Source organism: Melopsittacus undulatus, chromosome 2 (assembly GCF_012275295.1).
Source record: "Melopsittacus undulatus isolate bMelUnd1 chromosome 2, bMelUnd1.mat.Z, whole genome shotgun sequence".
Lineage (NCBI taxonomy): Eukaryota > Metazoa > Chordata > Aves > Psittaciformes > Psittaculidae > Melopsittacus > Melopsittacus undulatus.
The window spans coordinates 86,387,861-86,532,039 of record NC_047528.1 but is presented as its reverse complement, the minus strand read 5'-3'; the positions used below and the strand labels follow the sequence as shown (position 1 = coordinate 86,532,039).

Sequence of the window (144,179 nt, the reverse complement as noted above, 5' to 3'; positions counted from 1 at the left end):
AAAGGTCCCAATAGAATTCATGTTAATGCAGATCTAGCACCAGAAGTGGGGCACCAGTGTTTGAATTCTGACAAGAAAGTTTCTAAAAAGGGGCTAGGAGAAGGGAATGGATTACACAGCAGATGTATCCAGCCCACTGCAAGCAGTTCTACCTCTTCATCCACCTCTGCCTTCAACTTGCATAAGAATTAATTCTTGAGTGGTATTTCAGTAGTGTGAATTCCCATTTACCAGGACATGGTATTTTTTAATACTCCTTATTTACATAGGTATTGTAAAGTTTCTGTCTAGCCAGTCACAAATTTTCAGGCATTGAGACTCTGTTCCAACAAGCAGGAAGAGTTGGGTTTCTTCTTTCTTCACAGATAACTTTCCAGTAAGTCATCATCAGAAGTTTGATAAGCATGCAGTTATCCTTGTCACACTCCAAGCAAAATGACAACATAGCTAGAATTAGAAAGTCAGAGTTGTTTATTGTATTTTTTCTCTGATGTGTATGTGTATGAGTAGTACTGAAATAAACCTGGCAGAAGCAGTGTAGTTTAGCTAGTTCAGCTTTAGCTTTAGAGGACTTTCCTTCCTTTTCAAATGCTTACTGTGTTCCACTGCCTCAGGCCACAACCTCATAGTGTCATCCTTACTCAAAGGTTTTTGTTGCTATCATTTAGGGTCCCTGCAGGAAGAAGGGCCCAGCTACACAAATCCCATTAGCAGTTTAGGGATGCTGTAACAAAGGTAATACAGTGCATGTAAAATGCATTACAGTCTTGTACAACTCTTGTCAGATGATCTGAGGGATTCATCTCCCAGTTCAGCATGCAGTACCCACTGAAGTCAGTGTAACTATCATCTCCAGCAACTCATCCTGGCATTGGATCGTGATATTCATAACACAATTTTGGTTTAAAGTGCCAAGAGAGAGGAACTGTATTGTATGACTGTTCACAACTCACGTTGTGAACACTCTGCCCTCTTGTTTTGGCTGATTTTTTGTCTCTTTCAAAATACTTTTGTTTTGTAAAAGTCATCTGAATATCAGAAGAGAATTTTCCTTTCGTCCATCTTTCCTCTTTTTATTGCAGTATTAGCTGTAATTAAATGTCAAAATACAGGGACATCATTACCTGACATCCTTCTCTTTCCAAACAATTCCTGGAACTGAAAATTAATAAAAAGAGATATACCTTTCTAGTTCTTTGTCTCGTGGCTTATTTTCAGCTTTTGACAGTGCTTTCTATGAGCTCAGTTCCACTGCTTTCTCCCAGGTTTATGGTTCCCTTGCTTGTGTGGAGCCTTTGATGCTGCAAGAGGATAAAGCACTGAAAAAAGAAAAGTCCTGTGACAAAAGGACAGGCATCGCCCCAGGGATTCATGTACTGAAATATCTTTAAAATTCTGAAAAACTGACTAGTTGGGAGTTGATGGGATCCATTTATAAACAGTTTATGCTAAGAAACCCTGGTTAGTCTTATGAGAAAGTTCTGGCTGAGCAGAAGTGCTAATGACTTTTTTGAAATGAAAAACATTTCTGAAGACAAAAATATCTGGTACTGAAATCTCTCACAGTCCTTGTTTACAATTTCTGTGTGATCCCTTTTCCAGGTTTATAATGATTGCTTGCCGTGCCAGCAGAACTTACAACTTTGTGGATTTGTCTTTAATGCTGTAATTAAACCCAGGATGATTTTCATGGGCCCAGAATAATCTGTAATTTTTGTGAGAGCTCTGTCTTTCAAGTGGCCTTGCATAAGATACAATCTTCATTGACCTAAGCATGCAGACACTGTATTTTTTTTATATACTCACTGATGTTTTCATCAAAGACCCATGCACCTTTGGGGTTCTTTCAACCTGATATGTTTAGGTAAAAGTACAATTTTCCCAGCCTTTCTCACGATGTTATAGCATGTTTAAGCTGTCTTTCTAAAACACTCCTTCTTCTGCCATTGTGCCTCCAAACAGCTTGTCTCTTTTAGTCCTTCCATAAGAGTTAAGAACATGCCCTTTTACAATCCTTTCATACTGGTTTTCCTCCAGCATGACATTTTCCATTGCACTCTCCACCCACTCAGGACACAAGCTGGGGACCCTGCAGTGACTCCTTAGCATTCCCAGAGCTGAGCAGTCTAAAGACCAAAACCTTCTTGTTCTTCTTAAATAGGGGATCATTATGTAGTGTAAGACCCAAAATCTGATCTCCTACGTTTTCTCCGTATTTGTAGAAGGAGTGGATATTCCTTTTTGTACAACTAAAAGACGAGACTGGAATCACCCACACACTCAGCAGGGCAGAAATGTACTGTGGCAATAGTCAGGGGTAGTAGAGGCAGAGAGTTAGCTCCTTAAATGTGAATTTATTCTTATTGGAACACATAGCTATTTTTGAAGTCTGAAATTTCATTAACATGATTCCTCTGTGGAGAACTTGTCCTTTTAACTTGTCCTTAAAGCTTTTGTTCTGGGAATATTTCATGTCAGGAGTTTTGAGTCTTGAACCTGTTTGTGCTTGATAGTATTAATGACCCAGGGCAGAGAATGTTTATACAGTACTGAGCGCCATGACAGCTCTTAGAAAATAATGAAATAAATCACTGGCTTTGTTTCTGTTTAAATACAGTGCTTGCCCTCTGTGGATACAGATCTTCTGGATCCTGCTCAACAACCTCATTTGGGTAAACCTGAATACTGTGCCAATTTTATTCCAGCTCCTTTAATGTATGGCAACAGTACAGACAACACATTGGCTGACAAAGAACTCGGAGTTCCCCATCTAAATGCCTAAGAAAAAGCCAAAGTCCCTGAAACCCACACTAAAATTGTCTACCAGGAGTCTTAATTTTTATACACATACACAGTTAAAGTAGCAAAGAAAAGGGGTAAATACATCCAAATCAACAATTACAGCATGCAGGAACCATTAGGGTCAAAACTGACTGCCCATTCCAGACTTCCAGAAGTGTGCTGAAAATAATCAGGACTCCGAGTTACTCCGGCTGCTACAGAGGGGGTGCCCAACCATATGAGAGACAACGTGGAACTAGCAATGTCAAGAAAACCCACACTAGTTAACAGTTTTAAAGCACAGAGCAGAGAGATATTGGGAAGACTGGAGCTATTGCTGTCTATAAACTTGGCCTTTACTACCCACACACACATGCAGAAGCTGTGTGCTGTAGACAGAAGCTGTGTGTTTTACTTCAGAACACCTTGAAAGCTTCTCAGGAATCCAAGCACTTAAGATACGTTTCAGAGAAATCATACTGTGGTTGACTGTGCCTAGCTCACATACGTTTTCAATAGAAACATTGAAAATCATTTCAAGAGTGGGGTGCATCCACATTAAACTTTGAGTATAGGCTGAAGAACATACAGAGCTATGCTAGATTGGTTGCTGGTACAGCTTGGCAAAATACTTAAGATGCTACCTAATCCCAAGTGATCCCATAAAACCTGCTGGCATCTGCGTAATCTCCTACCACCAAATCAATCTTAAATTTGTAGGTGAGGTTCCATATTCTGAGTCTGATTTAATCTCATTTCCATCAGGAACTGGCAAAGCTGAGAAATACTTTATGGCTAAATTCAGCGTATTTTATGTGTATGTGGTACCTGTAGTTTCTTATTTTGAATATAAAATATAAGTAAAGATAATCCCTATAAATAGTAAAATTGTCATGCATTTAGTATGATATCATAATACTTACATTAATCAAAGTATTTGTAATATTTGTCCATAACTTCATTACTGCAGAGTGAGCTGCACTAAGCAACCTTGAGCTGGTACAGAAGACAAGAAAGGACAAAATTCAACTCCAGCAACCAGTGAATGAAGAGTTCAGGTATTACAAACTGAAGGTTCTGCAAAACCAGACTAAAATGCAGAGTTAAAAGCCTCTGCCAATTCTGGAACAGGAATTTAGTCTGCTGCTACCGCTAGGAAGCAATGGAATCTGGGGGAAAACGGGAAGGGATCAAGAAGTGGCGTGAGAGACAAAAGCTACCAGACCATCATGATGAAAGGTGAATTTGCTATCCAAGACATCAAATGAAGGCTGCATGCCCTGTGAATTTTGATAGTCCATCGTAAGTTATTAGGTCCAGCAGTGGATCTTTTAGTCAGTTACACAGGAGGCCAAGCTAGACAATCTGGATTGTTTAGTATATGCAGATGGAGTTTCAGCATTGTCTGATGCTTGCTTTCTAACAGTAGTTGTAGCAGTATTGAATGGTAAATTGACAACTGAATAGCAGCATGCTGGCAGCACAGCAGTTGTAGTGAGAGATATATGTGTATCTTGGTGGTGCAAACATGCCCCTTGTCAGCAGTGGATTCTAGAGTTTGTGTTAATAGTAGAAGTAACACAAGTGTGTCTGCTTGCCATGGTGGTGGCCAGCAGTCAGGCAGCCTGTGTGAATGGTAGTTGTGGGGACACTGAAATGAGGAGCTGAAGGTATCATCTGAAAAGAAATCTATGTGGAAAGCATAAAGGGAGATACTGTTCTGCATGCCTGGGCTAGTGTGAATTCATCAGGCTCCATGTTTGAATGGGAGCCAGGTATAGCATGCAAGTAACTCCTGTTTGCTGTGCCTGACCTAAATCCAAGTGTTGCTTTGTCAGGTTTTGTCCGACACGTGTTCTGTTTCCCTACTATGGAGTAACGCTACTGGAGGCTGGGTGTTAACATTGGAAACCTGATGATTCAATCACACAAGTATGAAGGTTACGTTGCAGCAACAGGGAGGAAGTGGGGACATGTAACCTTGCCTTGTATTTTATGGAGGTCAGAGATTTCAGTTCACATTAAAAGAATTCTTATTTGGGAAGTTTCAAAGGATTAAATATAGACCATGTTCACATGCTAGATGGCAGTGAGGCTCCGCAAGTAACCCCCTTCCCTGCTAACAATGCTTGTGGGGATATAATGTTTTGTTTGTTTGTTTGTTTGTTTGTTCATTAAATAGTAGTTTTTCAGGATTGACATCTCTCAGAGCCCAGCCATACAACTCCACTGTCTTCCCATTCCTTGGCAACATTACCTTCAGCAAGAATGCACAGCTGGCACAAGTACTTGAGCTGCCCTGATTCCTTCCTTATCTTCAGTCTCACTGGTTTTGAGGAAGATAGGAGTATTACACAAGTGGCTTTAGGGTGATTAGATAAGCATCTGTTATTTGAGCCTCTGCCTTAAACTACCACATTGCCATAAATGAATAAGTTCCCAGTAGCAAGAAGACAGGAATTGCACTTGATAGGAAGACTGCCAGCTGCCAGCTCTTCTGTGATACCTGCCTATGGGGATGAGAGATGTTTCCCCGGTAGGATATCTGTGTGAATATTGAACCCTACTCACCACTGATACTGATGACAAGGCTGAACAGAACAAATGTACTCTACCCACAGATGATGCAAAGGTCCTTTTCTCAGTGGAACAGCAGGTGAGCTTAGTGTTTAGGGCAGAGAGGGTGATGGATAAGGAGACAACATCTTTCTGTTTCAAAGATCCATGTTTAAAGCCTACACAAACAAACAAATACATACAAAATAAAGAGTAATTAAATGGAAAAGAGAATCCACAGGCCAAAAAAGGGATTCCAGGAGTCAGCATGGGGAGGGAAAAAACCAACTTTTGGTCTAATCAGGTGAAAAATGTGTAAAGTTGCTAAGAAGCAGTGGTTTTGGTGCAGCAAGAAGCTCAGTCTCAAGTTATGAAGCAGTGGAAGTGAACAGAGTTAGCTTGATGCACATTCCTCCTCATGATCTTTGCACCAAGCATGGGGTACCACATATGTACAGTTAGCCAAGCTCACACACCCAGAGTGCATGTGTAACCACAGTGCAGTGGTTACAAATGCTGTCACTCAAAGGAGAACAAGGAAATCTGTGAAAAATTACCTTTTTGGAGGAAGGAGGAGGGGTGAAGGAGGAGGCGAGAAGGAGGTGGCTGTATCTTGACAACCCCAGCTAAAACTGACCTACTGTTTGGACTGTCAGTGTGTCTATTCCCTCACTTACAGAAGGTTTCAAGGCAACATGACAGATGTGAATTTGTGAGAATGTGGAATAGGCTAAACCAAGAAACAGTCTTTGGCTTTAATTAGGCCACTACTCTTGTCCTGCTGGGGGGTCATCAGGGCCCTGAGTGCACCAATAGCTCTGAGGCACCCTGAGAAGCCAACCTGAGACCCCCACCCTGTCACTGCTGGCCCAGGAGCATCGTGTGTGGGGCTACCTGGGGCTCCCAGCTAGGCTTGCCATGTGGAACACCCTGCTCCTGCTGCTCCCTGACATAGCTGAAAGGAAAAAACAAAACCATCTCAAAAGCAGAGACTGTATGAATGAACATCGGACTTGCAAAGCAGAATTAAAATCAGTGCTATTGCAGGATGACAGACATGAAATAATAAGCCAAAACCAAATTGTGAAGGAAGAAAAATACATGCTTACAGTACCTGAGTCAAAATCTCAGTGTATGAGGTTACAGGCAGAGAGATTGTATAAGACCTTTAGATATTTAATCACTTGTGTGTTTCCCTGTAGAAAGGAAATAGACAGATTAGTTTTCCTATGGAGAATTCATTAGTATTCTATCATTGAAGAGTCAGTATTTTTAGCTTAGTGAGCTTAAGATGTATTGTGGTTTAGGCCTCAGAAGTTACCACTCTGAGTAACAAAAGAAAAAAATAGAGTGTGTTAAGAACTGCACAGTGATTTTCTGAGATCTTTTATGAACCATCGTCCTTGCTTGCTGGTTAGCATTAAGTGCCTCAACTCCATTTCAGGAAGGTGGTGATTAAACTGGGTCAAATGGAAGTGATTAGATTGGATTATCTGTGTCATGGAAAAAAACACTGGAAGATCTAAGAGGGAGGAAATTGCCACACAGATCCCAGCAAGTTCTGCTGGAAGGTGTATGAATTTACTTTTCCCCCTGCTGAAGAGCTTTGACACACCCAGGATCCCTCTAAATGCCTCAGTTTAATGTAATTGTTTTCATCTTGAAATTCCTTAGGACTGGTAAGGAAAGCAGCTGCCCTAGCATCACTTCCACTTGTGTGGCTCACTCCAGGTCTACCTGTGCTGGGTTTTGGAAGTGTCCTTGAAGCTGCCTTTACTTAGGGGTCTTTAATGAATAAAGCTCTCTTTTCATTTCTGCCGCTGAAAATTACTATGGAAATGTTCAGATTGACAAGGCAGAATAACACCATGCCTGTTGGGAGAGCAACCTCTGGAAGGCCAGCAAGAGGACCCAAAATGGAGAAAACAAATCTTGTGCTTGAGACTGGGTTGAGAATTGTGAAGGCACAGGCTGCTGTGGGTGTGCACCAGCACATCTGCAACACCTCCAGTGCTTTGGATTTCCCCAACACAAATTCCCATTGGCCATGAGATGGGTCTGTGTGTAGCCTGTGTATCAAGGCCAGATGCAGCAGCGTGAACCTCAGATTTGATGTGTGCTACAAACAGGCTCCTGAGAGCCCAGGTCAAGTACAGTACCAGCCTATCAGCCCTATAGAAGCATCTAACCTACACAGGCAACCTGTGCATTATTTGTGCAGCACTCCTGAGGTCTGGGGTAGAGGTCAGAGTACACACATACCCTGGCAAGCCTCTCACTCAGCACAGCCCCAATTTAAAGCCACCCTCCATTATGTGATCTTGCCACAGAGAAACAAATATTTGGTGACTGCCGTAATTGCTAAGACATAAGCAGTATTTTATTGCAGGGTTTCCTGTTGGCCTGCAGCCGAGCGGTTGCTTCCTCCTAGTGACATCTCCGAGTGCTCTCTGCATGCCAGGCTTCACCACTCTATTTTACTGAGATTTTCAGCAGACACCATGTCACCAACCCCTCAGTCATAACCCTTCACCCCTCGTGCAACCAGAGAACTGATGGCCCTGGGGGAATGGGGCTGAGACGTGTGCATGTGCACGAGCATGTGCATGTGCATCCACTTGTGCACACAGCTGTGTTTATTTGATGTTGCATATAGAAGAAAAAGAGGATTATTTCTGTTCTAATCATGATGTGTTTCCAAGCAAAATATTTTCTACTCTGATTTATTGCTCTCTTTAGGCCTGCCCTCAAGCATTGTTCTTATAGTTGGAGCCAGTCACATTTTTTCCATTTGGAAATGGAAATCCTAAATGGAATGGCATATTTAATGAAAAAAAACACAATAGTTTCACTTCTCTAGTTTCCCATTTTATGTTTGCTTTCTTTCTCCCATCTTTCTTTTTACCCTTTCTCCTAATTTATCTCTGGGAAAAAGAAAGAAAAACAGTATCTGGATAAAAAGCAGAAGCATTTTTCCCCCTAATTTTTGGCTAAGGAATTAGAAAAGTTCAAAAGGTTTTACTAAGGAAAAGTCCACATGAAAAGTATATGTCATTTTCTGATTAGCACTGTTGTACTGCTGATCAAAAGTATCCAGCCAACAAACCAAATTAAAAATGCTTGTGCGCTATACAGGGCCAGCACTTCTTTACTTTTATAGTGCTTCACAAAGCTTATGCAAATGGCCTTAGAGCTTGGTTTTCTTTTTATCTCACGAATATCAAAAAAGAGAGGTCCCCCCCTACCCCCAGCCTTCTTTTGCTAGATGACTTCTCAGAGAACCAACAAAATCAAATTAGTTTTGTAGGCTGCTCTTAGGAGATACAGGAGAAAGCAGATCTTTAACAAATTAAGCTTTCCTCCCATGTGTTGTTTCTCACTTTTGAGACAATCTCAGAAGGGTTTTTACACAATCTGAATAAAAATTCTTTTAAAATCCTGTTTAAAATCTTCACTTTTAATTACCCTCAGTAGCTCAGGATTCATTTCTGTTTTGAGGCATGAAATCCCTTCAGCTCTATTACATGGCAAAAAAAGCAAGAACAAAGCACAGATTATGAAAAAAACCCAAGAAACAAACCAAAGAAAATAATAAGATTTTTTTTTAAAAAGCTCATCCATCATTATGCCATAAAAAACCTAAACAATACCAAATCATATACCTTTTTCTCCCTTGTGCATCTCATCTATCAAGCAATAAAAAATCCTGTGCTATTGTATTTGGTTTCTAAGCTGGATGCACAAACTATAGTGGCTGTAACCTCCAGGGATGTTGTCACCAAACAAATGTTGCCATTAAAGTGTTAGTAGGAGGTCCATTAGGAAATACAAAGAGAAGAACAAATTTTTTTTGGTGGGGTTTAGTAGGAAAAGCAACTAAATCTGAAGTACAGCTGGGTGCTCTTAAATTAGAAATCTTTAGGAGGTCTCCCACACACCCCTGTAAGATTGCAAGTTTGAGCTGTGCATTGCTACAGATATACTTCACCTCCTCCAGCTTCTTTATCTGGTTCTTGCTAAGCTTCTCTGTGGCTGTAAGCCTCTCTTGGTTAACTCCCCAATGGCTTTCTGGGCAGCATCTCACTGCTCTTCCATCTCTCCTTCCAATTCTCTTAGTTCCTCAGTATGATTTCAATCCCATGTCTCAGCTGCTCAAGAGGAATGAAAATTAGCTCAGTAGATTTCTCCCCTTCTCCATTAGCTGCCCCTATTATTTATCTCATTAAGAAAAAAAGCTGGTTCAGATGTGTAACTAAAACAACACATTCTTTTTCTTTGACATTTCCTTGCATTGCTCTTCTCTCTGGGTAATTTTACTGTTGTTTTACAATACTGGTGGAAGGTATTTTTCCAACATACAGTGTTGCTTGGCCCCAAATCTGGTGGGTTTGAAGTAAAAATAATTTTCAGAAACCATGATCATAGTCCAGTTTGAGAGGACTAGCACAGTATTTGAGCACTCCTTTGCAAGGGCTAGTCCACAAAGGCTGTGTTGTGCAGAGGCAGCTTAATGCATGTGTAACGCCTGTATCTTAAGCACATGAAACTTACATACACATAAGCAGCTGGATTATCTCACCAGATAGGTGGGCATTTTTTCCAGATCCAGTGGCTAGTTGGATATATCATTTGAGATAATGAAGAAAGAGAAATAGTTCCTCTCTTGTTTGACAATGGACAAAGCAAGTATCTTGCATAATAGGAATCTCAGGAATACCTACCACAATGACTGTGCAGACTTTGAGGTTGCTGCACAAAGAGAATTATTATTACAATGTTTAGTGGGAGGAAAAGAACACCCATCAATTACTATTCTCCAATACCTTCCCCACTAAGGCTAAAATTAATCCTGATTTGAAACTAAAATATAGCAGAACTCTTGTGCTCGTTGTTGTGGTACAGGAAAGCTCTTCAGAAACCAGGTGCTTTGGGCTAAAAGCCTCTAGAGGTCACCAGAGGCTAATTAAAAAGCATTGCTAAAGCCATCTGTGAAATGTAAATTGCTTTGTTTTGATCGGGACTTTCCCCTTCTGCAGCTCTGGGTCTCTCCTCTCGCAAGGAATCCAGACTGTCATTAGGTGGCGATTAACATAAAATGCTTGCAAACCCACACTGGCCTTGAAAAGGCCGGGCCATATAGGAATCCTTTCCTTTTGGAGTAAGAAAGCAGGCTCCTGATTGGTAACTTTTCCTCTGCACACGGTTCCAGTCTTACCTTCATGCTTCTGTGATAAAACCTGTGCTGGCACAGCTGGAACCCCTTGTGTTCCACAGGCAAGAGCTTTGCCACTCCTTTGTAAGCCCAGAGAATGCCATGAGCATTACTGAAGTGAGAAGGAGACCAGTTCTTTCTCTTGTGCTGAATTCAAATGGGAGCACAGGCCAAGCGTGTACATTAGGTAACTGACAAGGATTTTTCTACGTACATTTTTGCCTTGCAAATTATGATCTGCAAACACAGGAAACCCTGTTAATCATAAGGCTTCTTTTCGGGTCACCCAGTGCTATGTCTACAGGGAAGGTTTACAGAAGAGCTGCAATTTAATTATGATTAAGGGGTTGTCTTGAGGCCAGAGACCTCATCTGCTTCATGCAAGGGCAGAAGGGAAAGCTCAAGTAATTTTCCTGGAGCTCTTTCCAGTGTTTGGGAATGAGACAGGCTGGGGGGGGGGGGGGGAGGGAGGGGAGGAAGATGAATACATTTGAGGGAAAATATTTATTTCCAGACAGCAAACAGAAGCTGGTCATTTCAGGAGAAATTCCTCTGAAGAGAGCAAAGGTATTTATTTTAAGAGCAGTCACTGGAATGCAGGTCTGTGGTATCTCAGCCAAGTGATTTTCATCTCCTCTGGAAAGCCAAAAGAGTTGAATACAGATGAATGGCCTGTGGCTTGCCGGGATGCTGAGGATGGAATGGAGTGGGGAGGGGGGGCTACGGTGGGGGGATCCTCATAAACGGCTCTTTTGCTTTTATATACAGGATACTGCAGGCCCAAGATGTTTCCTCAGAGTCCAGGGAGTTTTTCTGGATGCACAGCAGGAGCCAAGGCTCTGACCCTTCCAATAGTCTATGTGGTAGCTCCTTCCCATGGCACTTCCTTTGCCATAGTGGCAGCTGATGGCTTGCACAACTTGGGCCCTTCCCTGGGAGCAGCAGCCCAGGGTAATGGGATCACCCTGAGTGTGTTTGCTGGGGCTTAGCAGCTATGTTATTTTTGTAGACTGGACCTGTGACACTGCAGCCTGGCTGGAGTCCACACGTGGGCTCCTAATCCCATGCAAAGACCTAGAAAGGTCTGCAAGACCATAAACAGAGGTATGTGCCCACCTGAAAGGAGGTCAGGGATTACTGTCATTGTAGCACACCATTCCCAGAGAGGAAACCCTCATATGAATCTTACTTTTAAATCTTTATTTCCTTTCCTTTCAAAAGATGCCTTGTAGACCTAGGGCTATCCCTTCCTAGTTCTCTTCTCAAGGCCAGATCCTAGAGAAAGCTTGCTCCTTCTTCTTTCCCCTCTCCAAACAGCAACCTCATCAAAATTTCTAGGTGGCTGCCATCTGTCACAAGCAAAACACCACCCTTTTTGCTATTTACAGTGCAATTAACCTTTACCAAATTAGCTTCAGACTGTCATGAGAGGATTAATTAAGGCAACACACCCTTGACTGATTCCCACCATGCAAGCAGTGTGCTTCATTTGCAGCAGCTTACCCACGACACTGACAAAATTCTTCCAGAATCACATAATAGCAAGAGGGGGAAAGGTGGTTTTATCCTGTTTGCATTATCCCAGCAATTTTGCTAGCCCTAGGGAGACGTGCAAGGAATAGCTCCAACAGACACAGTGCTGTGGAGGTACCTATGGTGATGTAAGACCTGGCCTTCCCCAGCAGTGTGTGTGGGTGCTTCCCCACTGCTGAGCGTTACTGCTCTGGTAGCCAGGATGTGGGACCCCACCGCAGCCAAGTGGTGTAGTTTAAGCTGCCAAAGAATGAAGTTACTGCCAAAATATTGGGCTGTGATGTGCAGCAGCTGTGCTTTGGAAACATACCCTGTTTTGCCTAGCACCATCAGACTTCCATCCAGACTTCTGTGCGCATGTCTAAGAGGCATAATTCATGCGTAATTCAAGACATAGTTCAAGGCTTCTCAAGAGCCTCAGATCTCTGGCCCTTGTATAGTGGAGCTGATCTGTGCAGGGTGTGCCTGGGTTATCTGGACATCCCTGTGCTTGCTGCCAAGCCCTGGAGAACCCCAGGCAGATGAGCCAGTGCTCCCAGGCTCAGGACAGCCTGAATCCTGGTGGAAAAAGAGATCTTGGCCAGGGAAATCCAGCATGCTGGACCTGCCTCTGTTGCTCTTCCCACACGGCTGTACCTCCTGGCAGAGAGGCAGTGCAGCCAGTAAAGGCGGTAATGTCTTAAGCCAAAGCAGCTGCAGTCACCAGAGATGGTATCCTGAAGGCCAAAATCTCAGGACACAAAGCTGCAGCAGAGAATAGCCACTGCACAGCAGTGCTGTTGGCAAGCAACAAGGTTACAATGCAATACCTATATTGGTGGGCAATGCTTTTGTTGTGTTATCAGTAGTCCCATGTGTCATGCAGTGTTGTCCAGCACAGGCTTATCCTGCTGTACCTATGCCACTGCCACCTTCTCCTCATGCAGTGAAATCCCCCATGGATGGGTTCTGGGGAGACTGTTAGCCCAGGGAAGGGCGGCTTAGTGAAAAAGAAAACAGCCCTGTTTCACACCATGGCACTGCCTCTGCTTCCTCAAATTTTAGCGGAAAAGTGATCATTGGTAGTGCCCAACACTTGCATTTCTTCAGCACCAAGAGGTGTGACCCATAGCAGCACTGTTCTGAGAGACCCGGGACCTAAGGAAATCATGGGTGGGTACAGAGGCAAGACCTAGATGCATACTACTGCCATCCTCCTCCTGCTTTACTCTGATGGAAAAGCACTTAAGAGCCAGCCTGGATGATACCAGCACTGTAACCCTGGGCATGCAGCATGCTCTGATCCAGAGGTACATACAAATGCAGTCTGAGGTGATACAAGTAGGTAATCACATTCAGCATTACTGGGAGGAAAGGCTGAAACAGCATCTGTTGTGATGGTGAACTCTGAACTCTTCACACTGTTGCAGTATGGACATTTCTAACAACATTCATAACATCCTAAAACCTGTCAGGGAGGAGCAAAGAATTATTCGAGTTCCAGCCTTACCCTCCATGTTGCACCCATACCTCAGCAGCAAGGAGGCTGGCCAAGCCCATGATACACCTGAAAGGCTGCAGCTTCACAGACGGTGACAGCAGTATGCAAGACTGCACCAGGCATTAAATAAGAATAAAATTAATACAAAGTATAGCTGATACAGGATAATAAATGACTGTACTAAATCATCAGACAATCACTTATCTTCTTATGTCCTTGCTGAGAACATGAAAGAGGAGTGACCAACGTAATCTGCTGATTAATGGGCATTATTTGGAAATTCAGATATTCTTGATACATCTGATTCTTGTCAGATGTAGTAGCAAAACACTTCTGCCCCAGTTGAAGCCAGGAGGAACCATAAATCAAAGATACTCACAGTGTATCACTGTAAAGTGAAGTAAGTGGCAGTCTATCGTAAGCTGAGCTTTAGCATGTCAAGCAGAGCTCAGGCTGAGGAGCTGACACAGTGGCTGTTGGTGTGACAGTGGCCTCTAGCAGGCAGGCAGACTGAGCAAATGGCTGTACTAACCTCTTTACCTGTGGCAGCTGATTCTCCCAGCCCTTAGCATGAGGACTTCTTTGCCAGTGCTGAGGGCATGACTCCCATTTGTCCCAGGAAGAACAACATGGGATAGATTATCTATCAAGAAATGATGGATGCTCAGGTTCTTCTCAGTTCAAGGCAAGGAGAACCACTGCATATACGGCCTACACCGATGAGCTTGTCCTATTCCCACGAGTCAATCTGGAGTCAATCCAGTGAAGTGGGTCACCAGCAGTGACCTACATCTCCCGGAAGAAGAGCCTCTGATGCTGAAACCCCAGCGGGCTCTTAAAGAACTTAAACCACTTTCGTTTCCCCTTCCCGGGCGCAGCCAGGCTGATCGGGCACACTAAGACGATTACCTCCGCTCGGCGAGACTCAATTACGCCCTAATTAATACAGGTAAAAATCCGACACAAGCAGTTCAGAGCAGCGCCCTCCCGCTTCAGGCTCGGGTTGCGCGGCAGCGCCGCTGAGTGACGTCACATCAACGCGACAGCCGCCAGCCCTCCCCGCGCCGGAAGGGCCTTGTCGCGGTGGTGACGTTGCTCTTCCTTTTTCCCGAGTGAGGCCGGAGCGCAGGTAGGGTTCCTGTGGCCGCGTCCCCCATCCGTCGCCATCCGCCCCTCGCCCGCCGCCGGTGGCCGCCCCGGGACTGCCCTCGGCCTGCCCCTGGTCTCCCCTCGGCCTCCCCAAGGGGTTGGGGGCGGGCCATGGCGCTGCTTAGCGGGTGCGCTTGCCGCGGCCCGGCCGGGCGCTGACGGCTGCGGGGACTGCGGGGGGCTGAGGGGGAGGGAACGCTCGGGACGCTGCTGACGGTGGGTACCGGCGCACTGCCCGCAGGGCGCCATGGGACGTGTGATTCGGGGCCAGAGGAAGGGCGCGGGCTCCGTCTTCCGCGCACACGTGAAACACAGGAAGGGCCCGGCCAAGCTCCGCGCTGTCGACTTCGCCGAGAGGCACGGCTACATCAAGGGCATCGTCAAGGTAGGGGCGGGGGCCTTTACACGCCTGCTCTGGGCCCCGTGCGAGGGAGGATGGGAGGCTGGAAGGGCTCTTAGCGGGCTTGTGCGTGGGACCCTGAGGTGCGCATCGTTCTGCCTTACTTTTATAAGGTAGCTGAAGTCCTGTCAGCTGTACTGAAAGCCGTTTGGCTGCTCCTCATTGGGGCTTCTCTTGGGTTGTTGAAAAAGTGGCGTTTCTTGAAACGCTAAACTACTTTGTGTTCATGACAGCATTTAAATAAACTGGCAGCACCCAGATAGCTCCATGATCTGGTAAGAATTTTGCTAACTCAGGAATATCAGTATGTTTTTATATCGTCTAAGAACTCCCTGCACCTCCTTAAACATGAGAAGAGTTTTCCATATAGTTTCAACTTTAAAAAAAGAAATCAACGTTCATTAATACTAAGTAGTATCAATCACCTTAGTCGTGAGCAGTGGGGGCAAGACAGGACTGTTATTTGGGGTACAGGGCAGTGTTTCAGGTGTGCTGTAGGTATTTTTGTACATCATTGACTTAGACTGCAAGCAGTGACACTGGGTACCTTAGCTGGGTGCTCTGAACGTCAGGCTGTCTCTTCAGCCTGTCAGAGCAGGGTCATCTTCAGGCTGGAGAAAAATCTTACTTCATACTCACTGTGATTGAAAGTAGGTAGGTACATTTGTAGGCATGTAATGCAAGGGAGGGAAAGGGAAGTTGGGTTTCAACAAACAGGGTTGAAAACATTAAAAAAAACACTAATATTGGGCATCAGCCATATCTGAGCTTTCCTAGAAAACACACATATTGTGAAAAGCTTGAATCACCTGGCTGTGTGTTTGTGTGTTGGAATGTTGGTGTAATTAAGGATTAGAATTCACATATTTTTCCGAGAGAAAAAGAAACAGTAAACCTGTGGTACCTCGCTTTGGCTTTGGGTAACTTGTGTACTTAATACCAGAAGGAGAGAAACCCTGCCATTCTAAGAAAACACTTGGAGAAATTGCTGCTGGTGTCCAACTTTGTCTCTCCCCAGATGTGGATGGCAACTAGTGGTTGGGAAGTTCAGGTTAGATATAAGGAAGAAGTTCTTTCCTGTGAGGGTGGTGGGACACTGGAAAAGGTTGCCAAAAAAGTGGTAAAGGGTCTATCCCTGGCAATGTTCAAGGCCAAGTTGGACAGAGCCTTGGGTGACATAGTCTAGTGTGAGGCATCCCTGCCTGTGGCAGGGGGGTTGACACTAGATGATCTTAAGGTCCTTTCCAATCCAAATCATTCTAAGAGTCGAACTAGAGAAAGTGGATTTATTCTAAGGGGAGATCTGCTGTCTGCACAGTGTCAGGAATAAGCCAGTTCAGAATCAGTTTCAGGCAGCACACTGAACCAGAGTGTGGTACAGATACTTGTATTCTTACAAATGTCAATCTTCAACTCATTCCCATCAAGAGAAATCAAGATGCCCCCCAAGGAAGGAGGTCCTGGTGAGAATTACCTCAGTAGTAATCATCTCCAATTTTCTTAGTTCTTTGGTTTCTGCAGAACGCATGACAAACCCTGTCCTCTTCTGTAAGGCACCTCTGTATTCCAACAGGACATCATCCATGACCCTGGCCGAGGTGCTCCACTAGCCAAGATTGCCTTCCGTGATCCGTACCGGTTTAAGAAGAGGACGGAGCTGTTCATTGCTGCAGAGGGTATTCACACCGGGCAGTTCGTGTACTGCGGCAAGAAAGGTCAGTTAGGGTTGAAGGTGTGTGCTTGGTGTTGCCTGAGCAGTTTCAGAGTGCTGAAAGAGACAACATGTCTGAACCATGATGGCCAAGTGTGGTTGTGAGCTGTGACACTGCAGCAGCTTCCGCTAGCTTTAAGCAGACCTAGGTATCCTTCTTGGAGATTACCATCTCCTCATGCAGCCTGTTTTGACTCTAATAAGCCTAATTGCAGACTTTGGCAAGTTTTTGGGTTGTTTTACACAGATGCCCTGTTACCTGCCTTTCTGCTGCACCCAGGGTGGGACTTGGGTTTCAGAACAGACAACAAAAAGTGCTTCTGCCTGTCACTACTGAAGTGTGTGTGCGGTACCCTTCTGTGTACGTTGCCCATGTTAAATAGAATTGTAATTCAAGTAGAGGAGCCTGAATGAGGCTGTGGATTCTCTTATTGTTCTTTGCAGCTCAGCTGAACATCGGCAATGTCCTACCTGTTGGTACTATGCCAGAAGGGACCATCGTGTGCTGCCTTGAGGAGAAACCGGGTGACCGTGGGAAGCTGGCCCGTGCTTCTGGAAACTACGCCACCGTCATCTCTCATAACCCAGAAACAAAGAAAACAAGGGTGAAGCTGCCTTCTGGCTCCAAAAAAGTGATTTCTTCTGCAAACAGAGCCGTTGTTGGTAATGAGTGACAATGATGAACTTGTCTTGTACCTGAGTTGGCATACTGCTAAGCAAGCTTTCAAACAGGGGCCCAGGTTCTAATCCTGTCTTAAAAGTAGCATTACTCACAGGCTGGACCAGGATTATGCACCAGTACAGTCTGTGCACAGGTGCCTGACTTGTGTCTTTTGCCTGCATTGCTTTTGGTTAATGATAAATTAAGTCTGGAGATGGTTTGAGCAAGTGAGAGGACATAAAAGTAGATGCCCATTGTCCTCAAGCTGTAATGGAGCTGCTCAGCCTGTAAAATCTACAGTCTTTGGGGAAGAACTATAGAAAGTGTTGCTAATGGTTTCCTGCTTTTGGTACACTGGGCCTTTGGGGTAGTACTAGGGAGTGTTGTCAGTAGAACAGTGTTCTGGAAGGTCTGGCAAGGAAGTAAAATACCATTGTCAGGCAGAGGTTTTACCGGGTTTGTTGTATGCTTGGCTGACAGCTGAGATCTAGGCTGTGCTCAGCCAGCAAATGACACATGCCTGCCTCTCAACACCGAAGACACCAAATTCATGGCCTGTTACTCTAGTAAAATTGACTAAATAAATTATGAAATAACTAGATATTAGACCTTAAAGTTCTTGAAAGGCCCCTGAAATTTTTCAGTTCACATTTTCTTTAATGGAAAACCTGTTGTTTCCATTACCCAAGAAATTGCAGCAATAAAACTGATAAGGTCTCAACCCTGTATGGATGGATGGAGAAGCAGTGATTAAGGTGCGTGTCCCCTTGCAGAGCACTAGGTGTATGGCTGGTGGCTTGAGTCCCATCTCCCTGGTAGTGTTGGCTGGAAAATACAAGTTTGAGTACACACCTGGGATTGTTTGGTATTTACTACTTTGGGTTTATGACAGCGTTTCAATAAAGAAACTGGCAGCACATAGTAGTATGATCTGAGATACAGAAGCTCATTCTTAGAACTTGAATATTGTTAAGAGTTAGTCTTGTTCTTAAACGCTCTTTTGCACTCCTGTCTGTTGTATTTCTGTGTTACTATTCCTGCATTTTTTTTTCCCCAGGGATTGTTGCTGGTGGAGGTCGTATTGACAAGCCTATCCTGAAGGCTGGCCGTGCTTATCACAAATACAAGGCAAAGAGGAACTGCTGGCCACGTGTCCGTGGTGTGGCCATGAATGTGAGTCCATTCTTCATTTTCACTTTTTTATGGTTTAGAAGGGATGTGTTTGCTGTGTGAAGCAGCCTGCCAGGTATCTGAAAGAAGGCTTTTTTTGTTCCCTTAAGTCAATTTATTGCTTTTAAGCATCATTACTAGTTTCTATTATTTATATTGACTACTCGCTTTCCTTTTCCACAGCCTGTAGAACATCCCTTTGGTGGTGGTAACCATCAGCACATTGGCAAGCCTTCAACCATCAGGAGAGATGCTCCTGCTGGGCGCAAAGTTGGTCTCATTGCTGCCCGCCGTACCGGAAGGCTGCGTGGAACAAAGACTGTGCAAGAAAAAGAGAACTAAAGACCCACTGTGGAGTTTACAGAATAAATTCTTAAAACATAGCCTGTGTCAAGTTCAAGTTACCTGTTACTGAAGTATGGCTCAAGTAGGGGTAATACTCAGTAGGGGATGTGGTGAGTGGAGATAAGGTTGGGTTTGGGTTTTTTTCCCCACCTTGAAGAGTAGGAATTCTTTCAGCCAGCACTTCATTCTGTGAGCTGATGCTATAGGCTGGAATAACACTGTAAATGCTCTTGTGTCCATGTGTGATGTAAACACTGGCCTAGTTCTGTAGTTACTTAGATTTGTTGGTAATCAGGTTTATTGGCTGAAATAGTTGAAGGGTGCTCAGTTTTCCAGGTTCCTAGACTTAACAGTTTTCCATTTTTTACTTCCTGTGTTTGGAGGAAGAGCTTGTGAGAGCTGTAGAACTTAGAGATAAGTTTCAGCTACTGTTAACTGCCAAGTTTGGGACTCTTCTTGGAACCATCCAGCTTCAACAGAATCAAAGGTGCCTCCCTGTAAACACAAACTCAGCCTGCCACCTTTACTCATCGGTATTTGGAATGGGGAAACAGCTTCAAAATCCTCTCCTTTGCAGGTCATTCTGCAGAGTGGGATCCAGCTTTTCCTGGCTGGATACTCCTAGGTATTGTGATAACAGGTAATGGCAGTGCTGCTTCACACTGGGGAGCTGTATTCTTGATGGCTCAGCTGAGACTGGTGCTGCAGAAGCCTAAGTGTGCATGGGGTGACAGCACACTTCGTTGAGGGGGGTGCCCAGGGGTTAAACATCCCTGCCTGCTGCAGCTTCAGCAGAGTGCTCAGCCCTAGCCTGCTGTCGTGACTTCATGCAGCATCACCCTTGTTGCAGGCCAGCAGCAGAGGCACGTGGTCAGGTCACAGACCCTTTAAAGGTGTAACTTTTGTTGTGATTAACTCCTGCAGAACTGGAAGTGCTACAGGGACATGGATTCATCTACTGGCTAGATATTCCCAAACAGTAAAGCAATGATCCTTTGGAGTATGTGACAATATATATGGAACACAAAAGCATATTTGCTCTTTTGAGCCGACTATTCCCTTGAGGTGTAGGGTAGCTCATGTCCACATACAAAATCAATAATGCCTTTGATCCCAAAATGCTGGTGCCAAGCTTCCACATGAGTATGAACTTGTACTGATAGGAATCCAGTGCAATGCAAAGCTAAAAGAAAAGCTACCTTTATCCACCCACTATAATGTAGCTGTTCATGCATGCCTAGGGAGGAAAGGGATTAAAAAATCAGGCACATACCTTGAGGAAAAAAGGCACCAGATCACAGTTGGGGAAAATAATGACAAATGTTCCTATTTATATATGCCCCCAGTGCCACCAAGGTAAGTGAAAGTGATCTCATGTTTCTGCCATGACATCAGAAGCTCTTGCTTCTACACCTGTGTTTTCCTGACATGGTTCTAAATAGCACTCCCAAACTACCAGAAGAACAGTTAAAGTACTTAATGCTCAAATTGCTACCTTGGCAAGAGCCAGGTTAAGACAGATTTCACAATACATTTCCTCCCATGAGAGCTGTACTTTCAAGCTGTCAGTACAAAGAACTTCCAGAATAATTTGTGTTAAATGCACCTAAAGGACCTGCTGAAACCATGGTTTCTAGTGGCTGTTGGGTTTGACTCCACACACTTCCTCAAAATGGGGACATCCTTGCCTCCTTTGTTGCTGATCCCAGGCTCTGGCTCTGTTCACAGCCAACAGCTGTGAGCAGCAGTGTGCAATCTAGAGGTACCGAGTAATTGTATGGGTAAAAACGTACCATATTGCAGTGCTGAGTGCAGCTACAAACACAATGTAAATGTATGCAAGATCTGAAGTGTTTAAATTCATACAGTAGTATTTTAAAGGTTTGAGTCCATTCACCAAACAGAGGTACAATTGCCTGTGTTGTAAGTAACAACTACTACAGTCTTGTTACGAAGTTTACTACAAATTGGAGACTTAACCTTTCACATTTGCATCCCACAGGCCTGGATGCACACCAAGTTTTAACCTCCCCTTTGGAAAGACTACCTGAAAAGTGAAAGCCAGGATTGTGGAAAAGCCCAGAGCATGTTCTAAATGTCACCCCATAATTGCTGAGCAGGGGATTCATGCCAGTCAGCTGAGGGTGCCCATGTGGCCACACACAAAAGATTTAAGGACATGAATAGGTAATAACATGGTGCCTGGGGTAACACACATTTCATTTTAGAGCAGGACAGGACTACCCAAACTGAGTTGCAGGAACAGATCAAGCCAGAGGTGGAATTTTAAATGAGACTGTGGTTGGAAAAATTTCAGGGAGCCCACAAGTGCGTGTGTACATGCAGAGCAGGATTTACAATTGCAAGCATCAGGCTGTAGGAACCCCCATGCTGGTGGGACTGCACCACAAGCATGCTGATGGTGGCACAAAGGCCACTGACATCCATGGGAGTCCTCAGCCTCAATGGTGTTGAGACAGATGAAACAGCCAGGCTGCCAAACGAGCTGACAGGGCAAATCACAGAAGAGCAACACCAGAACTTAATTCAGAGGAGAAATTACTCTAGACAGACACTTCTAGTCCAGTAACGTAACTTACATTAAAAAAGCCACAGTGATCTTAGCAAGTGACCACAGCACAAGACAGACATTCTCCAAGGCAAAATGCTTGCCAGTCCTAGCACTAAGGGTGCTAGAAAATTAATGAAAACAAATGTGAGAGGAGAGGGAATGAAATAAAATGACTGATTGAAAAAAACAGCCCTAAAGAAACCAATCTAAAATGAAAAATTGCGATGACCTGAAATTTGTTTCCCAAACTGAAGACCTAATCTAAGATAAGCAGGTAAACTCCATCAGATTACACAACAGGAGAAATAACTATGTTACTATGTTACCTCTGTGATAGAGAATTAATAATGTGATAAGAATAATAAGAAACCAAACATAAAAATCCATCACTGAGCATCAAGGAGCTTGTTTCAGTCTGGGAGGATCTGTGAGAGCACTGAATGGAAAATGAAACTGTGATTGAAGTTAATGTCAGTCACTGGATTCTGCACAGGCCAAATGGAGCATCAGCCACCTGCAGCAGGCAGGAGGTTCAGCTGGACAGGGGGGTGGCTCCTTCCGGATTTACACTGTAGAAACTGGAAATTAATAAAGACAGGGACACTGCAAAGATACCAGGGCCTTCTTTTACCACCTTGTCTGGCAAGATCCTCGATGCAGGCTTACTGCTTTCAAACAACAAAGATGTGGTGCAAACACGGCAGTATTGAGTGGGACAGTGTTTGGACACCTGATAAATGAAGAACATTAAATACAACAGGATCTGGTGTATTCAACCATGATCTATGGCTGGTCCTGGGATTCACACGTGAGACATTTACTGTAGAGTGAAGTAAACAGATTTCCAGCCTTGGCTGTACACAGGTGGCTGCTGCACTGTGATGTTACACAGCTTGGGTACCACTGATGCCACAACATGCCAACAGAAGAAATGAAAGCTGCCTCCTTCCCCTGCGTCTGCATCAGCTGGCAGGGAGGTCCCTCCACTCCAGGCTCCAAACAGCCCTTTGTGGTGAGGTGATGACCACAGACAATAGGAAAGAGGCCTGCTGACCTGGTGGTGAAGTGGATGGACATCTGAGCTCCCAAAACACTTTCAACTGTAAGTTAACAGAATAAACCCAAACTATGGCTCAATAGAAAGCACATTGCACCCTTGCATGGTCCTGTGCTTCTCCTACCCCCGTACCTCATCATATGCTTTTATATTCACCCCTAGTAATTATATTTTAAATGCGTGTCGTATTCAACAACCTCTTGCTCAAACCAGCTGTTCTTATCAGCATGACAGAATACACAGTTGATATGCTTATATAGTTTATATCAAGAATACTTATTTCGTGGATGGGTGTCTCAATTCTCAGCCCTTATGCTGCACGGAGGACATGAGCTACTATATAAACAGACCAACTTCAAACATTACAGCCAGGCTTAGTATTGAAATAGTAATACAAATAATCATCATCATCCCCCTGAAGATCAGCATTGTTACAGGGACATCAGAAACCTTGAAGTGAAGCAAACTGTTGCTTTACAGAAAGACGTTAAGGAATTTCAGTGACTGTTTTCAGTGTAAGGCTTTGTTTGCTAAAACAAAAAAGAAAGAAAGGGATAAAAGAAATAAAAGACAAACCAGTGAAGCACTAAAAAGTCTTCCTTTAGAAGGGTTTCAATTTCCTTCCCACTGAAAGACCAACCAGCATTTTCTTTACACTTTAAGAGTGTACTGAGATCCATCAGGTTCTACCTAAGCATTGACATGTATCCCAAATTCTTTCATCGTAACAGGATGCCCTCATTAACATCGTTATCCCTTTCCCACCTCCTGCTCCTCCGATACCTCAGCAGCTTGGCAGACGTGCCCAGACACACAGGTCAGAAGCCAGACTGCACCCAGAGGTGGGCAGGGCCGAGGCTCTCCCCTCCCGTGCCCTCCTTGCTGCCACCCCACCGGGACACCCGCAGCCTGAGTGCCCCCCCTGCAGAGGATGCACAGCCTGCCATGCACCAGTGCAGGGAGGGAGGAAGTAGGAAGGGAGAGGTGAAGAAACCACATGAGGTAGAACAAGGTTGGAGCAAACCCATCCCGAGATTTTGCAAAGAGAAGAGAGGGAAACAAGCCTCAGCAATAGAACTGTAACACTGACCCTTGGGTTGATGTTACCAGGTAAGCGAGTACCAACCCAAGGGAAATGCTTTGGGTCATGTTTTCAGCTGCAGTAAAACCCACAGGAGCCTACATGCTAAAAGGCTTCATTCAGGTGACTGATGAATCATGGTGTGTTTCACAGTCACCATGGAAATAAAAAATTGGGTTTTTTTAAGGTTTTTTAAATGCTGTGGCATTAATGAATTCTCAGAGAGAAACGTGAGAACAGAACACACCTGCGTGAGGCACTTTTTACCTTTCTGCTGTCTTGATCAACAGCTTTCTTCTCCCAGTTTATAACAAACCTCCCGGCCTGTAACGATCCAGGGGGACGTGTCCAGAATTTTTCCTGAATTCTTATTTTTGCTAACACATTCACATGCACATCCGTCTGTTCAGATGGGTGACATCAACTGAACAGGCCTATAATAAACCCAGGTGTTACCTGCTTCCCTGGGTGTCTTAAGTAGTTTGTTATTTGATGGTAATACTATAAATTCCCAGTAATTTGCCATTGTTTTGTATTTTCCGTTATGTCTTCAAAGCCATGCTAAGGGCAGACAGTAAACCAGCGGCTTCCATTAGCTCTCCATTACACCCACTTTGAAGTCCTTTTACATGGTGGCTCTTGCTTAGGTGGAGCAGAGCAACCGGATCATTGGCACCTGGAGTGTGAAAGGGCACCTCTCCCTGGGATAACCACTTGCTACCAAGGAGAGACAAGTGCATTTTACAGGAGCCATTGGCCCTCACAGCAGGCATGAAGGTGGAATGACCCCTGGGAGTATTCCCAAGCAGCCAAGTCTTCTCCAGCAGCTACAGTGCAGTCAAACCAGTTCTTATGTGCTGTAACAGATGCAAAGGCAACAGCAAACCTGACTCCCTTCCCGAACTGAGGACACCCCAGCTTTATTTCCCTGTCTTCATCACAGCGAGTCTCTTCCATCCACAACTTCGTTACATGGTATTTTAATAAATTCAACACAACAGGCCTCCACTGGCCCATTCTTCAGTTAAGTCCACATTTTATTTATGGTTTGCTGTTGGTACTCCAACCAGATTTGTATATACACATAATCTAAAACCTACATCAAAAGTCATGTTGATTGCTCTGAAGACAGAGAGAAGTGACACGACTGAAGTTTTCTACATGGTAAGTCTACATTCCCACCGCAGGTTTTTGGTTCAGGCTGCAGAAGTGTTCAGAAAGACAATGCCAGGTGTTGCTCAGACTCGGCCTGGGAGGGTTACACAATTCTCTTTCAGCATTTCAGTCTTACACACAACCACGTAGCAATTGGAAACATTTCTTTCTGGATGAACACCTGGGCTGATGTACAGAAGGGTCTTTTCACACTGACATCTCTAAATCCCCTCTGTATCAACACAGCTACAAACCAACACACCTCCCTGCGCTTGCACTGCTTGAACTGCATTAGTTGCAGATGGATTTCATGCTGCTTCCCATTAGTAAGGAGGTAGCAAGAGAGACCGAGCAGAAGCGTTTGTGAGTCCACATGGTGCCACCTGAAAAACACCAGTCCCTTTGCTGGGATGCAAACCATCAGCACCTACTCTGAGTCAGCTGCAGACCACTTCACACATCCCCTGGAGGGCAGGGAGCTCTGTGCCAGCCTGACCAACTAACTATTCCTGCACCCGCACTGGCCTGACCCATAAGTTGTCACGCTGCTAAAGCCATTTCCCGGTGCATCAGTCTGCAGCAGCACGGCAGTGAACGTCAAGAGGTAGAAAGTATTAACAGAACAAGCTTGCAAGGCCTCTCGCTCAGCTCACTCCTGTCTTTGCTCACCCAGAGAATTCAGCTCCGTACAGATCTTAGAGCAGAAGGATACAAAATGCTTTACATGCTCCTTAATCAGCTTCCTGCCACAAACCAATTCTTCAGTGTGGGGGGAGGCCTGAGGTTCAGGAGGGATCACACTCAGTGGTGTGTGCGAGGGCAGGCAAAGCATGTTCAGCACTTCCAGGTCCCCAGGGGCTTCATTCAGCGTGACCTCCCTCCCTTCAGTGAGACATGTCCGTTTCTGACATTCACCTGTCCTGATGTCACACAGCAGGACAGGTAGGTGGAATTTGTATCATTAAATCCCAAAGACCTGTCTTTGCTTTGCCAAGCTTCTGAATTGGCTTCCAGAAGAATAAGGACTCTAAAGCACCTACAAATTTAAATACAATCAAGTGTATTAAAAAGTGTCCAAGTTTTCAATCAGCCTTATTTCCAAAGTAGATTCCAGTGAGACCTATTGGTTTTAGTCACCTGTAGGAACTAACTGTCCAAGACAGAAAATGAAGCAAAAAACCCCAAGCCTAAACCCCAGTAAGCTACAAGCTGTTTGAATTCAAGACTGCCACCCACAGCATACAGCCTTCATATCCTACACTTGTTCTGAGAAGATTTAAGAGATGACAAAGCTCACCTTGTCAAGGCTGTGACTGCTGCTGCTGCCCTGTAAAAGGCTCTGCTGCCTTGGTGAACATGGCTCTTCTGTAACAGCCAACAGCAGAACAGCAGGGGTAGGCAGAAAGGAAGGTAAAAGCCATCATGGCAAGTGAAGGGATTTGATTCCAAGAAAATACAAAAGTATTACATAGAAAATGATCCTGGCAATCTAGAGTGAGAAACTTGGTTAGAAAGAATCCTAAGAAATGATTGACAGGAGTTCAGGAGTGAAGGACAAGAACTGAGCAGAATGTCAATAAATAAAGCTTCAAAAAATGCAATCAATGCCTTCAAAAGCTGCACCCACACAGGTATCAGTGCCGAAAAAAGAACATAACTGCTCGCTTCATGGCTCAGGTGAAATCACACTTTGACAGCATTCACCCAGCTCTGGTTGTTGTATGAGAACAGGAACAGCATGTCACTACAGTGACAACAGAAATGTGGAATGGCCACATGGCTTGTAGGGGAAAAGTAGACATTTAAAGATTTTGCTCCAGTACGGACCAGAGCGGATGTAACTGCAGATGTGTCAGGAAGCTGCAAACTACACAGCTTGGGGCAACATAAACCAAGTTACTGGAACAGCAGCTGTAGGTTAAGAATAAAAACCATCAGACATTTAAGATAATATAGATACAGAAAAGAAGGGAATGGTCTTATTTTCCTGCACTGGATGTTCTTCGATGGTTAGATTTTGGCCAAATTCATAGAACCTGTTTTCTTTTTCCTCCTCTTTTCATTATTCAAGGTTAGCTCGTTGTTAAATACCAGAAGACATTCGCACATTATTTTGACCATTGAAGAATGATGCTGTTGTTTCAGAATTGTGCTCATGTAATTAAGGCTATATGAAATTCTTCCATGGAAACAACCTGTAGGCCAGTTTTATTATTAAAAAGCAGTTTTAAAGGAATTATAAAGCTAAAAAATGCAGAGTTGGGTATTTAAAATCTGATGAAAAATTAGCCCTTACTCAGGAGTGGTTTTCTCCTGCAGAAACTAGCTCTCCTGTGCTTGTTTTGATTTCATTGTCTGCAAACAACTGTAAACAAAGCCAGTAAGACAGCCATCTTTCGTGCTACCTGCTGACTTATCTGTCCTGATCACTGCCAACATCAGCAACTTCAACTCTTACGGTGCTGAAATCAACAGGAATCATACAAACACAGTTGAAATCCACAGCTCCACCACACCTTGCATTGGAAAAATCAGATTATGGGAGTTCCTCTGAATTTAAGCGCTGGAATCTGTGTCAACAGTTCTGAGAACAACCTATGGTAAAGAGATGGCAGGGCAGGACTGAACACTTGTATAAAAAGACAAAAGTATTTGACACTTTTAAAAGTTACTCCTAGGGAAATTCTTATAAATAAAAGGACATTTATAGCATGAACCTTAAGAAGTTGCACACTGTAAAAGTGACAGTGCTCAGACTGAATTAAAGCCCTTCTAGTGCAGCAAAGCTGCCTGGTCTGTGAGGGAGGGCAAGTCTCAGTGTAAATGTATCTGTCAAGGTGACAATCCCCACAGAGCAATGGAAGGAAGGGAAATGAACACCTTGGAACAATATGGAGGGCATAGAGGGTGTGTTGCCTGTGCTGCTGCTGCCCAGGGATCTGTACTGCACTACTAGAGATCAACTCTAGCTGTGAGGCAGAAACACGCATGACATGCACTGTGCTTTAAAGAGCTGTTTGCTGTCATGTTCCTCAGGAGACCACTTGCAAGAGGAACAGAACTCACACAGAAGGATGTAGCTGGGTTTGTTTCACTTGCTTTCTGCTTGTTGTAGTACCACTGTCCAGCATGCAGCATTTCTACAAGATGGTTCCTCCTTCTACCCAAGAAAGCCTCTCATGTCCTGCTCTAGAGAGAAGTCAGGTTTACTTTATTCCCAAGATCTCATGGCTGTGACAAAAGCAGTATCATGAACATGACGGAGAGCACAGGAGGCAAGAACACAGGGAGCAAGTATTAATTGTCTCAATTATGCTGTGCTGGAGCATGGCCACAAACAGAAAACTCCCACACCTGTCTTCAGAAATGTCAGCATCAGCACCTCATCCTCCCAAAAACTGCGGTTTGTGTCCTTCATCACAGAGGTGAACTCGCTTTCAGTGTGGGTTTGCGAACGTGGACTAAAAAGGTTTAACAAAGATAAACACTTAATTGGTTACCCTGCAGATCTCCCAACATGCCACTTCTTCCTCTAATTTATGTAGTTAGCCTTTAACTTTCATTTGAAGCTGAAGTCATTGCATGGAAAGCCTCACTGCAATCAATGCCTAGTGACTGAAACTGCCCAACAAAAAACGCTGAGCCACTTTGCCTCGACACAGTTCACCAGCCTATTCATTTCTGGCAAAAGACACAGAGGCAGACAAAACTGAGAGAAACAAAAATGAAGTCCATTGCTACAGCAGCCATTTTTTTCCCCTTTTTAGCTCTGGCAGAATGGCTGATGTCATTCTCTCCTGGAACTTAGGAAATATAAGGAAAGTTTTGGAGCCCTAAGTGCTTTCTCATGACACAAGCTAAAACACACAAGCTAGGCACAACAAAGTGGCTGGAAAGGCATAATAGCAATTACTGTAACATAATTTTCTCATATAGCCTACAAGTCTCACTCTGGAGGAAAAAAAAAAGAAAAAAGGAATGTCATTGTGGAATTTCATTTCTTCCTAGCTCAATTTCAGCAAGAAGCACTTAGCTTTAAAAACACACAACTTCCATTTTCAGAGTTGGTAGTTAGCAGGGAAAATAATCTGAAAAAATTTAAGTCAAGCAGAGTCCTTTGCTGCTTGCGCATCACCACAGAAGTAGGTTCTGCAGAGCAAATAAGCTTTGATTGAACACTGTGCAATCCCATTGTTGTCAGTGGGGTAACACAGGTGTAGGTGACCAATTCTGTGACCAAAACATAGGTATTAATGCACAACATAAGTATTAATGCACAAATAGTAACTCAACTCCTTTCATATATGGCTGTACTGATTTTAACACTAACAGCAGCAAGTGTTAAAAGCTCATTTTAGTCACTAAATAGCCTAAATCCAAATGTAGTAGAGGGAAAAATTCTGCTGAGTAAGGCTATGGTCAAGCTACACATTAACCACCATACAACACCACCTATGAATTCTCCATTTCTATGTATTTGATGTTACATTGCCAGGAACATGAGTAATCGACTTTACTACTTATTGGCTCATTCTGTGGAAGACCAGAGATCCCCTAGTAACTGTTCTAAACAGAAGAGAGGACTGAAATTAGTAATGCAGAAATCAAATCTTTAGGCACTTTGAGGACAAGTATTTTCAAGTGTGCCATCAACAATGAGGTACTGTGTAGCGCCTGAAAATGACTGCTGCCAAAATGCTGTGACAGTAATGTGCATATGAAGCTTTTTACTTGTACGATATTCGTCAAGTACAATTCAAACTTGTTTTGCCCAGAGTGAAGAGAATGTTGCACCCCTTACTGTAGCCAGCCTTTTAGAAGCAGCAGCTGCAACAAACAATACAGGCTTGTCCTTCTTCAAAGTCACAAAGATGCACAATATTCTCCATTTGCTGCCTGAAAAACAACTGCCCCTGCAGTCATTCTCAACTCAGGGATGGGGGTTTTATGACTGAAGAGTCCCAGCCTTGAAGTGTCACAGGTTTGATGTGTCTCTACAATCATTGCACTATTAAAAGCAAACACATTTGGCAAGGCTGAACTAGCACTTTATGTATTTTACCTATTAGTAAAAAATACAGAATAATCGCCTCTGAGATAGCTTGTTTGTAACAATTACTGGTCCAAATAAATATGAACTCTTTCAGCTAGAGCACTTAGGGTAGAACTTTTGAGCTAAAACCTCCAACAAGCATTCCCAAACATAAGTGGGAATGCTTTATCCAGATAGTTTACTAAGTCCAGGTAAAATGGAATTACTAAAAACTATGAAAAAAAATCTGAATTAACTTGAGCACGAGGGAAACACAGAAGCATAAAAGAGATCACTGAAACAAGCATATTCAAAAATCTTCTGTGTCCCTTCCTTGTTACACTAAATGCATAAGAATGCACTTGCAACCAAATTTCCCATTGTCCATTTCAGAACTACAGACCTTTAATCTGATAAGCAGCTTTGTTTCTATCAACTTTTTTGTAAAAAACACCATCAAGCTTGTGCTCATTAAATATATATATGTATATATAAAAACATACAAAAAGTACAAGATAAATCACATTAAGAAACTTTTACAGTGTAATTGTCCTGATTAGTTTATTCTTAAGGGCCAATTTTGTTTTTGTGCACAGAATCTCAATGTGACTGTTGTTCCAGAATTCAGCATAGTGCCACTGCACAGAATTCACGTTTCTGTGCAGTCCATTAAAAAAAAGCCCAAAACAAAACAAAACAAAAAACAACACACACCACAGGACAAAACATTCTTCTTAAATCAAATTCTATTTGTGAATTCAGCAAAATAATTTCTATAAAATAAAACAGCAAAATATTTAAATAGTATAGGGTGGGCTGTATCTGTTTTGCAGGGGTATTTGGTTTTTAGACAGGTTCCAAAAAAATTACACACATTCAAGTTACCAATTTTCATTTAAATACAGTATTTACTGATGCGGTTCTTGAAGTCTTTAAACAAATGTTTATTCTGGAACAGAGATACCTCAGAATTGTATTTGACTAACCAGTAGTTTCTTTTATAATTAAACCCTGCTTCTAATGTTAAGATTTCCTGTATAATGGATAAAGAGCTAAGACAATTCTCGCTTTCAAGTAGAACTGTGAACGAGCAGAAAACCAGCAAGTTAACTTGGTGCAGTGGCACTCACAAGTACTGTGTGATTTTGTTGACTTCCACTTCACTGGGATGCAGTAGAAGGAAAGTGTTAGAAGTTTATCTAATAAGCTCTACCAAAGAAACAAAACAAGCACACCAAATACAGTCTATTATGCTCCAGGCATCCTGGCATAGCAAATTTTTGCATATTTGTTTTAAATCTTTTAAATTCCTATTACTGAAAACTAAGTGTTCTTTATCCCACCCAGAGACAGAACTGTCAAACATTAGATGTGAGGAACATATGTGAAACTGAAAACCACTTGTTTGTCACATTTTCCCTCCCCATTTTATAGTCTAGGTTGTAAGAAGAAAAAGTTCTGAGCAATGCAGTTGTCACATTGGGACAACTGCTGTCACCACTTTTTTTTTCCCCTCATTGGCTACACTAACTTGGTGTGAAGCCATGCTAAATGTTACAGCATAACTATAGCTTCAAAGTGATTAACCTAATACCAGAATGAAAAAGGCAATGAAAAAAGATCTAGAAACAATGTTACATCACCAATTTTCCACATCAACCAAATAATTAAAAGGTTACCAGCCATTACGTTGCTCATAGTAAAATCGACTCCAGTGGCAAAGAATTAACATGAAACTATTCTTGTGGTTGACATGGATAGGCTTTTTCGTAAAGGAGTTGATCTGACTGCCATGAGGCAGGCAACACTGGTTGCAGAGCGCAGCAGATATATCAAGAAATTATTTTTTTTGTTTTTTTTTTGTAGATCTGTGAGTCTCATCAAGACAAAAAAAAAAGTTTCTTGCTCAAGAATTAACAGTCAAACATTAATATACTATATACACCTTTGCCATTTACACATTAGCATCAGGCCATTTATTACAAAACACTATACACTTTCCACTGCAGGCGGGTTATATATTGACAGCAATTTTCTGCAGATAAGACAGTGAATAGACTCTCCACTCCATGTTGATTAGGAATAGTTTTTCTAGTTTTAAATATTAGCCAGACACAGAGAAAGGTTGGACTGTAAGGCCTGGGTGCACAGTCTTGATGGAGCAAGTTAATTGATTATGTGCATTTCACTAATCTTTTGTCTGAGGCGGGGAAACTTCTTCACTGCCTTCATAATTTTCTTGTGCTCGTTGGCCAGTTCGCTGAGGGTTGTTCATATGATGTGCTGCCGGGCCTGTATACGGCTGTCCATGCACGTGGTTATTCTGCAATAAAGCATAAGCATTTTAAAGGGACATTAAACTTATGGGCTGCTCCTGACTAATTGCCGTGTTTTCTCCTTTACATTCAGACCATCAAAAAGTATCTCCAAGCCCAATGAATTTCTCATTTAGTAGTATCTGTATGAACATACACCCTGAATCACACTTTTCACTTACCTTTTTAATTTACACTGAAGGAAAACAAACTTTCAACTTGTAGAGATAAAAGGATTTACTTGAAATAGTAATATCTGCTTTAGAAATAGCAATCTCAGCTTTTGAATAACAGACAGTTACATGCAAAGCAAAGGCAGCGAAAAAGAAAAAAAAGGAGATGGAAAGAGGCTGCCTATGTGCTGTGGACATTAAACTGTGCATGTCTATCAACAGTTTCACCCAGCTTGATTTTTTTTCCTAAGACAATGGAAAAAGCATACCTGTATCTAATTTTTGAGAGGAAAACAATACTACAGAACTGAATGAAATCTAGACCAATAGTTTTCTGCAGATGTTCTGCCCCAGTTTAAGAAGTCATACACACATCTGGCAAAAGAAAACAACTCATTTATCTACCCCTTTGCAGAGTTTAACTAACTGTGGAGAAACCAGGAATATGAGGATTGTGTGTGTTAGTGAGAAATGCCGTCTCTTGCAAGAAGGTGAACACATCAAACGGGTAATGGTGAGGTTACGGTATATGTCTGAATTCAGGAGCTGAGGAAGGAGTGGGAAAATCTGCATGACTTACCAACTGCTCTGCTGAGAACATCAAGTAGGGGAAGCAAGATGGAGGGAAAATGGGTTTGGGCAGGAAAGGAAATTAAATTAGCAGATTTGGAATATATAAAATGAATTGGAACAAAAAAAAAATCACAGCTAAGTGGGGATCTACTATTTTAGTCAATTTGGTTAAGAAAACTGGTCATGATTTTTTTCAGATCTGGCTTTCCACTGAAAGATATTAACAAAGCAGCCATTCCACATAAAACCAGGTTTAGATTTTATATGTACTTAAGATTTAGAAATCAGTGTTCATAGCACAAATCATATGTAACAGCCACGTGGATTTTTCTGAAAGCCTTCCAATTACCCAAACTGAAATTCGGACCTTGAGGCTTGATTTTGTATTTAAAAACAAGAAAGCAACTCTCAAAATATTATCAATAGCAACAAATATGACAGAATCAAATTCAGTCCGCACTAGACTGATAGCATTTGTCCTTCTGCTCTATGGACAATTAATCCATGATCTGAGAACATTAAGGTTTTCGCCTGAAGCTCTAATGGTGAAACTTGTCAGAAAAATGGAGGTGTGTGACAGCAGACAACAACACGCTTCTGGCTAAATACCAATAATTTTAATTTGCTATAAATGCTATAAAAATCTAACCTGGAACTCTGAATACATGGTTCAACTATCAGCTTTTACCTGTTGATACTGGGAACCAGGTGAATGGGGATACAGTGGGGCATCTTCAGGTGGAGAAGACTCATGTTCATCTGGGGCATCAGGATCATCTGGTTCCTAAAGTTTGAAAAAACGTTTTATTTACTTAGGTAAGAGGTACTGTGGTTATCCCATCCAGAGCCAGTTCTACATCCAAATGATCCCTTCACTCATGCCTGAAAAACGGAAGTTTCCACCCAGTGCACTGTGTCACCCACAGCTTGTACTGTACTACATAAAAATTCTTACTATCAACGTATTATTGGAAAAACAGACCCCTTCATAATCTACATTAAATGGCCACTTTCAATTTTATACTGCTAATTCTTTAAGTGGCAGATGCCTACAGAAACAGTAATAAAAGTAAATTAACATAATGAAGTTATGTAAATGAACCACAAAAACAGAAATCCAGATTTATAAAATTTGGTACCTCTATAATGACCAGTGACTGTTGCTAAGGTTCATGATTTATAGAAGCACTTTACTCAGATTTTTTTTTTTACCACAGGTCAAACGAATTTCTTACCTCCTCTGGACAGAGTTCACAAGCTTTTGCAAGAGTCATTCTAGCACTGTGTGATCTCTCTAGGAAGTAGCCATTTGATGTTTCATTGCTTTGTATTGGTGGAGACCAATTATTATAGGTGTATTGGGGATTGCCAGTGTATGGTCTACGCTCAAGCTCGTCTCCAAGCCATTCTACTGCCCACGTCCATTTTCTCTTCAAGTCCCCATTGCTCTGCAGATGGAAAATTAACAATTCAGAATGGTTTTCTCTATTCTTCAAAACAGAAGGATTTTTCTCTTCCTGTACATCAGCTATCAGAGAACAGACCACTAATGCATTTTGCTGTTTAAAAGACTCCCTGAAATATCTTTCACACAAAGAAAACTTAAAATTTGAAATGAAATCTACGGATTTGCAGCTGCATCACAGAATCATGAGTCCAAATTTAACAGAATTGCTCTCAATCCTGTATACTGAGCTTCTGATACAGGAAGGTTCAATTGAGTTGTACTCAAAAGTCGTAATTTCATCAAGGTCATCAAAACTTAAAAATGGTGGTTTTTTTCCCCAGGGCTTAGCTCATTGATTGATTGTTGTTTTTAACACAGAACTGGGAAAAAAAGCAGCAAGAAACAGAACAAAAGGTATCACCTGAAGGATCTGGTAGGCTACAGGACAGTTGCTGAAGAGAGCTACCATGCACTTTATGCACTGGTAAGCTCTTTTCTGATAATGGTTCTTAGAGCGCTGAATGGTGTCAAAGAGCCCATCCCTGTCATCCGGGATTCCTTTAAGTGCATTGTGAATCCTACAAAAAAGAAAACCAAAATAAACCCCCCAAACTTCAAGAGTTAAAGAGCTTTAGTATTTAAATTAGTCATTATCTACAATAATTAAACCTTTTTAATCTCAACTTTCAAAAGCCTTATTCTGTAGACATATAAAAGTTAGGTTTGAAACCGGATGAATATTTAATAGATTTAACACACTAAAGTTAAAATTCTCTTGAAATGTGATTACACAGAGAACATTTATGTATGAAATAGGCTTTTCCCCCAAGTTCACACTTTTTGCATGTCTTGGTATCACTGCTATGACTGACATGGTGCTGAGTCAGACCAGGCTATCACCGGACTCCCTTGAATGAGATGTTTCTAAGAATCATTCCAAGCACCTCACAGTAAATACCAATGAGTTTAGCCTAAATGGCACACTCTTGTACGTGAAAAATCTTGGGTTTATGGTACTAAGAAGTAAATTTCTGACTACTAAGGAAGGTCAAGGTGAAAAATTATAGGTTTATCATAAAAAAGGTGAAAAAATGTTTTATTAATTTAATATAGATTTTAAAGAATCCTCTTGAAAGGATGAGCACAAGAACCACTGGGGAAACAAACTGTACAAAACATAATAATGACGAATTATAAGAAAGACAGGTATATACTAACCTGTGAGTTTGCCAGGAGTCCTCAATTAAAAGGATTTGTAGAAGCAGATCCAAATAAGGACGAAGCTCATACGTATATGAATATGCAACCTTAAAAAGTAAAAATGCAGAGAACGTAAGAAAGCATTCCTTGAAGCATGCAGATTACATGGTGCAATACAAGAATACAATTCATCTGAAGTGAACTTCGCTGTAATTTAAATGATACTTCAAGATATGATGCATACTTTTTTTTGGGTTGATTGTGTCAGTCTTTCCAGGGGTTGTGCCTTTGTTAGGTTTTGTTTTATTTCTTATTTCAATACAAGAAGTTTTGCAATGGACAAAACGTTTCCTGATAAATTCTTAACTAAAATGAAGCCCCAAGCATGCCCATGCTGAAGAAGCTACCTTAAAAAGTATCTTTAGAAAAGCAAAATTACAAAACAGTATTTTTCCTTGATATTGCTATTTTTAGATATTAGGTTCAAAGGTTATCCTAAAATGTAAAACATGTGGCTAGCAAAGTATCAGTGAAGCGATTTTTTATTCTGATTCTTTCAATTGCTGAACCAAAGGACATAGAAAAATGTAATGTTTCCATGGTGGGGGGGGAGGAAGGGTGAACATAAAGATGAGCAATAGTAAAGTTTTAGTTGGTGTGGGAAAGTGTAAGTAACTTTATAGACTGAAAAAGGAAAAAACAAGACAGTCCAAAAAGGCTTTCCTGAGTCTGAAGCCAAGCATGTTCTGCAGACTTTTAACAAAGAACATTATGAATGTACTCAAACACACAGGAGATCATACAAAATTATTCTGATTTTCCACACAACATAAGAAGCTCTTTTTGGGATAATGATGGAAAAGATTCAGTAAATGACACTTTCACAATACATAAAGACCACCTCAGCCTAGATACTTTCCATCTTTTGCATAGCATTCCTAACTCAGAACAGGTTGACTGCTTTCCTAAACTCATAAAACGACTTTGCATAGTACTCCAAGTACTCAGTTACAGACTTAAGAGTGTAAATACTGACAAAGGATGCCATCTTCAGAAAAGTTTATCAACCACCTGTTAATTATTTAATGCAACATTTCTGTATCTAAATACAGAATCATGTGCCATACACATTTATATTCCCATCTTTCTCCTAGCTTTTTATTTTTACCTGCCAGAGAAGCTCACTGAGGACAGTTGAAGAGAACTGAGGATTCTCCCAACAGCAGAAACGAAGCAACTTGATGGTCTCTTCAGAGTTGCTGCAATCTTCAATAATTTTCTTCACATAACTAGTTCTCACAAACAAAATGTCTGTTACGTTCTGCTGAAGTGCCATTATAGGCTGAGATAAATTAGGATCACCGTAAGGGTTGGCAAGTGGGGGATTACCTAGAAGAAACAGTTATTACAGATGAAAAGATACTGAAGCACTTTCAATGTAGACAGAACAAAATATAAATTGGTGTAACTCAACAAAAAACCACAGACAGCAAGAAAAAAACAACCAACCACACAACCCAGAGCTGATTTTCTTTGGAGGATACTGTGGTATGAAATAACTAAGTTTTCCAACTGTGAAGCTAGACACTTGCTGCCTTAGAGAGAGCTACTTCTCCCTCTCAGGTAAGATTACGCAGGGACAATCAAAGCAAAACAGTTGGAGGCATGTTCATATGCAAGAAGAGAAATTATGGAGTTTTCTTAGTAAAATCCTCTCATCTCCCGAGTTTATTTGCTTTGCTGATTGCATAACACAGCAAAAATTTATCATATTTTAGGACACATGGTCTATTTACTGCATACGCAATGGGAAACAGTTCAGAGGAGTATATATGTCAGAATAGCCCTGTCTGAAGCTCTAGAGTGTAGAGAACATACTCCTGAAAGAATAATAATAATAAAAAAATTATCTTATTTAGTAAGCTTCATTTTATGTAAGGCAAGACTACTGATTTGCTCCTGGTGTTCCTAAATTTAGCAGTGTTTTGAGTTATTGTTTGAAGATGCCCAAAAGTCCAAGACAGAACTTTTCTAGCTTAGTATGTTGAAGCAAAAATAACTTTACTCTGCCAATACCAATCATAATTAGTTACAATAATGTTCGTACAAACTAAATATTTTAGTATGACATTATGAGTCCAGTGAACATATTTTCATAGGTAGAATACCTTTCAAGCTAAGTCTCAAATAGTGCACTGGAAACAAAACCAAATCAAAATTGTCAAATGGTTCTGAAGCTTATTATAGCACAGTAAAATTTTCAGTTCATTAATCTTACTATAATACATTCTAGCCCCTACTGACTTTTTAGCCTGACACATCAAGCTGTAATGAGCCTGCCCTTAAATAGCTTCTCCACAGATTCTTAATTATGTTTTCTAGAATATGCTTAACAGAACATGTATATGCTAGCTATAAAGTCAATGTAGGCCAATATTCTGTCACTGTTTCTCGAAAATAATTGCACTACTGGATATATTAATGCTTCATACTACGGTTGATCAATTTCTAGCTGATTCTTTATCTGTTTTAAGCTAAAGTGCTGGTGTGCTGGCTTGTTTGTTGTCTTAAGAGCAAACAAGCACCAAATAATTTTTGAGAGCTATCCACAATGCAAGGTCTCTTTACTGACAAGCAGTATTAACTGTTTCAAAGCCTGCTCTAGTGTTTCTCCTGTAAATATTACTTTTGTACTGGTAACATGAAAGTGATCTATTATTTCATTGCCTATTTAGAATCAAAAGATCTTTACACAGTTCTTTAAAATGAGCTTAAACTATTCTAAAATCATTACAATTTTATAATCAACAAAATACTACTTTACTACTTGGTTGTCTTCCTGTATCTTTAAGGAATAAGCCAAGAAGCATAAGCCATGGAACAGATTTCCGTCTTGTGCGTTAGTATAGCAAATCAGTTTTCCTAATGACAAAGAGTTTGGTTGTTAAACAAAAGGAGCTGCTGAACATAAAAGGCATTTTTTTCCAGCTAATCCATTTTACGCATAATAGCTAAATATGCACAGAAGACATTACTAGTATATTCAATTAATCTAAGGAAAAATTAACATTCACTATACCATTGATAGAAGACTGCATCCGTGATGACACATTGCAACAACGGATCAGTTGTGACACTACAGTGTACAGCTTCCCCAGTTCAGCATACTGGTATTTAATGGGAGGACCTGGACCTTCATCCAGAGCCACAAGCATGAAGGTTGCAGGAACACTTAGTTTCAGAAGTTGTGTCTTCTCTGCTACACCTTTACAGGGGTGGGGAGAGAAAAGAAAAATAACATGTATCTTATTTGTTTACATGATAAATTACTTTTCAGTTGCAGGGTTTTATCATAACCATCATTTATGTTTTCTGAGGAAAAAAAAATACATCAGTAAAGATGCACAAGAAAATTATGTTCAGTTGAAATATCACATTGAAGGAGAGTTGTAAATGACTACAACTTGTTAACTGTGCTCATTAGCACTTTAGTAACTAACATTTATATTAATAGTAAAGCCTCAGAGAAGTCTTTTGGACAAAGAATTAATCTTATCTTTGCAAGGTCCAGGACAGGATGAACACCCCCACAGTACATTTTGTTATTTTTCTATCACATCCTAGATATTTCAATTATAAACTTAAGACATTCCAACTGTGCCATACTATGCAGTATGTGTGAGCGTGACAAATCAATTTAAAACAAGACAAAAAAGCAAATGAGAAAGCCTCCAAAACCAGCCAAAAACCTAGCCAAAATACCTAAACCATACAGCTACTTCCATTGCAAGAACACCTTGCTCATACTACATTAAGTACTTACTTAAATTTGGTATGTCCCTTTTAATCTTGTATTCTGTCTCTCAATTGGTTAAATGTAATGATTTTTCATACATATTCAAGTTTTTTCTTATTCTGAAATACAACTGGGCCTTACCTACCATCTCTCTGATAAGGAGGAATCTAAGCACTCTTTTATAGGATCTTTTTGATCATTAGATAGTTCTGTGGTTACATCCTTTGTAGAACTGATCTCTCACTTGCTCTGATGTGAACAATATATTATTCAATTTCTCAAACTGTCAGAAACTTAATCTTTTTCACAGAACATGAGGTGGTGCAGGAAGGACGCATTTGTTGATTTTGCTGAATCAACACCCTACATCCATAGAGAAGCCTTCAGGTAATAGTAGGAAGACAAGCACAACTGCTTAATAATTCCATGCTTTATCTTTGCAGGTAGATAATGATCAGACCCACAAATATAATTTAGTTACGCTTTTCCATCTGGCTTCTGAGTGCTTTCCTAGTCAGAGGCTTCAACTGCACTGACTGACTATGAAAAGGGGAAAAGGTAAGTTAGAAGATACCTCTTCTCTGTGACTAAATCCATTATATACACTTTGGGGGTCGTAACAGACCTCTGCCTGACAGAGTGCTTTGGTAGACGAAGTATATGAAAGCAACACATAAGTGAAATCATGTCAATTTAATTTCCTAGATTAATTTTACAGATAGGAAATTAAATTACTTTGAAATTGTCTACCCACACAAATTAGCTTCCAGAGGAGTGAATGAGAGAGTGTGTGTGTCACTGAATTCTATGTGGAAATACTGAAATAACTGCCATCTGGACTAATGCATATGCTTAATACTTTAGCCTCAAAGTAATGTAACAGAAATTCACATTTATAACTTGTCTGTCTGAGCTGATAACCAGTAATGGCTTAGCTGCTCAGTATTATGGGCTTTCTGTAAAATTTCCAAGGGAACTGGATCTTCTAGTTCCATAATACTTTACATAAAAGGATTAAAATACCTTGTATTAGAGTATGAGGGAGAGTGTAATAGACTACCACTATGGAAGAAGATCATATCTTGTTTAGAACTTGCTGAAGAGGAAGATACTTTGTCACTTAAGCTACCATGTGTGAAAAAGAAATGGGTCTCCAATAGAAGACACCAATATCTGGGGAAAATAAGAATGTAGAACTCTGTGACATATCACTAGATACGAACCTGTGACTACCCTCATCAACCTTAGAGACAAAAAGCAACCCTTTATTCATTTGACATTTATTCATATTATGTCTATGGTAAAAGCATTCTGCAAGCAATGATGTCTAAGAACATACATAGATTGATCTATTTCCTCAGCCTCCCAGAGAGTCTTTAATGGGAAGAGAGATATAGAATCAGTGTTCTGCATTCATAGCTATGAGCTTCAAAAGTGAACTGATGAAGTTAATATTGAAAGGATACAGTAGGAATATATAGACAAAACACAACCATCCCTATCAATAACTTCATAAAGGAAAACCATGCATCTCTCTCTTTATCTTCACGGACTTCTTCAGGCTCAAGCCAGTTAAGAGCCCCACATGCGTCTAGGGTCTCATGTCCCCGCTGTGAATGAGCCCTGAACAAAGCATCATCTCTCTTGCCATGTTTTCACCACCACACCCTCCCAGAAGGACACTGCCTTATTACTCCAACCGTGTTCACCTTCCAAGTATGCCAGGAAGACTCAAGCACCAAACTCCAAACTGGAGCAACACAGATACTCTGGTGACCATTTATATGACACTTACTCATACCAACCTGCCTGAGGCTGAAAAACTGGATTCTCCTGCTGTTACTTGTGTAACTGGATTATTAATACAACCCAGTTTATTACAGCGTCATCAGCAAAGATCTGTGTAATTTCCTTACCTAGATTGGCATACATCACGAACAGATTGAAATACTGCTGCAAATGGCGCCCGTGTTCAGATACTTCCCTTCTTAGAAGATTTAGTACCGCTCTCAGCAAATGATCACTTAAACTTAAGTTATCATAAGCCTAAAAGAAAAAAGGTTTTAATATTTGTAGTTGAACCTGTCAAATCTTTATTTTGTTTATACTTTCTACTATGGCAGAAAACAGAACTGGTTAAAAGGTATGGGATTCATACAAGCTCCAAAATACCAGCAGCTGGTTAGTCTTCTGCATCTCACACAGACAAACATACAGAGATGACTGCCATCACTAAACACCATGCAAGTCCAAGAAATTATGCAAATATAGAAGATTTTAATTGAGCCTTCTCTCCAACTGCAGCTAGGCTTAAATACTCCAAAAAGCATATGCAGTTCCACTGTGAACTTCACAGAGTAAGACAGACAACCAAATCACCTTTACAAGTGTATCTCAAATAACCTTGTGAAACAAACACTGTCAAAGCGTATGTAGCTTTAACTTAATAAAAATTCTTTTGCTGGATACAATAGCAAAAAACATTCTGAGAAGGTAAGTAGAACAGTACCAAATAAAAAGTGTCTTGCCGTGGACATTAAAATATGACAAAAATGCCCCAAAAGGTTGGTATTTTAAAATTTAATACAGCCCAAATCTACCCCACACCCATTGTTATGACAAGTACCACATTAAGGTTTCTGGGGGTTTTGGTGTCGGTGGTTTGGGGTTTTTTTTGTTTGTTTGTTTTGGTTTTTTTTTCTCAGTTCTAGGTGTATAAAATTAGTCAAAGTTTTTAATAATTTCAACATTGCAGGATACAGAGGAATAAAACTCAGGGAACTCCTGCCTGCTCTCATGGGTTTTGTTTGGGTTTTTTTTGGGGGGGTTTGTGGGGTTCTGTTTGTTTGGTTTTTGTTTTGTTTGGCTTTGGGGTGTTTCCATTTGGTTTGAATTCTAAATGAAAAACAAGGGTTAACTCCCTTCACATTGCTTTATTATAAGCCACTGCTTTTATTTTACAGATTTCACATGCGCAACCTAACTCAAAGTTCTCACTACTTACTTTTCACAGAGATTTACAAATGAGGTGCAAAATGGACTGTACAGATTTCCTGTCAATACTGATGTATCTACTCCAGAATTTACATTCAATGCTTGTAACAAAGAGAAATAGGTTTCTAAAAGTTTTTTATTAGAAAATTAAATACCTGACTGGAAGGTCCAGGAGAGGCAAAAGGTGAAGGACATGGCCCATCTTGCAATGAAAAATGTGCAATAAATACTATAAGTTTTGCAAATGCACCCCTCACTTCTGCACTAGGGCATTCCAGAAGATACTCAGAGAAGCGGTTTGAAACATTAAAAAGGACGTTGTGTGCAAACCAAAAGCGTACATTCTTGCTGTGACGAAGAAGGATGCATAACGCATCATACCTGAAATAGAAGATGATGCAACTGAGAGCTCAGACATTGATGAATTTTGGCAGACATATTCTTTTGCAGAATTTGAAGAAAATACATATTAAGGGTGATCCCCAAACATATTTTCTCACAAAAATGCTTACAGATAAACTATAGTTCCTATAGTGATACTAGCTATCACAGATTAAAAACATCCTTCAATTAAAAACCTAACATTTAACTGTAGCACTTTACTTCTGTTACCCATAGGAACTAAGACAGGATGATGATCCCCTATAACAGTAAAATAACTGTTCCAGAGAGGGCCTTGTGTGTCTCTGTCCTTTTTCCTGCAGCAATATTTGAACTTCTCTTGACATCTTAACAGGAGTAACTTAGCTACTCTGAAAGTTGCTATTGGAGAAAAATGCAAGGTATATATTTGCCATGTATTACAAAACTACTTATTAGTAGTTGGTAAACTACTGGTCATCATGAAGATCATGTAAAGACTAATAAGCTACTGGTTGCCATGAAGATGTGGTACTATAAGTACTGTTTGCTCTATTACAGATTTGAATTACAGGCCCTGTAGCAATGTATATAAAGCACTCTGCTAACAGTCTAGAAGACTATTATACATATTTCAGAATCAGAATATAAATAACAAGCTACAAAAGTGGGTTGAAAAGAGCTTTGTTTAAAACTTCCCAAACCATGAACAAACCACTCTGATTTAGTCAGAATATATAACCTATTAGTTTTGCACTAGTAATAGACTCTACTCCTTTATTCTTAAAAAACAGACAATAGGTAGATTTAGGCTATGTTTGAAAATGAATTTTGAAGCAGTTCAGCTCAGCAGCTTATTTTAAGGCTCAGCTTCTTCCCTGTATTTTCTGTTTGCATTTCCCCCATTTTTCATATGCACCCTGATAACGCATCTGGAGGAAGAGAGGAAAATGGGACAGACCACTAACACCTTTTATTGTCAAATGCATATAACTGGAATCTTTTAACAGACATCAAACTTTCAAAGCTAATTGTTCTTAAAAGAGAAAATACCAATCACTCGCAGGGCCACGGACTATCTTCTTCGTATGAAATCCTGTGGTAAAGAGAAATCTAGCAGCGAGCTGAATACTAATCATAGTTATTTCTTCTGCTTCAGGCAACAGATGATCTTGTCCTAAAAAAAAAAAAAGATCAAGATACTCACATGTGGACAAAATAAAAACAGTTTACTTTTAACAATTTAGCTGATTGCAGATTACTGCTTTGTCTTGATATTGTCTTTCAATTTTAACCAGAAACTTGATCAAAACAGGCTCTAACTTTTATAATGTATCATTTGAAAATGTAAGCTTTAAAGACAGGTACCTGGGAGGCTAACCAATGTCTGATTTTTAGAAATCCAGCATCTCACCTTAGAGAACTGTCTTCAGCAGAACAGCACACAAACTGGAATACTTTAATATGACTTAGTGCATTAACTGAGTCACAGTTGATAGTTTATCAAAGTATTATTTGCTAAATGTTCTGGGATGTACCACTGACGAACAACTCAGCAACAGATGTTTAACTGCAGAAGTCTGGATAGACAGAGTATTCAAAGCAGATCACGCAAAATTTTCACTGGCAAACAAATTATTGACAGCACAAATAAAAAGTTTCCTGCAAGAAATTAATCCGTAATTATCACACTAACATACTAACCTGGAGGAGGATTTAAGTAGACACTATTACAAGTAAGCAACTTCTTTATGAACTGGAAATATTCTAGGCTGTACTGCATACGATTGTGCATGAACTGCACGTTCTGCTTCCGTACGCTTCGTTCAATGGCTGATGGCATTTTAATCTGATGGGGTTTAATGGTGATAGAGAGTTCTGAAATATATTTTATTAGTTCATTGTCTTTGTCTATTGTGTCCATACGTTCATAAAAAAGAATATAAGCATTCCACCACCTCTTCTGGCGTCTGTAGGACATACGCTTCATCATGTGATCGAATACTTCTCCCATGTATTCTCCACCAAAACACTGATTTTTCATTTCTTCATCGTCATCCATTTTACACTCTGTCACATCACCATCATCAAATTTATACCACCGGTTCTTCTCACCATCTCCACCATTCCTCTGGATAATGTAGGAGTAATAATGTCCACCACTGGCCTGGCCACTGTGTACAAGTACACCAACAAGCCTGTATTTTGTGCTCCCAGAGTGTTCGTTTTCGGACTGCTCATTTTGTATTATCTGATTTTCAGGATTTACATCATCTCCTTCCAATTTAGCTACACCTGCCACTGTGTAAGGCTCCATGTCCAGCTCTCGTGGAAATTCAAAATAGTCATTGAACTTGATTGCACATTCCCTTTCCCAGTCATAATCAAATCTTTTCAACTGGATTGCAAGAACTGGAGGCAACTTCTTAATCAACAAGCGTTTCACTGTATCAACCTAAAAAAGGACATGAATAGAATCATAGAATAGTTAGGATTGGAAAGGACCTCATCTAGTTCCAACCCCCCTGCCATAGTTATCAGCTCTTAAGTTTCTATTCACATTCTCCTACCAGCAACTGAATTCAGTAATTAAACTTCTTTTTTTCCCTGAACCTTAACTAAGACTGAACTTAGTACAGCTGTAACATCACAGTTGCATGTAACTGTAATATGTAAGGAATCATTACCTTTTTGTTGCATTTTTCACAATGATATGCATTTGCTCCTTCCAATAAATCTCCTTTGACGTACTGTTCCAAAGAATCAAGAAGGTTTTGGTGATTTCTTATATCTACATTCAGAGTTGTGAAGGATTCCTCGCATTCGTACCTACCAATGAACAGACAAGTGTGTAAGAAAGGTAGTAACGTGCTCAACTTTTATGTTTTACAGTTGCTACACAGCACTTTACTGCAAAAGTTTTATTCAGCACTTAATGTCAACTTCTGGCAAAAGTAGTTAAGTAAAAAAAGAACTCTTTTATTATTGCAGTCTTCCTACAACTACCTTACAGTACCTGCACACTGTATTTTTTGATCTGCAATAATCATAGTTATTTTATGAACATCATAAAAATTACTTGTATGCCTCAAATTCACTGAAAAGATAATGGAAATTAAATCTTCTGGCACACCTTGTTTTCAATGCAGTTTAAGTAGCACGACAGACTCTTGGCTAACTTAAGCTACTAGAGAAGCACAGCAAAGCAGAGTACTTTTTCCAATCACTTTGCATATTCTTGACCTATTGAATTTAATTTACTATGTTATGGCACAACCTTTAAACAATTTCCTAGCAATGAAACAGCAATGCTTGAGACACAACCAGTTAAAATATACTGGAAACATTTTTTGTTTGGCTGGTTTTTGTGGGGTGGTTTTTTTGTTGTGTTTTTTTTTTTTTTAAGGATAAAGGAGTGATAAATAAACTTTAAAAGTTTCTTGTTTCTCAGATATGCAATCATGCATATAAAGGGTTCTGTAACAGTGAATAAATTAATATTCAGAAACACTTCAACCAAAACAGCATTACTCATTCATCTATGCAATAACTTACAAATTCAGAAAGACTTTGTCATACCCCAAATCCAATAGTTTAATTTGTCATCACTTTTGTCCTCCCTAAACTAGCAGGATAAGATTTTTATTAAGAAGTACAGTTACACAAATCCAGTAGAATTCTATAATCATACGTAACACTTGTCTATCATGTAAGAATCACAAAGGATCTGAAAGATGTCATGAAGAGTAAGAAGGCCAACCGTTAGTGATACAAAACTTAACACAATTATAAAAAAAAACTGCTGAAAAAGAACAAGTCCATCATTAGGCCATCTTGAACCTTGCACATAATTTTAATCATCCACCTCAAGAGGGACAGAAGTCTAGAAGTACAACTGTACAATTCCTGGTTCTATTCCTCCACAAAGCATTTGTCATTGATCACCATCATCAAGACACTGCACCACAGAATTTCAGTCTGACTTGATACAGGCGTTTTTTTGATTTTTTTTTTCTACAACATTTACTTCAATATTCGCATTTTAAGTTATTTAAACATACAGCAAAGACCTTAAGAAAAGATGAACTTTTTTATACTTTTATCCCTAGTTACAGCTTGCATAGTGAGTATGAACAGGGTTTCACTCATTGGAATGAAAGATTCACACTTGGGTCAGCATTATCTGCACACTGTGGAAGACAAAAGCCAGCAACAGCTGTTTCATATATCTCAAAAGTTTACACATTGCATGGTTCCTAAGTTGTTTTAACATGGAAAAGCTGTATATTTTCCTCTGCTGATCAATACACAATGCTTCACATACAATTGTTAAGTAGAAGCAATAATCGAAGACAAATCAATGTAGAAAAATCAACGCTGTAGAAAAAACAACAAATTCTATTAGCTTAAAAAAAAATCCCCAACAAAACAACAAACCAAACCAACACCAAAACCACACAAAGAACCTACACCTGACTCTTTATTCACTTTCATAAGGATAAAAACATAGGTTGCTTTTCGTACAAGAATCTTAAACACTTACCGATGTGGGCATCCTTGACAAATCTTCTGGTCAGCAAAGGACCCTCCTAGAACTTTACTTAACATCGCTGGATGGCCCAAAGCTTTTAAAGCTTCATCTAAACTGTCCACTAAGGAATTAAAAAATTCTAAAGCATCATGTTGTTCACGTAGATTTACAGGTTCACCCCAAAGTCTGAAAACAAAAGCACATTCTTGTCAAATATTTCCAGTTTTGTTCCCCAACAATTTATTTAAAAAAAACCCAAACACTATTTATGCTATTCATCTTTCTTTCTTACTGACCAAGACTATTTGCTGGTTTGTGATGTAGGATACCACCTGTTACACTGTCCCTGACACTTACTGATAAGTAAAAGCAAGCTTTTGTGTATAACATCATAGTTAATTCACTCTCAATATCAAGCTCAAGAACTACTAGAATTCCAAATAACTATCTTGCTGTAAGCTTTAGTTTACCAAGAGACTTCTACAGAATGGTAAAAAGGTAGGATAACAGATGCAAGGCTGAACAAGTTCTGCTAATTTACACTTAACATCACTGTAATTTCTTCTATTACAGTTAGCTTTGTGGCATTTCAGTGGCCCAGTGAACAGACATCAATACTAAATTTTCTATTTACCTAAATTGTTTCCAAAACCCTCTTGGTACATAGTACTGTAGCCTGGAAGCCGCTAAATGACCAAAAATTACTTGGAGATGCCTTAGAACTCCAATATTGTACTCTTTTCTATCTTCTGTTTTACTCAGTGCTGGTTTGTCTTCATACTGATGTGGGTAACCAAACACATCATCTCTCGGGTCAACATTGCTCTGAAAAGCAGAAGAAAATTTGTTCAATTAATTTTGATAAATAGCTGTCTTATAGCCAGTTGTATCCATTGTTTAATGTAACAATCTAAAGTGCTTCATATTCTCAGCTGAAGAAACAAGCGTCTTTGTATGCATTAACGGAGTTCTGTTGGCAGAATAAGTGTATGGTGCTTTCAAATGAAAATCTATGTTGAGGAAGTCTGCAAACCCTGCTACCTGGACCTTTTGAACTGCCTCTCTGGCAGTGAGCCTATTCAAATAAGAAACACTATGCCACTGCCCCTATTGCCAGCAGTGGAAAGAAAAGCAATAAGCAACCTGAATTTGTTATAACCTTTTCCTAAAAAAAAAAAAAATTCTATTTCAAAGATAAGCCAGCTCTGCATAATTAAATTTACCTCATTGTCCTGCTTTTCATCCCCAGACATGTCATCATCTACATCACTGCCTGTGCCTTCAATTGCAAGAATCCCATTCCTGATGGCTGGAATCATGTACAGCTGCTGAATGACAGAATTCATGTAACAAGTGGCACCAGCATTTTTTAGCCCTACAAATCCCTTTGGTGGTCGAGGCCCAACAGGTGGTAGATATTCCCATTCTGTGAGCGCTTCACAAGCTAGAAGAAAATAGCAGAATGGGATTAGAAAACAATTCTATTATAAAAGAATCAAAATATCAATGCAATACAAAGGGCAGTTGCACAATATTAGTACTAGTCTGTATCACTCTGCAATTCAGTAAAGCAAATGTTTCACTGAAAAACTTAATTGCTAAAATAAACACAACTTCAATGCTCTGAATTTCTATCCATAATCCTACCATTAAACTATTTTACCAATCGCGTAACTAAAAAGGTGGCCAGACAAAAATTCAGTCTATTTATGTATCAAACAGAAGTCTTCTCTCAATACCAGCAAGTTTCTTAGCTGAAGAACTCAGCTGAATGAATGTAGAGTATACAGCCAATTTATAATGCCTTTCACAAATGTGTTATGTTTTTAAAATCACAAGATTTCACATATGCCTCACTTTCCCTTGCTAGGAGAGGAAACAGTGTTAAATAATTCTATTCATATGACCTTGTGACAGATTATTTTTTTCCTCCTGAGTCTTCTCCCTCAGACCTCTCACATCTCTTCATAGTACATTTACAACCACAGATTTACTACAATAACCTGTTTTTCTGTGGTTTTAACACAAAAATATGAGATCATGCATGTCTGCAAGCAAGCTGAACTTGGTATATGACACACACAGCATGCACAGTTCATACATGTGTTCCCTCTTCTGTCTCACATACCATGGAGAACTGGTGTTCTACTGTGCTTACCAAGTAATTGAGTGCAAGGAAATGCTATAAAATCTTTCTAATTGTGAGGTGATAGGAAGCACTTCCCAAGAGAAAAGAATGAAGAATAAAGGACGAGGCAGGGGGATAAACCATAAAGCTGCCCTATTCATTTATTTATTTGAAATGGAACTGAACAGGGAGACTGAAAAAAACCCTCGAATTACTCAGTGATACCACCAACTGGGTAAGTAGCACTGCCATTCTGAAAGGTAGTGGACAATTCCCCCTATGAGAAACTATTTCTAGTTGCTTATAGTTTTGCTAAACTCTAAAAGTTTAAATATTTTTTAATCATAGAATGGCTTGGGTTGGAAGGGACCTTCAAGATCACCCAGTTCCAACCCCCTGCCATGGGGCAGGGACATCTTCCACTAGACCAGGTTGCTCAAAGTCCTGTCCAACCTGGCCTTGAACACTTGGAGGGATGGAGTAGCTAGAAGTCCTCTGGGCAACCTGTTCCAGTGCCTCACCACCCTCACAGTAAAGGACTTCTTTCCTGTCCTACCTAAATCTACCCTCTTTCAGTTTAAAATCATTGCCCCGTCCTGTCACTACAGGCCCTGATAAAAAGTCTCTTTCCATCTTTCTTATAAACTTCCCCTGAGTACTGAAAAGCTGCAATAAGATCTCCCCAGAGCCTTCTCTTTCCCAGCTGAACAACCACAACACTCCAAGCCTTTCTTCTCAGACAAACTTGGTTTTGCTTGTTTTCAGTTGTTCCACCCACCTCTTCCCCCTCTCCCTATCTTTCTCCTTTCCCTGTCAACATTACAGCCAAAATAGTTGTTTAATTATCCCATTTAGGCTGCAGAAAATATGCTTTTTATTCATTTTTTAAGAAAAGAAAGTCTTACATGTGTTTTATCGGTAACAAAAACCTATGTTAAGCATAAGCCTTTTGTCACCCTTGTGAGTATCAGCCTGCTTCATTTGAATACCAGCTTTTGAAACACTTGCAAGTTTCTGTACATATTGCAATCGCTATAATCTTTCTGCAGTGAGGAGAAAGTTCTTTGAGGGCAGAGCTGTGCTGAGACAAGGCCAAAACTGAGAGCACAAACGTCTGAGGAAGGACCACGACAAGCAGAGAATTAAGTACAGAACTAAACAGGACAGTGGACCTGTGTCTGTGTCTGGACAACGATGACAAATTAAGTGAGCAACCAAAAGACTGGCACTAAAACTAAGCCAAATATACCTGATGAGTTTCTGGGATTGGTTAGGCAGAGCCTGAAATGATGAGACAAAAGTAGAAGATACAGACAGAATGAGGTTCCTGGGAGCTGGCACGGACAAAGGGGAGTAGCCAGGTTGGGTAGGGGAGGGTCTGACTGTATAAGTGACTGGGTCTGGAACTTGGATGCAACTGTGTAATGGAAGTCAGTATGTTTACCACATAAAGAAGAATGGAGAAAGGCTACACTGACAAACTTTTCTAGATTTTTGACAGCTTGATGTTGCAACATTAAAGCAGCCACAAACATACCACAAACTAAACCATTTAGCATCTAGTTCAGTTGACAATATAAACAAAACCTAGGCATAATAAATACATTAAAAAGTAGAAAACAGATAATTAAAAGTATTACATACTAGTGATTGCTGTACCTATGTAATACATTTCAGTCAACGTGTCTACTATCTGTTTGAGATTTCGTACACATCCAACTGCTAGTGCAACTAGTAGCTCAAACCCAGCGTTAATAGTAGCTGGTGAACTACAGACTGGTATAGCCTGCTCAGCAGGCAATTCTCCATTTCTCATGTACTGTAGATAAACATTTGATGCTGGAAAGATGAAATCATCTATCAACTCCTGCAGGGAAAAAAAAAACAACAAACAAAACAAGGAAAATAAATTACCCGTTACTTTATAAATTTGTATTAGTAACAGAGTAAGTATTATTACATAAATGAATGTCTGAGAAACAATAGAGTATTTAAAACACTCAAATAGTTAAAATTGAGACCAACACTATCATAAGCTTTTAAATTTAGAACAGAATAACTCCATTTTAATGTGGTTCCCTGAAACCCACCCACCCTCCCACTACAAGTTAAAAATACATCTATTATTTTTCTTGACTAGTAAAATTTTTGTTTTGTCCAACCAGTATTATCTACAAAACTCTTTATCAATTAGTGTTGGAAAAAACAACATTCCTGCTGTATAGTATTAGAGGTACAAAGAAGACATGACTGATGAAAGAAACACTCAGACATGCATTCATTCAAACCTGCCATAAACGTTAACAGCACTAATTAGGAACATGTGAAGAAAAGACAATACAGGGGTAATGAAAGAAAACAGTCCTGTACAGGACCATCCTGTATCTAAGCTCACTGTCCTTGTGTGATGTTTGCTCTTGGGATAACGGCTCACAAAGTCACAGCGACTCCATATGCCATGGTTCCGAAGAATGAGAATGTTAAGTGCTCTTATGAATGAAACACATATTTAAAAAAAAAAAAAAAAGTTTAAAACCTGATTGGAAGCCCTTTTCAAATAGTTAGACTGAGATCTTTTATGGTTACACACCACAAGATGCAAGGCTTATTTTTACCTGTTTGTATTTAACACCCTCCCCAAATATCATCAAAAAACTCCATACATCAAAAAACTTGAACCTACTTTAATGAGATTAGCACCTCCTTTTTCACAACCAATATGGTATTTCTTTTCAGGTGTTTGGAATGCTAACAACTCTTTTGTTACTCCAAGGTGACCCTCTAAGATAGTTTCTTCGACACCTGTTTCCCCTGTTCTTTTTACTTCATCCTGTAATTCAAGCAGAAGTTAGCATAATATAAATACTATACACTTAACAAGCATAAAACTTATTTCATATCAAAGTAGTTAAAAAATGGTTATTAGAAATAAATTGATCCTGAAACTTACCCTAATCCTCTTAAGCCAGTCAATTTCATTGTTGAGAAGAACTTCTGCATTGGGTACATTAATACTACTGTTGTAAGCATAGTTAAGAAGATGTCTTAAGAGAGTGAAGTAGTCTCCAGAATGCTTAGCTCTCTCTCTTGCAGTACTCTATGTAAACAAAAAACAAGTAATATGCAATTCAAACATGCTTCTACTTAAGAGTACAACCCTAACAGATGCCTAACTCTACTGAAACCTTTACCTCTAAAAACTTACCCCTAGGACAGTAAACAGCAGGGTAATGAAGAAAAGGAGAGGTCTCTGCCCCATGCAACACCGGGTAGCCATTAAAAAGAATTGCTCCTGTGCCATCTGACGAACAGTTCTGAAAAATCATTTAGCAGAAACATTAAACTCAACCTTCTGATACAGACAGGACAATTAAAAAAAAAGGAAAATATTTGTGCTTATGTGCTCGACGCCATTCTCTAAAACTGCACATAATGTAAGAAATGGGAATGCTTTAATTATTGTCCACTCATCATACTGTTTCACCATGCAGTGGAATTTTATGTAATATGAATTACTATTACAAAACCTGTTCCACAGATTCAATATTTAAAGGTTAAAAGACATTTATCAGCAGCTAACCACTAAACCTTCACAACTGCCACCAAATACTGAATAATACAAGAAGCAATTTGCAACCCTAAATAATTCTTTTCTGTGTTATTTTTTTTTTAATTTTCAAGCACCAGCTGTGCCTGAAAGACACACTAGAACTGCCCTAGTATCACTTCGGCAGCCTGCTGAGCATCTGTGAAGTGATCAAAATTTATCATTAGTAAGAAATGAGAAAAGATGATCCCCTGAAAATTCAAGAGGCTAGAATTAAAAGACATTTCCATCTATAGACTTAATCTAAGCACTGGCATAATATAGGAACAGATAAGCTTGAGGAAAAAAAAGTAATTTAAGGCAAACCCTATTCTTTCAAGTTGCAACACTGCCTTAGCATTGTACCTTGTGAAACGTTAGAAACAACTCTGCTTGTGTGGGGAGAGAACATAAATTAATGTTGTGCTTTATAGAAGTATCTCAACATATAAGAAACCGAATTTTACAGTGTCTTTCTGGTTGTGGCTCTCATTGTTTTCTACTCATGAGGTCACTGTGGAAAGCACACAAAGAATCCTATTTCCCTCATTGTTCTTTCACCTGCAGTTAACTGTGCTTCAAAAGATGTGCAAGCATGATCAGAGGTCAGAGCAAAGATGCAGGTAACTAAGCACTCTGCCTCTGGTATACACTTAGGAAAGCACACAAGAACAGAGAAGCATACAGTGACAGCTCTCCAGAATATTCTCTCGGCTTCTAACAATCTGTGGTTCACGAAGACTAACCAAAGCAGTATTTCATAGCCCTCATTGGAAAAATTAATGAACAGCCCCTCAAACTATTTCCAAACTAAAGGTTTACACTGTTTATATGTTATGCTCATGAAGTTCTCATACACAGAAACAACATTCTCTGTTTCTTCTCTCTTTGCTACTCCTGATTTTAAAAGTCTCTGTGGTATTCTCCTCCCACCATGTATCTCTTTGCCAATACCAAGTGCCCCAAGCTATTCAGCTGTTCCTCAGATGGAAATAATTTCAGAGCTTTGATCTTCCTTGTCAACCGTGCCTGATCATTGCAAGTTCTACTACATTGCTTTGAGTTGCAGAAGGCCATGGGATGTAGGGGGTCTGTTTTGTTCTTAATAATAATTGACATTTTATCTGATCTGATTGCTGAGCTGATGTTTCCATAAAACTCAGAGAAATTTCAGATGTAACCCCTCAATTGCTTGGGACACATCACACAGACACTCCTCAGGTTCATGCCTTTCAAGGCAGAATGAAATAGAAAAAGGTGGTATTTTCCTAAAGCAGAAATGTGACCAATGAAACACAGACTTCACACTGTTAAGTCTCTGAGGAGTATGAAATATTTGAACACAAGTATTATACTTTCATGAGGCTATAACAATCTAAGTGCTCTCAATGAGCTGCCTTAATACTGCATTTTGCACCACGTTAGACACCATGACAACAGCATAGAACTGGCAGACAGGACAGTTGCATGGTGAACTTACACTCCTCCAGCAAAATAGTTGAAGGCCCAATGCTCCATCAAGGTAGCAGGCAACCTGAATCCCATCCCACTGACAGTCCCAGGATACAGACTTCTGTCTAGTTAGCAGAAATCAGCCTCTTCAATGGATATAGGTGCCACTGCTTTCCACAGACAGTAAAAATTTTTATTTATGTGGGCCACATACGTATGACCACCGAACAGTTTGCAACCATCAGCTGGAACACTTCTGGGTTCCAGGATCATTTAGGACTAACTGGTCAGCTGCCTAAGTCATTCTTATATTCAAGAGTTACCACTATAAAATCAATTACCTTGGAATGCAAGAACTGCTCTAGTATTCAGTATTAAGCATTTTGCATTCTGTTTCTCAATTTATAGGTAGCATGGTTATGTTACGAGAAAATAGTGTTAGGCCCATACAATCTCAAAGTCTGAAATAAACAAACAAAACCCACCAATCCATCTAAATCTTTTCCAGAAAGATTGTATTTGTGAGATCTGAACTTGATCATCTTCCTTGTCTCTTATGGTACACCAAAAACATTTTCTCACATGCATATTTTTCTCACATTTTTCTCCAATTGAGGATATGAGATTAGAGAATAATAGCTGAAAGGATATTCAGAATTCTGCTCAGTATTTGCTAAACTTTCTCTACACTGCAAACACTGTTTTGTTTCCACATGAAGTCAGAAGAGCTTTTTTTTTTTTAGATTATTTCAACTTCACTGTATTTTCAAAGCAGTCTCCTGTTTTTACTCAAATTTAATGCTGTTCTATCATGTAATAATGAACAGCTGCATTCAAAGTGAGAATATCAGATGTATCAGAAGTTTTACAAGCATATGAAAGATGAGAGCTCAAAGGCTAGCTTCTACTGACAATATGAACCATTTTTCCTTACAATAAATTCAGCTAATTTCCCATTCTGGTAGAGGGAGAAAAAGCAGAGATAAGGAGCTGAGCAGCAGTTCACTTGGAGAAGAGAAGCCCTTAAAAATTTTATCCCCTCCGACAAAACAAACAAACCACATCTATTAATGCTATTCTTATTATTAAAGGGCAAGAAGCTAACATATCCGGGCAATTAAACCACAGCTGTTCAGACTCGGGCTGATATGCCAACAAACATAGAAAGAGAAGCCCACACAGCTTGTTTCTTCCAGTATTTTAGGAAGAAAAGTACAACAATTAACTATTCAGTAGGCATAATATCATACAGCTGGAATTCAAATTCAGTCAAAGCCCAAATCAGCAAGAGTAATCATCAGAAGAGACTGTCAAAAACCATGACAGATATTCTAATCTTTAAATCAAGACTAGGTTTTGCTAAAATGCCATTCCATCTCCATCACAAACTGTGTTAGATGCAATCTGCAAAATGAAATTCAGAGACTAAACTGTTTAAGACTTATAGAAGTTCTGATTGGAACCAACAGTCCACTTCCTTAAATAAATACTGCCAGAACAGAAAAATCCTCATGAAGAGCATCTGCAGTTTCAAAGACAGAAAGAGTGCTAAGTGTTGATACCAAACACTAACTGAAATATAAATAAATGCTGGTGAACACTTGAGAAATGTCACCTTAACTCCAAATATAATGCAAAGTCAAATAACTACAGTGACGTTTATTATAAAAATTATCACTCATTACTTGCATGTTCACAGTTAAGATTATGTTAAAAAGCCACAGATCTTATAAATCTTCAGACAGATACTAAAAATTAAAAAATAGAAAATAAAAAGCAAAGGATGGGGCACTGACACTTGCCTATGCCATTTAGCTGTACTGGTGCTCCAAGTGTGACATGTGGTCAACATACACTTACTGTCAAAATAGTAACTTGGTATCGACTGTTGATGTTTTTAAAAATAAAATGTAGTGATTTATTACTCATCAGCCTTGAAAGTTACCAAAACCAGTGAAAGAAAGCTTGTTCCATTTAATGTGTAAGTTACAATATATATTTGCCAGCGTGTTTTGTTAAACTTGTCTGACTTCAATGATAGTAACAGGCTTCAGTGAAGCTGAAAATTCAACATCCTATAACACAGGTTGCAAACTAATGAAGCTTGTGAGATTTCAATGACAACACTCCATGGTTTCACCAAAATGTGCAAAGAGCTCATTATAAAGAAGGATTTGATGATACCACTGATTATTTTGTTATGGTGAATATTCATGAACGTAAGACTTATCAACCTATTTTACCTAGAAAAGTAAAAATTGCAAAACATGTTTCTTAATATTGCTAGAATTTATTTAGCACTTAACTATTTTTTCAGAAACACAAAGCAGCTGAAACAATTTTCAAACACAGCTGCTGTGGTGATTTCTGAAATAGGAAAGAACAGTATTCCTAATTGGTACATGGGTTACTCTTTCAATTAAACATTTGAATCAAGTGTGTTGATTTTGATACATTTCTCTAAAATAAATACTTGAGAATAAAAGCAAGGCTTTTCCTCCATCTAAGCCAAAATTAATTAAATAGAAGACGTTCTGAGAAAACTGAAAGTGAATATTCCTGAACGTAAGACTTATTAACCTGTTTTATCTAGAAAAGTAGAAACAAGAAAGCATGGTGTTGAAATTCTGACCCTGTTCACCTGAGAGTATCACAATTTGACTCCATTTAAAATGTACTGAAAGGTTTATATAATGCCACTAATTTCTGTTCTCTGTTATTTCTCAATGAAAAGTTAACATATACATAGAATAACAACACAGATATCTGACAAAACTAGAATTAGATCTTTAATAATAATTCAAAGCACCAGTAACTAAGTTTAATGGCAACCTACCAAAACTTTCCACCTGGACAGCTTTGAAAAACACCCCCCTTCCCCATACTCCACAATTTCAGATGGGCTAAAACTCACAAGACGCACATTGCACAGATGCTGTACTGTGCAGACACTGTCTGAGCAGATGTGTAGGAAAAGCTTGCAGATAAGAAGAGATCCATGAACTCTAAGGGGCAAGACTGCAGGGCAACTGACACGCATAGCTCTTGGCAGCTCCTGACAGTTTTTCCTGTCTGTCTCTCCCCAGTGTGACAGCTCTAGGTAAAACATGTGTCACATGAGAAGTCAGAAGTGTGCCACTCCAATACAAGAAAATCAGAGGATTAATCAATTCTCCCTCTCCTCAAACTGCTAGTACTTAGTACTGTGTTTTGCCTTTACTTAGCAGAAGTATAAGAAAGTTCTTCTATACCTAAGTCACCTAAATGTTCTAATGCAGCAAGTATTCACACAACTTCTGAAAAACAAAGTACCTACGTTTTTATTCTAAAGTTGTTCTAAAGCCATCAGTAGCACATTATCAGGCATTCATCTGGCTTCACAATATCCTCCTTATAAGCATAAAGAAGATGGGACTGATACAGCTGCCACTTTAGGACAGGTATCCAAATTACAGATTTATATTGCTAAACATTAAATAAAGACAACCGCAGAGAAAAATCAAATAAGAAGTCACTGCTCTGTGTTTAGGCTTTATATTAATTCTGAACTGTAAAATAATTGCTCCTCATCCAGCGAGAGGACAAGGAGAGTCGTTCATAAACTAAAACACACAACGTTTTGCCTCAACATGAGGAAGAACTTCTTTACATTGAGGGTGGCAGAGCACTGGAACAGGCTGTCTAGGAAGGGTCGTGGAGTCTCCCTCTCTGAAGACATTTAAACCCCACCTGGACATGTTCCTGTGTAACCTGCTCCAGGCGGCCCTGCCTTGACAGGGGGGGTTGGGCTAGATGATCTCCAGAGGTCCCTTCCAACCCTAATGACTCTGTGATTTTGTGATTAAAAAAAAAAACAACCAAAACACCAAAACTTACTTGCTGTGACAGTGCAATAGCAAATCAATGATAAATGTCTGCCATGCCTTTTCTTTACTGAGTGCATCCAGTGCTGTTGGAATCAAAGCAAAACACAGGGTCATCACCTCCAGTGCTTCACAGCAAACCTGTTCATCTTCCATGTCTGGTTCATTTCCTGCATTTGTCTGTGAATATAAAAAAAAAGAACACAAAGTGGGTATAGAAAAAAAAATATCCAAAGAAACCCAACTGGCTCCAAGGTATATATTCTCAATACAAACACAAACCACAAATCTGTATACTAAGTGATTATCAGTGCCAAGTATTCTATTCACTCCACTCAGATGTGATTCAGAGCACTCTGTGGGATGACCTGAACTTCCAGTACTGTGCTTCTCAAAAGAGGAATCCAAGCATGAACTTAAGGAGCCAGAAATTAAATAGGAAGCTCGTAGGCAGAAGTTACAACAATTAATAATGCTAGGTTTTTGGTTTTTTTTTTTTGGTTTGTACTTGGGTTAATTCTTAAATAAGATGTTTTTCTTTAGTACTCAGAACCTGAAGTTTAAAGCTTTGGAAACAGTTACTACTTAAACACAGGAAGGCAACAGTGCTGTAAAATTCTTCAAGAAGTTCAGTTTTACAAAGCTTTGACACTCACAACTTATTTAACAAAAGTTTCTTAATACTGCTAGAATTTATTCAGCACTTTTTCAGAAACACGAAGTATCTGAAACAATTTTCAAACATTCTACGGTGATTTTTAAAACAGGAAAGAATACTTTTAATTGGTACATAGGTTACTCTTTCAATTAAAAATGTGAATCTAGCAAGTTGATTTTGGTACCTTTCTCCAAAATAAATACTTGAGAATAAAAAGCAAGCCCTCTCCTCCATCTAAGCCAAAATATTAATTAGCTTGAAGAAGTTCTGAAGAAACTGAATGTGAGTAGGTTTCAATCTTAACTCACCAGTAATCTTGGCTGCAGGTTACCAACATAAACTACAGTCATGTTTTATACATGAAAAGGTATCAAGAATAAGTAGGCAGAAAGAGGTGACTACAATGTAGAAGAGATAACTAATTGTAAACAGCAGTAGAGGATAAAGTATGTCTCAGTCTGGCAACAGACACTATTTTGTCTTTGTGCAACAGCTAAAAATCAGGGACAGTCACTACCACTGCAGCAGGAGAACATCGTAATTCTGACGCATCTCAACACAGGAAAGTAAAAGCAAAATGTTTTCAACAAGTTCAGGACTTAGTTTCTGCACTGAAGCTCTATTTAGAAAGAAATGTATTTTTGCATGGGTGCAGAGATCTAGTAGAAAGGAAAAGTGCATTTTCTACTCAATTAAGTACTTCCCTATACACAGGCACCAAGAGCTCATGAGTTTGTACAAGGAGCATAGTTGTGGTATTTCAGGCGGGTATGAGCCTTCTCTGAGTTAAGAAGAAAATGGCAGTTTGACACCACTGAAAGTCACACACAGCCTTCTTCAACCACTGAGAGGACTCCCATACCAGAATTTTTGAGGCAAGAGGAAAAAGAGACTCCATAAAAGTTACGCTCTCAAAATAATTTATCATGGCTTTAAAGTCTAATTGAATTCACCAGTTACATTCAGAACACTTGCATAAGTCATACTTAATGAGACTACTCTGAAGTGCTCATAATAAAAAAGTTTACCATAGTTGCCTTTGATGTTTTTAGGAATCCTGACATGACACTCCTGACTTCACAAAGATCAGTCTGCTTTTGTTCTTAAACTAACATTTAATGAGAAATCTCTACACCATAGACTCAGCAAAATACTGCTATGACCTATGAGATAAAAGTCTAAAATTTAGTGTTAAACTCATGAAACTGAAAGCATTTTTCTTGAAACACTTTTTCTTCTAAGCTAGTGTTTCTCAGTCACTGCTTTATTCAATCTTTATAAAATACCACAGGAGTTATTTTCTCTCATCTACAACCAAGCACAGTTCTCTTACACTAGAAGTGTGTATTTTTTTGCCTCATATTCCTTTTTTTCTACATCAGATACTTTCTATGTTATTTTAACACAACATTCGTCCCCCCTCTTATTATTTCTGCAATTTCTTCCTCTTTTTATATTTTTCACTACCATTTTTAGTTCCTTTTGCCTAGTATAAATCAAATGCAGCTGCCGTTTATTACAAATGTCAATTTAAGTGTCAATAATAATCATAAAAAATAATCATAATCATAAAAAAGCCCTTTGAAGGACAACTGATCATACACAGCTTAAATTTCAACTGTTTTAAAACTTCAGTTGTTTTTAAGTATTCTTATAGAACTTAACTGTAAAATTTTCAACCAGAAAAATACCCAGAGAGGACATTTAGGTGTATTTTCCTTTAGGTGTATTTTCTCTAGAACAATACTGCTGAAAACTTTGGGGCTGTTCAGTCTGGAGAAGAGAAGGCTGCGTGGAGACCTCATAGCAGCCTTCCAGTACCTGAAGAGGGCCTACAGGGATACTGGGGGAGGGACTCGAGTGATAGGATATGGGGTAATGGGTTAAAACTTAAACAGGAGAAGTTCAGGTTAGATATTAGGAAGTTCTTTACTTTGAGAGGGGTGAGACACTAGAATGGGCTGCCCAAGGAAGCTGTGAATGCTCTATCCCTGGCAGTGTTCAGGGCCAAGTTGGACAGAGCCTTGAGTGATATGGTTTACTGTGAGGTGTCCCTGCCCATGGCAGGGGGGGTTGAAACTTGATGATCTTAAGGTCCTTTCCAAACCTAACTATTCTATTATTCTATGAATGTATAGATGTAGGAGCACATCTTCCCATGCTTGGACTGTCATGCTAACTAAACCACATTTTATATGCAAGTTAATCACCTCAATTAAAAAACAAAACAAACCAACTCACAAAAACACAACCACCCCACTCCAACTTATTTCACGAAGTTGTCATTCCCACAGCTATCAAAGCAGATACCATTATACCCCTATGTAAGCTAAATGAAAAGGTGTTGCAATTTGCTGAAATATTATCCCTCTAATTGATCATTTAAGCATAAGCCTATATATTCCTTTCGCTTTAACTCTGAAGCATTACTTGATTTTATAAGACAAATGAGAAGACACTTAAACAACAAAAAATATTCTTAAATCACTTTCAGAATACAGGTTACTATTTCTTACAACTGTAAGCAACGTTCATTAAACACAAAGTGTGTCATAACATACTAATATACAACCCCCGACTCCAAATGATTTGCATAAACCACATGTGAAACCATGAATATGTTTTACACATCTACATAACACAAGAAAAAAAACCCATAAAGGATTAGCACTAACGTTTCATTTCACCAGTGTTTCAGTGCTAATTTCAAATCAATTACATTGTTTCTCATTCTAGACTGCACATATGCTGTACATCAGCTTTTGAGGAATATACCTTTAAGTTTGAAGACCACAAAACCTTTGGATTGCAAGAAATACTTATTCCTTATTTAGATACAAAATCTAACTGGGCTGAAAATGTTTTCAGCTTACAGAACTGGTGCATTTTTAAACTGACATCAGATTCAAGTTACAATGAAATACTGAGAAAAGTAATTTCAAATAGAAAATTAAACTGTGGTATGACAAGCAACATGTACTAGACTACAAGTCCCAATCACTAGAGTCCATCACTAAGACATCCACCTAAAAGCTCATCACACTAAGTCTGACTTGGTTGATACTGTCTCTTCTGTAAACAAAACACCAGTTACATAGAAAAGAAGTTGCTTGGGAGTTCTTACCTTTTCATAGATCTTACTAATTTCCTCATTTGAGCTGAAAACCAGCTGAACTGACCCACAACCTGACGCCCAAACAATTTTTTGTACTGCCCTAATAACACAGATATCAGGGATGTATTTTGAAGCCTGAAAAAAAGGGAAATAAACCAAAGCAACATTAAAATGCGGTTGCAAATAACATTACAATTGATTCTAAACTCTTACAAACATATTTTATAGAAAGTATAAAATTTTAAAATTTAAAATACAATTTTTCCTTAAATGGAAAAAAGATGATGCATCTTGAAAAGCACATGTATGTCACAGTGTATTTTATTTTTTAATAGAAGTAGCATGTAAATTAACACACGAACTTAAAATCTGCAGCGGTTTTAAGAATTTCAGAAAATTATAGACACAGTGATACTGTCAAAGAAATTCAGATTTTGTTTGCTTTGACGTGCCTGGTGAAAGCAGAAATTTGTTTATTAGAAGTCATCTAGAAAGGACAAGGGCACAATTAAAACCCTTCTTTCTTACATTAATTCTGCATGAGAATTTAGTTAAATCAGACTTCAACTGTCTAATTTTACAGATACAATTCACTAACCTCATCAGATATTTGTTGTGCAAGACGTATTGCTACATTTCTTAGCATGCATTCTGAAGTTGGATTAGGAATGTTTTGTAGGGCATTTTGTAGCACCACTGCCTGGTCATGCGTAGCCTGATTTATCTGGAAGAAAGTATTTCTTATTTATACATAGAAAAAAAGAAAACAAGAAGATATGAAAAGCTAGTATTACTTGGAAAGGTTTGGCAGAATTAAAGATCTTGGAAGGACAGAAAATGCAAACACCAAGAAAAATAAGCCCCCTCGTTTTCAAATAGATACCATCACATCTGAAGACACTGCATGCTATCCTGGACAATCACAGAACACAAGCAGTTAAGAGGCACTTGCTCAAAACTATGTAGGTTTGGGGGTTTCTCTACAGATCAGATTATTTCAAGCTAACAATATAATGTTTAGATGCCTTCTTCCCTTCCTGATGATGTAGGAAATAAATGGTTTGCTAAAACAATGAGTTTCCCTCTGGATTCGCTACTAGTGTCCAGGAAGAACACGTCTGTAGTTTCCATTATAGTTAAGTACATTTTAAACATTTGAGTTAAAGCCCTGTTGAACAATTCTGTTCTGAATTATCCCTCCCATTCTTTATCACACTTTCGCAACAGGAACAACAGCAAGACAACTTTTTTTTTGCATGGTTTGAGCATGAAGCTCATTCTCATGAAGTTCCTTTGCCTGACAGAGCTTCACAGTTTTAACAGGTCAAATCCAGTATGGTTGTTTCCTTCCCATAGACAAACTTACTTGAAAGGACTGTGCACCATGGTCTTGCACAAAAGTGTTTCTTCATTTTCTACTACCATTTCAACCAAACCCCCTGTCTCAAATGCTGCTCAAAAGGTACTTCATGAAGTTGTTCTGTAACACCTGATGCTGGTCATATCCCTTTACTTTGACAGGTTCACTAAAGACACTTGATTCAGGGAGCAAAATTAAAGAACTCCCACTCATGACTGACAGAGTTTACAGAGTTAATTTAGCTACGGGAATCAGGCTGTAAATAATGAAACAATATGTATGGGGGCAAATCAGGATCTGTGAACCAGAATGCTACGTTTAACATTACTGCTTCAACTTCCTATGAAAGCAAGAAAGAAAATAAAAATCTAAGAGGTCCTAGTGACAGCAGCAGACTGATAACAGGAAGACTGTAGACATGTAATAATGGCTATCTTGTTATCTGAAGTACAGATGGAAAGCCAAGACAAAGTTATGCTGTGGTACTTATGTTTTAGACAAGAAGGATGCAAAGTGTTTGAAAATCTCACCTCCAACCCAATGTATAAGCTCATTGGTGCTGGAGCAATAAGAAGTATCAAAACTAAAGTCCTTCAAACAGGATGACGATGACAGTAAGAACAGGTTTTTTTTTCCAACAGAGCAGTTAATAAATTGGGTGTTTGAAACATTAAACACTGGATATCAGTAGTCATGGACAAATGCTGCTTCCTCCTAAGTGGGCATCATTAATCTGTTTCAAACAAGACTGTTGTTTCAAACAGTACTTCAAGAATCAACTGTTACCTGTTTTCCAAACTACCTTTTGAATAATCGTAAGAAAACAGGGCAGTAACATTGACTCATTTTAAATAGATGAAAGACAGGGTAGCAAACATGTCTGCTTGAAGATAATTTTTATTATATTCTAACATGAGACATAAAGAGGGATATTCACCATTTTGCAATCAGGACTTTTGACTTCCTTGAAAAAGAGTGATTAGGTATCTTCTAATAGATGCTGCTAACCAGAACAGATACTTACTTTTCAGACTCAAGAGGAATGTACTTCTCTGATTCAGAGATGGATCTTAGTACAGATACTGGAAAAAAGTGCTCTGAAGTGGGGCCCTGTATGTATTCTTGAGCAAAAGTTGATAGCTCAAGCAACTATCTGGGACAAAATCTCACAAAAAAAAAAGAAAAAACAAACCCCAAAAATAAATAGCTGGAATACCTGGAAGTAAATGTCCAAGAAGGAAAGCAGCATTATTTTCTTTCTGCATCTACACTGTACACCTTCTTTAAGAGGGCAGAAATAAAATCTTGACCCACAACGTATCTGTCTAGATGCAGACAAGCTAGCCAGCCATATTAAACACCAAAAACCCCATTATTACGGACATGTGAGATCACGGTTTAGAACTTCCCTTTCCAACTCCGAGAAATCTTAGGGCAGAACACCTTTCAACCATCAACACTCAACTTTGCAGTGTATCTAGCTGTTCTCTGCATGAACTTTCTACGAGCAATGGACAGAATTAAGAATCTAGCAAGCCAAGAACTTATTTTAGTGTACAAAAAGGGCTAGCAAGACTCAATGTCAGTTCTGTTGTTTTACGTTCTAAATAGAAGAAGAAATTCAGAGGCACATTCAATATAGACTCCACAGTCCCCCCCCCCCCCCCCAATAATCAGAATTCAGATGTATGGGATAGATGTACTTGCTCAGTAAGTACATACATATGTACATACATAAAGCAAGTGGATCTCCCACCGAACTTTTCTACAGTCAGAAAGAAACAGAATTTGTTTAGTAAGTTGATTTCTTTTTTAGAATTACAAGACAACATTATCTGAAAGTACCACGAGTTCCTGATATGCAACTCAAAGAGATTGTCAATAGAGTAGAGAAATGTTGCTGCAGACAATATAAAACCAAAGTATGCTGCTATTTGCAGCAAGGAACATTTATATTACCGGTGAAATTGTACTTGTGCCTTCCACAACTGGCTGACAAGCTTCTGCCACAGCTCGAACATGGCCATATCCGATTGCTGTTAGCAATAATTTGGCTATTTTTAGAGCATTAAGGTAGGCACCCCTTCGAGTTTCCATATCTGCATTTGGCAGGAAGTTATTTCTAGTCAGCATGCTCAATACAAGAGGCAAGCCACCACTTTTTAAGAAGTTGTATTGAAAGTCACTGGCATCTTCTCCCAGAGGTGCACTGGCAGGCATTAACAAGGCATAAACTACCTGCAGAACAAAATAGAGAGTTAACAGAAACGCACTAACTTGAATACAGATGACTGAACATGAGTCTATGTTGGAATATTACTTAGGCAATGCTTTGACAGCATTTGTCATCCAACAGCTTATTTCAGTAAACTGCTAGGTATCTTCAATTGTTAATTTCAAACCAGAATTTGATCATAGGCTTCCATAATGTTACAGAAAGGATTTCCAAAGACAGAGTTGAAAATTTTTACAAACAGCAAGGCATCACAAACCTCTGTTAGATACAGCACTTGTGAGGCAGAAGGACCAAAGAACAGAGAATCAAGGGATGGACTAAGGCTGCTTTCCCCAAGCTTTGCATGATCTAAACAAATAGCTCTTAGTTTCTCAACGGTAGTGTTATCTGCAATAAAAACACAACTTATAAGTATTTTGTAACAAACCTAGAACAAGACAGTAATAATATTTACAATTAATTATTTACAACTGATTAAAATCTGGAAAATTTTAAGTGTAAAGTTGCACAAAATGTAACTGGTAGAAGATCAGACTATGACATGTTCTGCAATGATTTTTTCTGCCAGTACAAATGTGATCCTATTAAAGCAGTGCTACAGAAACATTTCCAAAATACAATGCTTCTCCCCATTTTCACTGCACCGAACCCTACCAAAACCAAACTCTACATATAAGAAATAACTATTTGGGAAATACATTTATAATCCCAACTAGGATAACAGTCATGAATTACATTTTCAAAAAATTACCAAGAAGTGGAACATATTACTCTATCTTCATTTTTATACAACAGGTGAGAAATTATTACACAGGATTTTACAAGATAAAACAGGATAAAATTAGGTTTTACCTGGTGGCATGAGCTTCATAAGTACACGTGCTCCATCTCTAAGAGGTGGCATATTTAGGCTACTGCCCAGGTCTGCAACTTGCCAAAGAAAAGAGATGTATCGAGGATGCAGGGACATTATCTTAAAATAAGCAAATAAAAACCCCCATAAAATAACTGAAGACAAAGTATAGGGAAAAAATTCTTTTAACTGTTCATTTCAGAATATGCTTACCACTCCAGGCAAACAGCTTTCAACTTCTGGATTTGGACCATCACTGTAGTGATTACCATGGTTGCCCGGAGAACCAGTTGAAGAGTCAGAAGAACTATCTGGACTTGAGGGCATATTAGAATTTATCTGTGTAAGCTTCGCTGTAATTAGCTGAAAAAGACAATCACAGCTCTAACACTACTGAAAAATGAAGATTCTGTCCTAAATAAGCACCTGATATAATATTGATGGTGTAATACAAGGAGGAGGAATGGAACTATTTCACATAAGCGAGTGATCCCATGCATGGTATTTTTCAAACATTTACAAAAGGGAAGATGTAAACAATCAACCTGCAGCACGTACCGTTTTATCTTTGAGATTCAACTGCCCGATTAATTTTCTATCATCTGCAGGATCCACCAGCTCACCACCAATGAACAGTTCTACTTTTGTGTGTGCGCTATTGGCTTTAATACGATTGAGAATACAACGCCGTACTTGGCCAATTGTGTCATTTGTATGAGACCAAATATCCAAATCTTCCACTTGTCGACCTTGGTTTGGAAAACGAACCACTAGTGTGATATGTTTACCTCGGAAAGCTCTGAAAACACACAAATCAGGTAAAGTCATTTTCGTCCTCACAAAAGAAATTATTTTTCCTACTGAATTTTGTGTTGTGGATATTGCAACATCAAATCTTTACACATGGTGATATACTCCAGCATGAGATTTTGTGCAAGCCCCAGGAACTACGCAAACATAACATATACAGAAACTCTGAAGAAGCCGCACTCCACACAACTGCATTAAGAATATGATCAACTTTACAGACAGATTAGAAACTTTAATAGAATTTTGGAAAGTCTCTTACAGAGTTTTAGACTTTTTCTCTGGCTTGTAATTTCCTCATGAAAACATGCAAATAAAGCTCAATCAGACTGGCAACTATGTTTTGCTCTTTTAGCAAAACAACTCAGTTTTAAATACACCAAGATCAGAAAAAGCCATCAGGACAACAATTCTTAATGCTTTCTGTCAAAAGCTGTTAGAAGTTTCATATTAGAATTAATTAATTAATTAATTAAATAAAATCAGAGTCCTTTTAAAAAATTTAAAGAGGTCAAAAAAAGAAACACTTTCACATTTAGCAGTAATCACGCTTTGCACAATGTCAGCGAATTCATTAGGAAAGATGTGCCCAGAGAAGCCTAACAAACTACTCCCACGCAAAAGGAGGAAAAAAATCCTCATAAAAGCTCCTTGCTAACAAGACCTGTGAAAAAGTTAGACTAATGAAATAAACAGCCCATATAAAAAAGATGCTCCTGTAATCAACACGAGAAGTTCATGAGGACCAATCAATTACATAAACAATGAAAAATGCTGTAGGAGTGCTGCAAATTAGTGAGACATCATGAAGAACAGCCATCTCGCCCATTTTTGTCAAAAAAATTGAAATTTAAAGTAAAGGGACAACAAACCCCCATCATGTCTAAGAATATGTTAGGTGCATCATAAACACATACCAATCTCAGTGTATTCGTCATGTATTTTTGAGACTAGCTTCCCACAGAAAGCAGCTGTAATTGCTGGAATATTTAAACAGTTTTCTGTTCTGCTTTTCTCTCTCAGAAAATAAATACACCTCAAAGTGCTATTCTCATCTTTCTGTTTTTATGAGCAACTTACAAAGAACATTTCACTTCAAAATAATCCTAAATTTTAGCTTGCAAAATAAGACTAGCATCTCTGTAAACAAACACGGAGGTTGAAGATATACATTATTAACACCTTTTTTTGTGGTTGACATGACAGGAGTATGAAAAATAAAGAAGCTTTGCCCATGGTAACTTAAGAGAATGGTATTGCTTTGAAATAATTATCCAGGTGGGGGAAAAAGCTTGGAGGATACTGAGGGGTGACCTCATCAGTGTTTACAAATATGTAAAGGGTGGGTGTCAGGATGATGGAGCTAGGCTTTTTTCAGTGATACCCAGTGACAGGACAAGGGGCAATGGGTGTAAACTGGAGCATAGGAGGTTCCACGTTAACATCAGGAAGAACTTCTTTACTGTAAGAGTGACAGAGCACTGGAACAAGTTGCCCAGGGGGGTTGTGGAATCTCCTACGTTGGAGATATTCAAGGCCCGCCTGGACAAGTTCCTGTGTGAGGTACTCTAGGTTACCCTGCTCTTGTGGGGGGGTCAGACTAGATGATCTTTTGAGGTCCCTTCCAACCCCTGGGATTCTGTGATTCTGTGAAATTTAAAAAAAAAAACAAAAACCAAAAAACATCTAAAATCACGTAGCCACAAGGTGCACTGGTGTTAGCTATAGAATAAAACACCAGAAACAACTTTATTGTCAGGTCTGCTGTCCCTCTCATATATGCCTGTATTTTCCTGATTTTTCAAATTTATTATTTTTCTAAACTACAGACCAGTTTCATGTATTAGTGAAGAAAATGGGATCCTGAAACTCTATACGTTTATTCCCTGAACAGATGCCCTTTAGAACACAGAAATCACAAAAAGATCAGTAATATTTTGGTTAACAGAAATCAAGATCACAGCAGTGCATTTTCACACATACCTTGACATAGGTAGAATAGTTCTCTCTTCATGGTAATCACTGTCACATTCATTTATATACTCTCTTAAAACAGTCAACACTCTCACCATTCGTATGGCTTCTTGTCTTGCACAATTGATACTGTCTTTATCACCATCCAACACACATAATGTATCATAGGAGGCTTTTAGACGATCAAAACAGGACTGAATGAAGTCTTCATGAATCACTACCTAATTACATTGAAAAATGGTCCAATTACAAGAAATATTAAAAAACATCTTTTCAGCTGGATAAACCAATGTCATATGTAACGAAAAAAGCAACAACCAAACAAAGCCAGGTAAATGACCCCATAAAGCTGTTTTTATTCCACTTTAGAATAAACTGTTGATAAATAACTCTAACTTTGTGTGTGCTTCAAAAATCTTGCATGTCATCAGTAGCTGTAACTGTACAGAGAAAACTTGCATTTACAGAGAAAAAGTGAAAATCTGAACACAAAGCACTAGAATTTATTCTCTCTTACTTCCTCAGATGATGTTAAAGAACCTGTAGCTGACAATCTAGCATACTGGTTAATTTAAGGAGTGAACACAGAACACTTAGAGACCACTATGTCCCCCCCCTCCAAATCACATAACCCAGTTCCAGATACACTCTATGCATTCTCCCGAATTAACTCAGAAGTGAATTTTGAGCTAGATTCAGTACAGTGGCAGCTGCAGCTAATCTTTTCCTTCTGTCTGATATCTAACATCTCCTTGCTCCTGATCTAGACTGACAGATAACCTGAACTTTTGCTGTAAAAATATTGCAGTGTCTCTAGGTAGTACCGTGCAACAAAACACCATAGCTACAGCAGTAAACCATAGTCCAGTATGCAGTTTTCTTAGAGGCAACTCAGGAGCAGAGGTACTACCATCACACTGTAACAAAATACTTGTGTGAACATTATGTAAATCCAGCACCTCCTATATGTCAGATCTATCAATGTGCAGATGGACAGATCTATACATGCTTAGTAAGCCCAGACCTATATAGCAAGAAGGAAGCACAAAGCCCACCTGCCACTACACTTAAGTTATGGCTTGAATGGCTGTAAATGCACCACCTAGAACAGCTGTGCTATATCTAGCAGACTGACAGCTCTGAAGCCTGTAAGAGTGTTTTTGAGGACAGTAGGAAAATTGGAGTTTTAAGAAATACATATGAAAAGCTACCAATTGAAGACTGTCTGAAGGACAATATCCCCCCTAAAATTTGTGAAATCCCAACAGTTCACCTCCTCTGACCTTTCAGAAACTCAGCATCTCTTTTCCCTGTCCACTCAAACATATCTCCCAGAAAATACTAATGCAGGGAGGCAATGCCTAGTTTGCTGGAGCTCAGCTTGACTATATGGAAACTCTGTGACCCTTTGTAAGTGACATAACATAAAGATTAGGTGAGCTTATGACAACACTCAACAGACCCACCCACTGAACATACTGCAAATTCAACAGAAGTCTTACTTAAGTATACTTACACATATGATACAAACTTTTTCTGAGTAGAAAGAGCACATATGACAGATCAGTTAAATGTAGAAAGTTTATCAGAATTCAGTCTGAAAGTATCAGAAAAAACTCTCAGTTCTGCATCTGACCAGAACCTGATGGCTGGACTCAGGCACATACTCTCCAAAATATGAGAACTCTTCTCTGTTTTCAAAGCTTTCAAATATGCAAGCATCACCAAACTGAATTTTATCACTATTTTTCTATCTTAGTATACGCCCCAGGTTTCTTGTTGCTTACCCCCCTTTTCTTTTTTTTACCTGATTAACTTGTAACCTTGGGCCAAGATTAGTATAGATCTCTTTAAGAAGATCTATTGCTCTGTTTGCGATGTCATCATTTCCCTGAATCACAACCTAGCACAATTGGAAAAAAAAAGGGGTTAGAACATCTTAAAACTTTCTGATGTAAAATTTAAAACCAAAACAACTATGTAAGTATCCTGATGCAACAGTATCTCTACATATTTTATGAGACAAAAGTGACTAAAATGCTAGGTTACAAAATACAATCAATACAACTTACACAAAAGTTAACTACATAAGTCAAAATTAAGAATTAACTAGTTTAAATGACCTCAGAGGTAGCAAAAAAAGTTGATGCTTTATAAACTGAATAAAAATAGTGTTTATGTATTAACTTTCACGTTACATTTCCATTTTCACTGGTTTCGGAGAGTAAGACAACTATTTATTCAGATGCTTGAACGTTCTACATCACCAAAGACTTAAACCCAGAATTTTAAAGTATTTAAATGGCTGTGAGTGGGGGACAGGGGAACAGGCAAATGAGTTCTGTTTCTAACCTGATAATCTAAATTTTATTTACTAGCCACCAGGTCTGAAAGCAGCCCTTACAGACAAGCCCTGCAAGACAGTGAGCAGAAGCTTTGCAAGTTCTATCATGCTGCCAGCAGCAGGGCAGATCTGAGTAAGCTGATTCCCACAACTAAAACATCCTAGCATTATGTGTGCACTTTGTCAACAAACACTATGTGAAAACTTACTTGTATAAAAGTTGTGATCTTCTTTGGTTTTATCTGTTATCACCAGGATTAAAATAACCTAACCCTTCAACAAGCCACAACCAAAATTCCTGAAGACCGCTGCTTTATATACAGCACATTTTACAAAACACAGCCATGATAATCATGCCACAGTGTGCTACTGTGGGTTCCAATGCAGCTCCTGAAAACTAGAAATATTCTGAAAAAATTAAGTATTAAATTATATACTGATGTTTTTCACCAATATATCTGGCAAGCTACAGAATGCTACAATCTTCCTATTGAAGAACTATGACCATGTTTATGTGAAAAATTGTGGATATAAGAAAAAGAATCAGACTAGTCATCACTTGGTCTAATCTAGAATCATTCCAGTCTACCATACTACAATGAATGACATGAATTAGCTTATGAAGTGCACAAAATAAAGCGTATTTCTAATATGCATGAGAAGGAGAAAGGAAAACCTATAGATAATTTAAATGAAAAAAATCCTTCCTTCTTGAAAAGTATAGGTAAATTTTCAATCTCATGCGCACACACAAATATACTTGATGTTTCAAATAACTTTCCATTAAACATCAGTCTGCAAACATACCAGCTTGCATACTTGCTGGAAAGACACTGGAGTCAATATCCATGCATTCAGTTTGACAAAGTAGCTTTTTAAATTTCAGTCACAATAACAATTTATTAATAAATGTATCAATATTGTTATTAATTTATATTTAAGTATTATTTAAATTTTAATTTATTCTAAACTTAATGATTAAATTACCCATTCCCAAAACATAAAAAAAGACTGAAAAAGACTCAGGAGTTAAACTTTCACATGCTTCCTCCAGTTAACTCACCCTCCAAAGGTAGTCTAATCCTATTAATTCCAGATCATCCATCATATAGGCTCGCCTTTTTGCTACTAGCTTTCCTTCTCGACAGTTCACAGCTTTGAAGAAACGTTCAAAACATTTCATTCCATTTTCTGTTAATAGGGAGGGATCCAGCTGAAGCACATTATTTTCAAAGAAGTCCTTATTAATGTCAGGGTCTAAGTCTGGTTCATCCCCCATTAGTTTGGAATACCATTTAAAACAGGCTTCGCGATCACAAAGATAAACTGCATTTTCAGCTAAACACTTCCATATTTGCTTCGCCTGCGGGGCACAGAGCCACAGCTGACCATCCTTCAATAAAAATCTTGAGCAAAACAAAGAGACAATTAATAGGACTGTCTAACAGACATCTAGAGTTATAATTCAGTAAAAAGTACAGGCAAAAAGGTGAATATGCACATTATACACATATATATCACAAGTATGACCAAGTAATAAAAAGCTGAGAGAAACACCACTTAAAGAAAACACCAACATAGTGTAGCTCTGTGATGAGCATAGGTCCTTTGTTTTCTTGCTTTACTCAAAAAGCAGCTGGTCAAAAGTCAGTACAGTAATTTTTTTACTCCAACCTCTTTGTAACACTCAGTTTCTGACAACCTAACATCAGTGCCTGACAAGAATATATGTCAGTTTATGATCACAGATTTAACACATGGACATATCCCCACAGAAATATTTTTAATTTTCAGCTAAGTTACACCAATATGCATGTAACTGTATCCATATGCTAACTGCATTCAAGTCAGTAGGGATTGTGTGATTGAAGGCCTAGACAAGTAGGGTTCTGCACACTAACAGATAAAGCCTATACAAATCTTAATGCATAATCAATCACCAGCATGGATTGCAGAGATTCTAGTAAATTTTATTTGAATATTCCCATACTAGCATAGAAGATCTTGGGGGATGGGGTGGGGATGACAACAACAACAAAACAGAAAAAAAACATTTAGTGCATTTTTGCATCTGCATTTTGAAAGAAATTAACACAGGAACTTAAAGCCAGATAAAGATGCAGAGTTTAGGATTTTGCTTCTCTTTAAAGTTAACAGAAGTGAAACAAATGATAAATTTAAACTAACCGTAAGAAGTTAAGTCGCTCCTGTACTTCCTGTACATGACTGTATCTGCTTCCTGGTCTTACAGTTTGAGGATCATATTCACCATGCTCTGCAAATATAAAAAGTTTTATTAGACAATACATTCAGAAAAAGACATGCTGATCCTAACAGACATGCTTGAAGACTTGTTAGTCTTAATATAATTAAAACCACTCAAACCCCAATAAATTTTCAGTAAGGTGTATGAAAATAGTTTTCAGCAGCCTGCTACCAGTTCATATTTAATCCTAGATTAAAGGCAATCCTAAATACAAGCAAAGACTAGGAAGATCTATAATCAAATCAACAAAAAATTATGTGCAGATACATGTGCTTATCATTAAGTATAATTGAAGTACTAAAGAACAATTAAGAACCCACATTCTACTTATTCAGATCAATTTTCCCTGATTTCAGGTACTCAGTTTGAAGTCAGAAGTCAGTTAAAAGTATACCAAGCATATAATTCATATTATCCAATGCTTTTTTTTTTCCTGAGGATGCTTTAGTTTCATTACAGAGCACCTTTTCCAAATTTCAGTTTTCCCTCTTTAGGGTTTGTCCTCTCCAAATGAAATCATGACTCCAGTTCTTTAACACCTTTTAAGTAGCTATGTATGCAATATCACTTAGAGGAAAAAAGTATACAACAACTTTATTTACTGCAAGTTTTCAGGTACAAAAGACCAAATGCCTTTAATATTGACAAGCTTTAAACAGAAGACGACAAGTAATTTGAAAGTAAGGCTAAAAGTAAAACTTGTACCTGCATGTTATCAGTTCTCAGCATAGTATTTTATTTAATAAACAGCTGCTTGTTTCATAGGAACTTTGTTTCGATGTTGTTTTGTTTGGTGTTCATTTTGCTTTCTGCCTTTATTTTTTAATTAGAGATACATGCTAGATCTGTACTTGCACTACCTTGATCTGTACTAGTAATATTTCACCATGACACATTAATTATGACAGCTCTGTTAAACTAATTAATGTTGTATTTCTTATTTGCAAATATATTATCTGTATCACAACAAAATCCAGACTCAGAAAAAATTATCTTCAGAAATGAAAAATCAGTACTTCTTTTGATATCAAGGAACAAGGAAAACAAATCAATCAAATTTAACAGCTGATCTATCATCATGAATGTTTCAAAATTAGGAGAAAAATAATTGTCATAAATGTTGCTCTCTACACCACTGCAAAAGCTACATTAGCTTAAAAATCAAAGGAGGAACAGAAGACTAATAAACTGATGTCTACAACACTGAAGAAATAATGTTCACGAGAATTCCTTCCAAAATTTAAATCATGAACTTCATGAAGTAAACACAAATGGGCAATTATAAAAAGAAGATGTGAAAGAAATTCTGAAGAAAGACTATAAAAGGAATAGATAAAAAATTATTTAAATACTAGAAGCAGAAAATCTGAAAAACATGCTGAGGGTCTAGCAGAAGAAACAATTGCAGTACATATGCAATTACAGTGCTGCAGAGAAATTAGAACTGTTCACTTCAAATGTTGGGTGCTTTTTTTGTTTGAATTTGTTTGGGGGGGGGAGGTGGTGGTGGTGGTCATTTCTTTTCACTATGGGGAGTATCTGGGCTTTTTTCTTCCTGAGTAGAGATTAATTCACAGACACAAGTGTCGATAGTGGCGACAACAGAAGAACTCAAGTATTAAAGGTCAGTCAGCTGTTCAAAGGCAGTGTGTACTCTAGAACTCTGAAAAATTCTTAACTACAAAAAAAAATCAGTTTCCTTAAATATTCTCCATCTCAGTTTTTTTCTACATTTGCCTGACTTATTTTCTACACTGTGCATCCCACAGCAAGTTCAAGTGTGATCTCCTTAAAAATTCTTTCTGCATACAGAAGCAAAAGAATTTATACATCAGAAAAGGACTGGTTGAAAATTTAAATGTAATTAGTGATAAACACATACAGCTCAATTTCTACAAATAATTATACTTCATTAAGACTTTAGATTTTTTTTTCTTCAGAAAAAGATAAGATAAAGAACTGGCGAGCAATCTTCGAAGATTTCAAAAGGCCTTGATGAGTAGTCAAGAAGATGAACTATGACCTTCCTCCTTCAGGACTACACAATGCAGTAGCAGTTCCCTCATCTCCTGGAGGACTTTGCAGATTTGGAGGAAAGGGTAAGTTCAGTAGAAAGAAAAGTCACAGATCATGGAGGAAAATATTAGGCTTTTCTGTAACTGTAAAAGAGCAAACATATAAAAGGTAGTATGATAGAAAATAATATGCATTAGCAAGTAACAGGAGCACAGGAACACTGTTCTCTGTCACAGGACACAACTATGGAAGCCTTCAAGGAAAATGAAAACATGGCAAAAAAAAAATTAAGAAAAATAACGGTGCCATTAACTGAAAATAAGAATGCTGTCAAGTGGATTCTTGGGTTTGTTTGGTTTTTTTTTTGTTTTGCCTGGGCCATTTGTTTCACCTGCGCTGTTTGGACCTTTGCCTTGAATTTTCTCCTTCTGTCTCATTCACCTTCTCCAACTAAGCTTAATTCTACACGTCCAGGTCTTTCTTCCGGCCTCACAATCACTATCTTCCTTCTCCTTTCATTATTCCCTTCCACACTTCTGAAATCTTTTCTCCAGGAAGACATGGACAGCAATCTTCACAGTGCCGTCTCTGTATTCTGCTTTACTTAATATAAAAAACTGAAACAGAAGTTGCACAGAAACTGTATTCCAGTCTAACTACCTAATCTGAAACACTAGGAGGTATTTTCTGACTACCATTAATCATATACTGAACTAATAAAAAAATCCACAGTATTGTTCATCTGGTTTTGTACTTTGATGCAAACAAGTTCCGTAGCAACCCTGTCTCAAGAAAGCACAACAGCTTTATAATTAGATTCCGTTGAACTCTACACACTTCTAATTCCTACTGTGCTGAAGACGTTTGTATTACTGCTTTACTGAGTCATTACAGATGGGGAGGGACAGGGAATGGGATGTGTCTTTTGGCATAAAAGAATCATGCAAGACATCAGCCTAATTCTTCTGCTAAAGTCATCAATAATTTCATAGGTACACACTATTATAAAAAATGACCTTTTGACTTCAGAATTCAAAATTACTGAAATTAATGAATAATAGTTCAATCCAGGTTTCTCGATTGTGTGGACGACAACTTCCTTCTGCAAGCAATAGAGGAGCCGACAAGGAGAGGTGCCCTGCTTGACCTCGTGCTCAACAACAGGGAAGGGCTCGTTGGAAATGTGACTCTCCAGGGAAGTCTTGGATGCAGTGATCACAAGATGGTCGAATTCAAGGTCCTCAGGACAGTGAGAAGAGCGTGCAGCAAGCTCACTGGCCTGGACTTCAAGAGAGCAGACTTTGGCCTCTTCAGGAACCTGCTTAGCAAGGTTCCATGGGATATATCCCTAGAGGGCAGGGGGACCCAAGACTCTTGGTTAATATTCAAGGATCACCTGCTACAAGCTCAGGAGTGTTGCATCCTGACTACAAGGAAGTGCAGCAGGAGGGCCAGGAAACCTCCTTGGATGCATAAGGAGCTGCTGAGAAAAATTCACAGGAAAAAAGAGGCTTATAAAAGGTGGAAGTAAGGACAGGTGGCCTGGGAAGAATACAGGAATGTTGTCCGGGAAGCTAGGGATTGGGTTAGGAAAGCTAAGGCCCAATTGGAGCTAAACTTGGCAAGGGATGTTAAAGATAACAGGAAGGGATTTTATAGGTATGTAGCAGCTAAAAACAGATTAAGGACAATGTAGACCCCCTCCGGAAGCTTTTGGGAGAACTGGCTACATAGGACGTGGAGAAGGCTGAGGTTCTAAATGACTTCTTTGCCTCGATCTTCACTGGCGAAGACTCTGACTGCAACACCCATGTCTTGGAAGGTGGATGCAGGGACTGTGAAAATCTACACATTGGGCCCACTGTAGGACAGCATCTGTTTCGAGACCATCTTAAGAACCTGAATGTACACAAGTCCATGGGTCCTGATGAAATCCATCCACAGGTCCTGAAGGAGCTGGCAAATGAAGTTGTAAAGTCATTGGCCATCATATTTGAAAAATCATGGCAGTCAGGTGAAGTTCCTGGTGACTGGAAAAAGGGAAATATAACCCCCATTTTCAAGAAGGGGAAAATGGATGACCCGGGGAATTACAGACCAGTCAGTCTCACCTCTGTGCCTGGCAAAATCTGGGAGCAGATTATCCTGGAAGGCATGCTAGGGCACATGAAAAACAACAAGGTGCTTGGTGACAGCCAGCATGGCTTCACTAAGGGGAAATCCTGCCTGAGCAATCTGGTGGCCTTCTATGATGGGGCTACAAAAGCGATGGACAGGGGTGGAGCAGTTGACGTCATCTACCTGGACTTGTGCAAAGCGTTCAACGCTGTCCCACATGACATCCTCGTCTCTAAATTGCAGAGACATCAATTTGATAGGTGGACCACTCAGTGGATAAAGAACTGGCTGGATGGCTGCATGCAAAGAGTTGTGGTCAACGGCTCAATGTCCGGCCGGAGACCAGTAATGAGTGGTGTCCCTCAGGGATCGGTGTTGGGACCGGTCTTGTTCAACATCTTTGTCGCTGACATGGACAGTGGGATTGAGTGTGCCCTCAGCAAGTTTGCCAATGACACCAAGCTATGTGGTTCAGTTGATACTCTGGAGGGAAGGAATGCCATCCAGAGGGACCTTGACACACTTGTGAGGTGGGCTGATGCCAACCTCATGAAGCTTAACCATGACAAGTGCAAGGTCCTACACCTGGGTCAGGGCAATCCTAGGCACAGCTACAGGCTGCGCAGAGAAGAGATTCAGAACAGCCCTGCAGAGAAGGACTTGGGGGTGTTGGTTGATGAGAAAATGAACATGAGCCGGCTTCAGTGTGTGCTTACAGTCCAGAAAGCCAACCGTATCCTGAGCTGCATCAAAAGGAGCGTGACCAGCAGGTCAAAGGAGGTGATCCTGCCTCTCTACTCTGCTCTCGTGAGACCTCACTTGGAGTATTGTGTGCAGTTCTGGTGCCCTTAACATCAAAAGGACATGAAACTGTTAGAACAAGTCCAGAGGAGGGCCACGAGGATGATCAGGGGACTGGAGCACTTCCTGTATGAAGACAGGCTGAGAAAGTTGGGGCTGTTCAGGCTGGAGAAGAGAAGGCTGCATGGAGACCTCATAGCAGCTTTCCAGTATTTGAAGGGGGCCTACAAGGATGCTGGTGAGGGACTGTTCATTAGGGACTGCAGTGATAGAACAAGGGGTAACAGGTTCAAACTTAAAGCAGCAGAGGTTTAATCTGGATCTAAGGAAGAAATTCTTTACTGTTAGGGTGGTGAGGCACTGGAATGGGTTGCCCAGGGAAGTTGTGAATGCTCCATCCCTAGCAGTGTTCAAGGCCAGGTTGGATGAAGCCTTGGGCGATACGGTTTAGTGTGAGGTGTCCCTGCCCATGGCAGGGGGGTTGGAACTGGATGATCTTAAGGTCATTTCGAACCCTAACTATTCTATGACTCTATATGTTAACAATACATACAGGCTACTTTTGGATGAAGGTAACACTGCATTAGAATATAGTTGCTGATTATGTTTCCTTCCTAACCCTGAGGCCAAACCCTGGATTTTGTATCTGGCCAAAGTCCAAAAGAAAGAAGAATTACAGATTTAAGCCTATTAATTTAGTTAAGATGCAAACTTTGTTACACATGAAAGAGCATTTCTGCATCACTTCTACAAAGTTATAGAGCACTCCAGCAGCTTACAGAAGTTATAAGAAATCATGCTTGTTTTATTCTACCTTTCTGGACAAAATTAAGCCTAGGACTGTATGGCTTCAGGACAGACCAAAGCGTTTATTATTTTAACCTTAATTAGTGCAATGCTGTGATTAATTAAGGAATTTAAAGTATCCCCCCCATGTATTCCTGAATAGAGAAATACAGCTGCAGCATACAAATTTAGCTTAAATGTCTTTCTCATTGACCTATACCTGGCTGAAGCTATCAAACAAGTCTTCAAGGATACATTTTGGATACCTGTTATCAAATACTCCAAAATTAAATGAACCCCAAAATTAAAGGTGTCTAGGCAACTTACACAAGCACTGCACAACATGCATATGTGCTTTACAATGCGCAAGTATCTTGTCCTCTGAACAATCTATACCGAATTCCTTCATAACATACTGTGTCGTTTTTGAGATGTAACTGGGAAGCTGGCAGGATGTTCAAATGCCAGAGCAGTATTGTGTTGTGTGTGTGTGTGTATGAATCTCCTCATCTCACATCTGTTGGCTTAATTCAGTATATAAAGCACTGCAGTCCAGTGTAAGAAGTTTCCTGAATGACCATTCTCCTTCACTTCCCTACTCTTACCTGAGTAGCTAGAAAACTAATTCAGAGTAAGGGTATAAACTCATCAGCGAAGGGATGAGTTTAGCCTGAAATACATAAATACTAACATGATATGCTGCAAAAGTGTTGCTGATAATAAATGCAGTGAGAAAGCAGCTGAGCAGAAATGGGAAACGGTATCCCTGTGATTTCAATTTTTTATCCCTGACAAATTCCAAACACTGGCTTCAAATTGAGATGATTAAAAAACTTCCTGAGTGAGTCTACAAAAGTTCAAAATTGGAAGTGTGACAAAATCCAAGATGATTATGAGGACTTCCCACAAAAATAGTGACCCTAGCCTCAGTAGGGCAAGATGATGTTTACCAATCTACAGATGAACAAGAGCTGCCACTTCCCCATATTATGCTGCTAAACACAAATAAACTTGACAAATAAAAGTTATTTCATTATCAGAATTTGCTTTTAACTCAATTTTCCACGGGAGTTTTCATGCAACCTATTTATGAGGCAATTCTTATCTGAAAACTTACCTTTAGCATACTGCCTCATGCTTTCCATATAGGCAGAGAGATTTTCTGCAACCAATGTAACTAGGGCATGATTGTGCTGAAGTTGATTGATTAAGTCATGTCGGTAAAACACGTGGGGACTTCGCTGGGTTTGACTGAAATTAAAATACAAATATATGTTGAGAAGTCTTGCACCTAATAGCTCAGAAATCAGTTTAAGAAACTCATCTTTGATACTAGTTCCAAATTTTCCTAGATCTCTAACAGAAAGCATATTAAGTCTCTTACAATATTTGTTTTTTTTTTATTCTGACACATCATCAGTTCTTACCAGTTATTAAAAGTAGTTAATTTATGAGGATTATACAGTTACAGTATGGATGGAAAATATCAAAGCAATCTGAGTAGCTCAGTATGCTGGAGGGAGAATTACCTGCAATAAGACAGGAAAAGAAATACTGGCCCACAAACTTGATAATAGAGATAGAAAACATAAACTGTAGTATATCTACACTCTGCATAATCACAGTTTCTTCCACATCACTAAATAAAACTAGCTCAATTTTCAAATCGAAAGCCTCTGGTCTTAAAACTATAGTGAAAGAATCCTAGCTAATAATCACGCCATTTCTCTCAATACTTCAAAAAACTGCACAGCTCTGCATTAAGTTGGGGTTTTTTTAATAATATCTATATGAAAAAATGTTGTTACGAACATAAAAAAACCCACAACACTGTTATTCAGAGCATACAGCCTAAAAAACCCACTGAAGTTGAAGAAAATGATTATTCCAAATAAGCAATCAATCATAATTTTAGTCTATTAAGCAAGATCTGACAAAAAATGCTGTTCTTAAACAGTACTAGATATATTTAAGTTACAGAAGTAAACTCCACAAGAAAATACAGCACTTCGGTCCAAAACCCACATGCCACGAACACTATCAAAATCTACTAATTACTTCTGCACAATAGTCTCAAAATGCTTCAACTTGTGTAGATCAGAGCACCAATCCCAGCTGCATAAACAATGCAAATTTGCACTGTTCTTCCACCGTTAACAAAGGAAAAATAAAAGGGGGGTTGGGGGGTGCAGAGGAAAGAAGAGGGGAGACCAGCATTCCTCACTGTTTGCCACTCCGATGATTCTGTAGCTTGCCCTGAAGAAATACAGACGGGATTTCAGAACTGTTCTCCTTTCCTTCAACACTTAAGAAAGCAGACTCTACACTTAGCTGAATGGATTACAGGTAGGAATTCGCACCCTTCTTAGGAAACATGGTCCCCGTAGTAGAGGACCTAGACCACTCTATAGTATCTCCACACATTTTGAGAAGAGTAGGGAAGGCAAGAAATCCCAGTTCCAGAACAGCTGATAATGATCTTGCTGCAGCTGATAACCACATTTCACTGCAGATGTAACAGGAACTGATGAACCAATTCATTGGGCCAAAAACCACTGTCAATTTGAGCTTAAAAGACAGAAGCCATCAACGCCCTGCCAATAATTTTATAATCTGCAACCAACAGAATTTGGCCTGCAACCATTAGAATTTGCCTGCTAAGCAGAGAGGTACTCAAAAGATTAAATTTCATAACACACAGAGCTTTCCAAAACAGCTTAAAAGAGCACTTAAAGCACAAATTGTGTTTAAAAAAAACCCGACATTTGTTGGGAAGAAAACAAAATGGATAGAAGCATGAAGGAAGAAAATATACAAGACATCAGAAAGAACATTCTTCTGTTTTGCTTTGAGAAACTTTCTAATTACACTTTATTACATCTCTGCCAACAGTCCTTGCTCAGCATTAACCAGCAACAAAACCAGCAAAAGACTGGATGTGTCTCTTTTAATGACTCCCTCTAGATAGATGCGTTTACAGAACATAACAATAAATAAGAACACTGACTATTCAGGAAATACAAATCACAGAATCACAGAATCCCAAGGGTTGGAAGGGACCTTGAAAGATCATCTAGTCCAACCCCCTGCAAGAGCAGGGTAACCTAGAGTACGTTACACAGGAACTTGTCCAGGCGGGCCTTGAATATCTCCAGTGCAGGAGACTCCACAACCCCCCTGGGCAACCTGTTCCAGTGCTCTGTCACTCTTACGTATGACAGAACAAGTAAAGGAACCAACAGAAGCAAGCCAGGATATTTTGCAAAATCAAGTTATTGAATGTGTGTTTACGCATACATAATATTATACATTTGTATCAGTCTTACAAAGCATAGCAAAAAGCTTTATTGACAGAAAACTAAAATCTTCTGTGCTAGACATTTTTTACTTCTTTCTCAACAATGCACACAAACAGTAAATTTGGACATGGATGTATCTTGGTTAGCAACTGTTTCTAAAAGTTGAGTAATTGTAATTACTGGAGTTATCAGCTGTGAGCTGTTACACAGTATTTCTGACCAAAATTTCAGACATTATTTTGATCATTTGCTAGCATGAAATCAAAGGCAAGACGATTGTCTTTAAGCACAGAAAAAAGCCTGTCTGACAAGACTTTCAAGCATGCTTTCTAAAATTGAAGCAAACTCCATACTCAACTAAAGAATTATTCCTTAAAGATCTGCAGTTAAGTTATATGATGATGTTACCACTGGAACATATTGCTTTAGTAGTAACTGAGGAATGTGAAAAATTTAAGTTAACAGCAAAACTCATCTTTTCACCACGCTTCTACTAAATGGGTATCAAAAGCCACTGTATAAAAAAGTGTTTTGAGATGGATGACGAAGTACTTTGGAAATACTAAAAAACACACTTCATAGTTAGAATGCATGCTTATTTGCTAGAAAAAAAACTGTCAAAGTGACAAAGGCAAAATTCCAAACTACTTCATTTACATGAATTTTAAAATAATTATGTCTGCACATACAATTTGCTCAACACAGTACTGCTCATGTAACTCAACTTTTGAAGCCAGGACTTCTACTACACGAACAGATGTTATATACCATGAAAGCAGACATTAAAGATCCAAATAGAAAGTGAGCAAACCCAGCAAATTCTATTATTTGGGCTAAAAAGTGACAAGAAGCTAGCATCACTGCTGCTTTAAAGCACTAATTAAACCCCTAAATACTTAGAGAAGGTCCTCTCAAGGCTCAGTTAATTCTTCTTGGCAAGTAATTTAGAAGACCAATCTTACACTGCTTGAGTAGATACAGGTCAAACTAGTGCTTGAAATTAGTATAAAGGAGGCTCTACCTCCATCAGCTGACACAGAGAAAATTAGGATGATTAATTATCTGTACATTAAGGGTCAGTATGTTGAGTAATAAAGTTGACTACTTCCTACAAGTGTCCTCGCACCCAAAGAAGAACTATTTTTTATGCTGTTATAATTGTGGTTAAGTTAAACTTCCAGAAATATGCTGCATTTCTTTGTGGTCAGGGAGTTAAGTTTTGCCAGAGCAATTGTATAAACTCTTTGTCACTTCACTCAACTGCATGAATAACCAGCAATAACTAAAGCTTCTTCCTCTTCAAAAGAATCTCTACAGTGCCAATGGCAGAAGATAATTTATACTTATTTTTGCCAAGAATAAGCCACCTTAGTTGTTCTGAACTTTTAATTGCCAGTGACAATCAACTGAATCACTCCAAAAGAGTTGTATACAGGTTATAGGATTAACGCTGCACACAGAAAGCTCTGTGAAACGTTTTTGAGGCAGTTGTCAAAAAACACCTGGTTTGATCTATTTTCAATCCAAATTCTAGAAGGATGTTAGAGATCAAAATTTAAGTCAGATAAGTAAGCTGACAGGAACAGGTGCTAGATGGATGTGTTACATTTCCAAGCTGCATCAAGGTTGTAAGAAAACGTCACTTTCTACTTCAAAATGATGTTTTCACTTACTAGGTTTCCCACTCAACTGGGAAACCTGACTACCTGACTAAAATAACTCCCTCACCAATATCTTGCTAACAAAGACTTCTCCACAGGAAGAGGTCTTTATAAGACCCTCGAGTAAAACCTTTAAATCATTGTTTACTTTCCTGCCATATGTGTTTTAAAATTCTGCATTAAAAAAGAGGTATTATCACACACTACAATGCAGACTTCCTTGAAATGTGAGCAATGGAAGAGATGATCTGACGAAAAGATATATTCATGCCATCTTGTACTGTATATATGCCATCTTGGGAGCCTATATTTCCATAATCAGAAATAGTTAGGTTCCTCCCAAGATTACTTCAGAGCATAAAAATAATAAAGTGCCTTGAATGAGCTCTACTTCAATAATTTACTTAAAGCAAAGCCTTCTGTTAAGGCATTATTCTAAGAAGCACTGAACTTAACAAGTACCACGAATAACCAGGTAGAGCTCACCTAGAGCTTATAGCATATAAAAGGTTACGGATTCCAATACACGTAAGAGAGACTCATCTGTTAAAAAGCAAGTACTTTTGTGACATTACTGGAAAAGCCTCAAACAATAATTAATGTGAACCTGTAAAGGATTAAAATATCATGAAACAGGAAAAAGATGTTGCAAACTAAATTAATAAAGGAACCTCCAAAAGCCAGGAATGCAATATTATCACTGCTCCTTAAAACCACTCTTCATCATTAAGAAGATAGCGTTGAGTAAACGAAAGGCTTATTTCGCCCATCTTTTCCTGCCTTGATCCTTCCTGAAAGCTGCCTGTGCTAGCAACACTGATCTGACTAGTTTAACTTCTTAAAAGAAATAAACTAGTTATGCAGTGCTGATAAGCAAACATTTTTCTAGCATTTCTAAAAATTCTGATGCAGATATAATATCTGTTGCGGCACAGAATCTCATATTTCTGTTGTGAGATGACATTTAAAATAATGAAAACGAGCACATATATTTTAACAAATTCAAACAGACATGGCTTTTTTTTTCTTCCTTTTAAAAGCAATCAAAGAAAATAAACCCCCATAAACCCAGAAAAACACACCTAATACATTCCAATATCACTCATTCAGGACAGAATCAGTTTTTCCCCCCAGACAAAAAAAGAAGTCACCTTTGATTTCAAGTATATAAACTGGCTGATATATATAAATTTATCATCAAAGTATAGGGATGTGTGGGTATGTTTCTCTGTATGTGTGTGTTTACATACATACATGCACATAAGATGTATTTATACTTCATAAGTGTCCTGGGTTCAGCTGTAGCAGTAATTCTATTCCTTCTTAGCAGCTGGTACAGTGCTGTGGTTTTGAATTTCAGCCTGGGAACAGCGCTGATCACACCGATGATTTAGTTGTTGCTCAGTAAAGTCTGACCAAGGACTTTCTGAGTCTCACGCTTTGCCAGGGAGGAGGGGAAGGGAGGAAGCAGAGACAGGACATCTGACCGAAACTAACCAAATTGGTATTCCATACCACAGCCCACTATATATACTGTGGGCAGTTACCGGGAGGGTTAGACCACTGCTCGGTCAGGCTGGGTATCAGTTGGCGGGTGGTGAGCAGCTGTATTCTCTTCCCTTGTTATTTCCCTTATTATTATTATTATTGGTGACAGTAGTAGTGGTTTGTGTTATACCTTAGTTACTGAACTGCTCTTATCTCAACCTGTGGGAGTTACATTCTTTCGATTCTCCTCCCCATCCCTCCGGGAACAAGGGGGAGGGAGGGGGAACGAATGAGCTGTGTGGCTGACTAGGCTTAAACCACAACAGTAAGTCATTTCCATTCTCAGACAGAAAATTCCATGGATAACAGAAAAACAAACCTGGATTTCTTCACAAATTGGACTACTGTTCTAAAACTGAATAGAAGCATATTTGAGGAAACAGTTAACTTTTACTGTTCAGTTCTCTTACTGGTCCTGGGTGTCTGAATTTTTAAGAGTCTATTTACATTAAATTCAAGAACATCTTTAAACACCAGTTATGAATTTATTTAAACCTTCCCTGCCTCATGTAAAAAAGATTTGAAAATTTGCCTCATTCCAACACATTCAACTTTTAACAGACAGAATCTTATTTCATTTCACTCTTACCTCAAGTTTTGTGGCGCTTCACCAAATAAACTACAGATTTCTCTAATTTGTTTCAGTGCAGGAATGACCCATTTGTCATTTGTGCGAAGCTCTTCTATAAAACGGTCTATCCACTGGATCTTTTGTGTATCTCGATCCTTAAAGAACAACCATTTGTAATCAGAATCAAGTATATTGCAGAACCTATCATTATTCCCTTACTTTATTTCCAAGACGGGACAGAACACACAAAGCCACACAAATACTACATCAACTGAGTTCTGAAACATATAAGCATAAGAAACATACTGAGCAGCACTACATGTTGGAAGAAGCTATCAGTGTGTTACAAACTCTCTGCCTTCAAGCACTCAAGCCTTCAGTACTTATTTAAGAAAACCTGTAATTAGACAGAACCATCAGTGTTTAAATAATCCACTCTTTCCCCTCTTTCATTTCATTCTACTCACTGGTACTCAGAGTAAACTGCTATAAAATATATATTTAAGGAAAAAAAAAAAGAGAAACTGTTTCTTAACAACTAAGAAACAAAACCTGACAGTGACCACCAAGACCAATAATGTACTATTCTGAACAACAATGAATTATTATTCTGGCAGACTTTTACAGAAGTTTGGGTGGGGAAGGAGAGCATGTAATAGTTTTCACTGTCCTTTGCTAGGTCCTTTCTAATATTACACAAGACCTATAAGGACTTACTGAAAATAAAAACCCTACCCAAACAAATCAGCATAACCGAGTTCAGAAGAAACTCAGATAGAAGGGAGATGTTGCTTTTCCTTTCTATTTACTTTGGTAGGGTTCTTTTCCAGTTCCTTCAATATGGTCATTACAGTATGTCATCAATGGCAAGAAGGCAGGAAAACTGATGTATTTCTCACCAATAAAAGTGCAAACTGTGTTATTTAAAATATATCCCATAACATTTTAAAAGTACCGGAATGTTGGTAAAATAATACAATTCTATAAGGAACACATCTGTTAAATTACCAAATCCGTTGAAATTTTTATGGGGGGTGTAACTACCAGTGACTGACTTCACAACAGAACATACCAAATTACTCACCTGTGAACAGCTGTAATCTAAGATTTTAATATGGGCGCTAAGAGCCTGGTCCATTATATCAACTGGTACATCATCACTATGAGCCAAATTCCACAAAAGGTTCAGCACTTTGTGTGCCATCACACCATCCTTGTCATCCTCTGCAAGACGACGAATCAACTCGAGGAGCTTCTCACGCTGTTTCTTGCTTGCATTTGTCCAACTTGCCTGAGAAAACATTTTATTTGATATGAAAGTCAGTCTTTTTATTTTTTTTTAAATTCCACACATAATCTGCACCATTAACAAATGAAGCAACAATAAAGTGATACAACTATGTAAAAAATGTTTACCTTAATTTGATTAAAAATAAGTACTGCGTTAGATCAATACTTAAGTCAGACACAACTGAGTGGCTCTTTTAATGTTTACAACTAAAGTGTATCCAACTTCGGCCTTAAAAAAAAAAAAGTATCTTTAAATGAAGATCACAAGATGTGTTTGCAAAAGTTAACATTACTCCTGAGAAGTTTGTCAACAGTCAAGAGTGGCCTCAGCTGTTTCTTGGAAAAGCTATGTCAAAACACCTGTGCTTACACTCAGAAAACTGTTTAAATAACTTACAATCACTAAACAAGTAAAACTGTAGTATCACTTGTGCCTCTGAAACTGACTGAAACAAATGTCCTCTGCAGCAAGTCAACCTTTTTCTAAGTTTTGAATTAACATTACTTCATAACCATCTCATAAGGTCAGACACAACTCATAACAGTTTACACATCAATTTCTGAGCATTTAGTTCAGTATCTGGATTACAGAACATTAGACATTCACCAAACTAGAGGACTCCCATTAATGAGAGCATGAACTGCATGTAAGCCAAAACATGACTATAATATATTCATCGAAAACCAGAAAACACGAGTCTACAACACCGGTTTGCAATTTCTAATACAGCAGCTTACCTGCTAAAGGTGAAACAATAAAACAAGCTTGATCGCACCACTACTGACAGCTATGAATGTTAATGTTAACATATACAAAAAGCCAGTGAATAACAAACTTCCAGAAACAAGTTGTTTTGTGATTTCAATCAAATCATTAGGTGTTCATAAACACTCAACTTTATTTTCCTGAGACTTTCATTTCGTATCCTTGTTAACTGGAGAAAAATTATTACACGATAAAGAGGAAGTCTGGGGAGAGGGTAATGGAAGTCTTTGATCTCCCCTATTTACAGATCAAAAATAGCAATGCCTGATAAAACTTGAAACCTACTCTAATGCCAGAAGGAAAACATTATTCACTAGATCACCAACACTTAATAACTTAAAACAAATGCAAAAAAGTATAGGATCAATTATTTATTTTATTGGAAAAACTACATATCCCTAGGATTGCTAAGTGTCACTGTAATACTAGGGGCCTTCACAGACATGCATTACCCAGAAGTTGTTAAACCAAAAAACAAAGCTGGTGATTAAACTAGCAATACTAACTAGTCTTTGCTTTAGACAGGAAGTAAATAAGAAAATCTCTCAATGTATGCTCGTTAAAGAATAGCACAATCTAGCATTTCTAATATTAAGTATTATAGACAGTTGCTACACATTAAGAACACAAGGAAACTACCCATATCTAAAATAAGTGGAAAGTAGATGTTGGTAGAGTCACAAATTGTATCTAACTTCACAATCCACTTCCTAAATACAGTCAAAACATGCACAGTTACCTTAAAACAATCAAACAGGTGATCAAGCTGTTCAGGAGAGAAATCCCAAGCTAATTTTGCAAGGAGATCATGTACATTTTTTACAATGGCTTCATGTTTTCCTGCCTGTCAAGAAGAAAAAAAGAATCCACCAACATTTGTAGCAATCCATATTGAGTTAAGTAGCGAGACATCCTACATAATTTTTAAAAGAAGACTGTTAAAGGTGGCCAGCAAGAAAAGCTGATGCTGTGGGAACAGCATGGCAAACAGAGTATTTTCACTGGTAAGTCACAATATTTAGATTCCTCTTGTATGCTTTCATTTTTTGTTCTTTAAACAAAATCAAGCTATGATAACAGACAATAAAGTCTAAAAGTTTATTTTAAATTGCAGATAAGTATTTTAATCTAATGTTGTGGTTTTGTGGTTTTTCTTGTCTTTTTTAAGAAAAACCTCAAAATCTACCTCGTCAATGAATTTCATTGGGGTGTCTTAAGCTGCAAAACAATTTCTCGTACTTCTACATAGTTTATCAGGTTGAAGTACTTCCTTCATGCAAGTCAATTGATGGGAAACTAAAGCTTTCTATTATAAACAACTTACTGGCAGACAACATTTTTAAAGTCCAACAGTTTATAAACTTATGAATTCTAACAATCAAACAACTAATGGCAAGCTCCTGAGTCATATACTAGCCACAGTTTCAAGAGAGTCTGGTGTATATCACGATTTTGATATTTAAGGAAGAAGACAGTAAGAAAATACCAGCGAGCTCAATTTTAAATATGAGTGAGAAGAAAATTTCCTTTGTATATGCCCAGGCTGGAAAATGCATCCTGTACTTTAAATCTGCACTTGAAATCAACAGTTTTGGACTATGTGAATCAATAGCTGATCTGCTGCAAAAAAAAGTTCCCTCTAAGTGTAGAATAGAAAATGCAAACCAAATACATAGAAAATAAACTCTGATATAATCTCATACAGTATTAAAAATACATGCATGAGCAGTTTTGAAATTAATTTCCTTCTTAAAGCTTGCATCAGTAGTGCACTTAAAAACAAAAAAAAAGAGACTAATAGCTTTGTTACATGCTGTGCTGTAAATTCTTTATACTGTGCCATAAATCCTTCTTTAAGAAGAATATAAACAGTTACATTCATTTTCATATTATGTGTCAGATTGTGAGAGGGGGAATTACTAAACCACTTCACTTGATTTTACAAAACATAACGTAATTTTTTCCTCTGACCAGACCATTTCCTGGTTAGCAAGAAAAACATAGCATACAGGGCAAGAAAGAGCATCTACAACACAACAAATGAAAGAAACATGCAAAGCTGCTGGTGGGGTTGGGTAAAAAGAGTAAAAAAAAAAGCATATAACAGCACAAGATAGTAGGGAAAACTTGTGTGTGAACTGTCATCTTGCTGTGCAGAAACACAGAAGGGCCTGTGAAGTTCTACTTAAATACTCCAGAATGTAAGTAATAAGACTACAACACTAATCTCTGCACTTTTATTTCTTGTCCAGCTGGATCTTTCCCTGCAACTTCACCAGGCTGCAACTTAATGCTTGTCTTTAGAGACTTCCAACATAATTCCTCCAACCAAATATACTTCTACATTGTGAACACTGGCTAAAACATGAAAAGACGTCAAATAAAACTTAGAATATATGTCGCCTTCTAAAGGCAAAAGCAGTACGATTATACTGCTTTTCATAAACTATTTATTTTTATTGTAGCTGCATACTGAGATTCTGAAGGCAGTTCTATACTGTGAACTGTAAATTTGTTCATGCTCACCCTCTAAACCCAGGCAGCAACATAACAGCTCTAGCTTGGAAAGCAAAACCACACCATTGCCGCACGGAGCCAGAGCTAAAATAGCCTTCCTGTTATATAAAGCCACACAGTAAATCAACTCTTCACTACTGAACTTCATGCTCCAGCTGCTCTTAGAAGAACTTCTAAAAACAGGAGTGGCAAAGTTGGGAAAAATCACTCTGTATTAGCAGATTTTGGTATTCTTATCTTTTAGTCTGCTTTAATTTCAACAGTTTGGCTTAAGTGGATTTGCCCAGGTGTCCCTATTTTCAGACATGCTGTTTTCAGGCTGGCCAAAGCCACAGTGAAACCATCTTAAGACTTAATGAATTCAACTTTCACACAAAAAAATGATAAAATACAGGGTAAAACTACAGCAAGCGCAGTGTGGCAACTACCTAACTGAAAGCGTAAGAAGAGAGCAGAGTAAGCTGAGTATCTAAGCGCACGGGAGACTTACTCCTCAATTTTTGTTTGCAACTGTTGCATAGACTATCCCTATCTTTAAAGGCTGTAGCACTTTGAACACTTTTCTTGGAGGGGTGAAAGGTTTGGCTTAAAGTAGTTTATTCACATGTTCCGGTTCCAGGCCCTAGGAGCAATATAATTGCTTGGAAGACTTTTTTTCCAGATTTCAGGATTCCACACACACACCCCCCCTTATAAAAGGTAAGGCTCTAATATTAATATCGTAATACAAGCCTACTAACAGCAAACTAACTTCTCAAAGTCTTTTTTATCTGCACAGACTTCTTACAGTTTGGAAAGGTTTACAGACCAGAAGATGAAAAATAACAGCATGATCACAGATCTTAATTCAAGTAGTCTGTGCACTGCTGTTACATGTAACTTTCTAAACAGGATGTAATAAGAAAATAAAGGCTTTCTTGAGTTTCAGCCTGTGCAACTACTATTGTGCCGGAATTGAAGTCTAGAGATTATAATGTTAGTTGAAATATTGGAGATCTCAAGTCAACCTTCCACTACATCACCTGTAGTCTCAAGTGTTTCAAATGCAACCTGAAAACAGCATGCCTGAAAATAAGAACCCCTGGGTAAGTCCGCTTAAGCCAAACTGTTAGCTTCAGAACAGCATGAACACATGTAAGATAGGGATATAATACTACCCAAATTCTGTATTAGCCATTGTCATAGTATAACCCCAGCTGGCAATTAAGCGGCACAGAGCTACTAACTCACTAACTCAAAAGTGGGATGAGAGAGTAAATCAGAATGGTACAAATCAGAAATCTCACAGGTTGAGATAGAGGGTTTACAGGTAAATCTTCTGCCTTACCTACAGAGAACTATATAAGCTACTTTGAAGAAATTTAACTGTATCGCTGCCAAAACCAGTACACAGTTTATTTTGGAAACCACATTAAATCTTCCCACACTTGAAAGACTGGCCTGAAGGCTTACTTTTACAGTTAAGTTAGACTTTCACTACCCATTACTGATGAACAAAGATATATGTTCTCATGCTTTTTTTCTACCCTAAAATGATATTTTCTGTCTACTCAATTAATAATGATTTTGTTTCTTCAGATGCCCATTATGTGTGCTAAACTCATGCACCCCACAGCTAGGAAGTCCAGCTTCACCAATCATTTCAGTAAACAAGCCAGTATTGCAAAACGCATAATTAACAAAATAAATTAAAAAAAAATCATTACAACACTAAGGAAAGAATTTGGTGTTAAACAATTTCTAGAACAGTCATTATTATTAGCCTTATTAACAGAGCTCTGCCCAGGAAAAATATACAACTGTGGTGAACTCTGAGATTAGCAATACATATTTTAATGCATTCTGACACATTAAACTCATGTATCATGCTCTTTCATAATCCAGACTTTGTTCAACATTGAGGGTTCCTTAGTACTTAAAATGGATAATCTTCACACCATGTTCTGAACTGTAGTTGATCCCATCTCCACTTAGAGACACACGAAAAGACAATTTGGAGATCCAGGACCCCCAGAAAGAACACCATTTGATTTCAAATTTTTCTCTAGTTTTATCTAACACTAAGCAAAAGGATAAGTCATCTTCTCAATACATGACATACAGTAAGATCCTTCCTGCACAGCAGCAGAGAAGTAGTTGAATCCTTTACCTGTGCAGCCCAAATGTTGTCAAGATCCTGCAAAGTGAGGGCCTTCTCTTTGATGACAAAACGGAGGATTTTCTCTAACTTCTCTACATATTGAGGTTGATGAAGACTATCTCTCAACACAATTGACAAAATATTATTCTGCTGGATCCATTCCTGAATATAAAAAAGAAAGTAGTGCCATCTCAAATTACTGAAGTGCTATCACTGCTATTAAGCTAAAAAGCAAAATGTCAACCTGTTACAGATTTTATATGCAATATTCTAATTGAGAGAAGTGAGGAAGATGCAACATAAGAGGAAAATATTTATCTCATTTATATTTCACCTTAAAAAAACCCAGCACTATAAATAATCCAATATGCTAGTCATTGTGATATCTTAATGGGAAGTATTTTTTCAGGCATATTAAAATCACGAACTGAAAGCACAAAAATATTCAAGCAACTTCAAACTTAAAAAGCCAGTGGAAAGAACATTTAACTCTCCTATTCAAAGAATTAAAAAAATTTCTCTTCCAGTTCACAATCATTAAGCATCAAAATGAAATTGTTGAAGTCACTTCTAACTTTACGGGTACGCCTACAGCACATCACATAAAAAGGGCATAAGCAAGGACTGAAATACAAAAGGGTTAGATTATTCAAGTACTGCCACTTACAGTTTTTTTATAAATGCTTCCAACTAATTAGAGGCACATATTCAAGCCATAATTAAGTAGATGCAATTTTTTCAGTGGTGTCATTGACACAGTCAATTAATGTACTGTATTTTCTTCTTTCGACCAAAGCAAAGCAGTGTGTGCTTTGAGCAGTGAAGAACAAATGTGCACAGTATCATAACTTCCAACAGAGTCAGAGTCCTTAATTACAGACTTAAAATATTACAGCTAGTTTCATGAAATACTTAAACCTAAAAGTTTTCATTTAAAAACAGAGGTCTTGTCTGAGATGCCAAATTACAGGGAATATGCAAAAAAAGAGACCTATTTCCTCCTATTGCTTTAAAATGCCAAACTGCAGTTACTCTATTTTGTCAGGGATCTTTTGCAGATTACAAACCTTACATCAGGTAGACAGTCGCAAAGATAAACACTCCTTTTAATAGTTCCCTACATATGCACTCAAGCATGTAAGAGTATCACAGAATGGTGAGGGTTGGAAAGTACTTTAAGATCATCTAGTTCCAACACCCGTGCCATGGGCAGGGACACCTCACACTAGACCAGGTTGTTCAAGGCCCTGTCCAACCTGGCTTTGAACACTGTCAGGGATGGGGCCTTTACCACTCCTCTAGGCAACTTGTTCCAGTGTCTCACCACCCTCACAGTAAAAAACTTCTTCCTTATACATAACCATATACATACTTCCCCTGTTTAAGTTTTAACCCCATTACCCCTTGTCCTATCACTGCAGTCCCTGATGAACAGTCCCTCTCCTGCATCCTTATAGGCCCCCTTCAGATACTGGAAGGCTGCTATGAGGTCTCCACGCAGCCTTCTCTTCTCCAGCCTGAACACCCTCAACTTTCTCAGCCTGTCTTCATGTGGGAGGTGCTGAGAAAGTGTGTTCATATGGGAAGTGCTCCAGCCTCCTTATCCTCTGGACTTACGCTAACACTTCTATGTCCTCCTTATGTTGAGGAAGCAAGAACTGTATGAAGAGGGACTCACGAGAGCTGAGTGAAGGGGTAAAAATCACTATTCAAAGTATGTAAATACTAAATAAGATAAAAATCTGATAACTAGAATTTTCTGTACCAAAGAATCCAGCTTTTTAAATGTGAAAAGCGGAGTAGTCACTTCAGAACTCTGAGAAAAAAATTACCGGAAGCACAAAATCTACACTACATCCTTATTTAAATGAACATTACAGTATTTAGGTACAGTGGCACAAAAGTTTCAAATGAATCACACCTGTTTTATGTATATTTGGTGATGTTTTCGGGTTTTTTGGAGGGTGGGGTGGAACACTGTTCAAAAACATATCTATTCAAGGATTCCTTTTTGAGGAATCATTTCAGCAGAACTGAAAATAATTCTAAACAGCAGCTTTGAAACAAATACAGCCTTTTTTTTCACAGAAAGACTACTGTTAAAATTATTTATTACCATGACATGATACCTACTGTTTATAACACTAGATACGAAAATAGCAGTGCGTGCAAGATGCATAACATATAACAACTCCTACAATTAAAGTAATAAGGAGGAGGAAAATCTAGTCAATGCATTTCAGTGAAGAAGAGAACTTACTGCCATTCTTTCAGCTGTAAGCCATTCTTCCTCTTCAGGATTACCATGCCGATGAGTATAATATGACACACTGGATATTACTTTGTTAACTTCATTTAGTGCATTCATTTTACCATTGAAAGAAGAAATTTGTAACAACCTGTAAGAGAAATTAAATGTAAGAAATGTGAAATAACATGTCAGCAGCAGCAGCATATCCCATTAGGCATATCTTACCTAAGTATCATTTTTAACCTAAATATTTCTAAGTTTTTTACAGTTTCCTCTTGTCCAGGTACTCTTGAAGCTAAGTTCTTTAGAGATTTGATTATCATTGACAGAGCATCATTTTTGGCTTCATTCTTTGCTTCTTTTTTCAGTTCATCATCTGTTAAATTTTCTAAAAATTGTGGAACCATTTCTATAATTGGAAGGAAGTATTTCTTCACTGTATGTAATGTTAGAAATTCATAACATTGTCCAAATGGCCTAAAAAGAAAGAAGAAAAGGGATCAAAGTGCTGTAACTGGTAGTTGTGTAATATTATTATAGTAAGCAGCAAGTAATTCAAGACTCTCAAGTCCATTTACAAGCACATGAAATGCTGAAGATAAACATGTGCTAAAACTAATTAAGAGATGGAGTGAGGGGAATTGCCTCAAGAAAAGACTAAGCTTTGCACTCATATTTTATACGTAGTCAAACTATTCCAAATATATAAATTAATAAGAAAAAAACCCAACTTACTTGATGAGAGCTGCAATTATCTGAACATTCAATGCTGATCCACTCATGAAGCGATCATGCAAGATCTGAAATCCATTTAATGTGCCAAACTTGTTGATAAGATCTACTAGCCAACCCTGCAATACAATAAACAGTTATTTTCTGACATCTACAATATCAATTCAGAAACACTTTCAAGTACCTGTTAGTAACAAAGTCTGCCTTAAAAGAAGTCGTTACACAATTAACTGTTACGAGGTAATAGAACTGACAGTGGGCTTGCCTTTATAGTTCAAATATTCAGTTTTAAGGAAATGCTCAGAAATGAGCAACAAGATCTTTCCTGTTATCATGTCAAAGAACAGATGTTGTATATTAGTTATTCAGATAAATTTATCAAATATATAGAAATAAGAATTATTATACTTCAGGCTCAGCTTTGACTGCTAAGTTACTACAGAAAGCACAATGATTCTGGGTTCTTTTATTCCTGGTCCTGACGTGATAATGTTGCGTATAAAAGCAGTCAGAATGCAAAACAACATTATTCTAAGCACAGTAAGTAATGCAATGAAGTCCAAGGACACTGGAGTTCTTTATCTGTGGTTCTTATGTATCAATAGCTAGCAGTTCTACTAAAAAAGAAGGAGGGGATTAGAAAGAAAGATAGCAACAATACTGTAATTCAGTTACATCCTGAAGTTGTACCAATGCCATTTGGGCACAATTCTGAAAAATTCAGACCCAAGAACCAGAACAGATTACTAGTCTGCACTGCTGTTTCAAAAACCCAAACCAAATAAACCCCACAAAATCAAAAACAAAATAACCCAAACCCCCAGACCACACTGACTGTAACATTCCATGTTCAATTAAAAACATTTCTCCCATTATTGGGAGCTCCAAGAAAGGGGAGAAAAAATTCCTACTTTATCACATAATCTCCCCCTCAAAATATGCCACCTACAAAATCATGTTGAGTAAGAAGGTAAATCCATCAACTAGCAAATACAAGCAAACCAATTAGCACAGCAGGAACGGCATTTCTATAGAGTTGTGCCAGCTTACCACAGAAACACAGACAGGAGGAATGTGCATTATATCATTATTGGTTAAAAGTCAAAAGCAGCAGAACATCTTCATGATATAATGAAGGGGTTTTTTTTCCTCTCCTCTAAAACCACCTCTCTATAGCTACTATGTAATTAGTGAACACTGCATAGAATACAGGTCTGAAAATGGTCTCACACCTTTGGTGATCGTGGGTCAGGAGGACGGGCATAAAGTTCATCTTCAGCAAGCTGGACTCCTGCAGGAACTGTTTCTGAAGGACGAGTACCGTTGTATAGATGGAATTTGCAGTGAGGATTTAAGGCCATTGCAAGAAGTTCAAGAAGGGGAAACCAATCCTGGGATAGCTTGGCCACACATAGTTCCACCAGTCGATGAGTGTTGTTAATAATACATCTCTATTAAGAAAAAAACAACCAAGGATGTGGTGACTGTACAATGAGTATGAACTAGAAACTTTGAACCATTTCTATTCAATGTGCAGAGCTGCATGAGAGTTTTTACAGCACTGTATTTTAATTTGTACTTCTCCCAATAATAGCCTTAAACAAGCTTTAAACAATCTGTTTTCAGCTAAAAAATAAATTTAGGAAAGAGACAAATATTTTTGGTGGAGACATTCGCGACTCTCCACTGAACTATTAACTTTTCCTTCTTTCACCTATTTTTCTCTAGATACTGATTTTCTTATCAAGAACTTTACAGTTTCTCACTTGGCACGTGACAAGCTGTCCAACAGGCAGTTTTTGTATTCAAGGGGCTGCTACAAACATTCAGGAGTTAGCAGACTGCTAAAAGCTTTTACTAACAAAAGCAAGTTTCCATGTCCTAGCATGCACATAAAAATAAGCAGGTCTCTAGACATCTGACCAAAGACAGCCTGCCTAACAAGAGCTGTACTACTGAACATACAAAGTTTTGGTTCTTCCCAGACCATCTCTGATGTTTTATTTCCTTTCAAAAGCACCAGAGACAGTAAGGTGAAACAACCATAAAAGGATGACTCCCCTACCGCCCACCCAGAGCCATATGTAAAAGAGTTCTCCCAGTTCTCTGGTGAGATGAGTTTCAAAACTGAGATTCAGCCTCTACGCCTCTTCATAGTCACAAAGGCAGTCTCCTTCCTCATTTAAATTACTATGCTTCTCAGAAACACAACTTTAAAAACTCACATGTATCTCAAATTTCCAGCCGCTAACTGCCTCATCTGTAAGGATTTTTGTGAAAGATATTGTCAACCCATCTCGAAAAAATCGCTGGCATGCTTCACTTTTGACATCAAGGCCTATTTTAAAATAGAAAAGAGAAAAACAAACTATTAGATATGCAATTTCATTAGTTGGTACATGAACTTTTAAATATTGAAAGCAGTGATTTGGTGTGCTGGTTTGGGCTGAGATAGAGTTAATTTTCCCCACAGGAGCTCGTATGAGACCGTGTTTTAGATTTGTGCTGGAAACAGTGTTGATAATGCAGGGATGTTTTTGTTATTGCTGAGCAATGCTTACACAGAGCTGAGGCCTTTTCTGCTTCTCACACAACCCCACCAGCAAGCAGGCTGGGGGGGCACAAGGAGTTGGGAGGGGACACAGCTGGGACAGCTGACCCCAACTGACCAAAGGGGTATCCCAAACCATATGGGGTTATACTCAGCATAGAAAGCTGGGGGAAGAAAAAAAAGGGAAGGGTGTTTAGAGTGATGGCATTTGTCTTCCCAACTAACCATAATGTGTGATGGAGCCCTGCCTTCCCTGGAGATGGCTGAATACCTGCCAGACTATGGGATCCGGTGAATGAATTCCTTGTTTTGCTCTGCTTGTGTGTGTAGCTTTTGCTTTACCTTTTTGTCTTTATCTTAACCCACAAGTTTTCTCACTTTTACCTTTCCAGTTCTCTCCCCAGTCCCACTGGAGAAGTGGCTCTGTGATGCTGGGGTCAAATGACAACATTTGGGCTTCAAAGGTTTGGTGTTTACAGTTTCAGAATTACTTTAAAATAATAAGCCTTGGATGAAGACAACGTACTCCTGAATGGACAAAAACCTGATGGATTAATATTCTAGGAAAGCTACCTCCTTGCACTCCTTAGATAATTTTAAATTATTTTTCAAACATGTGATAGGGTTGAGAGAATTTGGAGAAATAGATTATGCAGAGAGAATAAGGTGAACAGGAAAGGAGAAGGTGATGTGCAACATAAAGTATATGGGAGCTCCAGGTAGTAGATTGAAGAAACAACAGAGGACCACTTCATTTCTGCACCTGGGCTTAAAAGTGGTCAATCTGCCAGACAATTCTGTGTGGTTTAGCCCTCCCTCAAGAGCAGAAACAGCCTGGGTCTGTCAAACTTGTCAGCCTAGATACAAATATTTATGGACACTGATGCATCAAGGAGTATTCAACAGTATATGGTTGTGACACTAAGGCCCATACAAAATCACCCACCTCCTCTTCTCTGTGACTTTGGACTACACAGCTTCATAGCTGCAACCCCAGAGCTGAGCTGGCTCTATGCACTAGTTGCAGAGCTGTGCCAGTGATCCCCCCCTGCCCAAGACCTGAAGCCTCAATAAGGGCAATGCAGAAACCTTGTGGTGGGTTGGTAAGGGCTGGCTCAGACCCTGTAGAACTGACAGTGACCTGGGGCTAATATTCTCTGGTGAAACCCACGCTTGCCCATGGGCACAGTGGCCACACATGACACTCACAGATTCTGGTAGGCTTTCAGTAACTCTTACTGATCAAATCATCAGGAGTTTAATAGTTCTTCTACAACAAGACACTGGACTGACCCTACTGTAGTTAATTTTCACTGCACTGATTCTAGCCCAAATACCTGACTAAGGAACTTTGGAACATGAGAACAAATATGCGGTCCTTGCTTTAGACACATGGCAAAACCCAACCATTTCAAGAAAATGCAGAAGATACCATTTCAATAAGGAATTTAAGAGTGGTCCCACAGAAATGCAGACAGATCATCCAGAGAGAGATGGTCTTTAAAGGATACTGGAAACAATTCCCATTACAGGGCTGCCTAGCTTTTGGAAGCACATGTGCTCATGCACACAAACTGGGTTTTTTTTAAGACTCTAGAGCCTGACTCTTTTCCACTCTGCAAGCCTTTCAATTCACCAAAAATAAAGACTTGGGATCAAAGGTGATCAAGGGTTTGGGTTGGAAGGGACCTTAAAGATGATCTAGTTCCAAACCCACTGCCACTGGCAGGCACACCTTCCACTAGACCAGGTTGCTCCAAGCCCCGTCCAACCTGGCCCTGAACACTTCCAGGGATGGGGCAGCTACAACTTCTCTGGACAACCTGTTCCAGTGTCTTGCCGCCTTCACAGTAAAGAACTAGTTAATTTAGACCTTCTATCATTCAGCTTAAAGCCATTCCCCCCTGTCTTATCACTACATGACCTTGTAAAAAGCCCCTCTCCAGACTTCTCATAGCCCCCTTTAGGTACTTGGAGGCCTCCCTGGAGCCTTCTCTTCTCCATGCTGAACAAACCCAAGTCTCTCAGCCTGTCTTCACAGGAGAGGTGCTTCAGCCCTCTGGTCATCTTTGTGGCCTCCTCTAGATGTGCTCAAGAAGGTCCACGTCCCTCTTGTATTGGGTGCCCCAGAGCTGAACACAGTACTACAGGTGGGGTCTCACAAAAGCAGAGTAGAGGGGCAGGATCACCTCCCTTGACATGCTGGTCATGCTCCTTTTGATGCAGCCAAGCATACAGTTGGCTTTCTGGCCTGCAAGTGTACACTGAAGCTGACTCATGTTCAGTTTCTCGTCAACCAACACCCCCAATTCCTTCTCTGCAGGGCTGGTCTCAATCCATTCTCTGAGCAGCCTGTAGTTGTGCTTGGTATTGTTGCACAGTGAGATCACATTTCAGTTTAAATAAGCTACAAATTGTAAAAGTTGCCTTGCATCTTGCTTCGTGTATGCCACACTGGAAAGTTTCAGCAGCATATTAAAAACTGAATGAAAACATCAGAAGCAATAATATCCACAAAAAAGATGAAGCAACACAGAGCTATTGAGGGAAGTTTGAAAGAAAGAGCAGAGAGTATTCTTGCCTATAAAAAACTAAAAAAGCACTTTTTTTTAACTTTTAAATTTATAGCATCCAACTCACTACAACATTTCTTTCTGGAGCAAATCTCACTACTCAATTCATAAGTATTGCAGAATTACTGTGAATATAAACATCAGTCTTGCTATTAAACACTATTTTTCGAGTAGGTTTTCTTCTATTAGCAAGTAACTCCAGACTCTGATTTGATACTCTCACAACTTGCTTAATGAAGAATAATACATCTATGCCTACACATAAAAACATAATCTTCCATAAATAAAGGCCAGGAATAATGCAAGTCACAGTCTAGACAAGATTCATACTACTCTATCATATTTTCTCCTTGCACTTGAAGGTGGTAATGATGACATTTAATTCTGATGACTGCTTTCAATTCAGTGATGTCCCTTTCAATTTCAGTTGCTGAAAAGATTTATAGAGGATGCAAATACCACTTATTTTATAGACAGGGTCACAAAGACAGCAGCTACACCGAAGTCACTCCAGAATGCGATGGCCACTGGCAATGTTAGGAATAGAAGCTGTTTAAAAACCCCAAACACTGGAATACTGTGCTTGGGAAAAACTTTTCTTAGGTTTTGTTGCTTCATAATACAGATGAGTTACAGAATGCAGTATAAAATTTAAGTAATTCAACAGCTGGTTATTTTTCTATTTCTGCTTTAGATTCTTCCCTTTTGAAACAGAACTCCTCAGGTAAGAAAAATACCCATAGACAGGTAGCAAGATGTCAGATTTTATATCCTACTGAGATAATTAAACACATTTTTCAATATATTAACAACAGAATCATTTATGTTACTTCTCTCTATATAAACAACTCTGAAACAGTGTCTGCCAAGTTCTGAGCTACCAAAATGGTATCAGTTACCCAGATGAGGACCCTATCATTTCCTTGAGCACTGAAAGGTATTTAAAGAAACACATTTTTATATAGAAGACCTCAGGCCACTGTAGAATATCAGTTTCAAAATCAGCCTTAGGAATGAGAAAGTGCACAAGAATCCATGGGACCTGATGAAATCCATCTGCAGGTCCTGAGGGAGCTGATGGATGAAGTTGCTAAGACAAAGTTTTGTTTGGGAACTTTTAACTAAGTCTGAAGCTTTGGAGATGTACATTGATGTCAGAAGCAGCTGAAAATCTTGTTCTGTTCTTATTACTTTATTCCATTGACCATTTTTTGGGGTTTGTTTCTTTTTTTTCAAGGATGACTTAACAGCTGGCAGTACATACATCTCTCACAAATGGCAAGCAGAGAATTTCTTTTTACTGCACTGTTCCAACAGCCCAGACACATAGATGGCTGCATTCTTCTTTCATAAGTTGACATTTCTTTTGCTCCTGAACAGATGTGCTCACTTGCAAATTCTACAGTCATCCTAGGACTCCTGCCAGACCTAGCTACATGCAAAGAAGCAAATTCCAGACAAAAATACCAATAAATCAGTGTTAGCAACATCATGTTATTATCATATCCTGGATCGCAAGGATGCACCCTAACTTTAGTTTCTCCAGAGAGTGCTCTGAAGCAAAAAAACTTACAGAAAACTTTTGATAATCCAGAATATTATGATCACAATCAACTTTTTATTCTTAGAACTCCCTAAGAATAACCTTTATCAACATGAAATTGAAGTAATTCCTGTACAGCTATGCAAAAGTAAGGAAAGGGTACTCTGTATGTGACTGTATTTAAAACGTAACTAACTGGTAAGTGTAGATCCCCTATAAGAATACTTTGATCTGACTTCTGCTGTTACTGAAATACTAGGGCAATAAATACTGACTGGAATAGGAGACCAGAAAAACTTTCAGGAGAACAGAACTTTCCAGAACACACAACAAACTTGTCAATCTGACTAGTTTAACAAACACCTACACAATACTGATATGGAACCCTCCTACTTCCAAGCAAGTCAGACACAGCAAGCAGTATAGTAGAATTATTAGTCTAAGTCATGCTGTTTAAAATTCTACCTTTTCTTTAATCTCGAAAGTGTGCAAAATTTGAACAAAAATTTATGGCAAGACATTTGGAAAACTATATCAGTATCTTACTTTTAAAAACCTAGAATTCTTTTAGTTCTAGTATCTATTAAAAAAACCAAACCCACTAGGTCTGATATCAAAGAGAGTACAGAAAACAGGTAGGACAGGAATGACAAGATTTTTATTGCTGTGAACTTATTCAGCTTCCCCACTCATGCTAAGGCAACTAATTTCTAACTAGAGTGAGGGCTTTCTAAAATTTCTGATCTGTGAGGGCTCTGCACAGCACTCTGACACAATACACAGGACCACGGTTACAAGAAATAATTAAGAATTTTTAAGCCTCCTCCAGGGATTCAACAGAGAAGACTTTACACACTGGCCCAATAATCATTAATTGTCTTTTCAGCTTACCTTTTTTACTTAGTTCAATAGCAGCTTCTAGAAGAACTTCTAATTCCCCTTTCGGCAATACAGGAACAACCCATCGAGGCCTATATTCAAAAACAAAACAGCTCCTTTGTTAATGCTTGTAATATAGGGTAAGAAAATAAATTTTAAAAAGCCCTGATGAGCACTCCATTAAAAAAAGAAAAAAAAAAGGGACAAAAAAGCTTCCCCACAACAACAAACAACCCACCCAAGCCAAACCAGGCCAAAATAAAACAAACCCGATTTGAGCTTCTTTTTACAATTCTAACCCAATAAAAAAGTATTTAATGAAATCCAGCAGAAAAAAAGGTGCAAGAACCCTGATTCCACTATCAAGATATTTTGCACAAATAACCTACAGCCTCTGAAAGAAAATGTGAAAATACCTGTTGATCATGTCATCCAACTTTGCCAGGTCTGTGTGTGGAAATGCAGGCTCCTCATCTTCAAGCTGGGGTGGAGCATCTGCTTGGCCCTGCTCATCAGGCGGGGTAGCTGGGGAGTTCTCATTGGAAGAATCAGGAGAAGAAGTCTAAAATTGGTATGGAAAATACTTTAAAAACTGCCTTTTGGCATTTTTCCTTCATACTGTGTTTCAAAGAATCACTTGAAGTAAGTACCTGTCATCATAAAATATTTAAAATCATTTGATTTCAAATTAAAGAAAAACAGAGCATTAAACCTGCTATTTGCGTTCTATCTTGATAGTTTAAGAATTACGCTACTTTCCTACAAAGTGTGGGGTTTTTTGCAACAGTCTTCTATTTCAGCAGGCCACCTATACAGAAAGCGAAAATAAATCCAATATTGATGCACCAGTTTTTACAAATCTTCTCCAGGAAAAGATTACTATTTTTAGGGAGAAAGACAAGCTTCAGCAACAGCACATAAACAAACAATCATGAAGAACATCTTCTAAAGAAGTTTGCCAAAAATGAGTAAAAACAATTACAGCTGGTAATTCACCAACCTCCAAGAGTTAAAGCCCATTTTGATGGGCCATGCAAAAAACAATGAATTCTAGATGCAGGCTTATCCGTATACAGAAATAGTATGAAATATCAAGAATAGATTCAAATCAGAACAACAAGGTTTAGGATGACAAGGAAGGACCAAAACCTTAAGAATATTTTTTAGATGTCACACCATATCTGGTTGACGTGAAGCTTTCTTCACTGCATCCTGTGTGGTGCTAGGTTTTGAATTTGTGACCAAAACAGTACTGGTAACACAACAGTGTTTTGTGTGTTGCTGAGTAGTAGTTGCACAGATTCAAGGCCTTGTGTTTTCTCACTCTTCACCCCAGCCGTAAGTATGCTGGGGGTGATCAAGAGGCTAGGAGAAGATTCAGGAAGACAGCTGGCCTAAACTTACCAAAACAATATTCCATGTCATATAGTGTCACACTTGGCAATAAAACAGCGGGGGGAGTTTTTTTCCCAAGATAGCTGTTGCATGGGGACTAGCTAGGCATCCACCAACTGCTGATGAATCACTGCATTTGCATTATTTGTTTCTCTCCCATACACCTTCACTTATTAAACTGTCTTTATCTCACCCATACAATATTTTACTTTTCCCTTCCTATTTTCTCTCCCATCCCACTGAGGTGGAGGGAGTAAGCAACAGGGTGGAGGCTTACCTGGCAGCCAGTTAACCTACCACATGTGTTCCGAAGAAAATTAATTGTCAGGAAGTAACAACCACTAAAACCTTATGGTATTAAACAACTGTCACCTTCATACTGAACTAATGACAAAGTGTAGTTTTTCTTCCAAATGGATTTGGCTGCACTGTTTAAAAGCAGCTTTTCTGGTATTTTTTTAATTAACAAGAAGAATTATAACATTTTGATACAATATTTGAAAAATTTTGCGTGTTTTCTGAAATCAGGACAACCTGTTCGACAGAAACACTTTCACGGTGTCTAGTACAATGTACGTAGATGAAGCTAGTCTTAAAGCTCTGATACTGACATATAAGCTGCTTTATCTGAAAAGTGCTTTTGAAGAACTAAGCATAAACTGAACTCGAAGAGTAGTTTTATCAGTCTGTAGCAGGTAATTCTACAACACAGTTCTGAGGAAGCTTCTAATATTACTCCAAGAAAGGTTCTTATCCAAAGTACATAAACCTTAAAAGGGAGCATCTTTTTTCAATGCAGAGCTCCCCAACTGTATTTAATTTGCCAACAGCATTGCCTTCATCCCTCAGAATCTTTTTGGATTTCCAGACACATACAAAAATATCAAACTTAACTAGACATCTCCAGGAACATACAAACACAAGCAACTCAGAAACACTGTTCCAAAAGAATATTTATACAGCCTGTTAATATCATACCTGATTCTGCTGGAGGGGAGGCTGGGACTGTCCATCAGGAGCCTGGCCCTGGCTATCATTCCCTCCTACCGGAGAGCCACGAGTCGTGGCTGTCATACTCGACACAGGGCAGATCTTTGCAATTTTGTCTGCTTATGTAGTTGTTGTGAGAGAAGAAATTATAGTCCACTTAGTAAAGTTGAAGTACCAGCATATGCTTGCCTTAAAAAGCTCCAACTCAAGAACATGCCATCTTGCAGAGACCATTGCATAACCTGGAAGAAAAAAAAAAGGACAATATGCTATACTGACACATGCATATGAAAGTAATCCACACCTGGAAAAAGCCCTACAAAACCAAACACCACTGCTACAAAGAATCCTTTATTTTAGACTTAGTATTTCTTTTTATTGAGTATAACTGACATCAGAAGGTTACATTTCAAGTATTTAAGATGATTTTAAATGTTCTAAGTAAAAATTACACTCATAATTACCTCTGTACCACTGAGAAACTGCCAGATATCTAAAATTCACAATTCACTCTGTCTCTGTTGTGTCCAAACTGCTACAGTAGATTTTAGATTTTAATTCAAGGTACTGATTTAGGTCTATACAGAAATTATCTAGTTAAGAGTATGAACAGCCAAATTCATAATCTTTTCCAATACTATTCTCTTGACACTGTCTAGCTGCAGATGCCTGAGAGGGAGTCAGAGATTGATTCGACCTCAGCCAAGACTAATAGAGGCCCTGCAGCCAAACCTCTTCTATTAGCATATCCATTTTTACCCAGGGCATTTAACCTGTATTCCCTAGCACATGTCTGGGTCCATTGGCCTTTTAGGCTCACTGCAAAGCTTATCACATCCCCATGAAGCACTTCAGTAGATTATATTAAGAAAATTCTGACACCAGGTTTACTTGTTGATCTTGTAACCATGATACACAAACAGTTCAGTAGTCGCTATGTGTTTCAACTTCACTGTGTTATACACAGAAATAAAAATTGTATTACATTATAACAGCAATTCCACTCTATGCCACAGGGCACTGTGTAACCACAGAAGACACAACATAAATTTTCCAGAATAACTCAGACTTCCAAACACCACATAAACATCAAGCTTTTTGAACTCAGTAAGTTCAAAAGCCAGCTACAGTGGTAGACTGTATGAGCTTTCAGCAAGATTCACTTGGCAGTGCCAAGTTTCTGATTCAATCAGCAAAAGCTTCAAAGAGTGAAGTGTCTGCTGTTAACACTATACATATTTTAAGTGTTTAATTATGACATCTTATCTCAAGTTATCTTCTCCAAGACACCTAAAATCCTTTCCTAAATAGCACAGATTTGCAAACCATTACACATACAATAAAAATTTTGACTGAATACAACACTGTCCTTCCTCTGCCCAGTCTTCAATATTAACAGCACCAACAAACTCGGAGATCTCCACTAAAACAATGCTCACTTTTGAACAAAACTCTATTCTTTGAACACAGTCAACTGTAATCCACCCCCATCCTTCACAATTCCTATTCACAGTGAGCCTCCTAAGTCCAGAACAATGACATTATGAACTCAAACTTTCTTTTTTGGGGAAAAAAAAATTAAATGCAATTTTAAAAATTAATATATTTTATTTGGTACTCCTTTTTGAATGCCCTCTCCTGAGTATTTAAAAATGTTTTATTGATGTTTAGAAAGATCAATAGACAGAAAGCATTAGCAAGATTAAGTTTCCTGTCTTATATATATCCACACCTATACATAAGCACACACTGCAATCTAGCAATCTACTGCAGTTCAATGCCATCAGTTCCCCTGCACTGCCCAACTGAGGCTTCCAGGTACTTGCATAAACCAATGAAATTGAACTTCTGCCAACTTACATTGTATTTTTCAACAGCCCTAAACCAACTAACACCAGAATAAACCTTCCTTAATCACAATCATTCTTCCTGAGCAAGGAAGCGATGTAGCAGAGAGGCCAGAAAAGGGTGAAACTGCTCCTTTCAGCAGCAATCCTAGTCTAGGTTTGTTTCCATTGAAAAAAGATGCAATCACTGGCAATTATGGTTCCACAAAATCTTACATCAAGTGCAAGCAGCTTCAATTTCATGTCTTTCTTATTCTGATGCTTTTGGCTGAACTATCATGAAGTGAGCCAGTCCAGAGTACTAAAGGAAACAACACAGAAAACTCCAAAACTTACAACGACTGTGATGATTTTTCAGTTTAATGACCTGAGCTGGTGTACTACAAGTCAAGAGTTCTCATCCTAATGCCAGCTAGGGAGCCAGGACAAAACTGCAGCTCTCCTGCCAGACAAACTTACACTAGTGTAAATTTACCTTTCAGATATTGTCTGTGTTTAGCTGAAGGGTCTGGGCAAAGCATTCTTGTAAATTCATTTCTGCTCAAGGTAAGTGACATAATTTAACTAGGACGTACAAGAAAACTACTACTGAAATAACCTATTTATTCATAATCCTGTAAATTCACAGAGTAAAACAAAATCTGTAAAACAAAAATGTGCAGAATTTTGTAGATGCTAGTAAATACAGATCATTTACAAGCCAACTTCTTAAGTGAGTTCATCACTTTTCCCTGCCAATTTGTGTGATGTCTTCAGAGATACAAAAGTAACTTCAGGTTATGCTGCAGCTAACTAAGAACACTTCAGTAAATGGTCTCACTGCTTCTTGTAGTATCTATATATTCTAAATTGCAAGGATGTTCTTTTCAGATATTTCCCTTCTAATTAAAGTTATACAAACACTTTTTGTAATGACAAGTTATATTCCAATTTATGGAATTTAAACAGCATTAGAAGGGAGTAGTTCATCAGTCCTGTTTTCAGCCACTGATTTAACCATTTATGTTTCAGACAAAATGCCAAACTGCACGCACACGGAGAACACGCTACTGCTTTATTGTCTTTAGAACTGATTAACCATGGAATTTCAAATTCCCTAATTCAGACTAGTCAACCTTTTAGTTAAAACTCACCATGGCACAGTTTGGTTCAGCTCAAGAATAGCCTTTATACCTGTTTAAACATTGATTATTGCTAGACAAATATGAACTGATACATCGACACCTTGCTTTTAAGCATACAGAAAGGACAACAGAAAATTAAAACTGTGTATATTCAGCTGAATTCTAATGGAGACTGTTAATTTTTATATATGGCTCATCTCTACTATATTTGATTTTGTATTCAGCATGCTCAGACATGTAAAAAAAAAAAAAAGCCGATCTTCTTTAGCCAAAGCTTTGAATAGATGTTTTGATACAGTGTCAAGATGGAGACAGATGCCTATTAAATGGCAAACTAACTATTCCATTGTTCATCAAGCAATGTTATGAGGCTACAAAGACTGAGCCAAATGAATCCCACTGACATTTGCTTTCGATTACCAACCAAGCAAATTCCAATTTGCCATGCTCCTTCTATCTCCTTATGTCACCCTGATCCACTACTAAATTACAAGCAAAACTCAGCTTTTGTTTCACCTGACTCTTTGTAACTTCAGTAACACCAGGCAAGGACAGCTATGGGTTTTTTGACTCTACATGCTCCCCATTTAGAAAACACCACGCACTCCAACACCAGCACACCATGCAGAGGATGCTGGACATAGCACTGCCCTCCAGGAAGGGCCTCTCCTTCCAGGCTCAAGTATTTAGTACAGCTGCACATCTAAGCTTCACCTCAGCTTTCAATGCCAGTAACCTCCTGCCCATGTGGCAGACAGGTTAATTTTGTCTGGGTAAAAAAGTAATCAAGCACCCTCTCAAAAGCCAGGAAAAAACCCGCATCAGAAATAGGCTCCTGGGTAAGTGCTAGATAGGAAGCAAATATGTACACATTGCTCTGTTACAGGATTAACATGTATCGGAAAATATGAAGGATGGTATTTAAGCATATAATGATCAAGAGACACACTTTTCTAACACAGCTAACTTCTCACACAGCTTTCATCTGAGTCTCTCAACATATCTCCTCAAAAGTAAATGAAACACCCCAACACACAGCCTTTCTCCTAAATTAGCTACTTAGAATCCTACAGTAGTTAGGGTTGGAAAGGACTTTAAGATCATCCAGTTCCAACCCCCCTGCCATGGGCAAGGACACCTCACACTAAACCATGTCACCCAAGGCTTCGTCCAGCCTGGCCTTGAACACTGACAGGGATGAAGCATTCACAACTTCCCTGTGCAACCCATTCCAGTGCCTCACCGCCCTCACAGTAAAAAACTACTTCCTTATATCCAGTCTAAACTTCCCCTGTTTAAGTCTTAACTTGTTACCCCTTGTCCTGTCACTACAGTCCCTAATGAACAGTCCCTCACCAGCATCCTTGTAGGCCCCCTTCAGATACTGGAAGGCTGCTATGAGGTCTCCACGCAGCCTTCTCTTCTCCAGCCTGAACAGTCCCAACTTTCTCAGCCTGTCTTCATACAGGAGCTGCTCCAGTCCCCTGATTATCCTCGTGGCCTCCTCTGGACTTGTTCCAACAGTTCCATGTCCTTTTTATGTTGAGGACACCAGAACTGCACACAATACTCCAAGTGAGGTCTCACGAGAGCAGAGTAGAGGGGCAGGATCACCTCCTTCAACCTGCCGGTCACGCTCCTTTTGATATAGCCCAGGATAAGGTTGCCTTTCTGGGCTGCAAGCGCACACTGAAGCTGGCTCGTGCTCATTTTATCATCGACCAACACCTCCAAGTCCTTCTCCTCAGGGCTGCTCTGAATCTCTTCTCTGCCCAGCCTGTAGCTGTGCCTGGGATTGCTCCAACTCAGGTGTACTTAAAATACCAAGGCTCAGAAAAAAGCAAATGCAAGGTGACAGGTGACAGCAGCATGCCTCAAAAGACTTATTCCTGTGTGTTACGTAAGCCCTATCGTAACCTATCCTTCCTTTGAGTTTTCTGGTTTTACACAAGATATACGCCACAAAATCTACTTTAAAGTGTGGTAACAATGTATGCCAGGATACTTGTCTGCTCAACATGCAGCAACAGAGTTTTCTAAAAATCACAGAGTCATAGAATCATAGATTAGGCAGGGTTGGAAAGGACCTTAAGAACATCTAGTTCCAACCCCCCCACACTAAACCATGTCACACAAGGCTCTGTCCAGCTTCTCCCTGAACACCACCAGGGATGGAGCATTCACAACTTCCCTGCACAACCCATTCCAGTGCCTCAGCACCCTCACAGTAAAGAACTTCCTCCTTATATCGAACCTAAACTTCCCCTGTTTAAGTTTTAACCTGTTACCCCTTGTCCTATCACTACAGTCCCTAGTGAAGAGTCTCCCGCCAGCATCCTTATAGGCCCCCTTCAAATACTGGAAGGCTGCTGTGAGGTCTCCATGCAGCCTTCTCTTCTCCAGGTTGAACAGCCCCAACTTTCTCAGCCTGTCTTCATATGGGAGGTGCTGAGAAAGTTGGGGCTGTTTAGCCTGGAGAAGAGAAGGCTGCGTGGAGACCTCATAGCAGCCTTCCAGTACCTGAAGGGGGCCTACAGGGATGCTGAGGCGGGAGTGTAGTCGTAGGATCACACAACTGTGCTAAGAAAAAGTAATTGCACTAAGCACTGTTTACAGAAGAACAGTCATATCTTAATGGGATCTCACAGAAGATGTGCTTTTTCATCCTAAGTGCTGTACTGCAAAAAACTTTAACTGCATCAATACAAATTTCAGGTTGAAAGGTATCACAGATCTGTTTCATACAGGATTCTGGGAACTGCATTCTTAAAATCCAAATAAATACTGACTCATCACAATGGTTATGACTTTAGTCTAAAAATTCTAGACTTGGAAATCTAACCTTCTACCCTATTCCTTTATTGTAACCAAAACGCCTTCTCATCTAGAAATACCTCCCCCAAAATTGTAACACTGACCTAATTCAGTAGCTACATCTATGCACACCCCCACACATTTATCATTTTCTTTCTTCTCTGTGCCTTATGTCTTTCAGGAAGAGAAAATTATTTATATAATTGGAATAGAAAACTGGTGGCCTCAGCAATTCGCTCATTAACACTGGCATGCACTGAAACTGAAATATATTCAGTGATTAATGAAAAACTTGTCACTAACCTACTATTCAGTAGAGCAAGAAGTATCTAACTTTCAATGTTTAGAAAATACCTGATAAGCAGCAAACAGAGAAAACATTAGTTCAAATAGTTTATATTACAAAGACAAGTAATTTAGGTTCCTTCTCCTAGTAAAGAAGTGAATGTAATGCGACAACTGCATCAGGTTCCAAAACATTATTTCAAAGCAAGAAATTCCTAAATTATAACAGTAGAAGACAGATTCTGAGTAACTGCAATTGCTGCTGTTCTGACTGAACAGAACTAAAACTGTTCTGACTGAAAAACAGGTTACTTCAAACAACCTTTTTGGTTTATCTTACCATATTATACATCTCAAGCTAACACACCTGGCAGCCTAAGTTTCTGGAACACTGGAAACATCCATGAAAACATACAATTTATTTGCCCCCAATATCATATAACACAATAGAGGGATGTCCTGCAACATACTTGAGGTCTTTCAGGATTATTTTTTAACTTCAAAGCTTAGCGTTGAGACTTAGTTTAGCTAAGATACATCTTCTTAACAGTATGTAACTTCACTTTGTACAAGATGCTCCTACACCTACCATCCATGTGAAGTTTACTGCACATTCTGTGCAATGAAAGCACGGAAAGTGAACTTCCAAGAGAAAGTATCACCGCATATTGTCAGGTCAAGGACAAAGTACAAAGACCACAACTATCAACCCCATAAATTTGGTCTCAAAGGAGTCATCTGCATGCATTCAGTACCTTCAAGTATCAGCTACACAGCATTCTATGCTGAAGTCTGTAGAGAATTGCTGCAGAAAACAGTAGCTTTATGAAATGATGCTTCCTTCTCCTTGAGCAAGAAATTATGGATATTACCTGATTAGAGACTTACTGTCTTAATTTAAGGCTATAATCCATGAAGGTCAGCCCTTGAAAGGGAACTGGACAGCAGCAACAAGTGTCTTTCTCTAAAAGACATTCACTTGCCAATAACTGTGGAGGTATGTGATGGTTAGATAATGTACCATTGGTTACTTAAGGTACATTATGTTTTGTCACAGATAACGTAACAACAGGTCAGGTCTTCAGATCATACACTTAGTTCTGGCTACCAAACAGGAAAGTCAACTGCAGGTCCTATTTTGAATGCAAAGTGCCTTCATAACGTCAAAGATACAGCACCAAGAAACCAAGCAGTCAATGCCTTACATACAAGAGCAGCAAATGTTAAGTCCATTAATGCTGTTCCCTGAAGTGAGTTGTGGCTTTGCTGCCATGCTTTTCCCTAGGCATATGTTCCAGGTCACTGTCATGGACAAAGCACTGAGCAAGACTGAGCGTCTCATCCAGTATGACCAGTCCTTCACTCCCAGGAACCTTCAGTGGGAGTTACATTGGCATGAAATGGTATCCTCAATGATATTCAATAAATCTCAATGACAGGAGGAGAAGGGATGTAGAATTTACAGCCCCTGCAACTGTATTAGTTAAATTCTTGTTTCCAAGTGAGTAAGGAAACACATTCAAAGCACTGGTAAGTAGATAGATAATGTGAAGTTTGCACTAGGAGATCAGAATTCAGGTCACAACAGTAAAACAAAACAGGCTTTCCAAAAGCAAGAATGAAGTATCTGTATCAGAAGTAGTGTGGCCAGCAGGATCAAGAAAGTGATCATCCCCACTGGTGACACTGCACCTCAAATACTGTGTTCAGTTCTGGGCCTCTCAATACAAGAGAGATATTGAGGTGTTGGAGCGGGTCCAGAGAAGGGCAACAAAGCTGGTGAAGGGTCTAGAGAATAAGTCTTACAAGGAAGAGCTGAGGGAACCGGAGGGACTTCGTCACTCTCCACAACTACCTGAAAGGAGGCTGCAGTAAGGTGAGGGTTGGTCTCTTCTCCTAAGTAACAAGTGATAGGACAAGAGGAAATGGCCTCAAGCTGTGCCAGGGGAGGTTTAGATTGGATATTAGGAAAAACTTCACAGAACAGGTAGTTGGGTATTGGAACAGGCTGCCCAGGGAAGTGGTGGAATCACTGAGCAGACAAGGCCCTCAGTGATATAGTATAGTAGTACTATCTTGGTAGTACTTGATGATCTTAAAGGTCTTTCCCAATATACTTACTTGATGACTTTATGTCAAGTGAATGAAAAAAAACATCAGTAAATGCATGCACTAAACTAAGAAAAGCAAACTCAGTAAGTCATTTCTACCTGGAAAATGCTGAAATCTATTTTAAAAATTGTTTTAATGTTTTGAACTATAACTTTCACTTACTATGCAGCCTTTTTCTTGAATTCACAATGAACATGTGAAGAAGCGGTCAAGACTTTCTTTCACATTGGATTAAAACTAAAAGCTACAAGAGGAAACAATCTCTAAACTAAAATAAAATCAGATCTAAGAATTTTAGTGTGCACATTTCACACAGAGATTCAATCTCATACTGCTAAGCAACACAATGCTATACTTTTTTCCAATTATGCTACAGTTCATTTATGCAGGAGACTGCCATTCTGCAACCCAAACTCCATGTTGTTGGTGATATAGCCAATCAGGATTTTGACACTGCAGGTCCAACTGCAACCTCAGTCCTTTACAGGCAGCCACAGAACACTAGATGCAAGGACAATGCACAGTTGAATGTTTAAATTTAAATAATGTTCTAGATAAAAACTAATACACACATTTTCAGTTGCTCATCTATCATCTGTGGAGTAATTATTCTTGTATCTTGTCTACTTTTCATTACTTCAAGAAAATAGTATGTCTAAAGTTTGTACCGAAGACTGACTAAATGCTCTAAATCTAGTTTGGTCATGGCTATATCAAACAATTCAAGCCATTCATTCATGTCTAAAATTGATGTAATACTTACACCTCTCCAACCTGTATAGCAAAGTCTACTGTCTAGAACACTTTAAAAATCGTGTTTCTTCCTTAAAGCATTAATCCAAATGCCAAAAATTGGAAGATGTGACACTATTAAGACTTTTTAAAAACATTCATTCTTACTTCATTTTAAAAAAGGATAATTAACTTTTAATGTTACTTCATGTTCAACCTGACTGCTCTGCTTTTTCTACTAGAAAGAGCATTACTGTATGCTTAAAAGTCAATGGGGAAAATCAAGATACATTCTCATTATTACAGGTAGCAAAAAAAATACAGGCTTAATTTCACCTAAGTAATGAAGGCTTTTCTCAGCAAGACATTAATTTTTACAGCAAAGCACTAAGGAATAGAGGTAATTAAAAAAATTCTGAGCACTGAGGTATCAACAGCTTCCTTCTAGTTGCCAAAGCACACTATAAAAGTGGAATGAAAAGCTCTGGGAATGTAAAGGATGGGATGAGTTACAAAGTCTGAAAGAGGCAATAGACCAGACACCTAAGTTTACATAGTAGTATTCATTTTCCCTACATGAGGATGCGCACAATTCTTCCAATTCACATTCCTCATAAGAGCAGACATAAACTATACTGCTGTATCAACATGGAAAGTTTTCTCTTTTGTTTAATTATAATAGCAGTAGTTCAGAAAGCAACCAGACAATGACAGCAACAGGTTCAGTTTCCTGGTGGAGTTATGTCTTTAAAACCGTTTCAGACTAATGCAGGTAGAAAGCAGTACCTCATTTTTTTGGTACTTACAATTTCATTTTGGATAAACACCTTACAATATACTAACAAAACAAAATTATGTATCCCAAAGGAATCTTTTCCTTCAGGCAATTAATTTAATACACAGCCTTCAAGTTTATTCTAATTGATTACCCCTGTATTTTTATTTTTTACCTAATATGGATTTCCTAATACACACATATGATTAACATTCATAATACATTAAAAATATCCAAACAACCACCACAAAAATTATTGAATAAATGTTAAACATCTTAGACTCTTCTACCATGTTATTAAGAAATATTTCTGCTGATTCTAAACACAGAAGATGCATCAGTGTTGTAACAAAACAACCTCAGTTCCCAATATTTACAATGTAATACACTAAAAAAAACATTAAATATTTTAAAATGAGAAACCCAGAGAAGCTGCAATCAAGTTTTATGATAGAATAAAGAATCAAGAGAAATCTACAGACATAACTTCTACTACATCTTGAAAAACAGGATATAGTCCAAAATAGTGCAGAAAGGGAGGGGGGAAGGACTAGGGGGAATGGAGAGAAGAAATCAAACCACCATCTCTGGACAAAAACCTCTTTAGTGCAACTCATAACCACTTGTGCAACTTCTTACAGTCATAAATAAGATTAAATGAATACTTTGTCATGAATGCGAAAGATTTTACGAGACCACCTGAATTTCTGTACTGCAATTTTTTACACATTCGTCTAATTAAATGGAAGTTAATAGGTGTAAAAAAAACCAAAAAACAAAAAAAAACCCACCACAAAAACAAGCCTCCACTGATCAAAACCAGAATTATTAACACAGTTTCAACAAACAGGACAATATTCCTAGCCAAGCCCTTCACATATCAATTCTCAATCCCCTACTATTCTATTTTACTAATTACATAGACAAACCTATACTAACAAATTTTGCACATGGCACACAAACTAGCGGGATGATAAACAATGAGAACATGTCACAGAGTAATGTGGGTCATTTTATAAGCTCGGAACAATAAAATTTGCATTTGACATAACCAAACATCAGGTTAATCCCCCCCCCAAAAGGACACACAGAAAGCTTCTTATACATCGGGAAACAAGTCTAGAAGCACGGTTATTCTAGGAAATCAACTGCATGTGAACACCACAAGGACATGTTTGTATGAATAAATCTCAGAACTGTTGTCTTTTTAACAGAGGCGCATAATTTTGGTCACAGAACTGATAAGAAATTTGTGAATTACAGTCTTTTACATCTACAAAAAGTAAGTAGCAAAAAGATAGCCTCCCCACCAATTAGATGCCCCAGCAAGAAGAGAGTGCAACATGCTGAATCAAATACCTGAACCCATTACAAGGCTGGAAACAGGACAGAATAACAGAGGCTATCTACTTCCAGAGCAGCCTAATTCTGGCATTTCCTACTGCTATCTTATTCCCTTGCAGTAAAGGAATAAAGATGTCTCTTTAAGAGTGCTATTTCTACTCTCTTCAACTTTGGGGTCTATCAAGGAAGAAAAAGAACTGAGAAGCCGGTACTATACAAACTGTATTTGTAACCAACCCTTTCAAAAAGCAGCAACTGCCAGTGACGCACATATACAAAATCTGAAAAAGCAGTGAGGATCTGCCTTTTCCCTACAGCTTTTCAAAGAGGTACACACATGACATAGTATTTCCTTTTCAGTTCTGAAGCCTGAAGTGATAAATACAGTAAGATATTATTTCATGCTAAGAACTTTCAATTTGTAGACTTCCAAGAACAGAATCAATATATATAAAATGTTGTGTTTTGCAAATCTTCGGCTAGTCAAGCAAAAAACATTTATTGGCTGTTTGAAATAGCACTCAGCGCTAAGAAAACCAGCTGATACCACTACAAACTATATATACCTACCCTTCCAATTAAAAATAATGCCCATGCACAGGAACCATCTTTAAACGTAACATTTAAAGTGTAAATGATAAAGATTAATATATTCAGCAACACTAATCTTCATACCAAGTATTTCCACCTACTGCAATTCTCTCACTGAAAGGGGTTAGGAACTGTACCTTACAACATATTGAGGAACTAAGTACCATGACATTGTTGTGGTTTTGCACTGGAAATTAAAGCAGACAGCAGATGAAAACTTAGGCAAAATACAAAACTAAATGGGAAAGAAGGTCTAGGTTTTGAACAGGTTAGAAACAAAACCCATAATAGGAGGGTGCTAAAAAAATTATTACCAACTACACACAAGAAGAATAGTAAGTCTTCAGCATAAAAAAAACAAAGCCAAAAAAGCACTTCATCAGAAGGCTCTTAAAAGGAGTTCAATCATGCCAGATAAAGAGCAATAAATACAATTTTTAACAAAATCCAGGTTTTTTAAAAGCAATAACTCTGCAAGAAAATAAATTCATATGACCCAAGTATAACATCACCTTGTAGAAGCCATTAAAAAAAATCACATCTGATTTTGTTAACATGTAACCTTCCATGTAACCCCACTATCCTAAGAAAATGGTCTATTACATTTATGTCTTTCTGTTGAGCACTACTTTTTAAAGTATTAAAGCAAAACAAAGCCAAAAATTTTGTTTGTAAAGAGCTGTGTCACTTTTGTTTCATTTTTGAGATTGTTCTACAGTAGCTTAAGCCCACTTGATTTTGTTTGTGCTTGGGCATCACATACTTTCACAGCAAAGCCTTTTTTTCCCCCATTTTGCTTAGATTTGCCATAAGAAGTCTGCAATATTCACATCTGGATTGACAAAAACAAAATATTGATGCATCTATACAGATTTTTTTCCTCCAAACTGAAACCTGCAGTCCCTCAATCACTTCAGAAGCTTCTTCAAAATTCCATCTTCAGGAATGAATGTTCCTTTCTTCTTTTATGATCAAAGCTTTGAGTTTTGCACCTGATATTGTGAGGGTAGCTACGAAACCTTGATACACATCAAGAGCTTTCATTCTAAGACTTATGAAGTTTTTATTGTTATTTTAGGGTGCATTAGAGTCTGTAATTTCTCTCTAAATAGGGTCCTAAGGTAAACAGGAGAAGAATATGAGTTCTGTAAATTCCAAAAAGCTTCCACAAAGTATCTCAATTCTCCCTGGAAGCTGGGCTCAAACCCTAAGTAATTATTAAGAACCCTTATCCTCCAGCTCCACTGACCTTTGCAACTTCCCTGGAAGTTGTGTTCTTTTGCTGCAGGGCTCAGAAAGAAATCTCAGATTCTTTCAGAACAATTTTGTAGGCAGGACTGATGAAGCTAAAACTACAAAGTATCTGCCTCCTCCTCCAATGAATATTTAAATAGAATTATTTTTCAGCTGGAAGGGACCTACAGTGACCATCTAGTCCAACTGCCTAAGGATTACAGAGAACATTAACTGCTGACAAAAATCTAAAAACTTCATGAAAAAAGTTTTAATCAAAATGCTCCCTTTGATCCACTACACTGGAGCAATTTAATACTACTCACTTAAACTCTTCCTGGGGAACAAAGCAAAAACAGAAATAACACTTCAACATTCCCCCCTTGGAAGAACCCACCAAACCATACACGCATCTAAATCATAACTTCTCATGTTCAGGGGCATCCCTAGTCTTGTTTTTCCCCTGAGATACATAAATACATTGCAGCTTCTGTTATTTCTGAGGAGGTTCATGGATGCTGCTAGGCTACAGGTAGGTGCTGAATGGCTTTTGCTACCTCCATTCTTTCTCTGGTATCTAAAGGAGAATATAATGTCATCTTCCAGGTCCATTCCACTTGTGGCTTTAAAACACGGAATTATTTATAGTATACTGCACTTAAGATTTTGCAAAACTCAGCACTATAAATATTTGAAATACTGTCTAAATCCATTCACCCAATGAATTATGGATAACACTAGAATGTTATTTCTACATTTTCCTTACGTGTTACTCTTTGTTAAATCATGCTTCGACACAGCACCTGATGTATCACTGGAGCATGCAGTACCCAATGCCACCACCACAATCATACTATAAAGCTTCTGTTAGAAAAGTGAACTTTAAACTTAGCCTGCAAAAATTAGCCTAGCGCCTTCTGATTCCCTTCATGTTTGCTATGGAGAATTTAAAGACTTCTCTAAACTATGCTAAACATTACACTAAAGAAAAGTATTATTTAACTGATTAATAATTTTTACTATTAGTCTAAACTCCAAATTCCCTGTGACATTATCACACATTACAGAAGTTTTCCCTCAATATACAAAATTAACACAACTGATTGCTTGGTTAGCTGCAAATAAAGCATGGTATAACATCTAACCCAGATATTAAGTTGGAAGCATTTTACATTCTTGGAACATGACAAAAGTAACTTTGTTAAATTCCAAGATATTTTGAAGTGCTTTATATTCAAATAATCTAAGCATGTACATTACTGTACTAGCTTTCTTTTTTTTTTCCCAACTCTGTTTTCCATGTAATCTTCAATCAAAAAGCACAGGAATTCAAAATACTACCATCACCACCAAGCATAATTTAGAATGTCTCAAATACACAAGAAAGTGATGTCAGCATTAAAATTCATGTTTCAATAAGCTTCTGCTAAGTGCTTAGCAAACTTCCATAAACTTCCAACTAGTTTTCAGTGTACCAACTGCTTAACGCAGCCTGGACATTTGTGTACAGTTCCATACTAGCTAAGTGCAAGTAAACATTTTGTCATTTCCTGTTGCCTTACAACCATTTCAGTCAGAAGACACTTGCTCTGAAAAAAATCAAGCTTGCACGAGCTCACCAGAAGTGTTATAAGCTGATAGCTAGTTTTTTTAAGACCGTATGCCTTAAACATGCTCCGTTCCAACTAAGCTCATACAAGCCATTTGCCTAAGCAGAATGAATGCTCAAGAAATCACAAAAAATTATCTGTCTGCTCCAGAGAACTTGCCTAACAACACCACTTAAAAATCCGAGCCTCTCTGCAGAGAAATAAGTGGCAACAGGAAAAGTAATTTTGTCTTTTGTCTTAATGCTCCTCTGCGAACACAAGATTGTATGTAAATGTAAAAAGGTAAACAGCAGAGGAAATTTAATAGGAATAAGTATGGAAGATCCTAGAGAGAAAGCAGAGTTAGCCACAGGATTATTATTTCTACTAGACTACTACTCCCCCAGCAGAACCAAAAAGTGACCCCGCTGTCCCAGAAACTCAATACTCCTGTACCCACAAAACCTATCAAAGAGCATGTTATAACCCTTTTTATTAAGAAACACAGGAGACAATGATCAACTATTACCACATCCTAAGGACTAAAGATGGGTTTAAAAACTCTGTTGCAGCTCTGCCTGAAATAAAAAAACACAAAAAAATAAATAACCAACATTGAAAAGCTACAACCCAACCTTCTTGCTAAAGAGCACCTCCCTCCAGGATACAAAATGGATTACAAAAATACCACTGAATCCAACAACAGGCCAAGAAAGACAAGACAAATGTAGGAATTGTTCCTTTTAGGGGCAGTGGTAAAACTAGCACAAAGTCACAGTGATAGAAGACTCAGAAGGTAGTTTTGCCACCACAGTGTACACATGCATCTCTTCTGCTTCCATTGTTGGAATGTCAGTGAGAAAGAGCAACCTTATACCCCAGTAAGAGTATTATACCCTGATAAATTTTGGGACAGAAGTTTCATTGTAGCTCTGCACATGGACATGCCTTAACTGAAGATACAGCTTCATGGTCTGCTTGAAACCACGTCTCCACCGTCACAAGAAGAGGAGGAGGGCAATCTTGCTCACTTTCATCCCAACCACCTTCTTACCACTAATATTAGCCATTGTGCCACCACGTAGTTAGCCAGATCAAGAAGCCAATCTGGCTGAAAGGTAACTGGGGGAAAGGAATGGAAATCATTTTAGTTTTCAGCTGTATCACATGCCATATGAACACTAACAATGGTATGAGAAACAGGAAGAACATATAGCCATGGATAAAAACAACTTTTAGCACCAGTGCAAATATATAAGGAAATACACCCTGAGAGAAGAAAAAGGAAGCAAACAGAATATAGCGAATTACAGTTATATAGCACATATTTAGCTATAATAGCAACCAAGGTTCACGCACATTAGACTAGAGGTGAGTCCTAATGATACAGAATTGTCATAAAGTCTGAAATTCTCCTCAAGCATAATAGATATCACAGGAAAATCCACATAGAGAAAGCTGTTTAAGAGTTGATAAAATTCCAGGAATGTCAGTTCATTAATATCTAAGTTCAGTCATTGAAAGAAATATTAAGCAACCAGAGCAAATAAGACTAAGAGCGAGAAGTCTAAGAATGCAAAAAACTGTCTTTACCCTGGAAATTATGACAAAGCCACTGGAATACTTAACTGATCACAGTAAGTTGGGAAAATTAGTTTAGCAGTAACACTTGGAATAATCCGACCACAAGCACATAAATCAGTGACAAAACTAAAGCAGGCAATGCAGATGGTGTAGAACACAGAAGCTGGCAAAAACTTCATTTTGGCTAACCAGATAAGAAAAACCAAACAAATGCCAAACAAAAAACAAACAAACAAAAAAACCCCCACAACAGGCCACAGTTATAAAATAGTACACAGGACTGCTTTATTACCTGGAAATCCAGGTCAAAACACTGGAATTAGAGATGACACAGTATGAGTGCCTGAGTGCAAGCAACAGCTGTATCCACTATGATAGTCAATGTCTTACTACTTCTTAGCAAAATAAATTTTCATGTAACAAAATTTTGTGCCTGTGCGAGACAGAGACAGAACTTGCTCTCTAAATTTGTCAAAGGCTGAATTTGTCATTTTTCTCCTACATAATTTTGGATTTTCAGAATAATCTGGTTTCCACTGTAATTGCATTTCCATCAAATGAAAGTTCATTTCCATCAAACTAAGTCCCCTGGGCAAACAGTAATCAGCTGAGGCTCCAGGAAGAAAAACTGTCCCTATCTTATTTGTTGCAGAAGTTAAATGATGTTTTGTAAGAAAGGAAACAACTGCAGAAGTCAAAGGAAAATCTGCAGGTTATAAGACATCAATATAGGACCCCTGAGAAGTTAATTCTGTGTCTTTTTCATATACAGTGCTGGAGAAATCACAGATTTCTCAGATTAACCTCTTCATCCTCCTCTCATTTTTCTGGGTAGTGAGATCCAAGGCAAAACTGAGGAAGAGTGAGGCAGCACAAGAGCAACTTAAGCCAACATAAACTGTGTCTAACACCTTAAACATCTAACACAAGTCCATTGAGAAGTCATGACATGAGGCAATTTTGAAGTTTACAGCCTCTATGCCCCAATTCTTCATCAGTACAACAAAAGACAACACAAGCGTTTTAATTTACAAAATGGTGTGAGAAACAATACACTAATGTTTGTGAAATACACAAGCTGGGAGTGAAAAGCACCTCTCGAGTTTATTAACAGAGTAGTAATTCCACTCAGTATGAGATTCAGACCAATGTAACACATGCATTTACAGCATGAATTCTAAAGATAAAATACTGCATGACAATCCAATTCAATCAATCGTCTAGGCTGAATGAGTCAAGGATCCAATGAGAGGAAAAGTTCATAATTAAAGTGTGAGGGGGAACCCCACTGGTTTAATGACAAGTTTCATTCTTGTATTTCCCCCTTTTCCACTTTTATGTAAGCTTAGATAAATCTTCTTAAGTTACCCAAGTGAAAATATCCCCCTTTAGGTGGTAAAATGCTTGAACAGATCATCACTTTTTTTCCACATCTCTTTACAGCACTTGCTTTCCACCACACACATTTTTTAAGTAACTTCGCTGAGCCACCTGATAATTCAACTGAAAAATGAATAATGGAAGCATTTTTTAAAAAAATCAAGCTTTTAGCTCTGCTGAGGAATCCACTCAAATACTACAACCCCCAAGTCCTGATGAAATAGTATGTACTATAGGTGAGAAAAACAAATTTTGCTCTTGTATTTGTCAAGCATCTGAGCAAAAATAAGGCACTTCATATTCACAAATTCAGCACAGAAAAAGAACCCAACTGATAATATACACCCTGTGGCAAGTTTTTGTCTGTAAAGAAGACATTTTAGTCTATAAAGAAGACATTTTCTTCCAGCAAGAAAGTCTTTGCAAAGTATACAACTAACCTCACCAATCTGGATGAAACAAAACATTAGTTGTTCAGAAGCATTAGCTATCTGGAAGTATGAGAGAGGAAAAAAAAAGAAGTACAAAGGAAGATACCCACTATAACAACTGGGCACTCTGAATTTGTAAGTAACACTTTGAATGCAGAACAGCATGATAAATCACAGACTGAATTAAGCAGATGCTCAGGAAGTAAAAGAAAAAAGTAAATGCATAATCATTTCATCAGATCAATAAAATCTCACCACAGCATTTCTTTAAAGCAGACTAACACCACCAGACCAAGCATGCAAGTAGGAACAAACTACAAAAAAAAAAAAAAGTTCATTTCTTATTAAGAGCAAGTTTCTTAAAAAAAATAAGAAACTATCTTAAGAGCTTGTGAAAGAAGAAAAAAAAGGGGTTTATATCTACAGAAAAGTACCCCAATACTGTCTTCATAATTCCTACAGATAGAAAAAAAACCACTGCAGCTGAACTACTTAAACATCAACATTGTTGTTAAGGCTTCTTCCTCCCACCCTCAGCTCCAGCACACAAGTTCTGAGAACTTTGTCAAATGCACTAGAGAATCTTGTTATATTAAAAAGACATGGAATAAAGAATTCTAGTGAACAATTGTCATTTAGAATTTAAATGACATACAATAATAGACTCACATATAAAGCAAAATTTTGCTGTTGGAATAATCAAAAGTAAAACTGAAGGGTTTGTCTGCATTTTAAGTGTGAACTACTGTGAAGAACCACAGTGAGGCATCAACACTGAAAGCCACCCAAACTGTAGTTCAGGTGTAGCATAGTCTAAGCACATACTTAAAAGCATGAAGCAGTTCTCATAGGAGATTCCAATTCTCTGCTTTGAAATGTTAGTTACTTCCTGCTGGTCTAGATAACATATTTAACTGCTAAATCTTCCTGTGTGATACCCACACCTAACTAAATATAAGCATATAAACAAACAGCATACCAAGCATCAAGCACAATTTAAATTTTAGAAAAAGATGATCTTCTGAAGTATCAACTAAGGATCAATCAGCACAGCACACATGAATCTCCAAATCAAAATCTCATTTTGGCTACTGCTTGCCAGCAACAAAACTGAATTAACAACATGGTCATTCACTACCCTCATCTAGCTACCTCCAGGCACCAAATTTGCTACTGGTTCTAAATAGTCATTTCAGTATCAGGGAAATGATATGAAGAAAAAGGGAAATTCATTAAGGAGGGTTTGGTAATGCATCCTGACATCTGGTGAAAAATCTTAGGACAGGGAAGAGAAATTAAAAACTTTGTCTTACACCTGCTAACCAGAAGCTGATACTGATCACATGGGGTTTTTCCATGGCTGAAGACACATTATCTTACAGCAAGGTTTCACTACCACTAACACAGCATAGCAGTGCTACCTTTCTGCACCCACTGCCACTGACAAAAATGAAGCTTTTAATTTCACTATAAAGCTTTTCATTTTATATATATATATACATTAAAAAATTTAAAAACTAAAAAAACCAACCTGCTTTCCCAATGCTAAAATATGGAAGTGAAAGGAATTACTGGTTTCTCAAATGCCATAAGGGGAATTCATGTTTTAAGTTACATCTTCACTAGACACCTTACAAACCGTCAACCACAGCAATCTGGCCAAACTGCTACAAAGAAAAGAACATCAAAAATTTTTGGGCAACCTGTAGGTTATCTAATTACCAGAACTATCGTGAAGAAACTCTGACACCGCAAGAAAGCTATAAATCACTTATGAAATTTGACATTACTACCTCACCTAAGGGAAAAAAAGGCAGTATACCAACTCAAGAAAATGTTCCCTGCATGAATGTGTGTGCACATATGTCTCCATGTGTGTTTATATACACACACAATTAAAAACAGTCAGAAAAGGCACCTGGGATTTTAAGGTCCCACTGTGATTAATAAAGCACTGTCTGAAAGACAGGTCAAGGCATATGGAGGGCTATGCAAAACTGGAGTCTGAAACTGTAGAAGTCACTGGAGTTTCCACCTTCAAGGTCCAGAGAATTTACATAACAATTTACAAAAATAAACAGAAAAACTAAAGGATTCGGGAAAATGCATTAAAAGGGAACATCAGAAATACACAAAATCCCAACATTTTATTTCTAAATTAGAAACATACAAATTCTAATACATAATATAGTTTAAACTATTGTTTAAGCTTTTGGTTTACCAAAATTTTGGTCTTTCACCAACCTACTTACCTAAAAATTAAGCTAAGCAGACCCACCTTTCTTATTTAACTTTCATGGACTTTTCTGTTGAAACTTGTCCATAAACACACTGAAGTACACAACCACCAAGAGCAGAAAAATTGAACACCAAAGATGCAAGGCTCATTTACTGAGATGACGGTAGATTTTGACAACAATATTCATTCTCATCTTGTATTAGAAAAGTAAGAGACTTCTTTTACTCACTATCAATTTTCATTTCTGGACAGGAAAACTAAAATTCCACCCACAACCCGTACAGGCCTGTCACCACTATCTCCACACCACAGTGCTGGCAAGGACACCCCCCCTCCAATCAAAAATACCTGTCTGGTAACAGAGGGATCCCACCTGACATACATCACTTTTTTCTTTACTGAACATGTTCCTAAACAATCGCTTCCTTCTTTCATCATTTCAGAGCATGATAGCTAAGACCACCCAAACACAAAACACTACCTTTTCTTCTTCCCGCACCTCATCCTGCTGAAGCTACAGAAAAGGTTAAGCAGCATTAAAGTGACCTAAAGATTGAAGTCTATGTTATTTATAATACACATTTTAGTGTCAATCCATGTTACCATTCAGCTGCTACAAAAAAAACCAAACACATTACTTGCCTTAAGCGAAGGCTCTTCTAGGTACAATTTTCTATTACTTGAATTTTGGATAGTTTACATGAAAGCTTAATGAAACATTAGTCTTGAAATTCCCTCCAAGTACTTCTCATTATTTTGAAGCACTCATTCGGACACTTCTGTTAAATAAAAGTACTGGAAAAGCCTTTTACAATTTATAGCAGGAAGGAGAAGAGAACATGAGCAAACATTAAGGAGTCACACGCCTGTGTCTTGCCTTCTACCAAAAAAAAAAAGAATTGGAAAAAAGGTTTCTTCTGTGAGTTTTCCATTCACAAATGTACATCTTAAGGGAATACCACATTGTATCATTCCTTACTTAAAGACAGAATTCATGACTAAACATGAACTACCAAACAATACGATTTGCTAAGATGCCCATGCAAAGATCTATATGCAAGAAAAACGTATTTTTCTGTTGTCAGTTACATGTATAACTGAATCACAAAAAAGGGCTATATACTGGTTTTATAAGCAGATCAAGGATGCTACACATAAGTTTCCCACAGTAACATTGCTGAGAGCTATCCACTACTTCTAAAGTAGGCTTCATTTTAACTTCATGAAAAAAGTTGAATATACTAGCATTCAAAACATAACTAGACATGGACCTCTTTTGAAGCTGTACTAGCACAAAGATGTTAAACAAAAGCAAGTAATCATTCTCACAGTTAATACTAACTAATCCTTTAAGAAAACCATACATCAGTAAAGTTTACGTTAGAAAGCCGCCTGGGAACACACCTGTATCTGAATGGCATTTATTCTCACCATTTTAATTTTTATTTGAAAACATGTCAACAGCTGGCAACCAAAAAGCTTTGATACCAAGCACACTGAATTCAACTGTCAAAATAAAATGGGTAACTAATGGTTTCTTATAAAATGGAGTATCAGAAAATGCAAAAGGAACCAGCTGTGCTGTTAAGCTACTTTAAGAAGTAAAAAAACAGCAAAAAGATTTTATGTTAAGTCACAAGTGGCCACTTTAGGACCTTATCTCTCTTACTCCTTTCCTCTACTGTGAGGTAACTTCTTAACAGCTCCCCTGTAACCTTACCAACACTCAATATTTTAAATGATTTTACCAAACCAGATCTACAAAAAGTGCTCAAAGCACCAATGGGCTCAAGTGGACACTGTAATGTCTCAGAAATGCGGGAGCTGACATTTTGAGTATGTCAAGTCACAACAGAATGGCTTTATGCCACTGTCTATCTATTCAAGACTCTGAACAAGATCTAAGTCAAAACATAGTTCTGTCATGAAGTACAGAGAGAACCTCTTTAAACAAAATTCTCAAACCATGCTACAACCTTAAGTGTAACACAGACAGTTGATAAAACATCACGTTCAAAAAGATACCTCAACTCGTTATAAAACTAATTCTTTGTAAGAGTGGGAGAACTTTAGCATCACTGCCTTTTTCTAACACACATATCTAAAGCAGCTCAAACTTTATGGGCAGAAGAAAAAACAAGTCTTACTGCACACAATCATATACCTATGAAAGCCCCCATCTGCATCCCTCACCTCTGCCACAGAAAGACTGTTTAACTACCATTCTGCAATACAAAGGTTTACCAAACTGCTCTTCCTAAACATAACCAACTGCTTGAAAAGACAGCTAGGCAACTGACATTCATCACTACTCAATAATGCTGACTTGAGAACCTCTTAAGAAAAATGGAATAACAAGACAGTGGTACAGCAGGGCAGGTACAGCAGTACAGTATAGTTTAATTTTTCATTATTTTTTTCATTAGGTTTCTGTCAAGGAGACAGTATGCATAACAAAGCTCAGTTATGTAAAAAAAAAACCAAAAAAAAAACCAAAAAGTGTATTTATATACTATAAGCATCTTGTATAACATAAGACAGGGCTACAGCAAGTGCACACAGCATTGCTAGCTTTGCAAAGGCAAGATACTACAACAGAGGACTGACATTATCAAGCTGTGTTCTCAAAACTTACCCTTGACTACAGCTTGAGACTTTTAAAAAAGGGTGATATGGATAATAAAACTGGAGGCAACTACAAAGAGTTTCAAGAGGAGACATATCCATGTCACAAGAAAAACTTAAAGAGACCAGGAACAAGAGAAACTGTGTCTCCACATTCAGATTAATACTAATGATAACATCCAGAAAACAATTTTCTAAAGGACACAAAAGCCTTCACATGTAGAGCTTTTCAAGTGAACAGAAAAAACAGCAACATTTCTTACAGCTTCAATCACCTGACATTGGCCTCTGCAAGTGCTGGATAAGCAGGACTACTGGCTCAATTAAACAATATTTATGATTCCACAAAAAAAAAGAAAGTTTAAGAGTTTTGGGGGCTTTGGCTTGCTGCGGTTTTGTTGGGTTTTTGGGTTGGGTTTTTTTGAGAAAATAAAGAATAAATCATGCTTTAAGTGAAAAACAGTAAGGGACACTTGATTCATGTACTTCGGAAATGAGGCTATCCTGTTCAGGATGTTTCAAAACACACCTACAGCTTTTTTATCTCTTAGGATATATATAAGACAATTATTTCTGGGGTAAATAAATGTATATACACATATACACACACATTCAGAAAACTGCCTAACACAAAACTGCTTGCCATTCAAATACCTGAACTTGTAAGTTCTGAACTTATTTCTAAACTGGAGCAGGAAGGACAGAAATATTTCCCGTGGAACTTTATATATCTTCAGTACCCACCTAGCAGAAACATAACTTTAAAGCCATTTAAAAGTTATGTGTTCAAACTAGTAACTGAATTCCTATCCTTTTTACCCAAAGTTGTATTCATACTGTGAAACCTAAACTAATTTCAATTTTAAATACAGTGTCTTAGAACAAAGGTATTACATGTACCATTATTTTGTTAAAAGTCTGATTTTTGTTGAACAGACATTAATCCACTATTTTTGTTTACCCTAAGTGTTGCTTGTAAGAATTCCAGAATATTAATAAAACCCATAAACTTCAAAGTGTGTGTTTAGAACAGAGAGTATCTGCAGTTGTCTGAGTACAAATGCACCACAATGTGGGAATCTAAGTTTATGCAAGACAATATTCCACAGATACAGGAATAAACAGTTTTGATGCCACTATCCTCCTGATTACCACCTCCAGATGCAGTCTTCCTGTCATTTCAATGGGCAGAATTATTGCCACAAGGGCAAATTCTGTAAGATATGAAGCAGCAGCATGGAAAGATTAAGAGAGAAACTACCCAAAAGAAGTACCATTAAAAAAAAACGACATGCAAGAAAAGTACAAAAATATATTGGAGAGAAGGAAACAGTTACTGTGATACAATCTTACATTTATTTTTTTGCTAAATTCCTCTCTCCATCTCCTCACCCCCAGAAAAAAAAACCCATGCTGATACTTGAGTTTCTTCCACTGCAGCTTTATGATTGTTTATGCTTTTCACTCAAAGCTATCACTAAGCATCACCATTGTCCAGGGTATTGCAACAGAATAATCAATACATATCTTTTACATGCTTCCCCAAAATTCTTAATTTTAGCCACTGTACTTTGTTGGTTCAAAGAATAAATGTCACTGCAATTCAAAGAATCAAAAGCATTGTAAAAAAAAGAAAACCAAACAAAAACAAACAAGCAGCCAACATACTAATGTATGCCTTAGGTTTCCCTGAAATAAATGTTACTTGCTCAGGAACATTTATAGTGAGAAGTTCTGCCAATACCACAAAGTAAAACTGAAATATCAAGAATAGTTAGCTATCTACAGATTTTAGCCACCCCTAAATCGTTCCTACTAGAGATACCCTTTCAATTCCATAATCAATAAAGGCCAACCTTTCAAATACCCTTCCTAAACACAGTAATTTTAATATGTATTTGTCAGGCATTTGAGAAGCCTCATGAAAAAACACAGCTTACCTAGTCCTTCTGTCATAACAAGTGCTGCCACCAATATACTTAACACTGCACATTAACATCTAAATTCAACAACTTTTTAAGAATACAGGCCCCAGTTCTGCAATTAGGTCAGCAAAAGTGGGCCTTGTGCTAGCTTTGGGCCTGTGACTTCAGAGGGTCTCCTCTGGGCTGATAAAAACGCCCAGTGATTTGAATACAACTGCAGAATTGTGAATATAAATCAAGTTGTACAGACAACATGAAGACAGCCGAGACAGACACTGTATGTCTACAGTGAGACAGGGAGTCTTTTGAACATTTAAATAGAACAATTATTTTCTGAAAGGTTTTCTCCCCCCCCCCCTACAGCTGTGTCTTGTGTGCTATTGTACATCCTCAAAATACTTAACTGAACTTCAATGGAGAAACTTGAAAATAAAATATGGCATCTTAAAAACCTCCTCAATATTTTCAGATGCTTGAGTATAAAATCGCTTAAGAACAATTTTCAAATGCTACTCTCTCTGCATACAAACAATGCCACACAAAGTGGGCTAGTACACATTAATAGCGATTTCCAACACACAAAAAACCCCAACAACCCATCCAACTGGTGAAATCCCTCCGTTTTCTTGAAGACAGTTAACAGAGGATAACTGCGGCCGAACTACATGCAACTACTCCTCCCTCCTTATCGCACACCTCGGATAAACGGAGGGAGTTATATTGCCTAAAATAAATCGCAACAAACAAGCTCCAAGACATAACTTCAAGGAGATACATCAGGGCGAACTAGAGAACGAAGATGCAAAAAGCCACAAATGCTTTTTGTGCATCGAAATAGGGTTGCTGGAAGCCGAGACTAGAGGAGTGGCCTACGCGTTAATAATGTTTACAGCGGGCGTGAACGAGCTGGTGCTGGTGGTTTTCATTGAGAATGTAGGAAAAGCGTCTCGGTAGGGCCTTATTTCCAGGCGTCGCCCAGGCCTACACGGCTCCAATCACTCCACCTCAGTAATGGCGTTCGGTGAGAAGGGAAAGGAGAACCAGAGGAGGCAAAGCCGGGTGCAGTGCTGCGGGCAGCCACCGGGCCCTCCTCGCCCGGCCGCACAAGGGTGGACGGCGGGAGGAGCCGCCCGGCGCCTGGCAGAGCCCCCCGAGGGGCGGCGGAGCACTTCCACCCGCCGGTAGCCGGGAGAGGATGAGGAGCCGTCAGCCATTTTCCCTTGCCCTCCAAAACACCAGCGATGCAGGGCCACATGCCTAGGGCTGCGAGGGAGGCGCTGCCGCCGCCACCCTCCGCTCATTACCCTCACACCCCCCCCAAGCCCCCGCTCCCCGCCCCGCGGGGCCCGACTTGGGCCTTCCTCCCGGCCGCACCCCGCAGTCCAGCACCCCGACCCGGGGAACCCCATCCCCGGGGAGCGCCTCCGTCCGTTCCGTTCGGCGGCGGCCACCGGCTGCAGCACCAACAGCTGCCCCCACGCAGCCGCTTCGCCGCGTCCCGGCCTCGGCCCCGACTCCGGCCCCCGACCCCGCCCGGGCACGGCGCTCCGCCACTCACCCCCACACGGCTTCCCCTTGTCCCGCGGCTGCTCCTGCGACGGCCCGGTGCCCTCCTTGGTGCTGCCGAAGGAGCGCGGCCGACGACTGCCTCATCCCAGGCGGCCAGCAGGGCAGAGTCTCATGCCAGGCCCCACGATCCCGGACGTGCAGCCGGCTGCCTGAGGGGGCGGCTCCGCTTCCCCGGTTCCCCCACACACACACCCCAGGCGGACGCCGTGTACTGCGACGGAAAGCGGGAGGGCGAAGCTTCCAACGCTGTCCGCGCTTCAGCTCCCAGACCCGGCCGCTTCGCTTTCTCCGGCGCCGGCGGCACCGCCGGGGCGTTTTTCCTGCGTCACCAGCTCCTGCCCGGCGGCCCTGGGCTTCGGCTCCGGTTGGGGCTTGGCCGGGGCCTGCGCGCTCCGCCCCGTCCAGGGACCGGGGTGCACGCGGGGGAGGGGGCGCACACGCACCGCGCTCCTATCGCCGGGACCCGGGGCCCGGCTGGGCGGCAACGTCCGCGGCGCGCGGGGGCAGGCAGGCAGGAAGGAAGGAAGGTGGCAGCAGAGGGGCCGGCCCGGGCGGCTGAAACGCTCTGCGCTTACGGCTCCGTGCGTGCGGGAGGGGGAGGGAAAGGTGGAGGTGGGGAGAAGAAGGGAGGGAGCGAGGCCAGACGAGACGCGGCGGCAGCTCCTCTCGCTCCCGGCGGCGGCAGCGCACCTCTGTCTGGCGGGGCCCTGGGCAAGATGGCGGCCCCGACAGAGCCTTCCGCGTCCGGCTCGCGCTGCAAGGCCCCGGCCTAACGCGGCGGCAGCGGATCCGCCACCCGAACGGCGTGACGCGCTCCCCGCCCCCGCCGCCCCCCCACCCCTCAGGGCTGTCACTCACGCCGCAGCGGCGAGGCCCAGGACGCGGCCCGCCGGCCCCCCACCCCTACGTGTGCGGCGAGGGAGGGAGGGCTCACAAGGAAGGCGGCGGGGGAAGAATGAAAGGGGGGAAGGGGAACAGGTAACGACGACGGTGGCTGGTATGAGCGCGCGCGGCCGTTTCATGCCAGCCGGGCTTGAGCGGGCTCCATTGTGACCCGCCGGGCGAACCGCGCGGAGGGCCCGGATAATGACGTCAGCGCGGCCGCTGCCGTCTAGGCCCAGCCTTCCCGTTCGTTGCCGCCCGCTGGGCCCCTCCGGGGAGGGGGATGGCAGCTCGGGCTGCTGTGCTAGAGCGTCCCCTTCGGCCTGGCGGCCGCGGTCGCTACCGTTCCGCTCTTGGGTCACTGTGCGGCACGACGGGCCGGCGGACGGACAAAGCTGGGGTGGGGGGGCAGAGGCGCACTAGCTGCTGGTCACGTTATGGGGTGGTGATGCGGCCTGTCTGCTCATCGCCCCGGGCCAGGAACACCCTGGGCAAGCAAGTGGAAAGGCGTTGTTGCCCTGTACCTGCACCGGTCAGCTCATCTCCGGCTGGGCCTTCCAGGGCTTCATCTCTCTCCAGGCCGCGGGCCCAAAGTTGTCAAAGATCTTTGCGCAGGGCCTCGGGGCTCATACAGGTGCAGACAGGGATGTCTTCAGTCCCCACAGAAACACTGCCTTCTTCAGAGCAGACACCTGGTTAGGGGGGACCAGCATTATAAAAACCAGATGGATCGTTTGTTGCTCTTTTTTCCTTGCCTTTGATATGTAGGTGACTGCTTTAGAGGATGATGTATCTGAAGTATCTTGAAGGGGGGGATACAAGGATGCTGGAGAGAGCCTCTTCAGCAGGGACTGTAGTGATAGGGCAAGGACTTTAAACTGTAAGGGGAAATTTAGGTTGGATATAAGGAAGAAGTTCTTTACTGTGAGAGTGAAGAGACAGTGACACAGGTTGCCCAGAGAAGTTGTGAAAGCCCCATCCCTGGCAGTGCTCAAAGCCAGGTGGACTGGGCCTTGAGCAACCTGGTCTATAGTGGAAGCTGTCCCTGCCCATGGCAGGGGGGTTCAAACTGGGTGATTTCTAAGATCCCTTCCAACACAAACCATTATATGAAGACAGTGTAACCCCAGTGAATGTAGATGCTTTAAGGAGCAATCCAGGAGACTTTAAACCAGGGGGGACTGGGGGGTAGGGGTGAGCATGAAGGGAAATGGGAAAGTATGCCTTATGGAAGGACAGAAGTTTGGCAGATGTTGGGGACTTGGTCTAGGAGATTACCTGAAATGGTGCTTAATGTTTTGTTTGTCTGTATTGCAAGGTCAAAGTCTCATTTTAATAGCATCATTGAAGAATTTCAAGCAGGAAGTGAAAAATATGGTATCCAGGCAAGAGCACAGGAGGGATTTAGGTTGCATGGGTTTGACTTTGCTCAAGAGGCTGGGGCTAACAGCCTTAGCTCTTGTGCAAAATGTTTTATCTTTTGGACCACGCAGTGACAAAGACTGAAATACCAGTTGCTCATTGCAAGAGCTGTGGGTGGGTGTTTTTCTCTAAAAAGCTGGAACTCCAAACCAAGTGGTGATATCTGCCGTTATTTCCTATTTTAACAAAGTTAGAGTTAGTCCTTTTTCTGCTGATCACTAGGTTATATTATTTGGGAAGGGAATCTGAAGTACATCTCAATTACATTAACCACTCAATAAACAAAATAAAGGATGCAGCTGCTTCGCTGCTGTACCAGTGCAACGGTTTGTTTACTGAAAGAATAGTTTTACATGCATTTTCTTCACCAACAATAAAAATAAGCCATAACCGTGGTGAAAATCTGTGTCTGTTCATGTTTGGGTTAGAAGACTGTAAGAGAAGGAACAGCCCTGTTATCTCAGTAATTTTCATGACTCCAAGCATGTTATTATGGCCTTCTTTTTCCTTTTTTGCCCATTGTCAATTACTTTTTTTCCTCCTACTTAAAATTTGTCCCATTTGGTCCTTCTGGGAAAGCATTTAAAATCACTGCACCTATAACGTGTTTAACTTTTCTTGCCTGCCACAGTGTTCTCCTTCAAACTCATCAGTCTTTATGGTGGCTTACAGAGGCACAGTGGCAGCTCAGGCTATTGTAGTTGTGTACTTTTTGACACTTCTTGCCCTGAAAAATAAACTGCTGTGTTTATTGATGGTCATTTCTTTTTATTGTTCAGTAGACCCCTCTTTTAATGACAGGCCAAATACTGTGTTCCTTCTAACTGCAGTGGCTTTTTTGGCAGAGCTGAACAGTGATGCTTCAGTGCGTTTTTATAATGTGGGCAATTGTCCACCAAGAAACTCGCTGCCAGTTCACATAAAAATCAACAACAAAAAAAAAAGATACAAGTAATACTTGTGGAAACAGTACCCATACAACTTGTAGCAAGTATTCCCTCTTGTGAAGAAGGGTTCCTTCAGCCAAGAGAGCGTAGAAACAGAGTAATTTAATTGAGACTTTAGGTTTTGAACAAGCTAAGAAGTTATTCCTCTTCAGCTTTCCAGCACCTTTGGTAGTACTGTTGTGATTTTAGATTGTACTTCATGTTATGTTTGCAGAAGTGTAACAAGATACAAGAGAAATTTTGCACTTGGGAAAAATACATTACTTCGTGTTTATTCTCTGACTTTTGTATTTGACCTTTCTGTTTGAAAAGTATAATCTGAAGTGCTTTGACAGACCTGCAGTTGCTCCTGGCCATGCTAATCAAAGGTCACGATAGGCTGAAGTCGATAGCTATTTATGGCACCAAATAAAAGAAGATACTGGGACAGCAGTGGCACTTTGTGGTTACTGAACAAGCAAACTGCACACCACACTTCCAACTGGGGAATTCTTTCTGCTCCCCAAACAAAAATCTATGTCTCCTTGACTTCCAGAGTTCTCTGGGGGCATTGCCGTGGCTCATCCTGGATGACACTGCTTTGCCTTTGGAAAAGATTGACACTTCCTCCCCACCCTGATACTGCAAATTAATGTTACCAGTTTATCTTGTTGTAACAACTATGGAAACAAAAGGATGTGATTGAGATAAATTGCTGATTAAAGAGTATCCATAGGATGAAGACAGAAGTCAGTAGGCACTCAAAAAACTCATTTACTGGTCCAAAATAAGTGTCCACATAGAGAGCTATGACAAACTAATTTATTCCTCAGTAGTCCTTCCAGCTAATTCCCCTCTGTACACAACTGTTGGTATGATTAGAAATGCTTTTGCAACATTTTTAATTCAGTGCAAAAACATGGGGAATGGTAGCATTTTCCCTGCAGGCTTCCCAGCTTGCACACCACAGTCAGCCTGTCAAACAAAAAGTGAAACCAGCTGCAACCTGGCTGGTTGTGGTGTTCATTGACTAACCCAAAAGAAATCAAAAATGAATCATTTTGGTGAGGGAATGATTCAGAATCTAGAAAATCTCTTACATTAATAGGTGTGTTTATCCCCAGTTCTTTAAGTCTGATTGACATCACACTGTTCCATAAGCAGAAATGAAACTTAGAATGTGGCTGAAGCAGAGTAATGCTGTGGAGCTTTGCAATTGGGTAGTATAAAAGCGCAGCAACAGAAGAGAGAAAGCAGAATTTTACCACAGACCCAAGAAAGATCTTTTTTCCCCCCTTCCTGTTCAGCCCATTGTATGCAGCATTAGGTGGTATCCACCAACTCTCAGAAAACAAAATAGGCAGCTTAGCAGATCAGGAAAATATCTTTTAGAAAACAAATAAAATGCTGCTTGAAGATCAAACAAGCAACTGCCAGAACATTAAGATGTGTTCTAAGAGATCACATCAAGGATCACTGTTGCAACATTTTCAGTATTTTTGGGCCTACTCCAGTAAATCACTTAAGCACATGAGTAGTAGTGCTTTTGGTTTACATAATCTTTCATTGACTTTCTTAAGCCTGCATGTGAGCGCCAGTAAGGAAAAGAGTACTTTGCACTTGCCCGAATCTTTAGTTTATGCAGCACATATTTTGCATAATATTTTGGCAATAATGGTGAGTGGTGTATGCCTTTTTGCACAGTATCAAATCATAGGATGTCATCCCTTTCAGAAAAGGACTGTCTTTCATAGTTGTGATTTCTAATGTAAAGCATAATTATATCATTGTGGTCACAGAACATTACCTTGATGATTAAATGATATTTTCATACTGGGAATAGTAACAAGTCCCATATACAACACACAGTGTCTGATACTGTCACACTCCTGCACAGTGCACATGGTGGTGCTTACTATCGGCTGGGTAAGGCATGATGAAAACAAAAAACGATTCCGGAGATGTGCAGATGTGGTCCCCACAGGAAATTGGTTTCATCAGGGCATCCCAGAGACCAGCGTTTCCCCCAGGCTCGGGTGCACTGGGGACTCCCCAGGGCATCCAAGCAGGACCTGGTAGTTCTGGCCCTTCCCACTGCCCCAGCCAGGAGCAGCCAGGGCAACAGGGGCAACCCCAGCCCTAGGCATTGGGCACCTCTTATGCTTGGCTAGGCTAAAATGGGGTCTTGGACAGGGGTGTGGGGAGGCCCCATGGGAGGCTGCTGAGGGACCCTGTTAGTGCCCTCAGAGCCCTGATTCATATGTATTTTCTAACCAATATGACAGGAGATTAGTGTATCTGATGAGAAAATGCCAAGCAGGTCAGTAAGAACTTTGCCCTCTGTATCTCTAAATCAGTAAGCAAAACACAATAAAGTTATTCCAATAACAAATAAATAAGATGAGTTTAAAATGTTTAGTATATAATATTATACCTAGACACCATATATTTAGGCTTTTCTATATGGAACAAAACCAGAATCCAAATTTCAAAAACTAGCTATTGTGTATGTATTCCAAAACTCAGATGTAATTTCTACCTTCCATACTATACTGGGTTTAATAAACTTGGGGTAGGGGGGAGGATGATGTCACCCTGAGGTATCAGACAATACTTACTGTACATATAAATTAAGTTTCAAAATTAGGAATAAAACCGACATAGAAGAAATGTATCAGGAAGTTGGAGTGATGCTACATCTCTCGTCTATTACAAATAAAGGTAGAGTGTAGACATTCCATTTTAGTTTCTCTTGAGATGGCTGCTTCAATTACCATTCCTCACATCAATATAAGGTGTCTTTTTGTAGTCATGCCTTTCAATTTTTCATCTTTTGATTTCTGGTTGTTTGAAATGTTAACAGTGATGTTGGAGTGATCATGATGTCACTCTTGAAAGATTCATAGATGCAGTTAAACCTAATTTGTGCTCCATATTTAGAGCTACAAAAGAATGCACACTTGGGTAGACATCATAGGAAGTTGGTAAGAAAAAGATTTTGTAGGGACCTGTGTCTCTTATGTGGAAGAAAGAATGGTATCTGAGCAGAAACAATTCTTAGGATAAGAAAAATATGGTACAGCATTTCCCTGTTATTAATGTAGTTGTTCAAATAAGGGTTAAATGATCAGCAAAACAAGGAATTCTTTATATATCTACCAAAGATATTGCAGAGACTGGTTGTGAAAATGTATATTTACAGGCCCAAAAGTGCATCTTGTCCATCTTTTGGAGAGGGAACAATTCAGAATACCTCAATTTTTCTGTCTAGTTTGTTCCTAGCTGAACTGTCCTCGAATAAACCATGCACTGTCCATGTGAAAAGCATCCGTCTCATAGGATTTGGACTGAGTTCAACGGATTGATTTGACAACCATATGGTCCTCTTCATCCACATGAACCTTGAAGAAGTCTGACTTCCTTCCAGCCTTAGGAGCAGAGTGAGGGAAGAAGGAAACTGTTCTTAAAACTTGTCAATGCTATTCCCAAGTGTGCTAGATGAGAATGTTGTAACAAAAAAAAGCAAGAAATTCTGTAGATTTGTGAACTACTGGTATTTCCTCAGTTTTTCTGAATGCATCTCTGCACACAGAGCATTTGTCATTGCACCAGTATAAACTTGGAGACCGTTGTTCACAAAATTATATCTGTTACATATTATGTGATGGTCATTTTCACTTACACAGTGTTACTAAACACAAGAGTTGCTATGTGCAAAGCATAACTGAAGCAGTTTGTTTTCCCAAGGCTGAGCATCTTACACCCCTCCAACCCTGATCCCTTTCCAACCTTAAATTACTGCCCTCACGTGCCAAAGTGTCTGGTTTATGTTAAATATGCTGGACTAGTCAGGAGCTTAATTAACTGCTAGCAAGCAGGAGGTATAATAACTGAATTGTACTTCTCTTTCCAACACTGGGCACTACTTTGGTGTTTCTTCTTCCAAAACTTTGTAGGAATTAAAACTCTTTGAAAGCCCTTTTCGCTCATTCAGAGTTTATTGAAATCTGTTGAAATGCTCAAAGGGAACAGATAGGCAGATGTACAGTTAGCGGACAGGATCATATGAAACCAGTATCATTAAGAAATCATGAAAAGCTTCAAGACAGGGTATTCTGATAGGAGAAAGGTTACTACTGCAGTTTTGGAGTGAGGAAAAAAAAAAGGTGATCCTAGAGAAAGAAACAACTGAAAAAGATTATTTCAGAGTAAATCACATGCTAACATGATTTGAACCAAAGTGCAGATCCGTTCCAGATTTTGTATCAATAGTTTTGTTCGAGCTTTATAAAATAGCTTGTCAGAAAGCCTTAAATCTAAAAAAATATACAGGAAGGAAATTTGTTATTTTGTAAAGCCAGTTTTCTTTTTCTTTATTGGGATTGAAGATTTTTTTTTTTCCAGTCTGAAGAGGGTTTAACAGTGTAGCATGCAGAGTAGTAGGATTTTGGAATCTTTAGTAACGTGTTTGTCACTCAACTCTCTCTTTTTTGCCTGAAGTTTTTCTTAGCTATCTGCATTTTATTGCCAGTTCCCTGCAAAAATAACTCCCATTATCAGAAATGTCTATTAAAAAATCCTTTTTTCTTTTTTCATGAAACAGTGTAGTAAGCAAATGTCAGATTACATTGCTGATTTGTAAAGACTGAATTTTGGTAACTGCTATTACATTGCTGTTTCCATTATCTCACAGTGACAGGTCACTTCAGAATACAACACAGATTAACTTTATGCCATGTTGTATTTTATGTAACCCTGTAGCCTTTCTGGGAGATTACAGACACTAAAAATATGTTTGATAAATATGAAGTAGCACATACTAGAACTTTCAAGGTAGTAGTGTTGTTATTTTAGCTGGGAGGTTAGTAGTTGTAATAATGTTTGAACAATGGCACTGTCTTTGTAGCCAGAATAGTATAAGGCAATAAGCAAGCCAGAACATGTAAGAAGAGGTAATATCTTTTATTAGATCTGAAAACAGGATTGTATGCATCAAAGTCTATATGTTTTTACCAGACTTATCAGTTGGTCTTTTGAAACAATATATAAGTAGATCCTTTATCATCCAAAGGCAATCTGCTTTTTCTCAGCACACTAATTCTTTTCCATTATTTTTTTTATTCCATTAGTTTGGAAAGGTAAACATAATTCAGGATCTAAATGTATAGAAATAGGGTCAAAAGATAACATTTATGCTGCAAACAAAAGTTTATTTCTGCAGTTTTGCGTTTTCTGAATATTAACCAAAACACACTTTAAAAGTCCAATTGACTTGTCAGTACTTCTATCTTTTTCACTGCTCTCAGTTCTACAAATTGAGACCAAATGGGCAAATCTGATACCAACAAGTTACTTTTCTTTTTGAAAACTACTAGAATTTTGTAGCTCTTCTGCTCTTAAACTTATTGGTTATTTCCTAAGTTAAAATGAGAGTCAAGTTTCAGTTCATAATGTCCCTTTAGTTATTTGCCTTGTGTTTGTACTTTTTCATGCATATGTAATAACACTGTATGTATTTAGGCATATGTCTGTATTTTTATATCTTTAATAGAAAATACAAAACAAAATTGATCAAAATAATGTATTTTAACTTCCTAGAGACAAAGTAGTTGCTCCTTTATGTTCTGAAAAGACAGAAAAAATAATAAATCATCAATGTTTTGTACTGTTGTTCTTGGGGTTTTTTCTTTTCTCTGAATAAGATTTTTAGTAGATGAACCAAAATGCCACAATTCGTAAGGATTTTGTTTTGTGACTATACATCATTACAAAAGACTAATTCCTTACTCTGCTCAGGTGGAGAGTCCAACTGAAGTGCATGGATTAATGCCATTAGTAGTATTCATTTCACTGAGCAATAGGAGACTTTGAAGTTTTCGTTGAACCTTAGTTCAAGGAATGTTACAAGTATCAAAAACATATGGCTGAAAGACTGCGGCTGAGTGCAGTTTAGCACAGATCTAGCCCCTACTTAGTAGGCTAAATCCATCATAAGTCTGTCTCTGTTTCAAAGGGAAATTAGGCTCCTAACATGTTACACAATAGTCGTTTCAGCTGGATACATTTCACCGGGTTGTAACCACCTACACATGGGGCACCTTGTCGGATATGGCTGCCTGGTGTCCCTGGGCAGTCCATGGGGAAAGGCAGGCGCTCCCTAAGCATGACTCATCCTGCTCCACCACTACCCTCCGGAGATGCTTTCCTTTCTCCCATAGTAGTGGAGAAAGTGTGAATGGCTCCATAACTTTCAGCCTGCTGATGCTGAGTGATTTCAACAAGTTAGGTGATTTCATGTGCCCAGAAGCAAGTTTTGCAGTTGCAACCAAGCTGATCAAGGAGTCCACTAACATGCTAGCACCTGTGGTCAGGTTAAGAAGGTTTGCATGGTAATGTTTTGGTAGCTGTGGGGACTACTTTTGTAAGAAGCTGCTGGAAGCTTCCCCTGTGTCTGACAGAGCCAATGCCTGCTGGCTCCAAGGTGGATCTGCTGTTGGCCAAGGCCTATCCCATCAGTGATGGTTGTAGTGCCTCTGTGATAACATAGCTAAGAAGTGGGGGAAATAAAACTGCACAGGAGCAACTGCAGCTGGAGAGAGGACTGAGAATATGTGAGAGCAACAGCCCTGCAGACACCAAGGTCAGTGAGGAAGGAGGGGAGGGGGTGCTCCAGGTGCTGGAGCAGCCCGTGATGCAGCCCATGGTAAGACAGGCTGTGTTCTTGCAACCCATGGAAGACCCACACTGGAGGATGCCCAAAGGAGGCTGTGACCCCATGGGAAAACAATGCTGGAGCAGGCTCCTGGCAGGAGCTATTGTACTTGGGAGAGGAGCCCACTCTGGAGCAGGCTTGCTGCAGGACTTGAGACCCCATGGGGACACAGGCTGGAGCAGCTTGTGAAGGACTGCACCCCATGGAAAGGACCCACACTGGAGCAGTCTGTTCCTGAAGGAATGCACCCTATGGAAGGGATGGACCCCCACTGGAGTAGTTTGTGGAGGGATGTCTCCTGCAGGAGGGACCCCAAACTGGAGCAGTGGAAGAGTATGAGGAGTCCTTCCCTGAGGAGGGAGTGGCAGAGACAAGGTGTGATGAACTGACCTCAACCTGTGCCACTGGGGAAGAGGAGGAATTCAGGAGTTAAGTGAAGCCTGGGAAGGAGGGAGGGATGGGGGAAAGGTGTTTTTGAGATTTGGGTTTATTTCTCATTACACTACTCTGATTTGATTGGTAATAAATTAAACTAATCTCCCCGAGTCAAGTCTATTTTGCCTGTGATGGTAATTGCTGAATGATGTCTCCTTGTCTTTATCTTGACCCACAAGTCTTTTGTTATATTTTTTTCTCCCATGTCCAGTTCAGGAAGGGAGAGTGATGGAGTGGTTTTTGGTGGGGGGGCAATGACTGAGCAGCTTTTGGTGTACACCTGGAGTCCAGCCAGGGTCAACCCACCACATTTTCCCTTAGTCAGCATGCAGACAGCAAGTGGATTCCAAACTGCCCAGGCCAGAGGAAGAGAAATGTGCTACTCAGAGCATCTGAAGTATTCAGAGAGCAGATATAATGAGTAATTCATGTAGTGGGGTTGATGACAACCACTTATCTGTTTTACCAGACATAGATGAAGTGCCACAGCAGCTAATGAGAGAGAAAGATAGGGTGAGAAAAGAGATGTGATAATGGCAGTCTGAGCAGAAACAATTATTTCCAGAGAACGGTTTCTTTAACTTACTCTAAACAATGGGATACACAGTCCAAATATTACCTAGACAGTACTTGAGAACACTCATTCTAATAGCAAACAGCTGTTTAATTCAACCACTTTTATGCCCTGTGCTTAGTGTTCATGGACATTTGTATGACTTCAGTTTTGGTCAGCTACTCAGGAAATGGCTGATCTTCTCAGAAAATATCTGTCCTGCATATGAAGATACTCACTGTTTGACTTCAGTCAAGCATTATTCCTCGTTTCCCTTCTTGAAAGGAAAGGCTTAATTCATTATATCAGGGAGCAGAAATTGCAAGATGACCATTGTTTCATGTGTAGATTGAAAATTTTGGGTCCAAATTGTTCTTGGGAGCTAGACATACATGTATTCTTTGAAGAATTGTTTTAGAACTGCAGCCTGGACTCAAAGAATGTGGGGCTCATCACGCTGCACACATTTTTCAGATGCAGCATCTTGAAGTTGCCTTAAGGATGCTGAATTTAGGTTGCTGATGGTGCTTGCAAGAAGCAATACATGGAAGGCTAGCTCAGCCTCATGCATGTGGAGAATTCACCAAGATTATATCTGGAGGGGAGGTTAAGTTTCTATATGTGGCTGATTCTTTTGTGTTAACTTACATTTAATGGTGAGCAAAGGTCATCCTTGAAAGTTATATAAATGCCCTCA

General features: G+C 39.2%; 2 protein-coding genes across 2 annotated transcripts; one reads left to right on the top strand and one right to left on the bottom strand.

The window, feature by feature from the left end:
• Positions 1–14,608: 14,608 nt before the first annotated feature.
• On the top strand, positions 14,609–19,036 carry RPL8 (ribosomal protein L8). The gene is made up of 6 exons (XM_005151725.3): positions 14,609–14,691; positions 14,953–15,096; positions 16,685–16,826; positions 17,267–17,485; positions 18,541–18,656; positions 18,837–19,036. Exons 2-6 carry the CDS (start codon positions 14,959–14,961, stop codon positions 18,993–18,995), a joined length of 774 nt encoding a protein of 257 aa, XP_005151782.1. The 5' UTR covers positions 14,609–14,691; positions 14,953–14,958; the 3' UTR covers positions 18,996–19,036.
• An 11,587-nt stretch (positions 19,037–30,623) lies between these two features.
• Positions 30,624–132,587, bottom strand: USP9X (ubiquitin specific peptidase 9 X-linked). The gene is made up of 45 exons (XM_034060033.1): positions 132,542–132,587; positions 106,342–106,595; positions 104,385–104,530; positions 103,981–104,060; positions 98,648–98,760; positions 97,655–97,873; positions 96,426–96,541; positions 95,916–96,167; positions 95,700–95,838; positions 93,449–93,601; positions 89,522–89,626; positions 87,811–88,017; positions 86,745–86,881; positions 80,765–80,898; positions 73,848–73,935; positions 72,724–73,066; positions 71,124–71,219; positions 69,326–69,537; positions 67,094–67,334; positions 66,749–66,898; positions 66,535–66,655; positions 65,939–66,069; positions 65,406–65,684; positions 62,685–62,810; positions 62,096–62,221; positions 58,327–58,493; positions 52,618–52,726; positions 52,363–52,509; positions 52,096–52,242; positions 51,072–51,279; positions 48,508–48,728; positions 47,919–48,109; positions 47,297–47,470; positions 45,441–45,582; positions 44,458–45,208; positions 43,807–43,930; positions 42,549–42,774; positions 41,316–41,445; positions 38,683–38,868; positions 36,772–36,992; positions 35,622–35,710; positions 34,825–34,981; positions 34,192–34,404; positions 33,645–33,740; positions 30,624–32,218 (listed from the first exon to the last, which is right to left on the bottom strand). The coding sequence occupies exons 2-45, from the start codon at positions 106,435–106,437 to the stop codon at positions 32,084–32,086; spliced, it is 7,644 nt and encodes a 2,547-aa protein (XP_033915924.1). The 5' UTR covers positions 106,438–106,595; positions 132,542–132,587; the 3' UTR covers positions 30,624–32,083.
• Between the last annotated feature and the right edge of the window lie 11,592 nt (positions 132,588–144,179).

Excerpts from the sequence above, each read along its gene's own strand:
- RPL8 (XM_005151725.3), top strand. The coding sequence starts at position 14,959 with ATGGGACGTGTGATTCGGGGCCAGAGGAAGGGCGCGGGCTCCGTCTTC. Across the intron at positions 16,827-17,266 it reads CGTGTACTGCGGCAAGAAAG|CTCAGCTGAACATCGGCAAT; the intron begins GTCAGTTAGGGT and ends TGTTCTTTGCAG. Across the intron at positions 18,657-18,836 it reads TCCGTGGTGTGGCCATGAAT|CCTGTAGAACATCCCTTTGG; the intron begins GTGAGTCCATTC and ends CCTTTTCCACAG.
- USP9X (XM_034060033.1), bottom strand. The coding sequence starts at position 106,437 with ATGACAGCCACGACTCGTGGCTCTCCGGTAGGAGGGAATGATAGCCAG. Across the intron at positions 48,729-51,071 it reads GACTGAAATGTATTACATAG|CTTGTGAAGCGCTCACAGAA; the intron begins GTACAGCAATCA and ends ATTTTCTTCTAG. Across the intron at positions 34,405-34,824 it reads TAGCCTACCAGATCCTTCAG|AGCAATGGGGACTTGAAGAG; the intron begins GTGATACCTTTT and ends TTCCATCTGCAG.